Source organism: Oncorhynchus keta, unplaced genomic scaffold (assembly GCF_023373465.1).
Source record: "Oncorhynchus keta strain PuntledgeMale-10-30-2019 unplaced genomic scaffold, Oket_V2 Un_contig_496_pilon_pilon, whole genome shotgun sequence".
Classification (NCBI taxonomy): Eukaryota; Metazoa; Chordata; class Actinopteri; order Salmoniformes; family Salmonidae; genus Oncorhynchus; species Oncorhynchus keta.
Genome location: NW_026288052.1, coordinates 236,795 through 365,000, shown reverse-complemented (window position 1 = coordinate 365,000; position 128,206 = coordinate 236,795). Strand labels below are relative to the sequence as shown.

The 128,206-nt window shown below is 44.3% G+C and overlaps 5 protein-coding genes, 2 long non-coding RNA genes and 1 pseudogene across 19 annotated transcripts; 4 read left to right on the top strand and 4 right to left on the bottom strand.

The window, feature by feature from the left end:
• The first annotated feature begins 1,182 nt into the window (after positions 1-1,182).
• On the top strand, positions 1,183-27,617 carry LOC127925030 (zinc finger and BTB domain-containing protein 7B-like). Of its 5 annotated transcripts, none has more exons than XM_052509716.1 (4): positions 1,183-1,774; positions 6,759-6,884; positions 25,376-26,466; positions 26,981-27,617. In XM_052509716.1, the coding sequence occupies exons 3-4, from the start codon at positions 25,382-25,384 to the stop codon at positions 27,600-27,602; spliced, it is 1,707 nt and encodes a 568-aa protein (XP_052365676.1). In that variant the 5' UTR covers positions 1,183-1,774; positions 6,759-6,884; positions 25,376-25,381; the 3' UTR covers positions 27,603-27,617. The 5 variants fall into 5 exon arrangements, with proteins under 5 accessions (XP_052365676.1, XP_052365675.1, XP_052365678.1 ...); XM_052509715.1 differs by having other exon boundaries at positions 1,186-1,774; positions 6,759-6,877; XM_052509718.1 differs by lacking the exon at positions 1,183-1,774 and adding an exon at positions 1,815-1,939 and having other exon boundaries at positions 6,759-6,877.
• A 3,829-nt stretch (positions 27,618-31,446) lies between these two features.
• On the top strand, positions 31,447-44,010 carry LOC118374775 (NADH dehydrogenase [ubiquinone] flavoprotein 1, mitochondrial-like). Its single transcript, XM_052509719.1, has 11 exons — positions 31,447-31,728; positions 31,983-32,094; positions 32,227-32,309; positions 32,551-32,721; positions 33,627-33,810; positions 37,612-37,801; positions 38,124-38,336; positions 38,500-38,666; positions 38,755-38,836; positions 39,017-39,162; positions 43,640-44,010. Exons 1-11 carry the CDS (start codon positions 31,718-31,720, stop codon positions 43,733-43,735), a joined length of 1,455 nt encoding a protein of 484 aa, XP_052365679.1. The 5' UTR covers positions 31,447-31,717; the 3' UTR covers positions 43,736-44,010.
• On the top strand, positions 41,307-43,084 carry LOC127925031 (uncharacterized). Its single transcript, XR_008119571.1, has 3 exons — positions 41,307-41,472; positions 41,799-42,007; positions 43,064-43,084. It is a non-coding gene; the product is annotated as an uncharacterized LOC127925031 (long non-coding RNA).
• Positions 44,011-49,916: 5,906 nt separating the features above from the next.
• LOC118374771 (meiotic recombination protein REC8 homolog) lies at positions 49,917-60,875 on the top strand. Of its 3 annotated transcripts, none has more exons than XM_035761263.1 (17): positions 49,917-50,030; positions 52,097-52,165; positions 52,370-52,512; positions 53,195-53,270; positions 53,392-53,512; positions 53,621-53,696; positions 53,839-53,906; positions 53,995-54,082; positions 54,159-54,324; positions 54,418-54,745; positions 54,872-54,938; positions 55,029-55,216; positions 55,391-55,439; positions 55,548-55,629; positions 55,737-55,853; positions 60,024-60,130; positions 60,201-60,875. In XM_035761263.1, exons 3-17 carry the CDS (start codon positions 52,380-52,382, stop codon positions 60,302-60,304), a joined length of 1,770 nt encoding a protein of 589 aa, XP_035617156.1. In that variant the 5' UTR covers positions 49,917-50,030; positions 52,097-52,165; positions 52,370-52,379; the 3' UTR covers positions 60,305-60,875. The 3 variants fall into 3 exon arrangements, with proteins under 3 accessions (XP_035617156.1, XP_035617155.1, XP_035617154.1); XM_035761262.2 differs by lacking the exon at positions 49,917-50,030 and adding an exon at positions 50,917-51,222 and having other exon boundaries at positions 53,621-53,678; XM_035761261.2 differs by lacking the exon at positions 49,917-50,030 and adding an exon at positions 50,918-51,222.
• Positions 60,876-61,142: 267 nt separating this feature from the next.
• On the bottom strand, positions 61,143-72,048 carry LOC118374772 (uncharacterized). 4 transcript variants are annotated; one of them, XR_008119573.1, is made up of 7 exons: positions 72,013-72,048; positions 71,296-71,404; positions 70,727-70,781; positions 70,422-70,641; positions 64,630-64,838; positions 64,400-64,450; positions 61,143-64,166 (listed from the first exon to the last, which is right to left on the bottom strand). It is a non-coding gene; the product is annotated as an uncharacterized LOC118374772 (long non-coding RNA). The 4 variants fall into 4 exon arrangements; XR_008119572.1 differs by having other exon boundaries at positions 70,422-70,571; XR_004823668.2 differs by lacking the exons at positions 71,296-71,404; positions 72,013-72,048 and adding an exon at positions 70,888-71,022 and having other exon boundaries at positions 70,422-70,571.
• Positions 72,049-73,957: 1,909 nt separating this feature from the next.
• LOC118374774 (nuclear factor 7, brain-like) lies at positions 73,958-81,030 on the bottom strand (annotated as a pseudogene).
• Positions 81,031-83,110: 2,080 nt separating this feature from the next.
• LOC118374768 (histone-lysine N-methyltransferase SETDB1-B-like) lies at positions 83,111-101,599 on the bottom strand. 4 transcript variants are annotated; one of them, XM_052509700.1, is made up of 25 exons: positions 101,464-101,599; positions 100,253-100,456; positions 99,891-100,060; positions 99,703-99,746; positions 97,713-97,818; positions 97,386-97,559; positions 97,072-97,276; positions 96,516-96,589; positions 96,136-96,326; positions 95,762-95,891; positions 94,500-94,653; positions 94,209-94,352; positions 93,695-94,031; positions 93,336-93,597; positions 92,782-92,872; positions 92,505-92,621; positions 92,245-92,414; positions 88,280-88,537; positions 87,974-88,135; positions 87,271-87,443; positions 87,021-87,040; positions 86,719-86,858; positions 85,375-85,628; positions 84,246-84,334; positions 83,111-84,040 (listed from the first exon to the last, which is right to left on the bottom strand). In XM_052509700.1, exons 1-25 carry the CDS (start codon positions 101,478-101,480, stop codon positions 83,923-83,925), a joined length of 3,804 nt encoding a protein of 1,267 aa, XP_052365660.1. In that variant the 5' UTR covers positions 101,481-101,599; the 3' UTR covers positions 83,111-83,922. The 4 variants fall into 4 exon arrangements, with proteins under 4 accessions (XP_052365660.1, XP_052365661.1, XP_052365663.1 ...); XM_052509701.1 differs by having other exon boundaries at positions 86,734-86,858; XM_052509703.1 differs by lacking the exon at positions 101,464-101,599 and adding an exon at positions 101,393-101,413.
• Positions 101,600-103,714: 2,115 nt separating this feature from the next.
• On the bottom strand, positions 103,715-103,906 carry LOC127925037 (cortexin domain containing 2-like). The gene has a single exon (XM_052509772.1). It carries the CDS (start codon positions 103,904-103,906, stop codon positions 103,715-103,717), a length of 192 nt encoding a protein of 63 aa, XP_052365732.1.
• Positions 103,907-128,206: the final 24,300 nt, after the last annotated feature.

Below are 128,206 nucleotides of genomic sequence, written 5' to 3'. Positions count from 1 at the left end.
ATAGGTAGCCAGACCGCAGACTGAGCACAGATTTAAGGTTAGGGGGCGGCAAGGGGAAGGTGGGCTGGGTGGGCTGGGTGGGTAAACCACAAGATGTTATATTTAGACTTCCCATCACTTCACAATCTGCCATCTCTCTCTCTCTCTCTCTCTCTCTCACACACACACACATACACACAAACACACACACACACACACACACACACACACACACACAGGTGAGGTGTTTGAGAGAAGGGGGTGTATGCAGGAGCAAAGAGCGCAAGATGCAAAACTTAGAAAGGATAAGGTGATTCCTTCTGCTGTGTAGTTACCACTTCAAACAGGAAGCTGATGTGTGTGTAGTTTGCTACAAGGGGAGGGGTGTGTGGGCCGTGCGTGTGACTCTAACCTCATTCTCTCTCTAGTGTGTCTCAATATTCTTGCATCAGCCCTGTGTTGTCAGACACTCTTCAGTCTCCCTCTGCTCTGGAGACAGTGAATCACTTACAGTAGAAAATATCCTCTTTACCAAAAATTGGATTTTGAATTGCCTTCAGTATATCGCAAGATCACAAACACACACACACACACACACACACACACACACACACACACACACACACACACACACACACACTGAGATATTAATAATATAATATAATAATAATATATGCCATTTAGCAGACGCTTTTATCCAAAGCGACTTACAAGTCCCCCAGCGGTTTCAGTAGAGTGGGTGTCCCCCAGCTACCGTAGCCTGTACTGCTTCTAGTCTTCTCAGAATTTGGGGCAAAGTCTCTAAGAGTTATTATAAGGAGATTGGAGTTATTTTAACACTCAGCAAGCCACCATGAGACGGCTGCTTTGTCATAGCTGTCGGTAAATATATGGCAGGGGATGTGACTTGTGACTGAGGCTGAGTAGTAGCCTACATACCCTGTATATACTGTATGTGCACCTGCTGGTTTCTCTGTCTCTACGGTCACCTCTTGTCTTGGTCGCCATGGCTTCATTTGCAAATGAAATGCTTAAGGTGCGCATAGAGAGAGAGATGCAGGGAGGTGGGAACGAGAGAGAGAGAGATGTACAGTAACAGCCTGACAGAGGTAGATAAACTGCACGAGCACCATAAATAGCGCGTTTAAATATGGCGATCCATTTCAAGTGGAAATGTCCGCTGCAGCTGGCACACGCATACGCCCTCAAACGATTATCTCCCTCTCTGTGCCCACCTCTTAGCCCCGCTGTGATCCCTCACAGACCTTCAACCTGCTCCGCGAGTCTCTATAACAACATGCCCACCTCCGGCCTCCTACCCTCCCACCTCGCTACGACAGACACTTCCGCTGGCCTATCGCACCGTGGCCGACCCCTGTGCCCTGCCCACCCCAGCGGTCCCTCTCCAGCCCCGCCAGAGCCAATCCGCGGCGGGGTGTAAAGTAGGGCAAGCCGCTTCCTGGTTCAAGGAGGAGCTGCCTGGAGTTGGAATGGGCCAGCGGAGTCTGAAAGGGGGGAGAACAGCCCAGCGAGCCGGCGGTCTGCAAAGAGAGAGCCGAGGCAGGGGGATATAAGCCCCGACAGAGAGACAAGAAGAGGCGGATATTACAGAGAACTCGCGGGCAATACGTGGTTCGTCAGAGGGACTGGTGTGAGATTTTGGACAGTGCGGAGAGAGCAGTGACCCCCGGGGAGCGACGAGGGGGGGAAAGAGGCTGGTGGGAGTGAATACAGGAAGTACAGAAGCCGGTCAGGTGGGACGCGACGAGATAACATAGGTGACACCGGCGCACAGGTAAACCCGCTCCCTCACTCGCTCTCTGTTTTGGGGGGTTATTATGGAATTCTTAAAATTAGGACTTTACGCTTGTCTTTCCCATTTTCTATAACAACCGCTCCTGACCGCCCCCCCCCCCCGGTCCTAATCAGGGTTACGGGAGGACTACGTCATCGGTATTCGGTAACTCCTGTGTGACGTGTCGACAATAATTTCTCTCTATGATTTTCGCGCTCTCTTTTCCTAGAGGCTTATTTTGACACAAGAACACATACTATTTAAATGACATTAGCAGAGAATATTTATGTGATCTCAGGTTAGTTGCTGTGTGTTGCTACCTGTGTGGATGTGGCCAAGTGAACAAGCAGGGTCGACGGGTACACTTCTGGAGGCTTGGCTTCTAATTATAGCAGCAAACACCGGCTGACATCCAAAACCTAACCTGTTCTCACGCACATCGCCGGCCTCTGTAAGCAATAAGCCATGTGCTCCACCACAGGGCAACTTTGGCCACGAATTATATTATTCCACGACCCTTTCAGTGGGCTATGCTGTTGTCACCACACGTTGACATCCTTTATCTTAAATTCTATAGCTCTGTTGCTGATGTAGTGTTCTTGAAATGTATATTAATGCTGGATGGATGAGGGCTTTTAAATGTATAAAACTTAGGCTATGGATGATGGGAGGCTGTCATGTGTGCCTGTGACTGCATGAGTGTAGTGTGTGTGTGTGTGTGTGTGTGTGTGGGTGTGTGTGTGTGTGTGGGTGTGTGTGGGTTGCTGACTCGCCCCTCTTGTGGTACAGACAGACCTGCTGAACCTGCCAAACTGGCTTGGGTTTGGTCCTCTGTCTGAGTTTGTTGTTTGATATATGGAAGAACACCATGTTATTAGTCCAATCCACTGAAGGGTTTCTGGTCTACAATGTTTATTTGTCACACAATAGTTCTCCAAACAGTGTTGGGTCTAGACCTGAACTTCAGTGCACCTGGAAGGAATAAGGAAAACATTTGCCCTGTAACAGTTTGTAGGCTAATATTTGTACTGTGGGTTTCCGTGTGTGATCTTGACAAATAGGTATTGTTGACGTCTTTGATGCAGATTAGATTTGTCACCAATCCCAACTCTGAATAATTCCACTATTTAGTGTGAGAGATGGAAGGGAAAAGAGAGCGAGAAGCAGAAACAATTCTGCACTGTCAACCCTAATTGCCACTTGTCTGAATTGAAGCAGTCTTACTACCAACTAAATGACAGTTGGGAGACCTGGAAAGTCTGTGTAGACTGTCTTTGGCTTAGTGGTAACTGATATACCCCTCCCTCTCTTCTCATCTCTCCTTCTGGTGTCATGGTAACTTAATTACTCCGGTCATTTACTAGATCGGACTGTTCTTATGACCCCTCTCTCTCCCTACCACACACATGTTCACATGTACACACTCACAAACACCAAATTACATTTACATGCACCTTCTCAATTATGACAGATAATGGGTATAGTCTCTGCTCTTGCCACTGAGTATGGGATCGTGCAGTGTGTGTCTGAGGATGTCTGTGGTCCTACACAGGTGTGTGCTGTGCCTGTTTCCCAGCCCTGTTCATTGTTAGTGTAGGCCACTTCTGCTCTGTGGCCTGGTGAAGTGGGAAGTGGTCTTTCTCCATCCCCCACCCTGAACCCCTCACCATGTCTAACACATCATCTGACACACTGTGTGTTTAGGTTCATTTTCTTTCTTTTTATTCACTCTTTATACACCACTTCTCATGTATCTTTTGGTCTCCTGTTTGTCTCTCTTCTCCTTCACTTATTCCCTCAGTATTTGACCCCGTTCCTACCCTGTGTCTCTGTCTCACGAAGCAGATATTAAATACTGTGCCTAGAGAAACTATTCAACCCCCTTGACTTATCCAAGGTTTTGTTGCATCAAAGTGGGATTCAAATGGATTTAATTGTTATTTTTTTTGTCAATGATCTAAACAAAATACTCTGATGACCAAGTGGAAGAAAATTCCCACATTTTGTTGTGTTAATAGCCTGAAATTTAAAATTGTTTCAATTGAGATTTTTTGGTCACTGATCTACAGACAATACCCTATAATGTCAAAGTGGAATTGTTTTTTTATTTTTTTATTTTAGCAAGCCAGGAGTCCAAATTTATTTGCTTAACAAGTCACATAATAAGTTGTATGGACTCACTCTGTGTGCAATAATAGTGTTTAACATGATTTTTAAATGACTACCTCATCTTTGTATCCCACACATATAATTAATTATCTGTAAGGTCCCTTAGTCGAGCAGTGAATTTCAAACACAGATTCAACCATTGTCCTGCTGAAAGGGGAATAAATCTCCCAGTGTCTGGTGGAAAGCAGACTGAATCAGGTTTTCCTCTAGGATTTTACCTGTGCTTAGCTCCATTCCATTTATTTATTTATTTATCCTGAAAAACTCCCCAGTCCTTAACGATTACAAGCATACCCATAGCAAGTTGCAGTCACCATTATACTTGAACATATGGAGAGTGGTACTCAGTAATGTGTTGGATTTGCCCTCAACATGAGTTGCTTTGCCACATTTTTTGCAGTATTACTTTAGTGCCTTGTTGCAAACAGGATGCCTGTATAGAATATTTATTCTGTACAGGCTACCTTATTTTCACTCTGCCAATTAGGTTAGTATTGTGGAGTAACTACAATGCTGTTGATCCATACTCTGGTTTCTCCCATTACAGCCATTAAACTCTTTTTAACTGTTTTACTGTCACCACTGGCCTCATGGTGAAATCCCTGAGCAGTTTACTTCCTTTCCAGCAACTTAGTTATGAAGGACGCCTGTATCTTTGTAGTGACTGGGTGTATTGAGACACCATCCAAAGTGTAATTCAAAACTTCACAATGCTCAAAGGGATATTCAATGTCTGCTCTTTAATTTGTTTTACCCATTTACCAATAGGCACCCTTCTTTGTGAGGCATTGGAAAACCTCCCTGGTCTTTGTGGTTGAATACAGTGCATTCAGACCCCTTTACTTTTTTCACATTTTGTTACTTTAAAGCCTTATTCTAAAATGGATTTTTAAAAATCCTCTCATCAATCTACACACAATTCCACATAACGACAAAGCCAAAACAGGTTTTTAGAAATATCACATTTACATAAATATTCAGACCCTTTACTCAGTACTTTGTTGAAGCACCACCAATCTTCTTGGATATGATGCTACAATCTTGACACACCTGTATTTGTGGAGTTTCTCACATTCTTCTCTGCAGATCCTCTCAAGCTCTGTCGTGTTGGATGGGGAGCGTCACTGCACAGCTATTTTCAGGTCTCTTCAGAGATGTTCAATCGGGTTCAAGTCCAGGCTCTGGCTGGGCCACTCAAGGTCATTCAGAGACTTGCCCCGAAGCCACTCCTGCATTGTCTTGGCTGTGTGTTTAGGGTTGTTGTCCGGTTAGAAGGTGACCCTTCGCCCCCAGTCTGAGGTTCTGAGCGCTCTGGGGCAGGCTTTCATCAAGGATCTCTGTACTTTGCTCCGTTCATCTTTCCCTCAATCCTGACTAGTCTCCAAGTCCCTGCCGCTGAAAAACATCAACAAAGCATGATTCTACCACCACCATGCTTCACCGTAGGGATGGTGCCAGGTTTCCTCCAGATGTGACACTTGGCATTCAGGCCAAAGACTTCAATCTTGGTTTCATCAGACCAGAGAATCTTGTTTCTCATGGTGTGAGAGTCCTTTTGGTGCTTTTTGGCAAACTCCAAGCATGCTGTCATGTGCCTTTTACTGAGGAGTGGCTTTTGTCTGGCCACTCTACCATAAAGGCTTGATTGGTGGAGTGCTGAAGAGATCGTTGTCCTTCTGGAAGGTTCTCTCATCCTCACAGAGGAACTCTGGAGCTCTGTCAGAGTGACAATCGGGTTCTTGGTTACGTCCCTGACCAAGGCCCTTCTCCCCCGATGGCGCAGTCAGTTCTAGGAAGAGTCTTGGTGGTTCCAAACTTCTTCCATTTAAGAATGATGTAGGACTCTGTGTTTTCGGAGACCTTCAATGCTGCAGAAATGTTTTGGTACCCTTCCCCAGACCTGTGCCTTGACAGAATACTGTCATGGAGCTCTATGGACAATTCCTTCGACCTCATGGCTTGGTTTTTGCTCTGACATGCACTGTCAACTGTGGGACCTTATATAGACAGGTGTGTGCCTTTCCAAATCATATCCAATCAATTACATTTACCATAGATGGACTCCAATCAAGTTGTAGAAACATCTCAATAATTATCATTTGAACAGGATGCACCTGAGATCAATTTTAAGTCTTATAGCAAAGGGTCTGAGTACTTGTGTAAATAAGGTATTTCTAATTTTTAATAAATTAGCAAAATAAAAATGTTTTTCACTTTGTCGTTATGGGGTATTGTGTGTAGATTTTATGAGGAAAAACAATATTTAATCATTTTTAGAATAAGGCTGTAACGTAATAAAATGTAGAAAAGGTGAAGGAGTCCTGAATACTTTCAGAATGCACTGTACACTATGTGCTTGAAATTCACTACTCGACTGAGGGACCTTACAGATAATTCTATGTCTGGGGTACAGAGATGGGGTGGTCATTCATATCATGTTAACCACTACTATTGTACACAGAGTGAGTCGCTGCAATTTATTATGTGATTTGTTAAGCAGATTTGTACTCATGAACCTATTTTGGCTTGCCATAACAAAGAGGTTGAATACTTATTGACTCAAGGCATTTGGACATTTTTATAAATTAATAATCTAAATTCCCCTTTGACATTCTAGGATATTGTGTGTAGATTAGTGACACAAAATCTCAATTCAATCCATTTTAAATTCAGGCTGTAACACAAAAAAAGGGGGGTTGAATAGTTTCTGAAGACACTGTATGTGTATCTTGGTGTCAATCTGTCAGTCCTCTGGGATCAATAAAGTTTGTTCAAATCCAAATCATCTAACCATCCAAACATCTCATCCCCTCAGCTTTGTATCCCTGGAAACCTTTTGGCTCCGCTGGAAAAGAACAGAAGCAGGAAGACGTGGAAAATAGAGAGGGAGGAAGAGAGCAGGGACCTGTCCTCCTCTGAGTTTATGGACTGGAGGTAAGAGGTGTGGAATCTTGAGTGTTGCACATTAACTGCATTGAACTAAAGAAAGTCTTATTGTCCCAGTCGCTGACAGCGCCTGTCCTACTATAGGTGTAGAAACTAGAGATTATATGACATGGCTGCCCTGGGGTGCTGCAGGCCACTCTCATTTAAAAAAACTGTGAACCTCCATGTTAAAATGTGTTGAATGAGGGCACCCCCATAAGATAGTGATTTTGGTACAGTCCAGTATGTGTCAGGAAGGAACCCTCCAGAGTTGATGTGTACTGTACAGTATATTGCGTCTCACTCTGTCTTCTTTCACTGATACTCCACCAGGGTTTTGGAATACGGTTCACTTGAACACGCAAATCCAAGCGCCAGCAATGGCTACATTTACATAAAGTCATTTAGCAAACGCTGTACTTAGAGTTAGTGTGTGGTTGTGTGTGTGTGTGTTGTGTGTGTGTGTGTTCGCGAGTGAGCGACAGATCATGTGATTGGGGCCATGCAGAAGTGTGTGTGTGTGTGTGTGTGTGTTATAGTAGGGTGGTGGGGTTGGGGGGTGTAACAACAGTGAGTGGTCTTTAAAGGAAAGAGGAACGTTTTAAGATAAGACACACACACACACACAGGCAGTCACCCAATTCCAGTAAGTATATGAATTAGGGCATGTGGCCCCGTATATAAATTACCCCTGTTCACAATAGGGGTTTCAGTTTCAGATACATACAGTAGGCTGAGTGGGAGGACAAGACAGGGGGAGAGAGAGGGGGAGGACAAAGTCCCCCTCTTTACTCAGCATCAGCAGATTTAAGAGCTTCCTCCCTTCCTTTCCTTCTATACCTTTACTCCTTCATATCAAATGTATCTTCCTCTCATCCCCCCCCATCATCCCTTCATACATCTCCCTGTTCCCCTACACCACCCATTCAGTCCTCCTTTATCTGCTCAGCTCCTTCATCCATCCATACTCCCTTCATAACTCTCCCTGTTCCCCTACACCACCCATTCAGTCCTCCTTTATCTGCTCAGCTCCTTCATCCATTATCCCTTTCCATATTCCCTCATTTTCCCACTCTTAGAAGGGTTGAACTTTTAGACTACTCTATTAGCGCCATCATAGAGTTTCTGCATATTATCCATTATTCCATTCACACACAGTGGTCTGAGTCAGGGACATGTTCTGTTTGGTTATTACCATATAAGGGCAGTAAAAAGCTTTGAACCAATACACTTCATGTAGGCCTTAACCATAATGTCGAGATGCTGTGCCACTGACTAAGGTACTCTACTGAATGTTCATGGACCCCACAGCCTAGTTTGCCTCCAGTAGATCTGTCTCACTAGAGGAAGTAGTGCATTTGGCGTTTCTCCTTTTTCAGTCTCCAGTTTCTGTTGTGTTTCACAGCCCTCTCTCTATCTCTCTCTCTCTCAACCACCGGCCTGCCAGCCTACCAACGCACACCACCCGCCTACTGCCAGGGGATGGAAGAGCAGGAAGTGGCAATACTTTACTTCCTGTAAAGAAAGACAGACTCACCTTAAAAATGAAAAGAGTGTCAAAAAGTAGTGACAGAGAACATGATTTGTTTTTCTGGTAATGGTGTAAATGTTGGTGTAGATAGTGAGGGGGCGTTGCTCATAAACCGGTACAGTGAGCCAGCGGTTCAGGGAAAGAGAGACAATGACACACCGCAGAGAATCATCTCCTGTATCTTGTTGTGAAAATGACCCCTAACCTTTTAGATACATTTTGATGAGAAATGACAGCTTGATGTTGTAGCTGTTGTAAGTACAGTACCATGAGAAGGCAGTATTCCAGACATTGAGAGTGCGGTATTCGATGAGCTCTAATTCGTTAAGCACCAGTAGAATTTTCCCCGTCAACGTTTGAATCTTTAGTCAAAGTGCTGTACTGCTGTAATTGGACGAGAGATGGGTGGGTGTTCTGACCAGTGACAGTAAGGCAGACATTCTGTTGTGTTTCTCAAAGGACAGCTGAAATAACCGCATATTCTATGTATCAACCGTTTCAGCCACAGATTACAGTAAAAGCAACCGCTCACCCCCCTATTGACAAAGCCCAGAAAACACTACTACAGTATCGTCCTGATGATGTCAACGAAGTGTTCCACCTTTTGAGCTTTACGACCTCTGATTGGGACTGTTAAACTAAACACACACTGTTCGTCACATGTTGACATGGTCTGGAGAGGATATCAGACTAACTGTCATTGTTTTTTTATACTCAAGTTTCCATTTCCCTGTCCCCTACCACTATCAATATCTCTCTTTCTCCCTGTCCCCTACCACTATCAATATCTCTCTTTCTCCTGTCCCCTACCACTATCAATATCTCTCTTTCTCCCTGTCCCCTACCACTATCAATATCTCTCTTTCTCCCTGTCCCCTACCACTATCAATATCTCTCTTTCTCCCTGTCCCCTACCGCTATCAATATCTCTCTTTCTCCCTGTCCCCTACCACTATCAATATCTCTCTTTCTCCCTGTCCCCTACCACTATCAATATCTCTCTTTCTCCCTGTCCCCTACCACTATCAATATCTCTCTTTCTCCCTGTCCCCTACCACTATCAATATCTCTCTTTCTCCCTGTCCCCTACCACTATCAATATCTCTCTTTCTCCCTGTCCCCTACCACTATCAATATCTCTCTTTCTCCCTGTCCCCTACCACTATCAATATCTCTCTTTCTCCCTGTCCCCTACCGCTATCAATATCTCTCTTTCTCCCTGTCCCCTACCGCTATCAATATCTCTCTTTCTCCCTGTCCCCTACCGCTATCAATATCTCTCTTTCTCCCTGTCCCCTACCGCTATCAATATCTCTCTTTCTCCCTGTCCCCTACCGCTATCAATATCTCTCTTTCTCCCTGTCCCCTACCGCTATCAATATCTCTCTTTCTCCTGTCCCCTACCGCTATCAATATCTCTCTTTCTCCCTGTCCCCTACCGCTATCAATATCTCTCTTTCTCCCTGTCCCCTACCGCTATCAATATCTCTCTCTCTTTCTCCCTGTCCCCTACCGCTATCAATATCTCTCTTTTTCTCCCTGTCCCCTACTGCTATCAATATCTCTCTTTCTCCCTGTCCCCTACTGCTATCAATATCTCTCTCTCTTTCTCCCTGTCCCCTACCGCTATCAATATCTCTCTTTCTCCCTGTCCCCTACCGCTATCAATATCTCTCTCTCTTTCTCCCTGTCCCCTACCGCTATCAATATCTCTCTCTCTTTCTTCCTGTCCCCTACCGCTATCAATATCTCTCTTTCTCCCTGTCCCCTACCGCTATCAATATCTCTCTTTCTCCCTGCCCCTACCGCTATCAATATCTCTCTTTCTCCCTGTCCCCTACCGCTATCAATATCTCTCTCTCTTTCTCCCTGTCCCCTACCGCTATCAATATCTCTCTTTCTCCCTGTCCCCTACCGCTATCAATATCTCTCTCGCTTTCTCCCTGTCCCCTACCGCTATCAATATCTCTCTCTTTCTCCCTGTCCCCTACCGCTATCAATATCTCTCTCGCTTTCTCCCTGTCCCCTACCGCTATCAATATCTCTCTCGCTTTCTCCCTGTCCCCTACCGCTATCAATATCTCTCTCGCTTTCTCCCTGTCCCCTACCGCTATCAATATCTCTCTCGCTTTCTCCCTGTCCCCTACCGCTATCAATATCTCTCTCGCTTTCTCCCTGTCCCCTACCGCTATCAATATCTCTCTCGCTTTCCCCTGTCCCCTACCGCTATCAATATCTCTCTCGCTTTCCCCCTGTCCCCTACCGCTATCAATATCTCTCTCGCTTTCCCCCTGTCCCCTACCGCTATCAATATCTATCTTTCTCCCTGTCCCCTACTGCTATCAATATCTCTCTCTCTTTCTCCCTGTCCCCTACTGCTATCAATATCTCTCTCTCTTTCTCCCTGTCCCCTACTTTTATCAATATCTCTCTCTCTTTCTTCCTGTCCCCTACTGCTATCAATATCTCTCTCTCTTTCTCCCTGTCCCCTGTCCCCTACTGTTATCAATATATCTCTCTTTCTTCCTGTCCCCTACTGCTATCAATATCTCTCTCTCTTTCTCCCTGTCCCCTGTCCCCTACTGTTATCAATATCTCTCTCTCATTCTTCCTGTCCCCTACTGCTATCAATATCTCTCTCTCTTTCTCCCTGTCCCCTACCGCTATCAATATCTCTCTCTCTTTCTCCCTGTCCCCTACCACTATCAATATCTATCTTTCTCCCTGTCCCCTACCGCTATCAATATCTCTCTCTCTCTTTCTCCCTGTCCCCTACTGCTATCAATATCTATCTTTCTCCCTGTCCCCTACCGCTATCAATATCTATCTTTCTCCCTGTCCCCTACCGCTATCAATATCTATCTTTCTCCCTGTCCCCTACCACTATCAATATCTCTCTCTCTTTCTCCCTGTCCCCTACCACTATCAATATCTCTCTTTCTCCCGTCCCCTACCGCTATCAATATCTCTCTCGCTTTCTCCCTGTCCCCTACCGCTATCAATATCTCTCTTTCTCCCTGTCCCCTACCGCTATCAATATCTCTCTCGCTTTCTCCCTGTCCCCTACCGCTATCAATATCTCTCTTTCTCCCTGTCCCCTACCGCTATCAATATCTCTCTTTCTCCCTGTCCCCTACCGCTATCAATATCTCTCTCTCTCCCTGTCCCCTACCGCTATCAATATCTCTCTCTCCCTGTCCCCTACTGCTATCAATATCTCTCTTTCTCCCTGTCCCCTACTGCTATCAATATCTCTCTTTCTCCCTGTCCCCTACTGCTATCAATATCTCTCTCTCTCTGTCCCCTACTGTTATCAATATCTCTCTCTCTCCCTGTCCCCTACTGCTATCAATATCTCTCTCTCCCTGTCCCCTACTGCTATCAATATCTCTCTTTCTTCCTGTCCCCTACTGTTATCAATATCTCTCTCTCTTTCTCCCTGTCCCCTACCGCTATCAATATCTATCTTTCTCCCTGTCCCCTACTGCTATCAATATCTCTCTCGCTTTCTCCCTGTCCCCTACCGCTATCAATATCTCTCTCGCTTTCCCCCTGTCCCCTACCGCTATCAATATCTCTCTCGCTTTCCCCCTGTCCCCTACCGCTATCAATATCTATCTTTCTCCCTGTCCCCTACTGCTATCAATATCTCTCTCTCTTTCTCCCTGTCCCCTACTGTTATCAATATCTCTCTCTCTTTCTTCCTGTCCCCTACTGCTATCAATATCTCTCTCTCTTTCTCCCTGTCCCCTGTCCTCTACTGTTATCAATATCTCTCTCTCTTTCTTCCTGTCCCCTACTGCTATCAATATCTCTCTCTCTTTCTCCCTGTCCCCTACCGCTATCAATATCTCTCTCTCTTTCTCCCTGTCCCCTACTGTTATCAATATCTATCTTTCTCCCTGTCCCCTACCGCTATCAATATGTATCTTTCTCCCTGTCCCCTACCGCTATCAATATCTATCTTTCTCCCTGTCCCCTACCACTATCAATATCTCTCTCTCTTTCTCCCTGTCCCCTACCACTATCAATATCTCTCTCTCTTTCTCCCTGTCCCCTACTGTTATCAATATCTATCTTTCTCCCTGTCCCCTACCGCTATCAATATCTCTCTCTTTCTCCCTGTCCCCTACCGCTATCAATATCTCTCTTTCTCCCTGTCCCCTACCACTATCAATATCTCTCTTTCTCCCTGTCCCCTACCGCTATCAATATCTATCTTTCTCCCTGTCCCCTACCACTATCAATATCTCTCTCTCTTTCTCCCTGTCCCCTACCACTATCAATATCTCTCTTCTTTCTCCCTGTCCCCTACTGTTCTCAATATCTATCTTTCTCCCTGTCCCCTACCGCTATCAATATCTATCTTTCTCCCTGTCCCCTACCGCTATCAATATCTATCTTTTCCCTGTCCCCTACCACTATCAATATCTCTCTTTTCTCCCTGTCCCCTACCACTATCAATATCTCTCTCTCTCCCTGTCCCCTACCACTATCAATATCTATCTTTCTCCCTGTCCCCTACCGCTATCAATATCTATCTTTCTCCCTGTCCCCTACCACTATCAATATCTATCTTTCTCCCTGTCCCCTACCGCTATCAATATCTATCTTTCTCCCCTGTCCCCTACCACTATCAATATCTCTCTCTCTCTTCCTGTCCCCTACCGCTATCAATATCTATCTTTCTCCCTGTCCCCTACCACTATCAATATCTCTCTCTTTCCTGTCCCCTACCACTATCAATATCTCTCTTTCTTCCTGTCCCCTACCGCTATCAATATCTCTCTCTCTTTCTCCCTGTCCCCTACCACTATCAATATCTCTCTCTTTCTTCCTGTCCCCTACCGCTATCAATATCTCTCTCTTTTCTCCCTGTCCCCTACCACTATCAATATCTCTCTTTTCTTCCTGTCCCCTACCGCTATCAATATCTCTCTCTTTCTCCCTGTCCCCTACCGCTATCAATATCTATCTTTCTCCCTGTCCCCTACCTACCACTATCAATATCTCTCTCTTTTCTTCCTGTCCCCTACCACTATCAATATCTCTCTCTCTTCCTGTCCCCTACCACTATCAATATCTCTCTCTCTTCCTGTCCCCTACCACTATCAATATCTCTCTCTCTCTTCCTGTCCCCTACCACTATCAATATCTCTCTCTCTTTCTTCCTGTCCCCTACCACTATCAATATCTCTCTCTCTTTCTCCTGTCCCCTACCGCTATCAATATCTCTCTTTCTTCCTGTCCCCTACCACTATCAATATCTCTCTTTCTTCCCTGTCCCCTACCACTATCAATATCTCTCTCTTTCTTCCTGTCCCCTACCACTATCAATATCTCTCTTTCTCCCTGTCCCCTACTGTTATCAATATCTCTCTCTCTTTCTTCCTGTCCCCTACCGCTATCAATATCTCTCTCTCTTTCTTCCTGTCCCCTACCACTATCAATATCTCTCTCTCTTTCTTCCTGTCCCCTACCACTATCAATATCTATCTTTCTCCCTGTCCCCTACTGTTATCAATATCTCTCTCTTTCTTCCTGTCCCCTACCACTATCAATATCTCTCTCTCTTTCTTCCTGTCCCCTACCACTATCAATATCTCTCTCTCTTTCTTCCTGTCCCCTACCGCTATCAATATCTCTCTCTCTTTCTCCCTGTCCCCTACCGCTATCAATATCTATCTTTCTCCCTGTCCCCTACCGCTATCAATATCTCTCTCTCTTTCTTCCTGTCCCCTACCGCTATCAATATCTCTCTCTCTTTCTTCCTGTCCCCTACCACTATCAATATCTCTCTCTCTTTCTTCCTGTCCCCTACCACTATCAATATCTCTCTCTCTTTCTTCCTGTCCCCTACCACTATCAATATCTCTCTCTCTTTCTTCCTGTCCCCTACCACTATCAATATCTCTCTCTCTTTCTCCCTGTCCCCTACCACTATCAATATCTCTCTCTCTTTCTTCCTGTCCCCTACCACTATCAATATCTCTCTCTCTTTCTTCCTGTCCCCTACCACTATCAATATCTCTCTCTCTTTCTTCCTGTCCCCTACCACTATCAATATCTCTCTCTTCTTCCTGTCCCCTACCACTATCAATATCTCTCTCTTTCTTCCTGTCCCCTACCGCTATCAATATCTCTCTCTCTTTCTTCCTGTCCCCTACCGCTATCAATATCTCTCTCTTTCTTCCTGTCCCCTACCACTATCAATATCTCTCTTTCTTCCTGTCCCCTACCACTATCAATATCTCTCTTTTTCTTCCTGTCCCCTACCACTATCAATATCTCTCTCTTTCTTCCTGTCCCCTACCACTATCAATATCTCTCTCTCTTCCTGTCCCCTACCACTATCAATATCTCTCTCTTTCTTCCTGTCCCCTACCGCTATCAATATCTCTCTCTTTTCTCCCTGTCCCCTACCACTATCAATATCTCTCTCTTCTTCCTGTCCCCTACCGCTATCAATATCTCTCTTCTTTCTCCCTGTCCCCTACCGCTATCAATATCTATCTTTCTCCCTGTCCCCTACCTACCACTATCAATATCTCTCTCTTTTCTTCCTGTCCCCTACCACTATCAATATCTCTCTCTTCTTCCTGTCCCCTACCACTATCAATATCTCTCTCTTCTTCCTGTCCCCTACCACTATCAATATCTCTCTCTCTCTTCCTGTCCCCTACCACTATCAATATCTCTCTTCTTTCTTCCTGTCCCCTACCACTATCAATATCTCTCTCTCTTTCTCCCTGTCCCCTACCGCTATCAATATCTCTCTTTCTTCCTGTCCCCTACCGCTATCAATATCTCTCTCTTTCTTCCTGTCCCCTACCACTATCAATATCTCTCTTTTTCTTCCTGTCCCCTACCACTATCAATATCTCTCTCTTCTCCCTGTCCCCTACCGTTATCAATATCTCTCTCTCTTCTTCCTGTCCCCTACCGCTATCAATATCTCTCTCTCTCTTCCCTGTCCCCTACCACTATCAATATCTCTCTCTCTTCTTCCTGTCCCCTACCACTATCAATATCTCTCTCTCTTTCTTCCTGTCCCCTACCACTATCAATATCTCTCTCTTTCTTCCTGTCCCCTACCGCTATCAATATCTCTCTCTCTTTCTCCCTGTCCCCTACCGCTATCAATATCTATCTTTCTCCCTGTCCCCTACCGCTATCAATATCTCTCTCTCTTTCTTCCTGTCCCCTACCGCTATCAATATCTCTCTCTCTTTCTTCCTGTCCCCTACCGCTATCAATATCTCTCTCTTTCTTCCTGTCCCCTACCGCTATCAATATCTCTCTCTTTCTTCCTGTCCCCTACCGCTATCAATATCTCTCTCTCTTTCTTCCTGTCCCCTACCACTATCAATATCTCTCTCTCTTTCTTCCTGTCCCCTACCACTATCAATATCTCTCTCTTTCTTCCTGTCCCCTACCACTATCAATATCTCTCTCTTTCTTCCTGTCCCCTACCACTATCAATATCTCTCTTTCTTCCTGTCCCCTACCGCTATCAATATCTCTCTTTCTTCCTGTCCCCTACCGCTATCAATATCTCTCTTTTCTTCCTGTCCCCTACCACTATCAATATCTCTCTTTTTCTTCCTGTCCCCTACCACTATCAATATCTCTCTCTTTCTTCCTGTCCCCTACCACTATCAATATCTCTCTTTCTTCCTGTCCCCTACCACTATCAATATCTCTCTCTCTTTCTTCCTGTAGGCATATACCGTATAAGTTATATACTGTCTCTTTTTAATAGCTGACATGGTTGTTCCTCCTTTACTTTTCTGTCTGTTTTGTCATCCATTTATCTCTCCATCTCACCTCGTGGTTGTCAGTCCTCACAGCAGAGGAAGAGGAAGCCGATCAGGATCAGTTAGTTTTGCGACATCGGTGTGTGTGTTTGTAGGGGTTTGTGTCTGTGTGTGTTTGTCTGTCTGTGTGGGTGTGGATGTGTCTGTGTGTTTGTAGGGGTATGTGTCTATGAGCATGTATCTCTGTGTATGGGTGTGTGTCTTGTCTGTGTGGGTGTGTATGTGTCTGTGTGTGTTTGTAGGGGTGTCTGAGCATGTATCTCTGTGTATGGTTGTGTGTATCTGTGTGGGTGTGTATGTGTCTGTGTGTGTTTGTAGGGGTGTCTGAGCATGTACCTCTGTATGGGTGTGTGTCTGTTTGTGTGGGTGTGTATGTGTCTGTGTTTGTTTGTAGGGGTGTCTGAGCATGTATCTCTGTGTATGGTTGTGTGTATCTGTGTGGGTGTGTATGTGTCTGTGTTTGTTTGTAGGGGTGTCTGAGCATGTATCTCTGTATGGGTGTGTGTCTGTTTGTGTTTGTTTGTAGGGGTATGTGTCTATGAGCATGTATCTCTGTGTGTGTGTGTTTGTAGGGGTATGTGTTTATGAGCATGTATCTCTGTGTATGGGTGTGTTTGTTTGTAGGGGTATGTGTCTATGAGCATGTATCTCTGTGTATGGGTGTGTGTGTTTGTAGGGGTATGTGTCTATGAGCATGTATCTCTGTGTATGGGTGTGTGTGTTTGTAGGAGTATGTGTCTATGAGCATGTATCTCTGTGTATGGGTGTGTGTGTTTGTAGGGGTATGTGTCTATGAGCATGTATCTCTGTGTGTGGGTGTGTTTGTTTGTAGGGGTATGTGTTTATGAGCATGTATCTCTGTGTATGGGTGTGTGTGTTTGTAGGGGTATGTGTCTATGAGCATGTATCTCTGTGTGTGTGTGTTTGTAGGGGTATGTGTCTATGAGCATGTATCTCTGTGTGTGTGTGTTTGTAGGGGTATGTGTCTATGAGCATGTATCTCTGTGTATGGGTGTGTGTGTTTGTAGGGGTATGTGTCTATGAGCATGTATCTCTGTGTATGGGTGTGTGTGTTTGTAGGGGTATGTGTCTATGAGCATGTATCTCTGTGTGTGTGTGTTTGTAGGGGTATGTGTTCATGAGCATGTATCTCTGTGTATCGGTGTGTGTGTTTGTAGGGGTATGTGTCTATGAGCATGTATCTCTGTGTGTGTGTGTTTGTAGGGGTATGTGTTCATGAGCATGTATCTCTGCGTGTGGGTGTGTTTGTTTGTAGGGGTATGTGTTTATGAGCATGTATCTCTGCGTATGGGTGTGTGTGTCCCCATCCTAGCGTGTGTTTTGCGTGATCATTCTCTGAAAAGGGAGGTAATGTGTAAGACAGGAACAGCTGTCGAGACCCTCCCTAATGATGTGGCAACTTCACCCAGCAAGCAGACACACACACAGTGCATCAAGTACACAAGTCACACACAGACACACACACACTATCACATTGAAAGACACACAAGCTTTTTTCACCCGTTTGTAAAAACACACAAACTCACACAAGTTCTGCACATAAATGGACCACTCATTCACACACTGCTGTTCACACATGTTGTCTTGGGGGCTGGCTGAAACTGCTGACCAGATACAGATAGAAGGTGTGAAACCACTTTGTCAGCATGTGTTAGAACTAGTAAAGCCCTCCCATACACACACACACACACACACACACAAATGCATTGACACACACGAACACAAATAATCCTTTCTCAGGCCTGTGTGTGTGTGTTCCCCATCTTTGTGAAACTCCCTTTCACTGATTGCTAATGATAGCGATTGCTACCACATCTCCCCTCAGACATCTGCAGACACACACCTGCAAGGACTCACTGCAGCTACTTCCTGTCACAGTCTCTCGCTCCCTCCCCCTTTCTTTCTCTCTTCTAACATTCTCTGTTTCTCTAACCTCTGTTCACGTCACTGTTCCTCTCCGTCTCACCTCTCTCTGCCTTTCTGTCCCCCATTCTCCCCCCACCCTCTCACCTCTCTCTGCCTTTCTGTCCCCCATTCTCCCCCCCACCCTCTCACCTCTCTCTGCCTTTCTGTCCCCCCTTCTCCCCCCCCACCCTCTCACCTCTCTCTGCCTTTCTGTCCCCCCTTCTCCCCCCCTCTTTGTAACAGAACTCTTCTCTAATTTCTTGTCTCTGACACAGGTTGTTGGTAAAGTCTTGATTTTCCTGTGAGATTTACCCCCACCCTGCCTCATTCTATACCTATCTTTACATCTTTTTTACCCCCACCCCTCACTCACTCGTTGGCTGACAGTCTTTTACCACCTCTCCTCTCCCACTCTCTGCTTTCCTGGTATGTTCTCTAGGAACACGTCTATTTTAAAGTCAAACAAACCTCAGCCGTATTCTTCTCATCTCCTTGATCTCCCCTCAAATCTCAGACCCCCTTTCCTCTTTCCAACCTCACATTTCTCTCTCTTTTTTTCTCCCTCTTCTCTCCTCACTCCTGTTTTTGGCAGAGAGGCGTGTCTGCTCTATACAATACGTTTCTATGTGAAGGTTCTGTACCGTTCGTCCCTCCTGAATAAAACCCTTGATTCCCATCGGTAAATTGGGATAACATGCAAAATGTCCTCGGTGTGGTGGGAGGGCTGGGTTAAGGGCCTCCGCTCTGTACTGCTCTGCCAGTCAAATGAATAATGTAATGTGTTCTTGGAACTAAGACCTCAACACACACACACACACACACACACACACACACTGCCCCAGTTTAGCTAAGCAGAGGGGCTGGATGCAGGTACAAAAGGATCATAAGATTGGAACCTTTTCCTGGATATGATTTGTGTGTTTTTGTTACTTTGCCACTGTTAAGAATGTCCTCCATCCTGGCAGATCTTTATTGCATGGTTGAGTGCAATTATTATTCCCTATATAATCACATAGTTTTCATCTTTATAGAATTGCTTAAGCCACGTCTTGGATGTACCAGTAATTACCATAATGTTGTCTTTATTCTTGTTATCCAGCCTTTTAACGAATTCAAATGAAGATTCAAATTCTCTCTGGTTGGGTCTGTTTTTATATCTCTTTGTAAGATGCAAATATCTGGTTCAGGGAGAGTTATCAGTGGAGGGAGTAGAGAGGGTCTGGGTTTTATTGTACTTCAGAAACGGTGCAGGGTCAAGATATACTGTAAATTATGAAGATGATGATGGAGGAAGAGATGGAGAATGGGGATGTGTCTCACATTTAATAACAATTCATACTTGCAACAAGCCTTCATGACATGTTGCGAATGCTTTATAGCTGCTTTATAAATGCCTGTAAATGTATTCATAGTTCATTACATACAGGAGGTACATAGTGTTGCCAACTTGTGTTGGGCTGAATAAGGTTCTGTGTGGGCAGGAGCTCTTCTCATCATCCCCTCTTTTACCTCTTTCACCCCTCCTCTGAGAAGATGCACCTAAACCAACACCTCTCTCCCAGCCTCCTATGTTTAAGAGGGGGAGAGAGGCTTAAACGAGTGTGTGAGAGAAGGAGAATGAGAGAAGGAGATAGAGAATCACTGAGAGCCAGAGGAGCACGTGGAGGAGGAGAAACGGTATGAGCAGAGAATCATGACTCCTAATTTCCTTCTCTCAGGCCTGGTTGTGTTTTGTTTGGGAACAGCAGTTGTTTGGTTCCACCTGTGCTGTTCTGGTTGTCTCATGTAAATTATACATATTTAAACTGATTCTTGGTTTAATTGAGTTCTTGTTTATTTTGGTTTGTGTGTAGTTCTGATGGAGTATGTTATCCTCCCATGAGTATTTTTCATGTTGTATGTAATGACACATCTCTGTAGGTCTGCTGTGTGTTCTTTAAGCCATCATGGAATAATACATTACACTGCCACCCACCCCTCTCTTAAGCTTTGCATAATAATCTTTATTACATACTAAGAAATTCATAAATCGTTTTATTGTATCAGAACAAAAAAAGTCATATTTTATCACACACAATTTAAATACATCTTTCAGGGTTACAAATGTTGCTTACAAATATCCTTTATTGAGTTTATGTTCGTACATTGTGCAATTATTTCCATAAACCTTGTTTCGTTGTTTTCTTTATAGTCATTTATTTAAGCCTTCACTGAAAAAAAATGTTGTTTTCTAAATTAAACTAAATGAAGAAGTAGCTATATTTTGCAAACTTACATTGCATTTGACATTTGTACAGTATTTCTGGTAAGGTGTGGATTGTTAGGGCCTGTGAAACGTGGATGTGAAATACATTAGAGCATTAGAAGTTTGCTAAAAACACTGCGAGTGAAACACATTTGAACATATTATGAATGAACACACACGGAAAGCGTCTGACATCAGAATGAATTGAAACACATTTCTGTGAAGTCATATTTCCCCCCTGGGCCGTTCAGAGCAGAGCTGATATAACTGGTGTGGATTGGGAGACGTTACAGGCTGTAAGGGAAAATAAGCACCAGTGTAATAACAGTCTAATGTCTTGATTGTGTCAACTACTACTGATCTCTCACTTGGTGAACTCCGTTCAAGTTGCAGTCAAAAGGACTATGTTTCATCATTATTTTGATGGTCCAATTGTTTTTTACTTATTCATTCTATCAGGACCCCATTTAAAGTGTTGTTATTTCCTGTCCAGAAATATGTATATTTCTCCAATACATGTTGAGTTCGAATGGGGCAGTGAACCATTCTAAGAGCTTTTAGAGAGTGGGTGACGTACATGACGAAAGCGAGGGAAGAGGAAGCCGTATTGTCGGAGGGGAGGAAAGGTAGTCAACTGTCGACAGAGGAGTGGGAGTTGAGAATCCGCTCCGAAACGGAGAGAGAAGTTGGCCACCAATCAATAAAGAAAAGGGGATGACGAAGTGTTTTATTTTTTGAAAATAAAATGAACTTATTTACTACATAAACAGTTTTCAACTGGTTCCATTGTTTATAGTTTTAGTTTAATTTGTTGGTTTTAATTCACTTGAATCATGAGGAGTGAGTCTTTCACTGTAATATAGCCTACAGTTTATACCAATTATACAGCATATTTCAACAATAATTCTTAATATGGATTTTAGTTACTATTATATTAATTTGTCACATTTGTTTGTCTTCACTGCTTCCTAATGTCTTTGACATTTCCACGAAGTGTTTTGTAAAGTGGTGTGCCGTTATGTTTTCTTCAACATAACAGTCTGACGACATGTTTTTCCACATACTTTCCACTTGGTTGTTTTTTCTCCGTTTTTACTTCCATTCTTGTGGGAAAAGGAGCTGTGTTTCAAATGATTTGTATGTGTTGATTAAACACATGTCAGTGTATGTTTGGGTGGCTGTGTAATCTATAGTGCTATATGTTAGTTGAAGAGGGATCAGCAGCCAGAGATGGCTGTCCCTGACTGTTAGAACAGGGGCTGCTGAACAACTAGAAACTAGAAACAGGGTGACTAAGAGAGAGCGAGAAACGACAGGAGACGAGGGGAGAAAGAGCGAAGGCAGAGAAAGAAAAAATGTCTTACCGTCAAAGATCATTCCTACTTTTTAACTGTGCGTGTGTGTGTGTGTGTGTGTGTGTGTGTGTCTCGTTTATAAAGTGACTCACAGTTGTTCGATTAACAGGAATCTCTTCCCTTTTTCCGAACAACACGTATAACCTTCTGAACAACACTTACATCCCCCTTCTGAACAACACGTATACCCTTCTGAACAACATTTACATCCCCCTTCTGAACAACACGTATACCCTTCTGAACAACACTTACATCCCCCTTCTGAACAACACGTATACCCTTCTGAACAACACTTACATCCCCCTTCTGAACAACACGTATACCCTTCTGAACAACACTTACATCCCCCTTCTGAACAACACGTATACCCTTCTGAACAACACTTACATCCCCCTTCTGAACAACACGTATACCCTTCTGAACAACACTTACATCCCCCTTCTGAGGAATCGAAAACCACCCCTTACAGCTTTTTTTATTTTACGCCGGAAACTAAACACTAGTATGCTCTTCATATGTCTTTATCTCTCACTCCCCCTCTTTTTCTCTGTTCACTTAATCTCTCTTTTTATCTCCTCTGATTTCTAGGAGGGGGATTCTGTTAGCATTGAGTTTTCTCTTAAACAAACCTTCTCTCAGCTGGGACAGTTGTCTTTTCTATTGGCTTATTGTTTTGTTCCTCATGACAGACACACACACACACACACACACACACACACACACACACACACACACACACACACACACACACACACACAGTGTTTTCGGTGGGGATTTTGACCTTTCTGGCAGCACCGTCGATGTCCTCCTCGTCTACAGCTTTTTCCAGGGCGTTGTTTTAGATGCTTACGAGCGTAGGAGACACCTCGAACAAATCTCCCTGAAATCACTTCCTACCTGCTCTGAGAGCGGCGGTGGCACAAACACATGCCAGCGTCGAGAATGTTACATGTTAAGAGTTGTTTTAGTGAACAAGCTTTCATTTGGAGAAGACTTCACAGAGTCAGTCAAAGTTGCCTTATGGATTGTTCTAATGTGACTTTATCATCATCACAGACCATCTGTAATATGGCATGTTGGTTGGTTCATCTAATACCTACCTTGATGTCTGTGGCTGGGTCTATTATGACTCACAGCACCAATATGATTTTGGTTCTTACGTTACTTCTACTTTAACAATTTTGATGTTGGCTGACTTGGCTAAATTTGCACATATTTGACAATGTTGTAGGGTATTTTTGAGCTTCTTTCAAGGTCCCTCATCAGTAATGTAGGTACATAGAGATCCTTAATTCTGTGCATAAGTGGCTGGTGGCTGAAGGATGAGACCACGGGCTGCATCTTAATAGCCCAGCACGGCTTCCTTTCTCTTTCTTCTTCGAGGAGAAGAAGCCACTTTAGACTATTGTACCCAAGTTCCCCCCACCTGTCTAGACAGATGGACAAACATCCCTCCTACCTGTCCAATAGCCAAGGTCAGAGGTCAGATCTGTGGTCGGGGAGGGGCAGGCCAGGAAGTTGTGTATTTCGGAAACTTACGATCGCTCGTTTCAGAAAATGGACCCACTGTATTTTGGAGAGAGGGGCGCGTGGGCGAAAAGGGGGGAGGGGTATCTCTCAATCTCTCTCTCCGCCGCCAAGCACCTTCTTTTCATAAAACAGGAAGAGAGAGAACGAGCGAGAGAGAAAGAGGTAGACATCCCCAAGGATGAACGCGTAACCCCAACTTCTCTGAACTTGGAGAGTTAAAGGTTTAAGGAGAGCGAGGGAGAATAGAAGGCTGTAACGTAGGAAGGAAGAAGCAAGTAAGAGCGAGGAAGACTGAAGTACAAAAACACTTATGCCATGACACAGACACAGCATCGCCTCCAGTCGACGGTCCCTCTATCAGCCATGAAGGCAGGAAAGGTAGGGGTGCCATTTGGGTTTAGACACAGCTGATGGGTTGAGGTTGGGAGGGTAAGGTTTTGGTAAGGTTCTGTTGATACAGGTGGGATTGGGGTTTCTGTTGAAGAGCGATGATATGAACGTTAGTGTGTGGACTTTATGGGTGGGGTGTGTATGTTTTTGACATTGCATGAAAATCAACAGACCACAAACTGAACAATGGGGACTCGGGGAGCCAAGAGAGAGACACGCAACGTGTGTGTGTGTGTGTGTGTGTGTGGGGTGTGGGGTGTGTCTTGGAGCAGGTTAGTCAGGTGAAACAGAATGTACTGTCGTCGCGGAGAGCCCCTCCAGGGTGCTATGTGGACAGTATTATAGGATGGTTAGGGGGCTGTTGGTGGTTGCTATGGGAGGGAGACAAAGGTGGGGGAGGAGGGGGGAGTTAGTCTGTTGTTTGTGGAAAATGTAGTCTGCTCAGGTGAGTGGTACTGTGGAACAGGAGAGGGGGGTTAGGTGAGAGCCAGGGGAACAGGAGAGGAGAGCCCTTGGGTGTTATAAATTAACCTCATCATATGGATACATAGACAATATAGACTTCTATAGACCTGGTAACCTACCTAGAAAGTAGTCTATGGATTAGTAAAATGGAGTAAGACACAAACTTCCGCTGTAGGCCTAAATGCTCTCTCTGTTTCACACTCTCTCACTCTCTTCCTCCATTATACACCTCCCCTGGAGGGCATGTGTGAAAGGGAGGACACGGAGTGGGTGATGAGGTCTTGAAAAGAAGGGAGGGGAAGAACAAGCTTCTGTTATCCTCACATAAACACTTCTAAACACATCTTGTTTTACCCAACATGAACTTTTCTCTGTTTTCACTTTCCTAAAGTCAAAGTTCTGTTTCAGGAAATACCACACCACACACTGTTAAGGTTAGACTCAGTGAGCAGAATCCTGACTTGAAATACATCCATATAACTTGAATCTTCCTTTGACGATGTGACATATGCAAAAGCTCTATCACCTTGTGTGTGTGGACGTCGTCCCCAGTACAGTCTGACTCCTCTCTTTCACCTTCCTCTTTCTGTCTCTTCCTCACCTTCGTCTCTCTCTCTATTTTTAATCAAGGAGCTAATACTATCGACACACACACACACACACACACACACACACACACACTCTCTGGCACCCCCTTCTCCTCTACCCCCTCTGATCCTCCCAGTTGTCCCCCCCTTCCCACCCCATCTGCCAAAATCACTTTTTCCTGATGTCGTAATCTAGGGTTGAGGGGGTGTTAGTTTGAGGGAGAAGGGAGGAGTGATTGAAGGAGGGATAGCACTAAGCTCTTGTTTAATATGGTCCCTCACATGAAGGAGAGCTCTTTGTGGAAATCACGTTAGTAATGAAAGGCTACAGTACCAACCAAAATATCTCTGCACCGTGACTGCATTAACTAACACAGTTTTACTTGACAAAGGACACGTCCATGCACTGAGGTATTCTAGGTATGTCAGCATTTGTTTCCTGGTATTCAAAGCCATGAAATGTGATCTATATCAAAAGCATACACAATATTGTTCTGATGTCATTGCTTGACATTCACCACACCAGAAGAAATGTTTTAAAAAACTTTGTCTGATTCTTGTTTTTTTCCATGTAAAAAACCCATCTGTGGCCACTGAATTATTTTGATTCAGCCTGAACTTCAATGTCTGTGTTATTCTAACCAATTGTTCCCTCCTGCAGGTGGCGATGTCTCCAGGAGAGGACGGTCTGATTGGGATCCCCTTCCCAGAGCACAGCAGCGAGATCCTGTTCCGCCTCAACGCCCAGCGCAGGGCGGGGCTACTCTGTGACCTCACCCTGACCTCGCGGGGTGCCCGCTACCCTACCCACCGCTCCGTCATGGCTGCCGTCAGCCTCTACTTCCGCAGGCTGTTTGGAGCGGAGGAGGGGGCCGAGGCGGGGGCTGAGGCGGGGGGAGGAGGAGGGTTCAGTGTGTGCCAGCTGGACTGTGTCGCGCCCGATGCCCTGGATGCCCTGCTGGAGTTTGCCTACACGGCCACCCTGACCATCCGTAGCTCTGGCATGAGAGATGTGTTGAGAGGAGCTCAGTTACTGGGGATCCAGTGTGTGGTTGATGCCTGTAGAGACATACTGGGGGAGACGGCGGGGGAGGTAGAGTGGGAGATGGGGGAGGAGAGGGTACAGGCGGAGAGGGAGAGAAGGGTGGAGAGGGGGATGAAGAAAGGCTCCCGGAGGAAGATAGACAGACGGAGAGTCACCAAGGTGGAGTCATCGCACCTCCAGCCACTGCATCATCGCCCCAACATTAACACACACCAGCACCCCTCCACTCCTCCTCCACACCCCTCACCTGTTCAAGACACGGCCCACTCTCATCCCTCCACCCAACCCCCCAGCCCTGAGCAGGATGAACACCCCCCCACCACGGGACAGAACGGGGAGCGGAAGCTGGGCAGGGATGCAGGGAGAGGGAGTACAGCAGTCAACGGAGGGGTGCACTGGCCTCAGGAGCGCCTCCTCGCCCCCCACCCCCCTCTTCCCCTCTCAGACGACAGGTTGTCAGAAGACGAGGAAGAGATGGAGGGAGTGGGGAACGGTGGGGTGCCCAGCTTTACTTCAGCCCCCCTGGCAGAGCAAGAGGTGGCCACAGGGGCAGGAGGAGGGGGTAGGAAGAGGAAGTCTCAGACCCCCCAGCAGTGTCCTGTCTGTCAGAAGATCATCCACGGAGCAGGGAAGCTGCCCAGACACATGAGAACACACACCGGGGAGAAACCATTCGAGTGCTCGACCTGCGGGGTCCGCTTTACCAGGTATGTACCTGTGTGTTTTAACACTATTATCACCAGGTATGTACCTGTGTGTTTTAACACTATTATCACCAGGTATGTACCTGTGTGTTTTAACACTATTATCACCAGGTATGTACCTGTGTGTTTAACACTAGTATCACCAGGTATGTACCTGTGTGTTTAACACTATTATCACCAGGTATGTATGTACCTGTGTGTTTAACACTAGTATCACCAGGTATGTATGTACCTGTGTGTTTAACACTATTATCACCAGGTATGTATGTACCTGTGTGTTTTAACACTAGTATCACCAGGTATGTATGTACCTGTGTGTTTAACACTATTATCACCAGGTATGTATGTACCTGTGTGTTTAACACTATTATCACCAGGTATGTATGTACCTGTGTGTTTAACACTATTATCACCAGGTGTGTACCTGTGTGTTTAACACTTATCTATAACATATTACAGAGCTAGCATTGTTCTACATATGATGCTGAGCCATTATCCTCTTTCCTTTCTCTCTCAGGAATGACAAGTTGAAGATCCACATGCGTAAACACACAGGGGAGCGTCCGTACCCTTGCCCCCACTGCCCTGCCCGCTTCCTGCATTCCTACGACCTGAAGAACCACCTGTCTCTCCATAGTGGGGCACGCCCCTTCGAGTGCCCGCTCTGCCACAAGGCCTTCGCCCGTGAGGACCACCTCCAGCGCCACCGTAAGGGCCTCAGCTGCCTGGAGGTCCGTACCCGGGCACGGCCGAGGCGCGGGCCTGGGGCTGACCACGGGGAAGAGGGCAGAAGGGTTAGAGGAGGAGGAAGAGGGTGTACTCCAGACCAACTTGAGAATCTGTCCCTGCAGCCCCACGCCTCAGCATTCCACCCCCGTGCTGGAATGGTTAGCCTGAGGGATGTTGCTGAGGCTGGGGGTCAAATGGTGTTCCAGGAGGAGGCTGATGGGGAGCAAGCTATAGCCCTCCTAGGGCCTCACAGGTTACCCTACTCTGGTCTGCTGTGGAGAGGCCTGGAGCTGGGGGTGAGAGGGGTGGAGGGGGAGGAGGCAGGCGGGGGCCACTCTCCTCCACTTCAGCATGCAAGATGGGAGGAGGAGGCAGAGGAGGAGGCAGAGGAGGATGAGGAAGATGAGTGAGAAGAGAGGAAGAGCGTAGAGCGTGTGCATGTGTTTGTGTGCACGCATGTGTGTGTGTGTGTGTGTGTGTGTGTGTGTGTGTGTGTGTGTGTGTGTGTGTGTGTGTGTGTGTGTGTGTGTGTGTGTGTGTGTGTGTGTGTGTGTGTGTGTGTGTGTGTGGCACCTACAGTATGGATGGGGATCTCACTCAGGTGACTGGACCTCCTTACAAAGCGCTTAGAAAGACTAAACGATAGAGAAAGAATAATGGAAAACGGGTTTTCTGATTTGTTATTGTTGTTTCATGGCTCTCTGTTTTTATTTCTGTTGTCTTTTATTTCTATTTTCCATTATTTCTATTTTATTTCATGCTGTGGTTATTCTTATTAGCTGTACATAAAAAAGGCTTTATTGAGGGAATGTTTTGCACATAGATGTGCTGATGGGGATATGGGGTTCTTTTCTCTCACTATGCAAACTGAAGTCAGGAGATGAGAAATTGTGTCCAGATGTAAAACAAAAAGAAGAAAAAAAAGAATAGAAAATAAATCCTGTATTTTTGAGCAGAGTGCTGTTAGAGTAATATAACAATCAAATGTTATTGAAGTTCAAACAATGTATGTACAACATCCATCTGGCACTACTAAACCCTATCACTCTTCATGTCACTATACTAGCACTCTCAGCGGTGTAGGAAGAAACCAGAATCATCCGGTTTTCAGTGGAAAAGCAGAGAAGACACAAAACCTGAAAACCGGTATCTTCCGGTTCCTTCCGACCCACTCAGGTGTTTGTTTTACGCCTGCTAAGTTAGGTAAGTATAGTAGTAGGTGTGGAATCTGCTGTTTGACTTTGGGTGTACCCTACTACCCTCTAGTGGTTATTGGTGGAGCTAGTCGCCAATGGCAACAAGTCACCAGGTTTCCTATTGAAGACAGCCATTATCTAACAGTAACAGTCATATTTTAATAAGGCTTATTATTTTGCTGTCTGTTGTAAGTAGATTTTCATGCCCTTTTATGAGGCACCGATGATACCAAAGATGTCAGTTTATTTCTTCCTAATCAATCAGTTTGATCAAGCACAGGAGCACCAGAGCTATAGATTGAGATGGGCACGCACTGGTTGAATCATTGTTGGTTCCACGTCATTTCAATGAAATTACATTAAACCAACGTGGAATAGACATTGAATTGATGTCTGTTCCCAGTGGGATGACTCTAAGGGTATCCTGGGATTTTAGAGCCAAGGTTTGGTTGAAAGACCTGTCTTCATTTGCCCGGTTCTCTGCTGCAGACTGCTAGAAGGGTTGGACACTGCTTCCATAGGTTCGATTCTCTGTGGGGCTCTACTACCCTACCAAGCAAAATGGCAGTGACTGCTCATAGAGTGGAACTGATAAAAATGTATTTCATTTACCTTGGTTTCACAGAAACTTTATGCAGTTCCTGCTAACATGACCCACATTTTCTCCAGAATACAATACAAAAGAGGCAGGATACTTGTCCTCATGATTAAGCATGTATTTAATGTAGCAAAAATGTTCGACCAAATGAGCAGTTACTGCCTTTTTGCTTGGTAGGGCAGTCTAGTGCTCTGTGAAAAATGCCTGACCAAAACTAGACTACATCTGCAGGGTCATTGGATGATTGTTAATGAGAGGTGTGTTTGTTGCTTTAGCGTTTACTTTTTGACATCGACAGGGGACAATTCCTTTCCAAAGTTTCCTTCTTTAGAATGTCTTCTGATCATGCACTCCTCGTTTTTTGTTGATTGCAAAAAGAGCGAGAGAAAAGGAGAGACCAAAAGGGAAGGAGGGAGAGGCCTTGATCTCTTGATTGCTCTGTATTTATTTATTTATTGTTATTTATTGTGGCTTTCCAGTTGAAACTGTGTGTGTGGCCTGACCCAGGGTATCCACAGTGGCCTGACCCAGGCTATCCACAGTGACCTGACCTAGGGTATCCACAGTGACCTGACCTGGGTTTGATACAGTGACCCGCAACACCACTCGGCTCGGTCCCCTTCTGGCACAGTTGAAGTGCTCTGTACCTGCTTCCTTTAGAGTCTTAAGAAAAACTGCATTGTGCTTAACGTGACGGCTAACAAAGACCCGTACACCCAGTGCCATGTTGGGTGAAAGGTCCTCTGTTGGCTATTCTCCCTCCTTTTGCATTTGTTTTGCACAACACATCACACCCTGAAAAGGTACTGCAATAATACTGGCACATTCCATCCTCTGGGGGAGAAAGAAGGGATCAGAAAAGAGAGGGGGAAAAGTGACAGACCGAGCCTTTCTCTCTCTCTTTAGAGCACAAGACAACTGTCGCACCACCCGTAGCTGTTTCACACGTTCAGTTAAAGAGATAAGCATCAACTGCACTTAGGGAGACTGTGTTGTTGATTCAACATGTACTGTATGTTATTGTGTTATCTGTCAACGCTGTGTGTATAAGTCACAGATAGGCCCTTAGGGGGCCTGTCTCTAGGAGACCAGCGACCATCTTGGGTGGCCCATTGCAGGTGTAAGGCTACTTTGCTTACAGATAATAAACTATTTCATCAAAGTCTGTCACTCTTTAGGTGATAGTGAGTTATGTTCTTTATTTACAACTATTTACGAGGGCTGTAACTCTAGCCTGAAGCTTATGTAGCTCTAGCAGACTGGACCTGTGTGTGCTATCCATTCCGCGCTATGTAGAAGAACTTTCCTTGTTTCTGATTTATTTGCACTAAAATATTGAGAGCTTTTATGTTTTTTTGTTTCACCTCCTTATCCATTCCATGACGTCACTCAGTATCGTTTATGATTGTAAGAGAAGATATCTGTATATTGTTCCTTCAATTCTTGATAATAACATTGGTCTATATTCTTTCTACTGCGTAGTGTAATAATCATGATAAGAGATTGCAATGTAAAGGGGTGAAGCTGCCTTGGACTTTTGGTTTTGTGCTGCAACTATTCTCAGGAAATCTTGAGCAATGCACTAAGTAATTATGCAAAATTGTGGGGGAGATATGCTGTGTATATATGTAGCCTATGTATGTTCATACATGTGTCTGAAGAGGTAGTGACACCTTTCACTCAATAGTACGGTTCCAATATAACCCCTTGTACCACATGACTATGAGGAAGTAGGATAAAAGTAAATTGAGAAATAGTAGATATCCATTTGTATGGTAAAACATGTACAATGTAGTGTACATCAATTGAAACCAGCCAGTCACACATTGTGCTGAAAGGTTTTTGTGCTGAGGGGTGTTGCTACCAGCATTTAGAGAGCTTGGGGAGTGAATGAGAGGGAAACATTATGCCAGCTGTGAAGCGTGGTGTTTCTATGGAACTTTATGTCGTTTTATTTGGCTTTGGTGAAGGGATCTGGGGTCTGTTTTGAATAGAGACCCCACTATCAGGGATACATTTGTCTTTCCGTTTCTGTCAGAGATATTAATTCATTTTCCCATCATTTGTTTCAGATCATGTAAAGAAAACAGATAAATAAACAAAGATATCTATCCCTGTCTGTTTGTTATTTATTTGTTTGACACTAGTGCATGGTTCCATATCCATAGATGGTAGCCTAGGTAGGCCTAATGTATTAGTTTACAGCCTGTTTCCTACTGTATTACATTGTAGAAAATGAGTTGTAACTTCGATCTGTCATTTGGTATCTGAACGTTTATTTAGTGCATTTATTCATCCAATACAAGATCAGAACCTAATTCAAATTCCCAATGCAATAGATTTCCCACACCAAAAAGTATTAAATTATAGTAGATTGTTATTCACAACAAAAGTGTGTGCACTGAGTAGGCCTAACTTCTCAGCTGCAGTCTTTCACACACTGTACCCAGATTCACTTCTGCCGATGATGCAGGGAGGAATGTCAACCAGCCTCGCTCGACACCGGTGGCTTTGGGTTGTCGCAGGCAGACGGAACGTCATAATCCAATTAGCAGCACTAGTTGAGTTCGCTAACCCAACTAGCTAGCCTGGCCAACAACCGACTGCACTGCTAACTAAACTAAACGTGTGAGTGTGTCATTTTTGAGACAGCAGTGAACAAGTCAAGGAGTGAAGCAACAACCCAAAGAGGGAAACCTTTCGGGTTATCAACAACATCATTGGTCATCTGATGGCAGGAAGGTGAATGGAGATTAGTTAGCTAGAACATTCTTAGCAGCACAAAATAGCAGCTAAATCAGCTCATCAAGGCTAATTTATCTGCAAGTGCGCTTTCTAAAATTTGTTTGGCCAAATGTACATATAAGATGCCATATGCTGCTTAAGATATCTTAACTTTATTCAAGTATAGACTGTTAAATGAGAACTAGGGTAATAACTCTGTAGCTGGCTAACTGGACTAGCTAGTTTGCTCCAAACAAAGTTCTCTGTTCCAGGATGCTGACGCTACGTCGGATGCTCGCGAGCACAGGTGCGCACTCGGCCGCGGCGCAGCAGTGCGTCTCGCCTCATCTGGCCCAGCGCTACAGCACTGCAGCAAAGCAACAGGTAGCCTTCTATCACCTAGTGTAGTTTAAAACCATTTCTCTTTTCGAGACTAGGCTACAGCTGCCTAGGTCTCCATCTAGCCTATTATCGTTACATAAATGATTATGTTTGTGTGTTTATCTGGGTTGCTAGGAGAATCCAAAGAAGACTACATTTGGGCCCTTGAGTGATCAAGACCGAATTTTCACAAACTTGTATGGCCGTCATGACTGGAGGTAGTAACAACCCAAACTTAACATCACTCTGCACATACACACTAGATACCATCAAATCTATGCACATATAGTAAGTACTCTTCTCTTCTTCACCATCCATAAAGTGTCCTTGTCTCCTTGTCCCCTTCCCTCAACCTACCCGAGAATACATGATATGTGAAAACAATACATACATCAGGTACATTATTAGGTGATAGTGGTCTATTTAAAACGGGATCTATATTTCCCATTGAGTCCCCAGTCTGAAGGGTGCTCTGCGTCGGGGTGACTGGTATAAGACTAAAGAGATCCTTCTGAAGGGGACAGACTGGATCCTGAATGAGGTCAAGGTGTCTGGTCTGAGAGGGAGAGGAGGAGCTGGCTTCCCCACCGGCATGAAGTGGGGCTTCATGAACAAACCCAGCGACGGCAGGTAAGAAAGAGAGAGATTGTGTTTATACAGTGGGGCAAAAAAGTATTTAGTCAGCCACCAATTGTGCAAGTTCTCCCACTTAAAAAGATGAGAGATGCCTGTAATCTTCATCATAGGTACACTTCAACTATGACAGACAAAATGAGGAAAAAACATCCAGAAAATCACATTGTAGGATTTGTAATGAATTTATTTGCAAATGGTGGAAAATAAGTATTTGGTCACCTACAAACAAGCAAGATTTCTGGCTCTCACAGACCTGTAACTTCTTTAAGAGGCTCCTCTGTCCTCCACTCGATACCTGTATTAATGGCACCTGTTTGAACTTGTTATCAGTATAAAAGACACCTGTCCACAACCTCAAACAGTCACACTTCAAACTCCACTATGGCCAAGACCAAAGAGCTTTTTTAAAATACTTTTTTGCCCCACTGTAGGTGTGTAGGTGTAGTTTATGCTTTCAGTACTAGATTAATTCTCTGATCATTTTATTGTGTGGACAACATGCCAATTCATGCTGCAAGAGCTCTTATAGGTTGGAGGATATCCTCCGGAAGTTGTCATAATTACTGTGTAAGTCTATGGAAGGGGGTGAGAACCACGAGCTTCCTATGTTTTATATTGAAGTCAATGTGCCCAGAGGATGACGGAAACTAGCTGTCCTCCAGGTATGCCTTTGGCTCTACTCTACATAGTGCTGTTGAGGCTACAGTAGACCTTCATTGCAAAACATTGTGTTTTAATCAATTATTTGGTGAGGTGAATATATTTAGTATAGTTGTATCTAAAAAGGACAACTTTTTAAATGTCTAACCATTTAAATTTTTCTGAAATTCACTCTCCGTCCTATCCTGAGGAGCCTCCACTGGTGTGTAACATACAGTATCTGTGTCTGTGTATCTCAGACCTAAGTACCTGGTAGTGAATGCAGATGAAGGAGAGCCAGGGACGTGTAAGGACAGAGAGATCATGCGTCACGACCCTCACAAGCTGGTAGAGGGCTGCCTGGTGGCTGGGAAGGCCATGGGAGCCCACGCCGCTTACATCTACATCAGAGGAGAGTTCTACAACGAGTCCTCCAATACACAGGTCAGTTCTACAACGAGTCCTCCAATACACAGGTCAGAGTTCTACAACGAGTCCTCCAATACACAGGTCAGAGTTCTACAACGAGTCCTCCAATACACAGGTCAGTTCTACAACGAGTCCTCCAATACACAGGTCAGTTCTACAACGAGTCCTCCAATACACAGGTCAGTTCTACAACGAGTTCTCCAATACACAGGTCAGTTCTACAACGAGTTTTCCAATACACAGGTCAGTTCTACAACGAGTTCTCCAATACACAGGTCAGTTCTACAACGAGTCCTCCAATACACAGGTCAGAGTTCTACAACGAGTTCTCCAATACACAGGTCAGTTCTACAACGAGTTCTCCAATACACAGGTAAGTTCTACAACGAGTCCTCTAATACACAGGCCAGTTCTACAACGAGTTCTCCAATACACAGGTCAGTTCTACAACGAGTCCTCCAATACACAGGTCAGTTCTACAACGAGTTCTCCAATACACAGGTCAGTTCTACAACGAGTTCTCCAATACACAGGTAAGTTCTACAACGAGTCCTCTAATACACAGGCCAGTTCTACAACGAATTCTCCAATACACAAGTCAGTTCTACAACGAGTCCTCCAATACACAGGTCAGTTCTACAACGAGTTCTCCAATACACAGGTCAGTTCTACAACGAGTTCTCCAATACACAGGTCAGTTCTACAACGAGTCCTCCAATACACAGGTCAGTTCTACAACGAGTCCTCCAATACACAGGTCAGTTCCACGAGTTCTCCAATACACAGGTCAGTTCTACAACGAGTTCTCCAATACACAGGTCAGTTCTACAACGAGTCCTCCAATACACAGGTCAGTTCTACAACGAGTCCTCCAATACACAGGCCAGTTCTACAACGAGTTCTCCAATACACAGGTCAGTTCTACAACGAGTTCTCCAATACACAGGTCAGTTCTACAACGAGTCCTCCAATACACAGGTCAGTTCTACAACGAGTTCTCCAATACACAGGTCAGTTCTACAACGAGTTCTCCAATACACAGGTCAGTTCTACAACGAGTCCTCCAATACACAGGCCATTTCTACGAGTCCTCCAATACACAGGTCAGTTCTACAACGAGTCCTCCAATACACAGGTCAGTTCTACAACGAGTCCTCCAATACACAGGTCAGTTCTACGAATTCTCCAATACACAAGTCAGTTCTACAACGAGTCCTCCAATACACAGGTCAGTTCTACAACGAGTTCTCCAATACACAGGTCAGTTCTACAACGAGTCCTCCAATACACAGGTCAGTTCTACAACGAGTCCTCCAATACACAGGTCAGTTCCACGAGTTCTCCAATACACAGGTCAGTTCTACAACGAGTTCTCCAATACACAGGTCAGTTCTACAACGAGTTCTCCAATACACAGGTCAGTTCTACAACGAGTCCTCCAATACACAGGTCAGTTCTACAACGAGTCCTCCAATACACAGGTCAGTTCCACGAGTTCTCCAATACACAGGTCAGTTCTACAACGAGTTCTCCAATACACAGGTCAGTTCTACAACGAGTCCTCCAATACACAGGTCAGTTCTACAACGAGTCCTCCAATACACAGGCCAGTTCTACAACGAGTTCTCCAATACACAGGTCAGTTCTACAACGAGTTCTCCAATACACAGGTCAGTTCTACAACGAGTCCTCCAATACACAGGTCAGTTCTACAACGAGTTCTCCAATACACAGGTCAGTTCTACAACGAGTTCTCCAATACACAGGTCAGTTCTACAACGAGTCCTCCAATACACAGGTCAGTTCTACAACGAGTCCTCCAATACACAGGTCAGTTCTACAACGAGTCCTCCAATACACAGGTCAGTTCTACAACGAGTCCTCCAATACACAGGTCAGTTCTACGAATTCTCCAATACACAAGTCAGTTCTACAACGAGTCCTCCAATACACAGGTCAGTTCTACAACGAGTTCTCCAATACACAGGTCAGTTCTACAACGAGTTCTCCAATACACAGGTCAGTTCTACAACGAGTCCTCCAATACACAGGTCAGTTCTACAACGAGTCCTCCAATACACAGGTCAGTTCCACGAGTTCTCCAATACACAGGTCAGTTCTACAACGAGTTCTCCAATACACAGGTCAGTTCTACAACGAGTCCTCCAATACACAGGTCAGTTCTACAACGAGTCCTCCAATACACAGGCCAGTTCTACAACGAGTTCTCCAATACACAGGTCAGTTCTACAACGAGTTCTCCAATACACAGGTCAGTTCTACAACGAGTCCTCCAATACACAGGTCAGTTCTACAACGAGTTCTCCAATACACAGGTCAGTTCTACAACGAGTTCTCCAATACACAGGTCAGTTCTACAACGAGTCCTCCAATACACAGGTCAGTTCTACAACGAGTCCTCCAATACACAGGTCAGTTCCACGAGTTCTCCAATACACAGGTCAGTTCTACAACGAGTTCTCCAATACACAGGTCAGTTCTACAACGAGTCCTCCAATACACAGGTCAGTTCTACAACGAGTCCTCCAATACACAGGCCAGTTCTACAACGAGTTCTCCAATACACAGGTCAGTTCTACAACGAGTTCTCCAATACACAGGTCAGTTCTACACCGAGTCCTCCAATACACAGGTCAGTTCTACAACGAGTTCTCCAATACACAGGTCAGTTCTACAACGAGTTCTCCAATACACAGGTCAGTTCTACAACGAGTCCTCCAATACACAGGTCAGTTCTACAACGAGTCCTCCAATACACAGGTCAGTTCTACAACGAGTCCTCCAATACACAGGTCAGTTCTACAACGAGTCCTCCAATACACAGGTCAGTTCTACGAATTCTCCAATACACAAGTCAGTTCTACAACGAGTCCTCCAATACACAGGTCAGTTCTACAACGAGTTCTCCAATACACAGGTCAGTTCTACAACGAGTTCTCCAATACACAGGTCAGTTCTACAACGAGTCCTCCAATACACAGGTCAGTTCTACAACGAGTCCTCCAATACACAGGTCAGTTCCACGAGTTCTCCAATACACAGGTCAGTTCTACAACGAGTTCTCCAATACACAGGTCAGTTCTACAACGAGTCCTCCAATACACAGGTCAGTTCTACAACGAGTCCTCCAATACACAGGCCAGTTCTACAACGAGTTCTCCAATACACAGGTCAGTTCTACAACGAGTTCTCCAATACACAGGTCAGTTCTACAACGAGTCCTCCAATACACAGGTCAGTTCTACAACGAGTTCTCCAATACACAGGTCAGTTCTACAACGAGTTCTCCAATACACAGGTCAGTTCTACAACGAGTCCTCCAATACACAGGTCAGTTCTACAATGAGTCCTCCAATACACAGGTCAGAGTTCTACAACGAGTCCTCCAATACACAGGTCAGAGTTCTACAACGAGTTCTCCAATACACAGGTCAGTTCTACAACGAGTTCTCCAATACACAGGTCAGTTCTACAACGAGTTCTCCAATACACAGGTCAGTTCTACAACGAGTTCTCCAATACACAGGTCAGTTCTACAACGAGTTCTCCAATACACAGGTCAGAGTTCTACAACGAGTTCTCCAATACACAGGTCAGAGTTCTACAACGAGTTCTCCAATACACAGGTCAGAGTTCTACAACGAGTTCTCCAATACACAGGTCAGAGTTCTACAACAAGTACTCCAATACACAAGTCAGACTACCTGCTTAGGCTGGCTGGAGTCCTGTCCTCTCCTGTCTCCTCAACAAACGAGCACACACACACACACACTTACAGTATGTCCTGTCCACCAGGTGGCGATAAACGAGGCATATGCAGCAGGGTTGATAGGCAAGAACGCGTGTGGCTCTGGGTACGACTTTGATGTGTTTGTGATGCGGGGGGCAGGAGCCTACATCTGTGGGGAGGAGACGGCCCTCATCGAGTCCCTGGAGGGCAAGCAGGGGAAACCCAGACTCAAACCACCCTTCCCTGCTGACATAGGTGAGGAAATTACCTACCACCTTTGGATTTACCTAAATCTCACCAAAAAATAAACTATCAAAATAATGATAATATGGTCTACCAAAACCCTAACGGAAAAACCACATGATTTCACATGTGGAAAATGTGTAGTTTCATGTTATCACGTTGCTTTACATGTTGTCACGTTATCACATTAACTTGGTTCATGTGATTTTTTCCGAAAGGGAAATGTACATTGCATTTCTGACAGTTCAGTTGTTTTCTGTAGACTATACTGTGAAAATAAATGCTCTTATTAATGACTTTCCCTCAATGTACCACCTTGTCTTTGGGTCTCCAGGGGTGTTCGGATGCCCAACAACGGTTGCTAATGTGGAGACGGTTGCTGTGGCACCTGCTATCTGTCGTCGAGGTGGAGCGTGGTTTGCGAGCTTCGGGAGAGAGAGGAATGCTGGGACAAAGCTGTTCAACATCTCTGGTCACGTAAACACTCCGTGCACAGTAGAGGAAGAGATGTCCATTCCTCTCAGAGAACTCATAGACAGACACGCAGGTGTGTGTGTTCATGCAAGTATTAGTGTGACAAGTTTTCTAGTACTGTCTGTATTTGTGTTACTGTGTGTGTATCCAAGAGTGGGTTTGTGTATGAGTGTGTATATTATTGGTGCTGCTGATATTTGTGCGCCTGACACTCCTCTCGTCTCTGATTGGTGCAGGAGGTGTGAGGGGCGGCTGGGACAACCTACTGGGAGTGATCCCTGGAGGCTCCTCCACACCCATTATCCCTCGCTCTGTGTGTGATGATGTCATGATGGATTTTGATGACCTCGTCCGCGCAGAGTCCGCTCTGGGCACCGCCGCCGTCATCGTCATGGACAAATCTGTAAGAACGCACTCTATTTACTTTATATTGATGAACATTATATTTAAGACACATCAAACTAAACAAATAGTTGCATCTATTCCTCCAGACTGATGTAATCAGAGCCATCGCCCGTCTGGTTGAGTTCTATAAACATGAGAGCTGTGGCCAGTGCACCCCCTGCAGGGAAGGTAAGGAACTACACAGTCTTTATAATTGAATGTCCACAGGTTTTGCTCCTACATAGCTTATTGCTCAAACATAAAACCCCATCCCACTTCTGATAATCTGATATCTGAGTGCCACAAAAATGACTGGGTAGATAAGTTGATCTCATCTCTCTCTCCCTATTTCGTTCTACCCCCCACCAGGAGTGGACTGGATGGATAAGATGATGTGGCGGTTTGTGCGTGGCGACGCGGCCAACTCTGAGATTGATATGATCTGGGAGCTGAGTAAACAGATTGAGGGCCATACCATCTGTGCCCTGGGGGACGGAGCTGCATGGCCTGTACAGGTGAGACTACTGGGGGACGGAGCTGCATGGCCTGTACAGGTGAGACTACTGGGGGACGGAGCTGCATGGCCTGTACAGGTGAGACTACTGGGGGACGGAGCTGCATGGCCTGTACAGGTGAGACTACTGGGGGACGGGGCTGCATGGCCTGTACAGGTGAGACTACTGGGGGACGGAGCTGCATGGCATGTACAGGTGAGACTACTGGGGGATGGAGCCGCATGGCCTGTACAGGTGAGACTACTGGGGGACGGAGCTGCATGGCCTGTACAGGTGAGACTACTGGGGGACGGGGCTGCATGGCCTGTACAGGTGAGACTTCTGGGGGACGGAGCTGCATGGCCTGTACAATTGAGACTACTGGGGGACGGAGCTGCATGGCCTGTACAGGTGAGACTACTGGGGGACGGAGCTGCATGGCCTGTACAATTGAGACAACTGGGGGACGGGGCTGCATGGCCTGTACAAGTGAGACTACTGGGGTACGGGGATGCATGGCCTGAACAGGTGAGACCTCTGGGGGACGGAGCTGCATGGCCTGTACAGGTGAGACTACTGGGGGACGGGGCTGCATGGCCTGTACAGGTGAGACTACTGAGGGACGGAGCTGCATGGCCTGAACAGGTGAGACTACTGGGGGACGGAGCTGCATGGCCTGTACAGGTGAGACTACTGGGGGACGGAGCTGCATGGCCTGTACAGGTGAGACTACTGGGGGACGGGGCTGCATGGCCTGTACAGGTGAGACTACTGTGGGACGGAGCTGCATGGCCTGTACAGGTGAGACTACTGGGGGACGGGGCTGCATGGCCTGTACAGGTGAGACTACTGGGAGACGGGGCTGCATGGCCTGTACAGGTGAGACTACTGGGGGACGGGGCTGCATGGCCTGTACAGGTGAGACTACTGGGGACGGGGCTGCATGGCCTGTACAGGTGAGACTACTGGGGACGGGGCTGCATGGCCTGTACAGGTGAGACTACTGGGGACGGAGCTGCATGGCCTGTACAGGTGAGACTACTGGGGGACGGAGCTGCATGGCCTGTACAGGTGAGACTACTGGGGACGGGGCTGCATGGCCTGTACAGGTGAGACTACTGGGGGACGGGCTGCATGGCCTGTACAGGTGAGACTACTGGGGACGGGGCTGCATGGCCTGTACAGGTGAGACTACTGGGGACGGAGCTGCATGGCCTGTACAGGTGAGACTACTGGGGGACGGAGCTGCATGGCCTGTACAGGTGAGACTACTGGGGACGGAGCTGCATGGCCTGTACAGGTGAGACTACTGGGGACGGAGCTGCATGGCCTGTACAGGTGAGACTACTGGGGGACGGGGCTGCATGGCCTGTACAGGTGAGACTACTGGGGGACGGAGCTGCATGGCCTGTACAGGTGAGACTACTGGGGGACGGAGCTGCATGGCCTGTACAGGTGAGACTACTGGGGGACGGAGCTGCATGGCCTGTACAGGTGAGACTACTGGGGGACGGGGCTGCATGGCCTGTACAGGTGAGACTACTGGGGGACGGGGCTGCATGGCCTGTACAGGTGAGACTACTGGGGGACGGAGCTGCATGGCCTGTACAGGTGAGACTACTGGGGGACGGGGCTGCATGGCCTGTACAGGTGAGACTACTGGGGGACGGGGCTGCATGGCCTGTACAGGTGAGACTACTGGGGGACGGGGCTGCATGGCCTGTACAGGTGAGACTACTGGGGGACGGAGCTGCATGGCCAGTACAGGTGAGACTACTGGGGACGGAGCTGCATGGCCTGTACAGGTGAGACTACTGGGGGACGGAGCTGCATGGCCTGTACAGGTGAGACTACTGGGGGACGGGGCTGCATGGCCTGTACAGGTGAGACTACTGGGGGACGGGGCTGCATGGCCTGTACAGGTGAGACTACTGGGGGACGGAGCTGCATGGCCTGTACAGGTGAGACTACTGGGGGACGGAGCTGCATGGCCTGTACAGGTGAGACTACTGGGGGACGGGGCTGCATGGCCTGTACAGGTGAGACTACTGGGGGACGGGGCTGCATGGCCTGTACAGGTGAGACTACTGGGGGACGGAGCTGCATGGCCTGTACAGGTGAGACTACTGGGGGACGGAGCTGCATGGCCTGTACAGGTGAGACTACTGGGGGACGGAGCTGCATGGCCTGAACAGGTGAGACTACTGGGGGACGGGGCTGCATGGCCTGTGACTACATGGGTCAGAGGTTAGATAGAAACAAGTGAGACTACTGGGGTCAGAGGTTAGATAGGTGAGATTCCTGGGGGACGGGGCTGCAAGGCCTGTACAGGTGAGACTACTGGGGGACGGAGCTGCATGGCCTGTACAGGTGAGACTACTGGGGGACGGAGCTGCATGGCCTGTACAGGTGAGACTACTGGGGGACGGGGCTGCATGGCCTGTACAGGTGAGACTACTGGGGGACGGAGCTGCATGGCCTGTGACTACTTGGGTCAGAGTTTAGATAGAAACAAGTGAGACTACTGGGGCCAGGTTAGTTAGGAACAGGTGAGACTACTGGGGTCAGAGGTTAGATAGGTGAGACTACTAGGGGACAGGGCTGCATGGCCTGTACAGGTGAGACTACTGAGGGACGGAGCTGCATGGCCTGTACAGGTGAGACTACTGGGGGACGGGGCTGCATGGCCTGTACAGGTGAGACTACTGGGGGACGGGGCTGCATGGCCTGTACAGGTGAGACTACTGGGGGACGGAGCTGCATGGCCTGTGACTACTTGGGTCAGAGTTTAGATAGAAACAAGTGAGACTACTGGGGCCAGGTTAGTTAGGAACAGGTGAGACTACTGGGGTCAGAGGTTAGATAGGTGAGACTACTAGGGGACAGGGCTGCATGGCCTGTACAGGTGAGACTACTGAGGGACGGAGCTGCATGGCCTGTAAAGGTGAGACTACTGGGGGACGGGGCTGCATGGCCTGTACAGGTGAGACTACTGGGGGACGGAGCTGCATGGCCTGAACAGGTGAGACTACTGGGGGACGGAGATGCATGGCCTGTACAGGTGAGACTACTGGGGGACGGAGCTGCATGGCCTGTACAGGTGAGACTACTGGGGGATGGAGCTGCATGGCCTGTACAGGTGAGACTACTGGGGGACGGAGCTGCATGGCCTGTACAGGTGAGACTACTGGGGGACGGAGCTGCATGGCCTGTACAGGTGAGACTACTGGGGGACGGAGCTGCATGGCCTGGACAGGTGAGACTACTGGGGGACGGAGCTGCATGGCCTATACAGGTGAGACTACTGGGGGACGGAGCTGCATGGCCTGTACAGGTGAGACTACTGGGGGACGGAGCTGCATGGCCTGTACAGGTGAGACTACTGGGGGACGGAGCTGCATGGCCTGTACAGGTGAGACTACTGGGGGACGGGGCTGCATGGCCTGTACAGGTGAGACTTCTGGGGGACGGAGCTGCATGGCCTGTACAATTGAGACTACTGGGGGACGGAGCTGCATGGCCTGTACAATTGAGACAACTGGGGGACGGGGATGCATGGCCTGTACAGGTGAGACTACTGGGGGACGGAGCTGCATGGCCTGTACAGGTGAGACTACTGGGGGACGGAGCTGCATGGCCTGTACAGGTGAGACTACTGGGGGACGGAGCTGCATGGCCTGAACAGGTGAGACTACTGGGGGACGGGGCTGCATGGCCTGTGACTACATGGGTCAGAGGTTAGATAGAAACAAGTGAGACTACTGGGGTCAGAGGTTAGATAGGTGAGATTCCTGGGGGACGGGGCTGCAAGGCCTGTACAGGTGAGACTACTGGGGGACGGAGCTGCATGGCCTGTGACTACTTGGGTCAGAGTTTAGATAGAAACAAGTGAGACTACTGGGGCCAGGTTAGTTAGGAACAGGTGAGACTACTGGGGTCAGAGGTTAGATAGGTGAGACTACTAGGGGACAGGGCTGCATGGCCTGTACAGGTGAGACTACTGAGGGACGGAGCTGCATGGCCTGTACAGGTGAGACTACTGGGGGACGGGGCTGCATGGCCTGTACAGGTGAGACTACTGGGGGACGGAGCTGCATGGCCTGTACAGGTGAGACTACTGGGGGACGGGGCTGCATGGCCTGTACAGGTGAGACTTCTGGGGGACGGAGCTGCATGGCCTGTACAATTGAGACTACTGGGGGACGGAGCTGCATGGCCTGTACAGGTGAGACTACTGGGGGACGGAGCTGCATGGCCTGAACAGGTGAGACCTCTGGGGGACGGGGCTGCATGGCCTGTACTACTTGGGTCAGAGGTTAGATAGAAACAAGTGAGACTACTGGGGTCAGGTTAGTTAGGAACAGGTGAGTCTGCTGGGGTCAGAGGTTAGACAGGTGAGACTATTGGAGTTAGAGAAACTGTTGAAGTAACACCCTGACCTCCTCTCGCTCCTCCTCCTCCCTCCCTCCCTCACTCCACCCTTCTTTTCCTTGTTTAGGGTCTGGTTCGCCACTTCCGTCCGGTCATGGAGAGCCGCATCTCGGAGTACCACAAGAAGAACCCTGCCAGGAAGGCTGACATTGAGATGATCTGAGACAAATATCAGACTGAGACTAAACTCCCTGCTCCTAACATGCTGATCTTATCACTCCTCACTTCAAATCATTTCCATTGCTCAATGGCTGCTTCCGTTTTATTGGGTATTTACTGTATGTTAATGAACCTAGCACCTATTCAATACCAAGCCAGTATTGTTTTCATGCATGGTTGTTATTGTGTTCATGTATTTATTCACTTCATGTATGTACTTCAGATGACCTCTGAATATACAAGGAAAGTGCACACACTAATAAAGTTCAATCAATCTGGTCTTGATTTAGTTGTTTTCTGTAGCCTACTCTATACTTTTATCATCTACAAACATCAAGAGAAGAGAAGAGGGGAGTCATTTTACATCATGTTTAATGACAGGTGAGAGGAACATTTGGGTGAATGCCTGTAGCTACCCAATGTGGACATGTGAGTTAATGCATGTACAGGTGTGTAAGTAGTACCTGTAACTGGGCTGTATATGTGGTGACATTAGTGCAGTCCAGAGTTATTTCACTATCAGAAAAATCCCATCCTTCTTTCTAAACCAGCATGGAATGACACTTTTGGTCTGTCTGAACACAGGAGTGCTGTAATAATGTAATATGCTATATAATATCACATTTATTTATATAGCCCTTCTTACATCAGCTGATATCTCAAAGTGCTGTACAGAAACCTAGCCTAAAATCCCAACCAGCAAGCAATCCAGGTGTAGAAGCACGGTGGCTAGGAAAAATTCCCTAAACCTAGGAAGAAACCTAGAGAGGAACCAGGAAATGAGGGGTGGCCAGTCCTCTTCTGGCTGTACCGGGTGGAGAATATAACAGAACATGGCCAAGATGTTCAAATGTTCATAAATGACCAGCATGGTCAAATAATAATAATCACAGTGGTTGTCGAGGGTGAAATAAATCAGCACCTCAGGAGTAAATGTCAGTTGGCTTTTCATAGCCGATCACTGAGAGTATCTATCTTATATATATATATATATATATATCTTCTATTCAGCTCCTTCAATTGGCTGTCACTCTAAAGACAAAATCATATGAAAAAACCTTCTGATCCATACTGAATAAAAAACAAATTATCCAAAATGTTGTAATCAGTGGGATCAATTGAACAGCCTCCATTACCTACATTATCTGTCAGATCCTCCACCTCTGTCTCACTGGCTGTCACTCTGGCCCACATGGCTGACAGTTCTGCTGCTTGAATTACAGGAAATATAGATACAGTGTTCAATCTGATAGAGAATAATGAAAACACAATTCTGTAGATATTTTCCGGCGTGGTCTCAGAGCACTTCGTATTATTCTGTACGTATATTCGAAACCCTCCATTTAGAAGGATATGTTAAATTCCATATGGTATGTGTTAATCCATCATCCATTTCATATGTTATGAATTCATACAATGTGTTCCGAATTGCAATTCATACAATTTGTCACAAATTTGCAAAACATACGAAATTGTAAAACTTATGAAATGTTACTAATTCCAAATTGTTGTTGCTAACGTTAGCTAGGTGGGTAGGTGGCTAACGCTAACATTAGCTAGCACTAGGGGTTAGTTTAAAGGGGTAGGAGAAGGATTAGCTAAAAAGGTTAAGTTTAGGATTAGGGGAAGGTTTGGCTAACATGGTAAGTAGTTGCAAAGTTGCTCAAATGATTTGAAAAGTTGTCTGTGATGGGATTCAAACCGAAACCTTTCAGTTGTTAGACATTTGAGTTATACATACACCTACCCATTCACCCCAACCAACCACCCTCCTTTAATCTTTGCCTTAAATCACCTTCTAGCTTATGTAACCATACCAAACGTAACATATACTAATTTGATTTGAGTGTCCCAGATGTACATTTACTGTGTTGCATCTACTGTCGTGGCCAAAAGTTTTGAGAATGACACAAATATTAATTTTCACAAAGTCTGCTGCCTGAGTTTGTATGATGGCAATTTGCATATACTCCAGAATGTTATGAAGAGTGATCAGATGAATTGCAAATAATTGCAAAGTCCCTCTTTGCCATGCAAATGAACTGAATCCCCCAAAAACACTTCCGCTGCATTTCAGCCCTGCCACAAAAGGACCATGTCAGTGATTCTCTCGTTAACACGGGTGTGAGTGTTGACGAGGACAAGGCTGGAGATCACTCTGTCATGCTGATTGAATTCGAATAACAGACTGGAAGCTTCAAAAGGAGGGTGGTGCTTGGAATCATTGTTCTTCCTCTGTCAACCATGTTACCTGCAAGGAAACACATGCCGTCATCATTGCTTTGCACAAAAAGGGCTTCACAGGCAAGGATATTGCTGCCAGTAAGATTGCACCTAAATCAACCATTTATCGGATCATCAAGAACTTCAAGGAGAGTGGTTCAATTGTTGTGACGCCTAAAAAAGTCCAGCAAGCGCCAGGACCCACTCCTAAAGTTGATTCAGCTGTGGGATCGGGGCACCACCAGTACAGAGCTTGCTCAGGAATGGCAGCAGGCAGGTGTGAGTGCATCTGCATGCACAGTGAGGCAAATACTTTTGGAGGATGGCCTGGTGTCAAGAAGGGCAGCAAAGAAGCCACTTCTCTCCAAGAAAAACCTAAGAACACAGCCATGAATAAAGAATGGTACCAACACATCCTCCGAGAGCAACTTCTCCCAACCATCCAGGAACAGTTTGGTGACGAACAATGCCTTTTCCAGCATGATGGAGCACCTTGCCATAAGGCAAAAGTGATAACTAAGTGGCTCAGGGAACAAAACATCGATATTTTGGGTACATGGCCAGGAAACTCCCCAGACCTTAATCCCATTGAGAACTTGTGGTCAATCCTCAAGTGCGGGTGGACAAATAACAACCCACAAATTCTGACAAACTCCAAGTATTGATTATGCAAGAATGGGCTGCAATCAGTCAGGATGTGGCCCAGAAGTTAATTGACAGCATGCCAGGGCGGATTGCAGGGGTCTTGAAAAAGAAGGGTCAACACTGAAAATATTGACTCTTTGCATCAATTTCATGTAATTGTCCATAAAATCCTTTGACACTTATGAAATGCTTGTAATTATACTTCAGTATTCCATAGTAACATCTGACAAAAATATCTAAAGACACTGAAGCAGCAAACTTTGTGGAACTTTTGGCCACGACTGTGGTCTGAGACCAGTTTGATATTTTCTCTATATCCCTATATTACCTGCATTCTCTGTCTTCAGCTTCTCCACCTGGCTGTCACTCTGGCCTCCATTCCTAGAATATGATGCAAAAAGATACCACTTAGTTATTTGTTAATTACAGTAATCAAATAACATAAGTTACAGATGTCTCAGGTTACCTGCATTTTCTCTCTCCAATTCCTCCACCTTGTTTTTGTGGAAGTGCAGTTCAGTCTTAGTGACTCATCTCCACTCTCTGGTTCACCACCTTTCTGCAGCTGACAGCTAGTGAGAGAGAGGTGGAGGGGCTGAAGAGTGAGGAAACAGGTGATATTAATTTGAATTTCAGTGTATGTTTGCAGTGGATTGCACATGTTTAATTCAGTAGGGATTAAAAAGCCTCTCTTCATGTTATTGCAGGTTTGGAGGCCAGACTCAGTGCCAGTGAGAGCCAGGTGAAGGAGCTGAAAGGAGAGGTGGAGGAGCTGAAAGGAGAGGTGAAGGAGCTGAAAGGAGAGGTGAAGGAGCTGGAAGGAGAGGTGGAGGAGCTGAAAGGAGAGGTGAAGGAGCTGAAAGGAGAGGTGGAGGAACTGAAAGGAGAGGTGAAGGAGCTGAAAGGAGAGGTGGAGGAACTGAAAGGAGAGGTGAATGAGCTGAAAGGAGAGGTGGAGGAGCTGAAAGGAGAGATGGAGCTGAAAGGAGAGGTGGAGGAGCTGAAAGGAGAGGTGGAGGAGCTGAAAGGAGAGATGGAGCTGAAAGGAGGTGGAGGAACTGAAAGGAGAGGTAGAGGAGCTGAAAGGAGAGGTAGAGGAGCTGAAAGGAGAGGTGGAGGAGCTGAAAGGAGAGGTGGAGGAGCTGAAAGGAGAGGTGGAGGAGCTGAAAGGAGAGCTGGATGAGCTGAAAGGAGAGGTGGAGGAGCTGCAGAAAGGTGGTGAACCAGTGATAAATGATCAGATGGTCATGTACAGGTAGAGATATTGGTGTGCAAAAGAGCAGAAAAGTAAATAAATAAAAACAGTATGGGGATGAGGTAGGTAAAAATGGTTGGGCTATTTGCCGATAGACTATGTACAGCTGCAGCGATCGGTTAGCTGCTCAGATAGCAGATGTTTGAAGTTGGTGAAGGAGATAAAAGTCTCCAACTTCAGTGATTTTTGCAATTCGTTCCAGTCACAGGCAGCAGAGAACTGGAACGAAAGGCGGCCAAATGAGGTAAGGGTAGGTAACAACACATCGCCACGCTTATCCTTAACACAGGGGCCTCTCAATGGTGCGTGCTCAGCCACCTCCTGTACACCCTGTTCACTCATGACTGCACGGCCAGGCACGACTCCAACACCATCATTAAATTTGACGATGACACAACAGTGGTAGGCCTGATCACCAAAAACAATGAGACAGCCTATCGGGAGGAGGTCAGAGAGCTGGCCGTGTGGTTCCAGGACAACAACCTCTCCCTCAACGTGATCAAGACAAAGGAGATGATTGTGGACTACAGGAAAAAGAGGACTGAGTGTAACAGTATAACTTTAGACTGTCCCTCGCCCATACCCGGGCGCGAACCAAGGGCCCTCTGCACACATCAACAACAGTCACCGACGAAGCATCGTTACCCATCGCTCCACAAAAGCCGCGGCCCTTGCAGAGCAAGGGGAACCACTACTTCAAGGTCTCAGAGCAAGTGACGTCACTGATTGAAACGCTATTTAGCGTGCACCACCGCTAACTAGCTAGCTATTTCACATCCGTTACACGAGCACGCCCCCATTCTCATCGACGGGGCTGCAGTGGAGCAGGTTGAGAGCCTCAGGTTCCTTGGTGTCCACATCACCAACAAACTAACATGGTCCAAGCACACCATGACAGATGTGACCTGTTCCCCCTCAGGAGACTGAAAAGATTTGGCATGGTTCCTCAGATCCTCAAAAGGTTCTACAGCTGCACCATCGAGAGCATCCTGACTGGTATGGCAACTATTCAGCCTCCAACCACAAGGCACTACAGAGGGTAGTGCGAACGGCCCAGTACATCACTGGGGCCAAGCTTCCTGCCATCCAGGACCTCTATACCAGGCGGTGTCAGAGGAAGGGCCTGAAAACTGTCAAAGACTCCAGCCACCCTAGTCATAGACTGTTCTCTCTGCTACCACACAGCAAGCGGTACCGGAGCGCCAAGTCTAGGTCTAAAAGGCTTCTCAACAGCTTCTACCCCCAAGCCATAAGACTCCTGAACATGTAGTCAAATGCCTACCCAGACTATTCACATTGCCACCCACTCCCCTCTCCACACCACTGCTACTCTCTGTTGTCATCTATGCATAGTCACTTTAATTAAATAGTCACTTTAATTAGTACATACTACCTCAACTAACCGGTCGGTGCCCCCGCACACTCACTCTGTACCGGCACCCCCCTGTATGTATTGTTTTTTTACTGCTCCTCTTTAATTACTTGTTACTTTTATCTCTTATTCTTATCCATATTTTTTTTAACTGCACTGTCGGTTAGGGGCTTGTAAGTAAGCAATTTCACTGTAAGGTCTACCTACACATGTTGTATGCGTGGCATTTGACTAATACAACTTGATTTGATAGAGCAAATGTTTTTTAGAAGTAAAAATGGTTGTATGTTTTAATTCTGTAATGTATGGAGTGCCTCTGTAATGTATGGATTGTTGCTGCATTCTTGGCCAGATCTCCCTTGAAAAGAATACTATGGGTCTCAATGGGCTTTGCCTGGTTAAATAAATAAAAATGCAGCATTCAAACATTACATTACAGCTAAACAATGGATATGTAGCGTTTTGCAAAAAAACTAACTTTCATACACATCTAAAATCTTAGAACAGTAATATTTTACACACACATGAAGGTATCCACCCATAAGCAATAATTTCTGATTAAAAAAAAATGGCGTGTTCATGTGTTAGTCGGAACTAAGAAACTCTGACATTTCCGACTTGCTAACTGGTTGAACGCAGTTAACCCAGTTAGCAAGTCGGAAATGTCAGAGTTTCGTATTCCGAATAGCACGTTAACGTGACAAACTTTTCAGACGTAGCTCATAAAAGGAGGCTGGTGGGAGAAGCTATAGGAAGGCGGGCTAATTGTGTGGCGGATGTGAAAAGGCTAGCTAGTTAGCGGTGGTGAGTACTAATAGTGTTTCAGTCGGTGATGTCACTCGCTCTGAGACCTAGAAGTAGTTGCTCTGCAAGGGCCGTTGCTTTTGTGGCGCGATGGGTAACGATGCTTCGTGAGTGACTGTGGTTGATATGTGCAGATGGTCCCTGGTTCGAGCCCAGGTTGGGTTGAGGAGAGGAACGGAAGCTATACTGTTACAATTGCAATGGAATAAATTGAACGGCGATAAACATGTGGATTCATATGTTTGATACCTTTACATAAATTCCATTCCAGACATTACAATGAGCTCGTCCAACCAGCCTCCACGGTAGTTTATACATCGTTAAAACATTTCTGATGGGTTTCAAAGACCATGTAGAATGTAAGTCGCTTTGGATAAAAGCGTCTGCTAAATGGCATATATTATATTATTATATTATTATTAAACTTTGATCATTTATTTTTATGATCATTTATTTGTCATGGTCTTAGGTCTATTTTTTGTTTTTGGTCACCTAAATCTAGGCCTATAGATGACAGGGTCAACATTCATTGACAAGTGAAAAAGAAATGCTGCTTTCCATCGTTAAATGAGATAATGCTCAAAAAACGTTTTTCAGTTATTAAAAGATCAAAAAGATTTTCCTTTATGAGTCGGAGTTTGATAAATGTGGTTTAACTTCAACGTTCATAATATTCACATTCATTGAAAATATGATGAGTAAAATGTGATTGATTCCCCTATGCCCATCATTTCAGTTGGTCAACAGGTGTCCGACCAGTCTATTGGTTAAGAGCCAGACGATGGTAAACCGTGTCTGTAAAAGGGCGTATTCGTTTTGCATGGCCCGGTGCACTTGGTAATAGGATATTTCTCATTAGGACCAATGGAATGATCTAAAATATGCGAAATCCGCCAACCCAGGGTACCAGGCCATGCAAAACGAACACATTAATTTCTGTCAGTTCTTTGCGTCGGTTCTCATTGGCAGTTGTGATAGTGTATATGCATCAGATACATTATTTCCCTAAATCCATTTGGTCAGATCAGTCAGTACGAGAAATGCTATTTTAGACATAGGCCTAACTAACGGTTTACATTCAATATTTCAATTAAAAGTTAGAATTATTTAGCTCGTTAATTTGTAAGGAACCAGTTATGTTTTTCTCCCCAAGCGTTTTGAATCGTCACACAGGGTGCTTCTCCACAATATGGTGAGTAGGCCAGTTGCTATAAGATTGCGGTTGATATTTGATATGTCGGCTAGAACCGTTTCATTTGGATGAAGGGACAATTTTAATGACGTATGGGGATAATAGATCATTCGATTCTCATCATGTTTTTGTAACTTTTTCATAATCCTACACGAGCTCCACGGCATAGCCTATTTAGACTATTACCTGCTTATCATGTCTACCTAGCCTAGTGTATGATCAATTGCTAAATCAGCCTAGACTACTTCATGAAAGATGAATGTAGTAGGCCTACCTTGCAATGAATAAGACACAATTATAACTCTATTATAATAATGTAACACTATCATAATATTAGTTAAGCCTATCCTATTTATCTAAAATCATTTTCTGATATTTCTAATTTTGTTAAATCTAGCTGCTAGTGTCTGGGGTCATGTAAAGGAGAACAGGTGCAACAACCAGACATAACAATGATAGACCAGGTAAACACATAGGAAACATAAATAAACATTTGTGCTCTTCTCATTGTCAACAGATACACATCAGTGAATGCCGCGCTAGAATTAAACTGAGACGCATAAAATGAAAAACGCTTAAACGTCTCGGAAATTATTAGAGAAGAAGGGAGAGATCTTCAGTCTGAAAGCTTGAAAGAGAAGTTTGATTTCCACGCCAGCCTCGCAGTCCGCTAGCCCTCGCTCTGCAACTTTTGTCCAATCAGAGCCCTTCAGAGGTTTCCGGTCGACATTACTGTCCAATCACACCGCTTCCAGTGTTTTTTCCATATCAGCGCAGTGAAACAGAGTAGAAGCAAAGCAGGCCAGCTATCTGATTACTGATATCCATTTGTCTGTAATGATGGGAATGTCCATCTGTTGTGTGGTGATTTTAGGTTGGCTGCCACCAAAGGGATAAAGATCCCACAAAAAGATTTCCTGAAAGTCAATGTCCAACGAACATGGTAAGAGAGGGTTTGCCTTTGCCTGTTAGTCATTGAAAAACTTTTGCTTTTGTGTAAAGCTATCATTAGTGTTCTACAATTGAAAACATATATAAATATAGGGCACGGTTACATTTAGTTTTTAATCATTCCTTTCTGAGCCCTGTGCTATAGCAGTCTACACTGATGCCATCATGCCATTTCCCATTTGTTGTGCATCTACAGTAATGACATCATGGACTATGTGCTGGTGCGAGTCCCGGCCCCTCTGCCGGGATTGCCCCGCCCCCGTTTCTCCCTCTACCTCTCCTCCCAGCTCCAATATGGTGTCATCATCGTCTACCACCGCCAGTGTGGGATGCTCCTGGGTAAGAGGGAGGGGAAAGGGGAAGGAGAGGGGGAGTGAGTAGGAAAAGAGAAGGTTGGAGAGAGGGATTATGCATGTAGGGGAGAATAGAAGGAAAAGACAAGTAGTGTGACAGTAGAGTTATGACCTCTGACCTGTAGTGTGACACGAGAGTTATGACCTCTGACCTGTTGGGTGACAGGAGAGTTATGACCTCTGACCTGTAGGGTGACAGGAGAGTTATGACCTCTGACCTGTAGTGTGACAGAAGAATTATGACCTCGGACCTGTAGTGTGACACGAGAGTTATGACCTCTGACCTGTTGGGTGACAGGAGAGTTATGACCTCTGACCTGTAGGGTGACAGGAGAGTTATGACCTCTGACCTGTAGTGTGACAGAAGAATTATGACCTCGGACCTGTAGTGTGACACGAGAGTTATGACCTCTGACCTGTAGTGTGACAGGAGAGTTGTGACCTCTGACCTGTAGGGTGACAGGAGAGTTATGATCTCTGACCTGTAGTGTGACAGAAGAATTATGACCTCGGACTTGTAGTGTGACACGAGAGTTATGACCTCTGACCTGTAGTGTGACAGGAGAGTTATGACCTCTGACCTGTAGGGTGACAGGAGAGTTATGACCCCGGACCTGTAGGGTGACAGGAGAGTTATGACCTCTGACCTGTAGTGTGTGTGTTTCCAGAGGAGATCCAGCACATTCTGGACAGACTAGCCAAGACCAGAACCGCCCAGAAGATCGATGTGGATGAGTCTGATAGGTGGGTACAACAAAGCCAGTTTCTCAAGTCTCATGTTCTTCCTGATGGAGAGAGGCGTCTGGCGAGTGCACTGACACAAATGGCTGCCATGAATTAGGATCTCTCGCTCTCTCTCACGCAGACACACTCTTTCTCTCCCTGATGTGTTGTCTCTCCTGGAGGAAAGTGAATGGGCAGCGAACCCCTTCTTTGGAGAAATACATTCTGGGTACACCATGCCCAGCCCTAACACACTAATACAGGTACATCGGACAGTGTCTCAAATGACTGACTGTGTGTGTGTGTGTGTGTGTGTTCTATTGACACATCTTGTCTTTCTCTAATCTCTTGTTCCTCTTCTTGTCTGTCAGCTGGGTGGAGAGTTTAGGAGAGAAGCCACTCCTGAGCGCCCCCTGCTTCTGAGTCCAGGTATTCCCACTCAGGACGGTGAGAGAGGAGGGTGGGGAAGGAGGGGGGAGTTTACTACATTAAGGGGAGTGGAGAAAAGGAAGAGTGGTCATGAGTTAAATGATAATCCATTGTGTTTCCTTTATTGTTGTTTATGGTCTTATCCCTCGTTCATTCCCAGGTATCACAGCGTCTCCAGACTCCATCACTCTGATAGAGACTGAACCTGTCACCATCCCCTCAGCAGAGGTACGCCTGTCAATCAGAACAGCTGTCAATCAAACTAACTTTCCAATCAAACCATCTCTCTCTCTATTCCTAACTTTCTCACTGGCAGTTTGAAGGGGCGGAGCTCGCTGAGGTCACACATCAAAACATGGGGATGATTGACTTGCTAATGGACCAATTAGATCACTTCCCAGAGGGTGAGTGACAGGTAAATGATCCTCTGTCCTTGCCCCCTATACACAGGGCAGAGTTAAAAATGAGTATGTGTTTCAGGAGAGATGGAGGCAGAGCGAGAGAGGGGCCCAGAGAGAGAAGAGAGGGAGAGAGAAGGAGAATCTGTGGGAGAAGGGGACTTGGAGAGAGAGGGAGAAAGTGAACAAGAAGTAGAAAGAGCAGAAGCGATAGAGAGGAGGAGAGATGTCATTGGATCCCTTATTGGGTAGGTTAATATAAACTGACACAGACACACACCCTCACACACACTCACTCACACACACACAGTAACTTTGGTTCCCGCTGTCTCCTCTGTCAGACTGCCGTATACCACCCTATCCAGCGAGGACCCCACTGTGCTGCCTGGCGAGGAGACAGAGCTGCCCATGGAGATGCCTGCCGCACTCGCAGAAGAGAGGACACCAGTGTCTGTCCCTCTGCCCCCTTCCACAACCGGTGAACCAGAGGAGCGAGGGATGGCTAGAGAGAGGGGAAGATGGAGAGATAGCCCCACCCTACAGGATGTTACTCCCCCAGTGAAGCAACCTCGTAGGAGGCAGCTGCTCTTCATCGACCAGGAAACACAGATATCCCAGGAGGCACTGCAGCAACAGATAGACAACACTCTCATACAGACCAGGCCCCTGGTACACCTCCTCCCACACACACATTTGAACTATACACTCACAACTGTAATAATTAACAAAGTATTCATAAACAAGTCAATCAATTAGTGAAAGTGTGAGAGTAAGTAAGATGTGTGTGTGTTCCAGGTTGTAATCAGTGGTCCCTCTAAGAGAACAGTGTCTCCAGTTGATCTCCTTGGTAACCCATGCACCAGTGAGTATCAACACTCATACTCTCTCTTTCTCACTGTTTAACAGCCTTCAATCAACACTGAGATAATGTTAGGTCTCCATTTCTCCTCAGCCCTCCCTCCAGAGCTGATGTTGCCATGGAAACAGGTGGCGATCGTCGCAGCGCTCACTGGCTCCGCCCTGCTGGTAGGGAGGACAGAGACAGACTCTGAGTCAGAGAGAGAGAGGGATAAAGAGAGAGTGATGAAGGCAAAGGAGGAGGGAGGCAGAGAGCAGGAGGGAGAGCTCAGCTCAAAAGAGGTGAGGCGGGATCAAACTGTTTTTTTGGTGACTACACGTGTGCACCTAATAACTGGACAATGATGATATCGACAATTATCCCCGTGTGTGTGTGTGTGTGTGTGTGTGTGTGTGTGTGTGTGTGTGTGTGTGTGTGTGTGTGTGTGTGTGTGTGTGTGTGTGTGTGTGTGGTAGGTACCTAGAGATTTGGCAGAGTCTGGCCTGTCCCAGCATGATGTTTCCAGTAAGATATTACAATACTGTAGTATCATTCCATAGATCATTCATATAAGGCTAAGGGACATGTGCTTGGTCATCTCACGATAGATGTTAACTCTGTGTGTTCCTCCAGCTCGGTCTCCGCTGTCCCTAGAGGTCTCTGATAGAGACATGTCCCGGGAGAACTCCCCCCTGGACACACCCGAAAGCAGAGGGTGAGAAAAGAGAGAGGAGAAGAGGGGAGGAAGAGAGTTGTATATTGTGTGCAACTGGTAGTTACATACAGTTGACACCTGATAATGTCATATTGTGTTGTGTTCAGGTCTCCTGTCCCCAGGTCTGTGTCCAAACTGAAGGACATTCCAGAGGAGGGCGAGGGACCGCTGGAGAGAGAGGCAGAGGACATACCTATGGCTGATTTATCAGCAGAGCTACTGGAGTAATAATCTAGCTATTATATCATCAAATTATAGTTATTTTTTATTTTGTCTTCTGTTTTATTTCTTCTGTTTTATTTTGTCTTCTGTTTTTATTTCTTCTGTTTTTATTTCTTCTGTTTTGTTTCTTCTTCTGTTTTTATTTCTTCTATTTCATTTCTTTTGTTTTTATTTCTTCTGTTTTATTTCTTCTGTTTTATTTCTTCTGTTTTATTTCTTCTTCTGTTTTATTTCTTCTTCTGTTTTTATTTCTTCTTCAGTTTTGTTTCTTCTGTTTTGTTTCTTCTTCTGTTTTTATTTCTTCTTCTGTTTTGTTTCTTCTGTTTTATTTCTTCTTCTGTTTTATTTCTTCTTCTGTTTTTATTTCTTCTTCTGTTTTATTTCTTCTTCTGTTTTTATTTCTTCTTCTGTTTTATTTTTTCTGTTTTTATTTCTTCTGTTTTTATTTCTTCTTCTGTTTTGTTTCTTCTTCTGTTTTTATTTATTCTATTTCATTTCTTCTGTTTTTATTTCTTCTTCTGTTTTGTTTCTTCTTCTGTTTTTATTTCTTCTTCTGTTTTTATCTCTTCTGTTTTGTTTCTTCTGTTTTTATTTCTTCTTTTGTTTTTATTTCTTCTTCTGTTTTGTTTCTTCTTCTGTTTTTATTTCTTCTTCTGTTTTGTTTCTTCTTCTGTTTTTATTTCTTCTTCTGTTTTGTTTCTTCTTCTGTTTTTATTTCTTCTTCTGTTTTGTTTCTTCTTCTGTTTTCATCTCTTCTGTTTTGTTTATTCTGTTTTTATTTCTTCTTTTGTTTTTATTTCTTCTTCTGTTTTGTTTCTTCTTCTGTTTTTATTTCTTCTTCTGTTTTTATCTCTTCTGTTTTGTTTCTTCTGTTTTTATTTCTTCTTTTGTTTTTATTTCTTCTTCTGTTTTGTTTCTTCTTCTGTTTTTATTTCTTCTTCTGTTTTGTTTCTTCTGTTTTATTTCTTCTTTTGTTTTTATTTCTTCTTCTGTTTTGTTTCTTCTTCTGTTTTTATTTCTTCTTCTGTTTTGTTTCTTCTTCTGTTTTTATTTCTTCTTCTGTTTTATTTTTTCTGTTTTTATTTCTTCTGTTTTTATTTCTTCTTCTGTTTTTATTTCTTCTGTTTTGTTTCTTCTTCTGTTTTTATTTCTTCTGTTTTTATTTCTTCTTCTGTTTTTATTTCTTCTTTTGTTTTTATTTCTTCTTTTGTTTTTATTTCTTCTTTTGTTTTTATTTCTTCTTTTGTTTTTATTTCTTCTTTTGTTTTTATTTCTTCTTTTGTTTTTATTTCTTCTTCTGTTTTGTTTCTTCTTCTGTTTTTGTTTCTTCTTCTGTTTTTATTTCTTCTTCTGTTTTTTTTTCTTCTTCTGTTTTTATTTCTTCTTCTGTTTTTTTCTTCTTTTGTTTTTATTTCTTCTGTTTTGTTTCTTCTTCTGTTTTTATTTCTTCTTCTGTTTTGTTTCTTCTTCTGTTTTTATTTCTTTTTCTGTTTTGTTTCTTCTTCTGTTTTTATTTCTTCTTCTGTTTTGTTTCTTCTTCTGTTTTTATTTCTTCTTCTGTTTTGTTTCTTCTTCTGTTTTTATTTCTTCTTGTTTTATTTCTTCTTCTGTTTTTATTTCTTCTTCTGTTTTATTTCTTCTGTTTTTATTTCTTCTGTTTTTATTTCTTCTTCTGTTTTGTTTCTTCTTCTGTTTTTATTTCTTCTATTTCATTTCTTGTGTTTTTATTTCTTCTTCCGTTTTAATGTCTTCTGTTTTGTTTATTCTGTTTTTATTTCTTCTTTTGTTTTTATTTCTTCTTCTGTTTTGTTTCTTCTTCTGTTTTTATTTCTTCTTCTGTTTTGTTTCTTCTTCTGTTTTTATTTCTTCTGTTTTTATTTCTTCTGTTTTTATCTCTTCTGTTTTGTTTCTTCTGTTTTTATTTCTTCTTTTGTTTTTATTTCTTCTTCTGTTTTGTTTCTTCTTCTGTTTTTATTTCTTCTTCTGTTTTATTTCTTCTTTTGTTTTTATTTCTTCTTCTGTTTTGTTTCTTCTTCTGTTTTTATTTCTTCTTCTGTTTTATTTTTTCTGTTTTTATTTCTTCTGTTTTTATTTCTTCTTCTGTTTTTATTTCTTCTGTTTTGTTTCTTCTTCTGTTTTTATTTCTTTTTCTGTTTTTATTTCTTTTTCTGTTTTTATTTCTTCTTTTGTTTTTATTTCTTCTTCTGTTTTGTTTCTTCTGTTTTGTTTCTTCTTCTGTTTTGTTTCTTCTGTTTTTGTTTCTTACATTTACATTTACATTACATTTAAGTCATTTAGCAGACGCTCTTATCCAGAGCGACTTACAAATTGGTGCATACACCTTATGACAACCAGTGGAACAGCCACTTGCATCTAAATCTTGTTGGGGGGGAGAAGGATTACCTACCCTTACTTACCCTATCCTAGGTATTCCTTGAAGAGGTGGGGTTTCAGGTGTCTCCGGAAGGTGGTGATTGACTCCGCTGTCCTGGCGTCGTGAGGGAGTTTGTTCCACCATTGGGGGCCAGAGCAGCGAACAGTTTTGACTGGGCTGAGCGGGAACTGTACTTCCTCAGTGGTAGGGAGGCGAGCAGGCCAGAGGTGGATGAACGCAGTGCCCTTGTTTGGGTGTAGGGCCTGATCAGAGCCTGGAGGTACTGAGGTGCCGTTCCCCTCACAGCTCCGTAGGCGAGCACCATGGTCTTGTAGCGGATGCGAGCTTCAACTGGAAGCCAGTGGAGAGAGCGGAGGAGCGGGGTGACGTGAGAGAACTTGGGAAGGTTGAACACCAGACGGGCTGCGGCGTTCTGGATGAGTTGTAGGGGTTTAATGGCACAGGCAGGGAGCCCAGCCAACAGCGAGTTGCAGTAATCAAGACGGGAGATGACAAGTGCCTGGATTAGGACCTGCGCCGCTTCCTGTGTGAGGCAGGGTCGTACTCTGCGGATGTTGTAGAGCATGAACCTACAGGAACGGGACACCGCCTTGATGTTAGTTGAGAACGTCAGGGTGTTGTCCAGGATCACGCCAAGGTTCTTAGCGCTCTGGGAGGAGGACACAATGGAGTTGTCAACCGTGATGGCGAGATCATGGAACGGGCAGTCCTTCCCGGGAGGAAGAGGAGCTCCGTCTTGCTGAGGTTCAGCTTGAGGTGGTGATCCGTCATCCACACTGATATGTCTGCCAGACATGCAGAGATGCGATTCGCCACCTGGTCATCAGAAGGGGGAAAGGAGAAGATTAATTGTGTGTCGTCTGCATAGCAATGATAGGAGAGACCATGTGAGGTTATGACAGAGCCAAGTGACTTGGTGTATAGCGAGAATAAGAGAGGGCCTAGAACAGAGCCCTGGGGGACACCAGTGGTGAGAGCGCGTGGTGAGGAGACAGATTCTCGCCACGCCACCTGGTAGGAGCGACCTGTCAGGTAGGACGCAATCAAGCGTGGGCCGCGCCGGAGATGCCCAACTCGGAGAGGGTGGAGAGGAGGATCTGATGGTTCACAGTATCGAAGGCAGCCGATAGGTCTAGAAGGATGAGAGCAGAGGAGAGAGAGTTAGCTTTAGCAGTGCGGAGCGCCTCCGTGATACAGAGAAGAGCAGTCTCAGTTGAATGACTAGTCTTGAAACCTGACTGGTTTGGATCAAGAAGGTCATTCTGAGAGAGATAGCGGTAGAGCTGGCCAAGGACGGCACGCTCAAGAGTTTTGGAGAGAAAAGAGAGAAGGGATACTGGTCTGTAGTTGTTGACATCGGAGGGATCGAGTGTAGGTTTTTTCAGAAGGGGTGCAACTCTCGCTCTCTTGAAGACGGGAGGGACGTAGCCAGCGGTCAGGGATGAGTTGATAGAGATCTTCTTCTGTTTTTATTTCTTCTTCTGTTTTTATTTCTTCTGTTTTTATTTCTTCTTCTCCAGTTTTTATTTCTTCTGTTTTTATTTCTTCTCCAGTTTTTATTTCTTCTTCTGTTTTATTTCTTCTTCTGTTTTATTTCTTCTTCTGTTTTATTTCTTCTTCTGTTTTATTTCTTCTTCTCCAGTTTTTATTTCTTCTTCTGTTTTTATTTCTTCTGTTTTTATTTCTTCTTCTGTTTTATTTCTTCTTCTGTTTTTCTTCTTCTGTTTTATTTCTTCTTCTAAAAAAACTCACTCCGCCTCTCTGTGTGTTTCTCTAGCGCAGTGACAGAGCCTCTTGAGGATCATGAAGGGGTGCTGTTCCACTCTCTGCTGCCCCCACTGGCCCAACGCAGTAGTGTCACTCACTCATTCTGGACCCTACTGGGTAAGACAATGCAGATGTGTGTGTGTGTTTGTGTGTATAACAGTCAGGTGTGTGTGTGTGTTCTCTACAGAGATGGTAACTGCCAGGAGACTCTGTGTGCAGCAGGATGAACCTTACGGTGACATCATCATTTCACCTGGACCCAACTATGAGGAGGGGAATGAGAGTGTGTAACACACACACACACACACACACACACAGTTTATTCAAAGATGACTTTCAAATAGATCTCACAAACAGATAGTTTGAGTCGGGTAACTAGAAGAGACAACAGTTGACCTGTTCCCCTTTGCTAATCGTATTTTAGGTGCTTCATTTGTGTGTGTTATTTAGCAGACACTCTTATCCAGAGCAGCTTACAGTATTAAGTGTATACATGTCTTGTGTTTTTGATCTTGCCCCCAGTGGGAATCAAACCCACAACCATGGTGTTGCAAATGCCATCCTCTACCAACTGAGCCACACAGAACATTTTGTAAAGCTTAAAGTTTTTAAAGTTTTAAAGCAGGTTTTGCTTTGTTGTTTTTTTATATCAGTAGTCTCTTATTATATTATGTGACTAAAGACTGAATTTTATATTCAATATCACATTTCTCTTTTAAGCATTTTAAATGACTTTTCCACCATTTCTATTTCCGCAGTATTTTAGTCTATTCTTAGCCTGTGCTGACATATAAAGAACTCAGTGGTGGGTTTTTTACTTGTAACAGGTGTTTGTTTCTGTGAATAAACATGTCAAACTATTTCTCTGTGATGTGTGTGTCTGGGAGTTAAAAGTAGAATTATATATACAATGAAATGTACTCATGATTAACCACAATTGGAAGAAAAAAATTCAATTGAATAATAGCTCATACAGACTATAGCACATGAGTTTTCACAAATAATCTCTTGTACTGTACACGGAGATAGCCTACCAGTAGTTGGACATTAACTCTACACATTTCATGCACTTTAAACGGGTTGGTACAATGCTGGATTAATAAGGACATGGGACAACACAGTGTTAGCTTCAGGAAGTGATTTAGTAAGATAGAACCAGATACAGTGTACAGAACATCACTGGTACTGCATTACGCCACGCTACACCTCCTTTTAGTGATAGAGAGGAAGAGACAACACACTTTAGAAATATGGTACAAATCTTCATAAATATATTTAGTGTTAGCTTTATGAATGTCTTTCGTAAGATAAGTACTGTAGTACAGCATGCTACCAACACCATAAAACCTGTACTTGTCTATTGTGTACATCTGTGTAAATCACTCAAGAATTAATGGCTATAAGATCAAGGCGTACTACAATCAAATCTAATACTTTTATAGATTATTTACACTGTTACAAATGTATGGATTACAACACTTCCCCACAGATTCACGGGACATAGTCCTCAGAGTAACGTCATGAATACAATAATGAAGAATGTAAACCTGTTCTATAGCATTCTGTTCAGGCTCTGACAGGCCTGGTACGTTTCCCAGCCTGAGGTTGCTCTCCTGGGCTGTAAGCAGGGGATCTCTGACAAACTGGAGGGGGTATCAGCAGATTGAGGACAGAGGGAGCTCTTCTCTGTGGCAGTGGAGAGAAGATAAGGCTGGACAGAGTGATTATATAGTTGTTAGATACTGCATGTGTAACAGAATAACTTTACGTCCGTCCCCTCACCCATACCCGGGCGCGAACTCTGCACACATCGACAACAGTCACCCTCGAAGCATCATTACCCATCGCTCCACAAAAGCCGCGGCCCTTGCAGAGCAAGGGGAACTACTACTTCAAGGTCTCAGAGCAAGTGACGTAACCGATTGAAACGCTATTTAGCGCGCACTGCTAACTAAGCTAGCCGTTTCACATCCGTTACACATGCACACTTTTGAGTTGAGAGTTAAGAGAGGAAACTGAACTGTGATATATTGGATAACAATGTTGGATAACCTATTTTGGAGCTGTGAGAAAAGCCACCTTTCTTATACCTGCCATATGGTGCATCACTAGTATCACATGATTTTGGAATATAATCAGATGAATTGAGGAGATGACATGAATTGATGTTGCAACGTTTAAAACATTTCAAATGTTCACAGATCCCTTGAGGACTATGGTGTTTTGCCAGGTTACAGGACACTAGTATGGAGTCCACAGAAACCCACACCCCTGGGTAGAGGGACTCAGTGGATCTGTTTTTAAAGTCCACAGGTGGGTAAATATACCAGAGGACACTCCTAAACCACACCATTGCCTCGGTTGTTTTTATCACGTTCCAGTCCCCCCCTCCCCAGTGACAGTTGGCCCCTGGTGATTCCTAGGATTTCTGTCCCATGCCACTCTACCTCCCAATAACAAAACCCAATATGAAAAACCTGTGGACTACACTAAATCTTTAGCCTGCGTTGAAATCTGTCTAGGTGAACAGGATTAGGGTTGAATGGCTGGAGCCCGGTTACCGAGATTTACTGCCCCAAAACCACTCCCCTTTCCAAGGATAAATAACTGTGAGAAACCAGTAAATTATAATAAATCATTTATATGAACAGCATCGCGTGAAATGGAACTGTTAAATGATGTGCAATGTCTAAATCGGTCTTCTCTACGGCGTCTGTATGATGAATCAACACTGAAGGTGGGGACAGACATCCTATCTCAGTATGGAGCGCTGTTCACAATGCATGTCGAACTGTCATTTCATCATGGCAACGTGTTTTCTTGTGACAGGTACAGTTGTTGCAGCATAGCAAGTAATATAGTAATATAAAGAGCGAATGCCCGTCTAGAGCGAATGCCCGTCTAATTTACCCATCTCCATATGGCTTTCGGGCGTCACCTTGTTTTTTTATTTTGAAAGATTATACTTTTTTTCAATTGCAGCTGCAGTTTTAAAACATCCTATCACTCAAACATCATTGCATTGTATCAGTGCACGCGCGAACACTCTCTCGCAGTCTTGTTCTCTCTATCAACTCCATTCAAATTGCATCCAAAATAGATCACCTTGTTCTAGATTAATATATAGCCCTATACAGAGATGTCCTAGCCTACCTCTTTCAGGTAATACATTCAATGCCGTAATAGCCTTATATTTAGCTAATTAATAATGGGTTATGCATAGTAAGAGTGTTATTTACAGTACGCACACACCTGTGCTCCGCTGACCTCTCCTTAAAAAACGCTCTTTAGCCCTTCCAATCCCATGCAGGAAAAACTAGACTAAAATACATTGCTGGGCATTATATGTTTATGATTGCTAAATACAGCAGCCAATAGAACTCACGGGTCGTTTGAAAGAAGAGCAAATGGGCGCGATAGCGGTAGGCTATATCAGTTATTTATTCGGACTCATTACCATTCAATCTTCGTGAAGAGAAGTGAAAGCATTCCGTTTCTAATTCTAGTCCAATATTATTAATGGATGTCATTAGAATGATGAAGATAAGGACAACGAAAAGTATTTAATTGAACTGTTGAAAGCGAGGAAGGAATGAAGCAACAATAGAGAAAGAGGAAGTAGGCTAATAACATTAGGGGAATATTATGAAAGGTATATATGCGACAGCATACTAAGTATACAAATAAGCCATACTATATTTCAAACTTTAAATCAAATTCTTTAGCCTATACTTGTAACTTTGTAGGCCGCATGTGCTGCACACGAATCGCATGTTCTCTTCTGCTTTATCGTGGTTTGAACAATGTGCGTAATTCCAGCCCATATAATACAGTATAATGCAGTACAGTAATACAGTTCACACTAGTTTCATTTATTTACCTAAGAGAGCATATAGCTAGCTACATCTATGGGCTTTTATGTTTGTCTGTCGTGCGTACTGTGCAGTAGCCTATATCATACATGTATTGGATAACAGCAACTCTAATCTGGATATGGTTGCTCCTCTGTCTAGACAAAACCTGTGACCAGCATTGAAATCTGTCTGGGTGATCAGGATACGGTTTCTCCTCTGTCTCCCGGCTCTGTTATGTTCCCCTCAGATGGAGAGGCGTCTGTGGGCTGTGTTTGGGTCCAGTGTCAGCTCATAGGCATCTGATGGGGGAGACAGATAGACTAATTACATTACAAATAATTATGCATTTTTAGTGTAATTGACAAATATGTTTGATTGATAGTGATCATGAGATCTAATTGATTATTTATTGATGAAATAACTGACAAGGGAGTTCACAAAATACCTCCTCAATGTGATCTCTTAACTCACTGTGTGTGTGTGTGTGTGTTTTTGTGATGGTCAGGTCTATACAACAAACATAATTACACACCTACATTTCTTCAGGCCAGACTTTAACCAGTACTCTGCATTATTGTTCAGACTGTAAGAGAAAGAGATTAACAGTGACACAAACAGCATGTGTTTGAAGTTCAGTGTGGAAAATACACACCTTAACAGGAGGGCTATACTGTTCTAGAACTGTCAGGAGCAAGCAATGATTTGTACAGGTACCTTATTTCACTAAAATACCAATTTTACATCCACACATTGTATTTCTACCTGAGTTTTACATTACAGTCTGGATGCTCCAGTGCAGCAGAGAGAATCTTCACTCCTGAGTCTCCTATGTGACTGTAGTCCAGATTTAGCTCTCTCAGTGCAAGAGGCGTCACTACAGTCCCAGATTCAAATCCAGACTGAATCACATCCGGCTGTGATTGGGAGTCCCATAGGGTGGTGCACAATTGGTCCGGGTTTGCTGGGATAGGCTGTCATTGTAAATAAAATTAGTTACACAAGCTTCTGATTACAAATAATATGCCATCACAGTAATATAGAGTCTACATAGGTATGTCAGTGTCACAAACTACAGTAATTGTATCTCTGTTTTGATCTCCAAGAAAATGTATGACAAAAATAATGCTGAAGACTTAAAACTGATAGGTGGAAAGAAATCAACCATGGAGTAATGAAACTGGTCAAAAACTTCAACAGATCATTCAAATCAAAATCTAATTGTATTTGTCACATACACATTTTTAGCAGATGTTAATGTGAGTGTAGCGAAATGCTTGTGCTTCTAGTTCCAACAATGCAGTAATATCCAACGAGTAATCTAACCTAACAATTTCACAACAACTACCTTATACACACACAAGTGTAAAGGAAAGAATAAGAATGTGTACATATAAATATATGGGTGAGCGATGGCCGAGCGGCATAGGCAAGATGCAGTAGATGGTATACAGTACAGTATATACATGGCATTGTTTGAAGTGACTAGTGATACATTCGAAACTAGTATGGAGATATGAAATAAGACATAACAACGCGAGATTGCTTCTCTTACAGTACATAAATATTTTTTTATAAATACATTGAGGTTTCACAGTACTTACAGCACTACTCTGGAGGCTTTGACCACTGGCAGCATCCTCAGCAGACCCTCTGAACCAGAGTATTTTCTCAGGTCGAAAATATCCAGCATCTCTGAGGTCAGCAACACAAAGACCAGAGCTGAACACTCTGCAGGTGAATGTTTGGCCTTAGAGAGAATTCCCGATCCCAGGTGCCTTTGGATCTCCTCATTCAGCTCATTCCGACAGTGGTACAGGCTGATGCACTTCTCTGGAGAGGGGTTCTCCTTGATGTATTCTACTGTTTCCTTATGGCTCTGTGAGCTGCTTCTTGTCTGTGTTGGTAGACCTCTTAACAGAGTCTGATTGGACTCCAGAGAGAGGCTGAGAAGGAAGCTGAGGAAGAGGTCCAGGTGTCAATTCTCACTCTTCAGAGCCTTATCTACTGCACTCTTATGGAGGTCCAGGTGTCAATTCTCACTCTTCAGAGCCTTATCTACTGCACTCTTATGGAGGTCCAGGTGTCAATTCTCACTCTTCAGAGCCTTATCTACTGCACTCTTATGGAGGTTGTAGAGAATTCATTAGACGTCAGAGGGTCATTGGGTGTGGTTTCCTGTTCTGCCATCAGATTTACATTGTTGAACATGAGAAAGACATACAGAGCAGTCAGACACTCCTGGATGCTCAGAGGCACAAAGCAGTACACCTTTCTCTGGTACAGCCCACACTCCTCTCTGAAGACCTGTGCACACATTCTGAAGTACACTGACACTTCAACATCGATGCCCTACTCTCTCAGGTCTTCCTCTTAGAAGATCAGGTTGCCCTTTTGCAGCTGTTGAAAGGCTACCTTCCCCAATCCCAGAATTATCTGATTTAATGGGGGTTCCATCTCTTGTTCTATAGCATACTTCAGATTCATCCGTGTGGTCTGAAACATAAGGAAATGTGTACACATTTGAGTCAGCGTTTTGGGCATCTTTCCACTCTCTGCTTCAACTACCAGATTCTTCAGAACAGAGGATGAAATCCAACAGCATACTGGAATATGGCACATGATGTTCTTGATGATATTCTTCAAATATTCTTGATGACTTCATGTGTGTGAGGATTCTTCTGGCCTGGTTTGGATCAGTCATTCTCTTGATGAAGTACTCATCCTTCCGTGAGTCACTGAACCCTCGCATCTCTTTCACCTGGTCAACACACTCTAGAGCAGGGGTGTCAAAGTCAAATGGACGGAGGGCCAAATAAAAAATTTAGCTACAAGCCGAGGGCCGGACTGTTCGAATGTTCATTGAAATTTTTTTAAATGACGCATATAGTCTAGTGAACCTAATTGAACCTACTGAAAACCTAACAAATATATTCCAATATGATCAGATAAATAAAGCAATATTTTCTTATGGCTCTGTCAGTAATCTTTAATTTTCAACAGACACAAAAGACAAATTTCCTTTATATAAAAATCCCCATAACATGAACATTAAATGAAAGAAACCGGTATTCAAGGCACCATCAGTAGCCTATATTTTCTATTTTAGCAAAAGTGGGCTAAATTTACTTCAAAGAAAAAAACAATAATAGCAATTTTCTATCATCCACTCAACTGAAATATTTTTAAAATATAATTGGATTGAAATACAATAAAATAAAGTGCAAAAATCTATTAATCAAAAACAACACTTTGTTTAAGGAGAAGTAACATGCAGTGAAAACAAATATTAAACTTTAACTTTTAAACTTGAACTGAGTAAAAACTCTAAATATGTGATTGCACAGTAATGTTCACTTGTTTGAGGTTGAGGGTGATACTTGGTGGTGTCCCATCTTTTCCACAAGTTCATCAATGTTCGGGGTAAGGCTCTGAGCTGAGGAAATCCTCAGAATTGAGTGGAGGTGTTCAGCAGTAAGTCGACTTCTGTGTGATGTTTTGTTCAAGTTCATCAAAGAAAACAGTTGTTCACACAGGTATGTGCTGCCAAACATAGACAACGTTTGAGCAGCCTGGATGCGCAGCTGGGGCATTGTGTCGGGGAGGAAACGGGCGAACTCCGCAGCACCCACTGCCGCATATTTTGCCCTCAGTGCATCATTGCATTGGAGGTCAATCAACTCCATTTGGAGGTTTGGTGGTGAGCTTTCCACGTCAACAGCAAATGGGTTACCGAGCAGTTCCAACCTGCTTTTTGTGCTTCAAAGTCAGCAAATCGGCGTCGAAAGTCAGCGGCAAGCATACCTATTTTATCAGCCAACTGTGCGCTCGGGAACGCACTGGTAGAGAGCTTCTCTTTCATGGTCTGGCAGCTGGGAAAGTGGCTCAAATTTTCTTTCCGCATCTGCGTCTCCCACAGAGTCAGTTTGGTTTTAAATGCCTTCACTGTACTGTACATATCAGAGATGACACGATCCCGACCCTGCAGCTGCAAGTTCATTGCATTCAGATGACTCGTAATGTCACACAGAAAAGCCATTTCACACAGAAACATTTCGTCTCGGAGTTGTGTTGTGTCTTTCCCTTTGCTGTCCAAGAACAGACAAATCTCCTCACGAAGCTCGAAACATCTTTGAAGCACCTTTCCCTGGCTTAGCCATCGCACCTCTGTGTGATAAGGCAAATCACCATGCTCCGTTTCTAACTCCGTCAGAAATGCCTTGAACTGGCGGTGATTCAAACCTTTGGCTCTGATAAAGTTAACTGTGCGCGTGATGATGCTCATTACATGCTCCATTTTCAAGGCTTTACAGCACAACGCTTCCTGGTGTATGATACAATGATAAGCTGTCAGCTCACCTGTCGCGTTTTCCTCTTGCATCTTTTCCCGTATCTTCGCCACCAGTCCGCTCCTGTGTCCACACATCGCAGGTGCTCCGTCGGTTGTCAAACCCACGAGTTTTTCCCAAGGCAGCTCCATCTCATTTACACATCTTGACACCTCTTCATACAAATCATGCCCCGTAGTTGTGCCATGCATAGGACGTAAAGCCAAAAACTCCTCTGTCACGCTTAGGCTGGAGTCCACTCCGCGGATGAAAATTGACAACTGGGCAATGTCAGAAATGTCGGTGCTCTCATCCACAGCCAAGGAATATGCAATGAAATCTTTTCCCTTTTTCACAAGCTGCTCTTTTAGATTGATGGACAACTGGTCTACTCTCTCGGCAATGGTGTTTCTGCTCAGACTCACATTTAAAAAGAGTTGCCTTTTTTCTGGGCAAACTTCGTCACAAACTTTAATCATGCAGTTTTTGATGAAATCCCCCTCCGTAAATGGCCGGGCTGATTTAGCGATCTCTTCTGCCAAAATAAAACTGGCCTTGACAGCAGCCTGGCCTTGTGATTTGGCTTTTTTGAACAGAGCCTGTCGAGATTTGAGGCCTCGTTTTAATTCCTCTGCCTTTTGTAGCCTTTGTTCCATGTCCATATTCTTGTTTTTGTCCGCGTGTTTCGTTTCATAATGTCGTCTCAGATTATACTCTTTCAGTACCGCCACACTTTCTCCACACAGAAGACACACAGGTTTTCCAGCTACCTCCGTGAACAAATACTCCGACTCCCACCTTGTTTGAAACCCCGGTTCTCAGTGTCCACCTTCCGTTTTGCCATTTTTGATGGGTATCTGAAAGTTAATTTTACTGTGATGCTGACAACTGCTGTGCCAATAAATATTGAAATGAAGCAGCCTACTGCTCGGTGCGTCACCGTTGCATTGTGGGAAATGTAGTATTGGTGCGTGTAAAAGATCTGCGGGCTGCCGGCTTGCTGCGGTCTGCGGGCCGGTTCTAATAATAAATCAAGATCATCCCAGGGGCCGTAAAAAACCTTCTCGCGGGCCGGATGTGGCCCGCGGGCCTTGACTCTGACATATGTGCTCTAGAGGAATGCGATTGGCTGGTGCAGGTCGGGAGGTAAACCAGATGCGAGCATAGGGAAGCAGATTTCCCTGGATGAGGTTTGTAAAGACAACACATCCACTGTGGTTGGCTTTGTGACATAACACCAGGTCTTGCTCTCAAAATCTAGAGGAAGACGCCATTCATCCAAACCATCAAGGACAAACACAACATTGTACTTCTTGAGGTCTGAGATTCCAGATTTTTGATCTCAATAAAAAAAGTGATTAAGTTCCATCTAACTCTTTTCCTCCATCAAATTCAGCTCCTGAAAAGTGAGTGAAAAGACGAGCTGGACATCCTGGTTTGCCTTTTCTTCCACCCAGGCAAGAATAAACTTCTGCACAGACACTGTTTTTCCAATGCCAGTGATTCCCTTTGTTGCATTGTTCAGATATTCTTGTCTTGTCCAGGTAAGGGTTTGAAGATGTCATTACATTAGAATGACATCTTGTGTGTCTGGTCTCTTGCATGCTCTCTCAATCTGTCTCACCTCATGTTCATTGTTGACCTTGCCACTTCCACCCTCTGTAGAGCTCGGTATAGATCTTATTGAGAAATGTTGGGTTCCTTCAAACAAATACTCAGACCGCTTCTTCAGATGAGATTTTAGGTTGTTGGCACAAAGCAAGCTCGCCATAGGAACCTATCAATGCATAAGTATTTCATATTCAAATGTTAACATCATGTAGGAAGTGTGGCCTAATCTACTTGTTAGCATATGAACAAGTTAAAGTGACTCCCTTATAAATATGTGAATCATGCTGTCATTCTTTTTTCATGGAGACAAACTTTAATAGTCAATTTGAAGTTTTCCACACCCTGGTTAGCAGTTGTGGAGAAGAATCTGGGGCAAATATATGCTTTGAAAACTTTGGGGAAGCAGCTTCAAGGGTGGAAACATTTCTAGACCATTCAAATGAACTGGAAATCTCTGATGACATCCAACAATTCTTTGCAAACTGCAGAATACACAGATGAAGCTTCCTACAACTCTTGATTTCTAATATGCTGGTATTTCTCAGTGAATGAGAGAGTTTAGGAATTCTCTCAACTCTGTGTCGGCATAAAATCAATATTAAAATAGATACCCCTTACTTTTTTCCAGTGTGTCTTGCAAACTCTTTCTGGTTCATTACTCTTCAGGACATGAATTGTGATCTTCAGAGCCCCTTTGCTGGCATTCTTCTCCTGCTCCTGATATTCAGCATCCATCCCTTCCTCATCATTCCACTGACCCTGGGTAATCTGGACACATAATTATTCTATACTTCTTCAGATGAGACTTTAGATATGAGAGGGACTAGTCTTCAAACAACTAAGGAAGATAAAGATCAAATCAGAGGAGAGCATTTTGAATTGTTGTTGAATTTCAATAAATAATATGTGACTATAAAACACACCTTGGCTATGGACCCCAGGTCTGTTTGATGACTGTTAGTCTCAGACTGATCCCTCCTGTTGGAATGTACAGACAAAACATAAGGTTACAGACACTACAGGTAATACACACACACCTCTTTATATCACTCACAAAGGTGAACACAATCGTTTCTATACTCACAACAGTCCCCTTAGCTATGAACACCATTAAAAGGTACACTGTTTTTGTTGTCATTTGAGTCTTTGTAATAAAACATTGTATAGCTTCAAACTATGTTAACAGCAATCATGTTGAGCTCGTGATCTGTCAGTCCTTGCATCTATAGCTCCATCTGCAAATTTGAGAGTAGTTACATTTCTGAAACAGCCAACAGCCCCAACACCTGGTTTGCTGTAAACATGAGTGAATGGACGGTTGGTTTTAAAGATAACTTCTGCAGTGTGTGTATATGGGGTTTCCTGTTTACACTCTGTATCCTATTATTCATTAGGTTAGACTAAAGAGGGCATCTATACTTCTAAAGTTCCTTTCACAAAGTCATACAGTAAAGCTTGTCCAAAATACCTTAATACAACCTGAGCCACTCACCTCTATTCAGTAGGAAAGACTCCCTCACTAAAATAATGGAGTTATTGACTGGTCACTCTTCATGGACACACAGCTGGGAACAGGTGAGTCTGCTCTCTCCTGCTGGTCCCTATTAAAATAATTACAGCTTACTAAATACCAGAGTTTACATTCTGTATTTGTATCCATGCTTTTTAGCAATGACGACTATCATTCTCCGTGTTATAAGGTGAACATACGGCATACACTTTTATATTGTGCCATTTATTAGAAAGTTATCATTGCCATTAAACAAGGGAAATGGGATATTAAAAGGTCCACTGTGATATTTACAGCAATTCTTGATAATTTAACTTAAATATATCCACTGATTCTAGAAGTACATCATTTTTTAACACTTCATGAGTTAAGTTCAACTGTTTAGACTGTGTTGTTACAGCATTCAACAATGCATTTAATGTTTTTAAAAAAGAATGGAAACCGAAACCTGTGATTACTTTGGAATCATTGAACCAAAACAACCTCAAAAATAACTAATCGCTAAACAACCAGTAGAGGAAGGCCTACATGAGAAAAAAACAATGAGTTAAGCATTCTGGCACAGCGGCCAGGGCAATACTGTCACGATCGTCGTAAGGAACGGACCAAAATGCAGCTTGGTATGTGTTCATGATGAAGTTTTTAATAAAAAGAAAGCACTGAACACAAACTATACCAAAACAATAAACGAATACCGACCGTGAAGCTTTAATGAGAACTGTGCTGACACAAGCAACTAACATAGACAATCACCCACAAACAAACAGTGAAACCCAGGCTACCTAAGTATGATTCTCAATCAGAGACAACTAATGACACCTGCCTCTGATTGAGAACCATACTAGGCCGAAACATAGAAATCCCCAAATCATAGAAAAACAAACATAGACTGCCCACCCCAACTCACGCCCTGACCATACTAAATAAATACAAAACAAAGGTCAGAACGTGACAAATACAGTCTGTAAGCTTACCATTTAGAAGAGATGCCATCGAGTCAATCGCATCCAAACTCCCTCACAAAGGGAGCTCAATCACCTCAAGAAACTCCACAGTGTCCTCAATCTTCCTAGCTGCTCTGTATTCACAAGAGTGGACATTTCTTGTGCTTAGTGTTTGTTTGGTCTTCCATAAAATCATGCTTTTCAAATGCTCTTTAAAAGAGGCATGCTTCTCCAGTCCTTTAGTGATGCCACTGGCATGTTTCCAAATTGAGTAGCCAGTTTGAGTGAAAGCTCTGTCCGAATTAACATTTAAGTCCCTCTCTAGTCTAGCATTCAAACCACTCTCTGTGATTGAACCAGGTGCTAACTACAAAAGGCCTGCTTTTCCTCACTGAACATGCGGCTCGGGTAAGTGTCAAGACAAACAGGTGCTTGTTGTTGTTGTTGTTGTTGTGGTTCCCTTGTGCTGCAGGTGCTAGGCCCAGGCTCTTTTTGATAAGCAGGTGGTGCGGGGGATTTGCGGGTATTGCTGCTCGGCTCCTTGTGGTCTGGCTAGCAGAATGCTTGGTGAGCTCGCCATCGCTCTAGGTTTGGTGGTCCTCAGTTTTTATTCTCTTAGCTTTTTTCTTAGCATAGCCATTAACTAGCTGTAATTATTAAGCACTACCAAAACTTAACAAAGCTGGTTACTAGTTAGCATAGAATCTGTAGCTAGCTGTCTGTAAAAGTGACTGTTTTCCCTCTGTGAGAAACAAACCCGGTCAACAACAAGGTAATGAAGGCGGTACCAGTGCCAAGTCAGAATATATTGTTTTATTTTAACGTAATATTACGTTATTACGTCCCCCCTTCCACCCCCTCCTCAGATTGTGAGATTGTGCACTACTGGCAGGCCTGGAAGCGCTACATTGGCAAAACCGGGCATGGTAATTAATAATTATTTGGGGTTGCTTATATTTATCTTGTTACACACAAGTGTTTATTGAAAATGTGTTTTTTGAAAATCCCAACACCCCCTGAGACACCCGCAGGGAGTGGGGTCACGGCCAGAGTCACCATTGTACAGCACCCCTGGAGCAATTAGAGTTAAGTAAAGTTACCTTGCTCAAGGGCACAGCAACAGATTTATATATTTATTTTTATGGGGAATCAAAAGTTGGGGGACACACATTCTATCTGGAGGGGCCATGCCCGACTTTGCCAACCCATAGCGCCGGCGCTGTTTTACACAAAGCATAACCCTGCCTTCACAAACACATGGTAAGATTACTTAAAAAGGACACCACAAAGCAGTTATTAACAGAATATGCCCCTAACGTCAACAATAAAAAAATAAATAAAAGATTTTAGAAAAGGATGAACCCAAAATGTATAATTTGATAATTCTAGCTGGTAAATAGTTTCTGAAATACTCAACATAATCAAGAAAGGTAGAGGACACCAGGGCCAGGTCCCCAGCAAGCCAAATTTGGCATGTGACTTCTATCCAAATTACAACTTTCTAATTTATTTTTTGGTTTAGAACATGCCAAATAACTATACTACATAACTACCAACTGGTCTACCCCTGAAGACATCATGGAAAATAAGTACTATTTTATACATGCTTTTCTGGTTACTAAAAAGACGTGAACAAAACCTGACCATGACGTCAGAAAATATATCATAATGACGTCATTGCAACCAGTTTGCCTGCTGGGTCAGTACCAACAGACAGTCAGTGGGTTATTGTTGCGGCCCTCCATATACGGCCCGGGGCAGAGGCATAAGGAACCAGGGGAGATGAAGCTGCACCATGAGGAGTGGAGGAGAACCATGCTGTCTGCATCATAGAAGGACACCCTCTCCCTGTCACAGTCTAGGTACAGCCCCACCCTACGAGGCCCGGCCTGGGCCTCAGCCTGAGTACCTGGGTCACCTGCAGCTGCCATCAGGGGTGTCTCCACACCATCATGGCTGAACACCAGGCCCTTCTCAGGCTTCAGGTGCAACATTATTTACATTTACATTTACATTTAAGTCATTTAGCAGACGCTCTTATCCAGAGCGACTTACAAATTGGTGCATACACCTTATGACAACCAGTGGAACAGCCACTTGCATCTAAATCTTGTTGGGGGGGGTGAGAAGGATTACTTACCCTTACTTACCCTATCCTAGGTATTCCTTGAAGAGGTGGGGTTTCAGGTGTCTCCCTCTCTGGAGACAGGACAGACTCTTTGCCGGAATCTTCCTTCACCTTTAGCCCCACCCCCCAGTCCAGCTTCCCCCCCACCTCCACTTCCCAGTAGTGCTGCCCTGTTTGGACGGTTTCTGTGGAGACGACGGTGGTGGTGGCGGCGTAGTCACGGTAGTAATTGAAGCCGAAGCCGCCCTTCCGTTCTGCGTGCCTGACACTGGCCCCACCCTCTAATACCTTTAAATAGGAATCATCACTGCTGCTAAGGGTGAGGCGCACAGGAACTGAGGGGAAGAGTTCAACAGACAGAGAGAGAGAGATGGAGTTAGAGACACACACTTTCCCCTGTTCTCTTTCTCACTTGGTTTCCCCAATCAGTCCTTACTCTCACCTGGTTTCCCCAGTCGGTCCTCATTCTCACCTGGTTTCCTCAGTCAGTCCTCATTCTCACCTGGTTTCCTCAGTCAGTCCTCATTCTCACCCGGTTTGATGATCTTTAGCATCTCCTTCCACATGCAGAAGGGCAGGTGAGTCTCGTAGAGGCCGAGATTGAGAGAGTCAGGGGTCACAAACAGACCTCTAACCCTTGACCTGTAACTGAGACAGACAGGGTTGAAACTACCACAAAAAGTTCACCATTTTGGAGTTAGACTGTCTGGAACAAACATTTCCTATCAAAAAAAGACTTAATAGTAGGGACACTGCTGGCCATATTGGTCTAAAAGACACAACACATCTCTCAGAAGGCAATACAGGACCTATACATACAGTACCAGTCAAAAGTCTGGATACACCTACTCATTCCATGGTTTTCTTTATTTTTACTATTTTACACATTATGGAATAATAGTGTAGACATGAACACGAGAAAATAACACATATGGAATCATGTAGTAACCAAAAAACGATTAAACAAAACAAAACAAATCCAAATATATTTTATATTTGAGATTCTTCAAAGTAGCCACCCTTTGCCTTGATGACAGCGTTCACACTCTTGGCATTCTCTTAACCAGCTTCATGAGATAGTCACCTGGTATGCATTTTAATTAACAGGTGTGCCTTGTTAAAAGTTCATCTGTGGAATTTCTTTCCTTCTTAATGTGTTTGTGCCATTCAGTGACAAGGAAGGGGTGGTATACATAACAGCCCTATTTGGTAAAAGACCAAGTCCATATTATGGCAAGAACAGCTCAAATAAGCAAAGAGAAATGACAGTCCATCATTACTTTAACACATGAAGGTCAGTCAATGCGGAAACTGTCAGGAACTTGCAAAGTTTCTTCAAGCTCAGTCCCAAAAACCATCAAGCGCTATGATGAAACTGGCTCTCATTAGGACCACCACAGGAAAGGAAGACCCAGAGTTACCTCTGCTGCAGAGGATAAGTTCATTAGAGTTAACTGCACCTCAAACTGCAGCCCAAATAAATGCTTCACAGAGTTCAAGTAACAGAAACAACTCAACATAAACTGTTCAGAGGAGACTGCGTCAATTCATGATCGATTTGCTGCAAAGAAACCACTACTAAAGGACACCAATAAGAAGAAGAGACTTGCTTGGGCCAAGAAACACAAGCAATGGACATTAGACTGGTGGAAATCTGTCCTTTGGTCTGATGAGACCAAATTTGAGATTTTTGGTTCCAATCCCTGTGTCTTTGTTGTGAAATGTGGAGTTGGTAAACAGATTATCTTCTCATGTGTGGTTGCCACCGTGAAGCATGGAGGTGTGATGGTGTGGGTGTGCTTTGCTGGTGACACTGTCAGTGATTTATTTAGAATTCAAGGCAAACCTAACCAGCATGGCCACCACATCATTCTGCAGCAATACGCCATCCCATCTGGTTTGCACTTAGTGGGACTATCATTTGTTTTTCAACAGAACAATGACCCAAAATATACCTCCAGGCTGTGTAAGGGCTATTTGACCAAGAAGGTGAGTGATGGTGCTGCATCAGATGTCCTGGCCTATACAATCACTCAACTACAACCCAATTGAGATGGTTTGGGATGAGTTGGACTGCAGAGGGAAGGAAAAGCAACCAACAAGGGCTCAGCAAATGTGGGATCTCCTTGGAAAAGCATTCCTCATGAAGCTGGTTGAGATAATGCCAAGAGTGTGCAAAGCTGTCATCAAGGCAAAGGGTGGCTAATTTGAAGAATCTAAAATATATTTTGATTTGTTTAAAAACTTCTTAGGGATAGGAGTCCCGCTAGCGATTTCAGATGAAGCTGGAGGACGCGCAATTCAAATAAATAATCATAAATATGATGGATTTTAAACATTTATGTACATATAAGTGTCTTATATCGGCTGAAAGCTTAGATTGGTTTTAATCTATCTGCACTGTCCGATTTACAGTAGCTTATTACAGCAAAAACATGCCATGCGATTGTTTGAGGACGGCGCCCCACATCAAAATATTTTTCTGCTGTTCCACCAGAGACTCTGGGTTCGAGCCCAGGCTCTCTCGCGGCCGGCCGCGGCCGGGAGGTCCATGGGGTGATGCACAATTGGCCTAGCGTTGTCTGGGTTAGGGAGGGTTTGGCCGGTAGGGATATCCTTGTCTCATCGCGCACCAGCGACTCCTGTGGCGAGCTGGGCGCAGTAAACGCTAACCATATATATGCCATTTGGCAGACGCTTTTATCCAAAGCGACTTACAGTCATGTGTGCATACATTCACTAACGCTAACCATGGTTGGATGCGTGCTGTGTTAAGATGCAGTGTGGCTTGGTTGGGTTGTGTTTTGGAGGACGCATGGCTTTCGACCTTTGTCTCTCCCGAGCCCATACGGGAGTTGTAGCGATGAGACAAGATTGTAACTACTAACAAATGGATACCACGAAATTGGGGAGAAAAGGGGGTAAAAAAAAAAATAATATTCACTTACTTTTTGAAAATCTTCCTCTGATTTGTCATCCAATGGGTCCCAGCTATAACACATTTTGTTAGATAAAGTCCTTCTTTATATCCCAGAAAGTCATTTTAGTACCTTAAAATGTAATCAAACTATAATATTTATTTAGGAAAGAAGAATGTTCAATAGGAAACAGATTTTAGCATAATGTGTTCATGGCGCACGCAAATACGAATTTCCAAGACTGTGTCCCTCTACTAAAACTAATATTTCTTATTCATTTTTAAAGTTACAAGCCTGAAACCTTGAACATAGGAATTGCATCCAGGGAGCTAATTTTCAATGACCTTTCTCCTGCAATTCTAAAAGGATGGTCTCTCTCAAAAAAAAATCTGGTTGGTTTTTCTTTGGACTTTCTCCTACCATATCTATTGTGTTATATTCTCCTACATTATTTAAACATTTCCATAAACTTCAATGTGTTTTCTGTCCAATGGTACTAATTACAGTGGAGCAAAAAAGTATTTAGTCAGCCACCAATTGTGCAAGTTCTCCCACTTAAAAAGATGATGTTCATCATAGGTACACTTCAACTATGACAGACAAAATGAGAAAAACAATCCAGAAAATCACATTGTAGGATTTTTTTATGAATTTATTAGCAAATTATGGTGGAAAATAAGTATTTGGTCACCTACAAACAAGCAACATTACTGGCTCTCACAGACCTGTAACTTCTTCTTTAAGTGGCTCCTCTGTCCTCCACTTGTTACCTGTATTAATGGCACCTGTTTGAACTTGTTATCAGTATAAAAGACACCTGTCCACAACCTCAAACAGTCACACTCCAAACTCCAATATGGCCAAGACCAAAGAACTGTCAAAGGACACCAGAAACAAAATTGTAGACCTGCACCAGGCTGGGAAGACTGAATCTGCAATAGGTAAGCAGCTTGGTTTGAAGAACTCAAATGTGGGAGCAATTATTAGGAAATGGAAGAAATACAAGACCACTGATAATCTCCCTCGATCTGGGGCTCCACGCAAGATCTCACCCCGTGGGGACAAAATGATCACAAGAACGGTGAGCAAAAATCCCAGAACCATAAGGGGGGACCTAGTGAATGACCTGCAGAGAGCTGGGACCAAAGTAACAAAGCCTACCATCAGTAACACACTACGCCGCCAGGGACTCAAATCCTGCAGTGCCAGACGTGTCCCCCTGCTTAAGCCAGTACATGTCCAGGCCCGTCTGAAGTTTGCTAGAGAGCATTTGGATGATCCAGAAGAAGATTGGGAGAATGTCATATGGTCAGATGAAACCAAAATATAACTTTTTGGTAAAAACTCAACTCGTCGTGTTTGGAGGACAAAGAATGCTGAGTTGCATCCAAAGAACACCATACCTACTGTGAAGCATGGGGGTGGAAACATCATGCTTAGGGGCTGTTTTTCTGCAAAGGGACCAGGATGACTGATCCGTGTAAAGGAAAGAATGAATGGGGCCATGTATCGTGAGATTTTGAGTGAAAACCTCCTTCCATCAGCAAGGCCATTGAAGATGAAACGTGGCTGGGTCTTTCAGCATGACAATGATCCCAAACACACCGCCCGGGCAACAAAGGAGTGCCTTCGTAAGAAGCATTTCAAGGTCCTGGAGTGGCCTAGCCAGTCTCCAGATCTCAACCCCAAAGAAAATCTTTGGAGGGAGTTGAAAGTCCGTGTTTCCCAGCAACAGCCCCATAACATCACTGCTCTAGAGGAGATCTGCATGGAGGAATGGACCAAAATACCAGCAACAGTGTGTGAAAACCTTGTGAAGACTTACAGAAAATGTTTGACCTCTGTCATTGCCAACAAAGGGTATATCAACAAAGTATTGAGATAAACTTTTGTTATTGACCAAATAGTTATTTTCCACCATAATTTGCAAATAAATTCATTAAAAAGTTGAAGTGTACCTATGATGAAAATTACAGGCCTCTCTCATATTTTTAAGTGGGAGAACTTGCACAATTGGTGGCTGACTAAATACTTTTTTGCCCCACTGTATATGCCTATCCTGGCTTATGGGCCTGAGCTATAGGCAGTTTAGTTTGGGCACATCATTCAGACAGGAAGTGTAGAAAGAGGGGCCTAGCCCTAATTAACACTTTTTGGGTTACTACATGATTCCATATGGTATTACATAGTTTTCATGTCTACATTATTATTCTATAACATAGAAAATAGTCAAAATAAAGAAAAACCCTTGAATGAGTAGGTGTGTCCAAACTTTTGACTGGTACTGTATATTTGCTCATGTCATTGTATTCACATGTGTATATTTAATGATTTTGCACTTAGGTTTGGCTGTGTCCTTCATCTTCATCCCCTCAATAACAGAAAGGCCTCTTTCAGTCCACCACTGTGAACACACATACACACACACGCATCAAATCACTAATTATGAAAGGCAGACCACAAGACAACCAGTAACTAGACTCTGTGAGACTCCTCTCACCTCTAGAAAGTAGTCAGACTCAGGTATCTCCAAAGCGGACTGCAAAGTCACTTCCATCTCCCTCCCAATCATCAGCGTGTTCTGTATTACACAATCATTCTTCAGCATGGCCGCCAGTTTTCTTCTCTTCCCTCTCCTGCTCCTCCTTCAACTCCTCCTCCCTCCTCCTCAGGAACTGGTGCAGCTCCTCGAAACAGGAGGAGATGTGAGCAGACAGGCTTTTAGATTTCTCCTGTGATGGGATGGAAATGTTTGACTGTACGACACACCACTTTCTTCAAGCTTTACTAAAGTCACATTCACAGATTAGTCAATTATTCAATACAATAACACCTACAATACAACTTTATTGTCCATTAGTTACAGCCAACAGAAATGTGTCTTCTGCTCTGTTCTTTGGTCTTGATGATCTCAGAGGCCTGCTGTTGGTTCAGCCCTTCCATTTCACGGTTCTCTTTCACCAGGAACCCCAGAGCTCCCCTCAGAACGTTCTAACAACACAGAGACCAGGATTCAATCAAATACCCCCCTACCAAGCAAGCAAAAAAATTAAAAATGTCATGTAATCTACTCATTTTGCCATGGGGCAGAGATACATTTTTGCCGTTTTAAAGCTAATTTCCTGCAATTCTACACATTTTACAGTGACTTATGCCATGTTAATGATATCTGAGTGAGAGTGACTAACAAAATCAATGGAGGCACCCTGAGGTCAGGACCCCTGGGCACGTGCCCTGCATGCCTGGTCGGTATTCTGCCGACTAACTGACCCTCATTAACCGGTCAACGAACGGTAAGAAAATGTCCAACCAGTAAAATGACGTGACCAACAGAAAATACTATCAGAGATATGTATATAATGATGAGATGCTTATGTTTCTGCCCTAACAATGGGAGTCGTCCCAAGGCGGGAAGGCAGGCGACAAGATTAGTCCCAAAATAAGTCCATGTTACTTATTTTGGTGAGAGTGAACCTCTCGCTTCGCCTGTTCCTCTCTGATACTGTGCATGTGTAACAGTTTAGTTTCTGTCCCTCTCCTAGCCCCTACCTGGGCTCGAACCAGGGACCCTCTGCACACATCGACCACAGCCACCCTCGAAGCATCGTTACCCATCGCGACACAAAAGCAAAGCAAGGGGAACAACTACTTCAAGGTCTCAGAGCGAGTGACGTCACAGTTTGAAACGCTATTAGTGTACATCCCGCAAACTAGCCAGCCATTTCATATCGGTTACACATGCATACAAGGGTCGGACATATTTCATTAAGAGCTTAATGGAAACATCGTTTTACAGTCAAAAGGCTATAGTCCAGCCTCCCGAGTGGCGCAGTGGTCTAACATGCTGACCAGAACGGACACGTAAACTGCGTGAGCGTTGCAAAATAAATGTACACATACTGTACATGTCATTCAATCATTGCACCCACACTGCTTGCACGCATCAGCGAGTGTCTGCATGGTCAGGAGCTAAAATATAACTTGGTTCTATTTGTGATGCTCAACACGCTGCAAGTCCTGCCTCTCCCATCTTCTCATTGGTTTTTAGGAGAATATACCCACATGGGTGATTGAAAGATGAACTGAGGTCCATACTCCAGTCAGTTGTTGTAATGTACCTTACAGTTGGTTGCCAACTGCCATATCAAGACGAAATAAGAAGAAGAAGTCTGAAGGAAGGAGGAGAGATGACGAGAAAATAATTTGGTTTACCTTTTTATCTGTGGATTAATTGTCGGAGTAGAGGACCTTGTGCATTTCAGGTAAAATAACAACCCAATGTTTATATCACAGAACAAATTAGCTAGCAACAGGAAGCTAGCTAGCTATATTGCCATAAATGTTTATTGCTTTTTGACCTGTCCCAAAATTAATATAATTGGTTCAGAGTTTGTTTTGATATTTCAACCTGCGTGTCCTGATAGCGTCTGGTGTGGGGGGACAAAATCCACATGTGCAATGGTGCACGCAGACGAACACGTGAGTGCGGTCTGGTCAGAATGTTAGGCACTGCATCGCAGTGTTGCGGCGTCACTATATCCTGGGGTTCGATCCCAGGCTGTCACAACTGGCCATGACCTGGTGTCCAATAGGGCGGTGCACAATTGGCCCAGCGCTGTCCGGGTTAGGGGAGGGTTTAGCCAGGGGGGCTTTCCTTGGCTCATCACGCTCTAGCGACTCCTTGTGGCAGGCCGGGCACCTGCAAGCTGCCAGTAGTTGTCAGTTGAACAGTGTTTCCTCTGACACATTGGTGAAGCTGGCTTCCGGGTTAAGCAAGTGGATGTTAAGAAGACCTGCTTGGCGGGTCATGTTTCAGAGGACGCATGACTCGATCTTCGCCTCTCCCGAGCCTGTTGGGGAGTTGCAGCAATGAGACAAGATCGTAATTGGATTGCAATTGGATTTCATGAAATTGGGGGGTATAATGAAAAAAAAGTCTATAGCCTATTATTGAACATGCAATTCCTGTAATGGACCAGCTAATTAATTTTTAAACATTTGACAAAATGAAATTAGCGGAAAACAGTTCTAAACAGCGCATCTAATGTGAGCAGTTCAATATGTGAGTGAGATGAAAATCTCCATTAGAAACTTAGAAAGAGGGGGAATCTAATAGCAACTGCTAGGATGGGTTGCTAATATGACTAGGATTGTGCCTCTGTCAATGGCCCAGTTCTTCTATGGCCTGTATACTCACCAGAGATGTCACCCATTGAGCATGTTTGGGATGCTCTGGATCGACAGCGTGTTTCATTTAAACTAATATTGAGCAACTTCGCACAGCCATTGAAGAGTGGGACAACATTCCAATCAACAGCCTGACCAACTCTATGCAAAGGAGATGTGTCGCGCTGCATGAGGTAAATGGTGGTCACCCCAGATACCAACTGCTTTTCTGATCCATACCCCTCCCTTTTGGTTTTTAGGTACTGTGACCCTAACGATGCATATCTGTATTCCCAGTGATGTGAAATCATTCATTATGGCCTAATGAATATATTTCAATTGACTGAATCTCATATGAACTTCAACTCAGTAGAACCTTTGAAATTGTTGCGTTTATATTTTTGCTCAGTGTACATGTATGAAGACCCATGTCCACAGGGGCTCATCTAGACACTGAGTCCAACATCACTGGCTGCTCCAGTGTCTGTCTGGTGGCTTTGAGAGACTGACTCCAGTGTCGATGAAAGTGGCTTCCTGCTTTCTTGAGGGAAACACTACTACAGCTGTAAGGAGCACAAATTATATCTAGCCCTGAGGTACACTGAAATCCTTCTGCATAAAACATTAAAAACTATGTGGAATGTGTAGAAAACAGGATTTTATTCAGTTGTGAGAAGAGCACAGTTTGTGTCTGAATTCACAGACAGTCAAATACAACTGGGCATACAGACAACTGGGCATACAGACAAAACAGTAAAGAATTACAATACATCAGCAATAGGCAGCCAAACAATTCAGAAAAAAAGATAGAGGGGGAGGAAGAAAAGAGAAACATGGACAGAGACTCGTGGGTGCAGGTGTCCCATCTAGCATAGTGTGTCATTACAGCAGGCTTCTTCTACACTCAGAGAGGAGACAGAGTTAGAGGTCTCTTATAGCAGGCTTCTTCTACACTCAGAGAGGAGACGGAGTTAGAGGTCTCTTATAGCAGGCTTCTTCTACACTCAGAGAGGAGACGGAGTTAGAGGTCTCTTATAGCAGGCTTCTTCTACACTCAGAGAGGAGACCGAGTTAGAGGTCTCTTATAGCAGAACTGCCTCTGCACTCCGAGATAAGATGAAGAAATAGAGGGATGAGATGGAGGTATAGAGGGCCTCTTATAGCAGTCTTCCTCTGCACTCCGAGATAAGATGAAGAAATAGAGGGATGAGATGGAGGTATAGAGGGCCTCTTATAGCAGTCTTCCTCTGCACTCCGAGATAAGATGAAGAAATAGAGGGATGAGATGGAGGTATAGAGGGCCTCTTATAGCAGTCTTCCTCTGCACTCCGAGATAAGATGAAGAAATAGAGGGATGAGATGGAGGTATAGAGGGCCTCTTATAGCAGTCTTCCTCTGCACTCCGAGATAAGATGAAGAAATAGAGGGATGAGATGGAGGTATAGAGGGTCTCTTATAGCAGTCTTCCTCTGCACTCTGTTGAGCCACAGCAGCACAGTAGCTCCTTTCCCTCCACACTGCCAACCTCGTAGTTATAGTCCCATGTCAACTCTGTCCCCGCCCGGATACGCCTACACACACACACACACACACACACACACACACACACACACACACACACACACACACACACACACGTTAGTGGATGACTCAGTGGTCAACAGGCAACATTCACAAGTGCTCAGCACAAAACCATTTCAAATAATACATGTTTCTTTATCAGAGTAACAGGCTTCTACCAAGTCTATGTTACCATGTCTAATACAGAACACTCACTTGCTGGCGAAGAAGGCTACCCAGGGGAAACGTAGATCGTGTGTGTCTACAAACACATTCTGGACAAACAGGTTAGCACTGCAGCTATGCTGTAAGGGGGAGAGATGACAGAGAGCTTTATTCCCTTTGTCAAAATGCATATAGTCTCTATTGCAAACTGGAATGTTGCGCGCTGATGAAGCATAGGAACTCGGATATCTCTGACTTCAGTGAGTTCAAGATAAATGGGACCTGGAGAAAAAAACTAGCTCCAACTCAGAAAAATCGTTTTGAATGGTCAACCAACACGGAATTCCAACTCGGGTCTCTTTCTAGAGCTCAGACTTTCCAACCTGAAGTTCACGGACGTCATGATTTTTACGAGTTCCCAGGTGTCTTGAAAGCAGCACAAGATGCTGCAGCAGCAGCTCTTCTGCTGTCTGACAGATGTTCCACTAAGACCCTGTATCTGTATGCTGTACGCGTGTGATAAATAAGATGCATAACCACTATACTGTACACACGAGCCAATTACATTCCATTAAATTATACAAATGTGTCACGCCTTGGTCTTAGTATTTTGTGTTTTCTTTCTTTATTTGGTCAGGCCAGGGTGTGACATGGGTTACTTTTGTGGTGTGTTTTTGTATTGGGGTTTAGTAGGTATTGGGATTGTGGTTAAGTAGGGTTGTCTAGCATAGTCTATGGCTGCCTGAGGCGGTTCTCAATCAGAGTCAGGTGATTCTCGTTGTCTCTGATTGGGAACCATATTTAGGTAGACTGGGTTTCACTGTGTATTTTGTGGGTGATTGTTCCTGTCTCTGTGTTAGTTTTTCATGTTCCGTTTGTTGTTTTGTATATTTAGTTATTTCATGTATCGTATATTTCCATTAAAGAACATGAGTAACTACCACGCCACATTTTGGTCCGCTCCTCTTTCAACAGACGAACGAGTTAGAGGTCTCTTCCAGCAGAAGCATGACCAGTCAACTGTATATCCATCAATGAATAGGCAAAAACTTTGCACTGGGATTTTTTTCTATTGGCCGGCGGAAATTTTATTTATCATCTTTTTTATGCATTTATTTTAAAATCAGACAAAAGCCAGCTATTACCGGTTAATGGAAAGTGACACACGTATCACACTCACGTTGAGGTAGCGCCCCAGGTTGCCCTCCAGCTTGGCGTCGATGATGTAGCAGGACTCCTCGCCATCGAAGAACTGCCGTGTGTTTTTAGGTCCACTGTCTCCCCCGTCCCCACCCTTACCCTGTGTCCCTCCGTGGCCCCCCGGGCCTCCCCCTGGCCCCATCCCAGCCCCTCCAGTCTTCACCATCAGGCCATGGGAGTTCTTCAGAGCAATGCCTCGCGTGGACTTCACAGCCACCTGCCTCTTCACCGCACCTGAGACAGGAGGCAAGGAGAGGGAGGAGAGGGAGGACGAAGGGGAGAAGAGAAAGGGTCAATTTAGGGAGAAGCACCACATGAACAGGTCTGGCAATACCTGATAAAACACAGATCTATGAACCCACAGCCCCAACTTCCCCCTTTCCTCACCTGTGTTTTCCCCTCCACCCATTCTTCTTCTTCCCCCCTGCCCCCTCATCCTCGCCCCCTTCTCCCATTCTTCCTCCCCCCTCCAATTTCCTCCTAAACCGGTGCACGTTTTCCTCCGCCTTCCCTTCTCTCCGTGTGCATTTCCCTTCTGCCTTCCTCTTCTCCCCCTTCCTCTCCTCTCCCTTCCTCCCCCATCCTCTCCTCTCCCCTCTCCCTTCCTCCCCCATCCTCTCCCTTCCTCCCCCATCCTCTCCCTTCCTCCCCCATCCTCTCCCTTCCTCCCCCATCCTCCTCTCCTCCTCCCTTCCTCCCCCCATCCTCTCCTCCCTTCCTCCCATCCTCTTGCCCATCCTCTCCTCTCCCCCCCATACTCTCCTCTCCCTTCCTCCCCCATCCTCTCCTCTCCCTTCCTCCCCCATCCTCTCCTCTCCCTTCCTCCCCCATCCTCCCTTCCTCTCCCTTCCTCCCCCATCCTCCCTTCCTCTCCCTTCCTCCCCCATCCTCCCTTCCTCTCCCTTCCTCCCCCATCCTCTCCTCTCCCTTCCTCCCCCATACTCTCCTCTCCCTACCTCCCCCATCCTCTCCTCTCCCTTCTCCCCCATCCTCTCTCCCTCCCTTCCTCCCCATCCTCCCTTCCTCCCCCATCTCCCTTCCCTCCTCCCCCATCCTCTCCTCTCCCTTCCTCCCCCATCCTCTCCTCTCCCTACCTCCCCCATCCTCTCCTCTCCCTTCCTCCCCATCCTCTCCTCCCTTCCTCCCCCATCCTCCCTTCCTCCCCCATCCTCCCTTCCTCCCCCATCCTCCCTTCCTCCCTTCCTCTCCCTTCCTCCCCCATCCTCCCTTCCTCCCCCATCCTCCCTTCCTCTCCCTTCCTCCCCCATCCTCCCATCCTCCCTTCCTCCGCCATCATCTCCTCTCCTCCCCATCCTCTCCCTACCTCCCCCATCTTCACCCTGTGTGCGTTTCTCTCTCTCCTTGTTGTCATCAGATCCAGAGCTGATGGTCTGGACGTCATCACTGTCCGACAGCGTCATCACATCCTGTCTCTTCCCCCCCTCCGTCTTCACTGATTGTTGACTGCGGAAGGCGCAAAAACACACAGAGTCACTCAACGTTATCGAATGTTATTCATATGGCACATTCTACCTGGTATATTTGATATTGTGCAACACAGGCCTAAAAGGGCCAAGCCAGAGTTAAATAGGTTGAAATTACATTTCACAATCATTCATTACGTACCTTTTCTGGTCTCCGGGCTCCTAGAACCGAGAACACAGGAGAAGGTGTATCAGTATCCAATCAGAGCACCGGAACACAAATAATATATGAATAAACATGAGAAGGAATCAATCATTACATGAGAGGGTGCCCAATCAGAACACCAGGAGATGAAAGCAAGAGATCGAGGCTGATCGATTTCTCATAATATATGTAATAGGATCTACACAAAATAGCTGAGATGGATATGGGCCATCCCCCCCCCCCTTACCTTCTTCTCGATCTTCAGTCCCTCCATCTTAACGGTGGCCTGGGAGGTAGAGGGTTGGTTGGTGAGCCAGGACGCTACTTTACTCTTCCCACTCTCCTCTGGCATGGGGGGTGGCTTCCTGTCCTCCTTCCCCCCCACTGACACACTCATCCCATCCTTACTGTCCTGGCTCCCTGGATGGGGGTCAGATTAAATAAACATCATTTTACATCACGCTGCTACATGTAAAAAGGTTCAGCTGTTTTTCTCAATATCAAATATATCTGGGTAACAATTAAGTATCTTACTGTGATTGTTTTCAATTAAAATAGTAAAGAATGTAATAAATGTTTCTAGAAAATGGCAATTTCTCAAGCATGAATGTTGCTAGGAGTGTCTGAGGGTATTTGTATTTGTGTATTTATTAAGGATCCCCAGTTGATCCTGTCAAGTGGGGAGGAGGAAACAGATAACTAGCTGTTATTGGCAGAGATGTTTGGAACTCTTTCTTATTAACTTATTAACCGCCTGGTGATGTCATCAGGCAGGACTAAACTCCATCCCACCACAACAGGCTGACCTTTCAGGAGGTCTTCTCAAATAGCTCTTACATCAACCTCGGTGTGGAAATATATATATCACATTGACTGCAGTGGGCCTTTAACATAACTTCCTACTGCAGGCCCAGCGTGACAACTGGGGGTTCAGTTAAGTGCGCACACACCTTCCATGACGCCCTTGGCCTGGCGACGGGTGGTGTAGCTCCTCCACACAGAGCTGGAGCTGTAGTAGGGGTCCTTCACAAACGTGTCGTCTGAACTTTTGTCGTTGTTTGACTCTTCATCACTATCCCCATCCTTAGAGGAGTCGCCACCAGCACCCCGCGCTGACGGAGAGAAGGAAGTCGTAAAACCACAAAAGGTGTCATTTCAGACCCTATGCGAGTCCTAAATGGCATCATAATCCCTATATAGTGCACTACTTTGGCTCTGGTCAAAAGTAAACGCCAGACTAAACTGTGACCCCTCACCTTTGCCAGCGGGGTTGGCAGCATTGGTTCTCTGGGGGGGTTTGGGAAGGGTCTTGTTCTGCAAAGCCAGGGAGGACGAGGGGGGGTTCTTCAGCCTGGACATGTCCACCCCACTCCCGTCACTGTCTGAACAGTGGGCCTCACTCTCATACCCTTCCTTGAAGTTCTCCACACTCTCTATGTGGTCCAGGTTAGCAAAGTACTCATCACCCATCTCCAGACCCTCCTTGTCCGCAAAGTCATCTGTCAGAATCTTACCTGGGAGAGAGGGAGGGAGAGAGAGAAGAGAGTGAGAGTGAGTGAGTGTGAGAGTGAGAGAGAGAGGGAGGGAGCGAGGAGAGAGACGAGAGAGAGAGACGAGAGAGAGAGACGAGAGAGAGAGAGTTAGGGAGGGAGGGAGGGAGGGAGGGAGGGAGGGAGGGAGAGAGGGAGGGAGAGAGGGAGAGAAGGAGGGCGTGCGGGACAAAACTACATGAAAACAACACTAGACACTATGGAACACAAAGGTTTTACCATCTCATCCTGGAATATACCATGTCTGAGGTCATCTGCCTTTGGTCTAAAGACCAGGAACCCAGACTACAAATAAAGTGGAAATACAGACATTGTAATCTTCAATGGTATAGAGGAGACAAACCCGCTGGTTGCATTCTCTGGGTTACAGAGAGCTGGTAGTCCCATCCACTGAATTACCAGGTGTGGAACAGGAAAGACACTCAGGGGAATGCTAACTTGGTGTAGCGCTGAGCCAAAGGACTCTATTAAATTAGTCAAGAGAGGAACAAATTTACACCTGGCCAGAAATGAACAAGGAAACTATCCCAACAGAGACAAATGTCCTCATGTGTGCTACCTATATTCCCCCAATAGAATCCTCATACTAACAATAAGAGCTTCTCCATCCTGGAGGGGGAGAACAACCATTTCCAGGCCCAGGGACATGTACTAGTCTGTGGTGACCTAAATGCCAGAACTGGACAAGAACCAGACACTCTCAGCACACAGGGGGACAAACACCTACCTGGAGGAGACAGTCTATCCTCCCAAAAATCCCCCCCCTAGACACAACTATGACAAAACAACCAACAAAAATGGGTCACAACTCCTACAGCTCTGTCGCACGCTGGGTATGTATATAGTCAATGGTTGGCTTCGAGGGGACTCCTATGGTACGTACACCTACAGCTCATCCCTTGGCAGTAGTACTGTAGGCTATTTTATCACTGACTTCAACCCAGAGTCTCTCAGAGCGTTCACAGTCAGTCCACTGACACCCCTATTAGACCACAAGCAAAATCACAGTCTACTTAAACAGAGCAAAACTCAATCATGAGGCATCAAAGCCAAAGGAACTGAGTAACATTAAGAAATGCTATAGAAAAGTGTAGTGTAGAAACCTACCAAACAACAACAAATTCAATCCCTTTTAGACAACTTCCTGGACAAAACATTTCACTGTAACAGTAGAAAGCCGAAACAGTATATTCGACATTTCAGCTTCCCTATGAAATCTAAAAATCTCAAGCAGACAACCAAAGAAAGTTCAAAGCAATGACAAATGGCTGGATGAAGAACGCAAAAACCTAAGAAATTGAGAAACCTACCCAACCACAAATATAGAGACCTAGAAAGCCTGAGTATACGCCTTCACTATGGTGAATCACTAAAACAAGACAGAAAAAGGAACAGCACGCCAGAAATCAGATCAATGTAATTGAAGAATCCATAGAATCTAACCACTTTTGGGATAATTGGAACACAAAAACAAACACCACAAAGCATAATCTATCCCAAACTTTTTGGCCCTATAACAAAAGGTAAACAGCAAAAACATATACATGATCAATCGCAAATCTTACAATCAGCTATTAAAGACTACCAGAACTCACTGGATTCTCCAATTACATTGAATGAGCTACAGGACAAAATAAAAACCCTCCAACCCAAAAAGGGCATCTGGCATCTTCCCCAATATTTGGAATCAAGGACTCATTACCCCAATCCACAAAAGTGGAGACAACTTGACCCCAATAGCTATTGTGGGATACGCATCATCAACAGCAACCGTGTGAAAATCCTAAGCAATATCATTGACAGCAGACTCGTACAATTCTTCAATGAAAACAATGTACTGAGCAAATGTCAAATAGGCTTTTTACCAAATTACTGTGCGATAGACCACGTATTCACCCTGCACACCCTAAACAAAACTCATTCTTTGTTGATTTCAAAAAAGCTTTTAACTCAATTTGGCATGAGGGTCTGCTATACAAATTAATGGCAAGCAGTGTTGGGGGAAAAACGTACAGTTAATATTGACAAAAAATACACACACACATTACTTTCCACAAAGCTGTGGGGTGAGACAGGGCTTGAGCCCCACCCTCTTCAACATTACACACACACACACATATAAATTAATTGGCGAGGGCAGTCTGCAGCACCCAGCCTCACCCTACCAGAATCTGACCTGGGCCCTGACAGTAAATCTCAGTAATACAAAAACCTTGTTCCAAAAAAAGTCCAGATGCCAAGAACACAAAGACAAATTCCACCTAGACACCGTAGCTCTAGAGCACACAAAAAACAATACATACCTCTGCCTAAATATCAGCACCACAGGTAACTACCACAAAGCTGTGAACTGAGAGACAAGGCAAGAAGTGCCTTCAACGGCATCAAAAGGAACATAAAATTTGACATCCTAATTATGATCTGTCTAAAAACACTTGGATCAGTTATAGAACCCATTGCCCTTTATGGTTGTGAGGTCTGGGGTACGCTGTGAGGTCTGGGGTTCACAAAATGGGACAAACACCAAATTGAGAGTCATCCAAATGATGCATGCAGAAGCAAAATTATGCCGAATTCTACAACCAGCTAAAAGGAAGCAATTCCCAAACCTTCCATAACAAAACCATCACTTATAGGGAGATTAACTTAGACAAGAGTCCCCTAAGAAAGCTGGTCTTCGGGCTCTGTTCACAAACCCCCAGGACAACAACACAACTACACCCAACCAAATCATGCGAAAACAAAAAGATAATTACTTAACACATTGGAAAGAATTAACAAAAAAACAGAGCAAACTAGAATGCTATTTGGCCCTAAACAGAGAGTACACAGTGGCAGAACACCTGACCACTGTGACTGACCCAAACTTAAGGAAAGCTTTGACTATGTACAGACTCAGTGAGCATAGCCTTGCTATTGAGAGAGGGCGCCATAGCCTGCCTTCTCTCAAGAGCCAGGTCTGCCTATGTACACACTGAGCTGCACTTCCTAACCTCCTGCCAAATGTATGACCATATGAGAGACACATATTTCCTTCAGATTACACAGACCCACAAAGTACTTGAAAGCAAATCAAATGTGGATAAAGTCCTGTATTTATTAGGTGAAATACCAGTGAGACACCACAGCAGAAAGATGTGACCTGTTGCCACAAGAAAAGAGTAACCAGTGAAAAAACAAACATCATTGTAAATACAAGCCATATTTATATTAGAAAGTTATAACACTGTAGATAGCCATAATATGATATTTCAAATGGCTCTAATCCTCTGAAACTAATGTTTACTGCTAACTGTTGATTGTTTATTTTACTTTTGTTTATGATCTATTTCACTTGCTTTGGCAATGTAAACATGTTTCCCATGCCATTAAAGCCCTGCATTGAATTGAGATGTGAGGAGAGCGAGAGAGAAGAGAAGAAGGGAAGTAAAGGAAATAGGGCAAGACCTTCTACGTTACTATTCATTCTGCATTCATCTGTAGGCATTTAAACAATTATATACACTGACAAGGAGCCATGTGCTGTTCTGAATGTTAATGACAGGTCTTATTATGCAGTCCACTTCCTACATGTAATGCAATGTGAATACCGGTGCATACTGTTATCCATGTGTAACGCCTGCTATAACACCGCTCTGTCCCCTCCTCCACCACACCACCCAACGACGTACCTGCGTAGATACAGACGAAGGACCCCTTGGCCACGTCGTCCAGACAGCGGATACCCCAGCCTTTGTTCTGGGTCTTAAAGAGCTGCAGCCTCACCTGCAGACCGTGCTGCACCAGACGGTTAGTACACATCTGACTGCAGCACTTACAACGCTTATTACACTCATAAATCCTGAGAGGGGGAAGGACGGAGAGGGGGAGAGATTAGTAAGAGGGATGTCTGTGTTTGTGGCTGTTTGTGTTGTTTGTGTGCGTCTCTCACCCGGTGGGCAAACACTCCTCCAGTCTCTTTTGTGTGTATCCAGCCGTGTGGTTGATCTGTGCTCCAGGGGTACAGGCTGTGGCCTGCAGGGTCAGCTGGTGACACGAACACTTGGACCTACACAACACACACAATCTCCATTTCAACTATTTCAATTGACTAAATAAATGAATCCCTGATTTAACAATTGGACATGTGAAATCTAAGACAGAGCCCAGATGAGGGGGTCACGAGGGGGTCACAGGAAGGTCAGAAGGTCAAGAGGCATAGTACTGACTTGTCCCTGCAGCCGTCGGTACAGTCACAGCCCACCAGGAACTCAGGACTGGTGTTGATGAACACTCCGTCTTCAGGGATACGCTCCTTACCTGGGAACACACAGACATCAGTCACTGACGTCTTCAGGAATTCTTCACCCTTCATCTCAATTGACTCCCTATTCCAGGTAGCCTAGGTGGTTAGAGCGTTAGGTCAGTAACTGAAAGGTTGCTAGATCGAATCCCTGAGCTGACAAGGTAAAAATCTGCCTTTCTACCCCTGAGCAAGGCAGTTAACCCACTGTTCCCTGGGCGCCGAAGAATGTCCAATTATGGCAGCCCCCCCGCACCTCTCTGATTCAGAGGGGTTAAATGCAGAAGACACATTTCAGTTGAATGGATTCAGTTGTACAACTGACTAGGTATCCCCCTTTCCTTACGTGTTGTGTAGCTAGTGCACCACCATTGGCCCGTACTATACAGGAAGAACTAGCGCTCTGATGGGTAATCGTTTGATTGAGGCCTCTATAGTAACTCAAGGCCTATATACTGATTGAGAAATCCCTCTCCTCACTGTAGGCCACGTCGGGGGGTGGTGTGATGTCGATCTCGTTGACGCAGGACAGGGGAATGTCCTCGCGGCCGTTGGTGATGTCTCGAATGTAGTAGTAAGGCTTCTGGGGCTGGAAGCGCCGGTCGACCAGGACATAAGGGTCCAAGCAGAACATCTCCAGGAAGATGAAGTCACAGCGCGTCTGGAACAGGTAGCGCTGGATCTCTGCCATGCTGCGCAGACACAGCCCACAAGGAGACTTGTAGATCACATGGAACGACATCTGACGGGGGATGAAAGATAGTTAATACCAAAATCTGTCCCACTATTATAATCCAATCCAAAGATAATACTTCTCAAAGCTCTTTTTCTGTCTTTACCTTGCGGTTGACTCTCCGTCGGCCCGTCATGCGTCTGAACTCGTACAGTAGAGGGGTGAGCAGGGGGTTCCTGCCCCGGTGCATATCTGGTCTGGAGGGCCGGATACGGTTGAGACAAGCAGGCTGGCAGGTGTGAGGCAGGTAGAAGATGCGGTCTGTGGGGGCGCGGTACGAGGGCTCGTGGGGAATCCGGTCATTACTGAAGGTGTATGGGGTCACTGCAGGTGCGGGGGCAGTGGGAGGGGCTTGGGGAGGAGGGGGCAGAGACTGCTGCTGGTGTTGGATAGGCTGTAGGGACGTGAGAGTCTGGATGTTGCCAGTCTGAAGGACATACATTCTGGAGGGGGGTGCGAGAGTGAAGTAGAGTTACGAATAGATTCCTATAAAACAGCATATTTGTGAGTGTGGCTGTTTAGTAAGAGATTATGTTCAATAGCAGAAGGAGAAGGGACCTAATTAATGCAGATTTGATGTTTTTTTTTTAGGTTCATACATTTCCTGTCCCCTCTCTCACCTGGATGAGTTTCCAGGAGACCCAGTTGGAGGTTGGGGCTGCATGACTTTAGGGGCGTGGCTATTACTGGCCAATCCAGTGCGAGAGCCTCCTGGCGTGGGAATGTATGGAGAAGTACTCTTCTTAGCCATCTGATACTTAGGACTGTTGAGGGTGGGGGAGACAGAGGAACAGGAGGGAAGAAGGGGGGGATCAGGGAGAAAAGGGGTAAATGTAGCAGCGAGAGGGGAGAGAGGATGTCCATTTTCAAGGAATGTCACAAGATTTAAACTGTGTGTCTGTGATACTCACTCTGTTCGTGCAAGCTGATTGGGCTGGGAGGGTGTAGGAGGGATAGAGGAGGGTGGGGAGAGGGGATGGGGGGATTTAGTGGGGGTCCCACTGGGGGTTATGGTGTTCCCCCCACTGTGATACTGGACCACGGGGCCCTTGGTCCTCAATGCTCCTACAGAGAGAGAGAGAAAATGTTAACGGCATCCCAATGAAGTAGAGACTAGAGTTATCCAATGAAGTAGAGACTAGAGTTATCCAATGAAGTAGAGACTAGAGTTATCCAATTAAGTAGAGACTAGAGTTATCCAATGAAGTAGAGACTAGAGTTATCCAATGAAGGAGAGACTAGAGTTATCCAATGAAGGAGAGACTAGAGTTATCCAATGAAGGAGAGACTAGAGTTATCCAATGAAGGAGAGACTAGAGTTATCCAATGAAGGAGAGACTAGAGTTATCCAATGAAGTAGAGACTAGAGTTATCCAATGAAGTAGAGACTAGAGTTATCCAATGAAGTAGAGAAGAGAGTTATCCAATGAAGTAGAGACTAGAGTTATCCAATGAAGTAGAGACTAGAGTTATCCAATGAAGTAGAGAAGAGAGTTATCCAATGAAGTAGAGACTAGAGTTATCCAATGAAGGAGAGACTAGAGTTATCCAATGAAGGAGAGACTAGAGTTATCCAATGAAGGAGAGACTAGAGTTATCCAATGAAGGAGAGACTAGAGTTATCCAATGAAGGAGAGACTAGAGTTATCCAATGAAGTAGAGACTAGAGTTATCCAATGAAGTAGAGACTAGAGTTATCCAATGAAGTAGAGAAGAGAGTTATCCAATGAAGTAGAGACTAGAGTTATCCAATGAAGTAGAGACTAGAGTTATCCAATGAAGTAGAGACTAGAGTTATCCAATGAAGGAGAGAGTTATCCAATGAAGGAGAGAGTTATCCAATGAAGGAGAGAGTTATCCAATGAAGGAGAGACTAGAGTTATCCAATGAAGTAGAGAAGAGAGTTATCCAATGAAGTAGAGACTAGAGTTATCCAATGAAGTAGAGACTAGAGTTATCCAATGAAGTAGAGACTAGAGTTATCCAATGAAGTAGAGACTAGAGTTATCCAATGAAGTAGAGACTAGAGTTATCCAATGAAGGACAGGTCAAGGTTCCGTCATGTACAGTATAATATGTGATCCTGCTGGGTTATTAAAGATGGATTGATTGGTTAAGTGATTGGTTTGATTGTTCATATATTAAATGATTGATTGAATAGAGTGGGTGTTACCCATGCTGGGGCGTGTCCTCTGCTGGCCAGCCATCTTCTTCTCCTGGGTGTTGGCACAGTTGGTCTTCAGGTTGAACATGGGCTCCAGCCTGGTTGAACCGCGGTAGATCCACTCACTACGCTTGTCATCCTGAAGGAGAACAAATAACCATACAAACGGATTACCACAGATATTACTTTTCAGTCATTTAATTGCTTTATCTTATCTACCTTATTTTCATATTTTGTTGAGTGTCTGCAGAAGTAGTATAAAAATGTGATTCAAAACCAGAAACTAAAATATCCCTGTTTATAACATGCTGCGACCGTCATGTTAAATCAGACTATAAATAAAGTTGCCGGGTAATCAAATCCCAGTGATGATGTCATCATACCAGGAAGAGGATCTTGACGAGGCTGCCGTCCACCTCCTCCACTCTGCTCCTCCACCATGTCCCCTCCCACTCTGTCTTGATGACCTGGCCTGCCTTCAGCAGCACCATGGGCCTGTTGGGGTATGACGTTATATATTCCTCTATGAAGTCTTTACACGATGCATCCTCTATGTCCTCCCATGTACGCTTCACTGGGGGAGAAAATATGATGGGGAGAGGAAGAGGAGAGATGGTGAGAGAAGACAATGGGGGAGAGGAGAGATGGTGAGAGAAGATGTGAAGAGGGTAAGCTGAGGTCACATCCCAAAACCAGATTGATAGGAGAAAAGAGAGCATATTGAAAGGAAAGAGGACATGAAGACAGAAAGGAGGGTTCTTACTTGGTCTGCAGACAGGATAGAGCTCAGGCAGGGTCACGTAGGAGGCATAACCGTCGTCAAAGAAGATCAGGAACCTGAAACACACATAGACAACTGTTGAAACAGCTTCACAACCCTTCACCAGACACAGAGAGGATATTTGAAACAGCTTCACAACCCTTCACCAAACACACAGAGGATATTTGAAACAGCTTCACAACCCTTCACCAAACACACAGAGGATATTTGAAACAGCTTCACAACCCTTCACCAAACACACAGAGGATATTTGAAACAGCTTCACAACCCTTCACCAAACACACAGAGGATATTTGAAACAGCTTCACAACCCTTCACCAAACACACAGAGGATATTTGAAACAGCTTCACAACCCTTCACCAAACACACAGAGGATATTTGAAACAGCTTCACAACCCTTCACCAAACACACAGAGGATATTTGAAACAGCTTCACAAACCTTCACCAGACACAGAGAGGATATTTGAAACAGCTTCACAACCCTTCAGACACACAGAGGATATTTGAAATATGCTCACACACACACAGCTTCCCACCTCATGCGGTTCTTGTTGTTGGGCATCTCTGCCACGATGCCAGCATAGAGCCAGACCTGGTTGCCGTCCTTGTACTTGGCGACCACCCTGGCTCCCACGTATAGCCTCTCCAGGGTGGGGTGGTAGTGAAACGCTATGTGGTTCCCAGACAGTAGACTCTTCCCCTTGTTCTCAAACTTCACCTTGTACTTACTGTAACCATTACCTACAAACACACACATTCAATGTCAAACTTCACCATGTGCATAGGTGTGTGTGTGTGTGTGTGTGTGTGTGTGTGTGTGTGTGTGTGTGTGTGTGTGTGCATGTCTCACCGACAGGGTTGATGGCGATGAGCATTCCGCTGTGCCAGGTCTTGGTCCGTTTCTTTCCCAGAAGACTCATCTCCAGTCTGATTTCATCATCCTTCAGTGAGGGGTTAGGCTGGGTGGGTGTGTTTCTGGGCGTGGCCTGGGACACAAACACTGCTGGCATGGGCACTGGGCCACCTACACAAAATAAAAAACACACATGAACATTTGTGCAGTATGTACACACACAAAGACACTGCCATCATGGACAACACTGAAGAGAGAACGCCACCTAGCGACCCAGAGATATACATCAACCACAGACACAGAATTGCACATTGGTGCCATTACCTGGCTGTTGTATAGCAGGCCCGGAAGAAGAGTTCTTGTTGACTGTCTGGGCCAGCTTCAACACCTGCTGGGAGGAACGCTGGAGAGCTGCCGACGCCTCCTTAAACTACAGTACACACAAACAATTACCACATACATGTGGATATTGTTCAAAATTCTTTTTGAATTTTAACTACCACCAGTATTTGTTTGTATGCACGTACGTACAGTGGGGCAAAAAAAGTATTTACTCAGCCACCAATTGTACAAGTTCTCCCACTTAAAAAGATGAGAGGCCTGTAAATTTCATCATAGGTACACTTCAACTATGACAGACAAAATTAGATAAAAAAATCCAGAAAATCACATTGTAGGATTTTGAATGAATTTATTTGCAAATTATGGTGGAAAATAAGTATTTGGTCAATAACAAAAGATTATCTCAATACTTTGTTATATACCCTTTTTTGGGAATGACAGAGGTCAAACGTTTTCTGTAAGTCTTCACAGTCTTCACACTGTTGCTGGTATTTTGGCCCATTCCTCCATGCCGATCTCCTCTAGAGCAGTGATATTTTGGGGCTGTTGCTGGGCAACACAGAATGTCAACTCCCTCCAAAGATTTTCTATGGGGTTGAGATCTGGAGACTGGCTAGGCCACGGGCGGTGTGTTTGGGATCATTGTCATGCTGAAAGACCCAGCCACATTTCATCTTCAATGCCCTTGCTGATGGAAGGTTTTCACTCAAAATCTCACGATACATGGCCCCATTCATTCTTTCCTTTACACGGATCAGTCGTCCTGGTCCCTTTGCAGAAAAACAGCCCCTAAGCTTTATGTTTCCACCCCCATGCTTCACAGTAGGTATGATGTTCTTTGGATGCAACTCAGCATTCTTTGTCCTCCAAACACGACAAGTTGAGTTTTTACCAAAAAGTTATATTTTGGTTTCATCTGACCATATGACATTCTCCCAATCTTCTTCTGGATCATCCAAATGCTCTCTAGCAAACTTCAGACGGGCCTGGACATGTACTGGCTTAAGCAGGGTGACACATCTTGCACTGCAGGATTTGAGTCCCTGGCGGCGTAGTGTGTTACTGATGGTAGGCTTTGTTACTTTGGTCCCAGCTCTCTGCAGGTCATTCACTAGGTGTGGTTCTGGGATTTTTGCTCACCGTTCTTGTGATCATTTTGACCCCACGGGGTGAGATCTTGCGTGGAGCCCCAGATCGAGGGAGATTATCAGTGGTCTTGTATGTCTTCCATTTCCTAATAATTGCTCCCACAGTTGATTTCTTCAAACCAAACTGCTTACCTATTGCAGATTCAGTCTTCCCAGCCTGGTGCAGGTCTACAATTTTGTTTCTGGTGTCCTTTGACATCTCTTTGGTCTTGGCCATAGTGGAGTTTGGAGTGTGACTGTTTGAGGTTGTGGACAGGTGTCTTTTATACTGATAACAAGTTCAAACAGGTGCCATTAATACAGGTAACAAGTGGAGGACAGAGGAGCCTCTTAAAGAAGTTACAGGTCTGTGAGAGCCAGAAATCTTGCTTGTTTGTAGGTGACCAAATAATTATTTTCCACCATAATTTGCAAATAAATTCATAAAAAATCAATGTGATTTTCCGGATTTTTTTTTCTCATTTTGTCTGTCATAGTTGAAGTGTACCTATGATGATAATTACAGGCCTCTCGTCTTTTTAAGTGGGAGAACGTGTACAATTGGTGGCTGACTAAATACTTTTTTGCCCCACGGTATGTATGTATGTATGTATGTATGTATGTATGTATGTATGTATGTATGTATGTATGTATGTATGTATGTATGTATGTATGTATGTATGTATTTATGTATGTTTGGGGAAGAGATAGAGAGAGAGAGAGAGAGAGAGAGAGACATCTTTGAACACCGGCTGGGAAGAACACTGGAAATCTGCAGATAACAGGGTCAATTAATACACATTCAATTAACACGAGTGTGTGTGTGACTAGTTATTTGTTCTCACCATTGCATCATGGACAGGTATCCCAGGTTTCTTGGGAGGAACCACTGAGAGGAAAGAGGTCAGAGAAGAGAGAAAAGAAACCAGGTTAGACATTCACTCCTGTGTCTTATCCTGGAGCTGCCCCCCTGGAAAGGTTTCCATTGGTAAACATATTGTTTAGCTCACTGGGAGTAAGTGGCAGTACGTACATAAGCCCACAGCGATGACATCATCATCGTCATCATCATCGTCAATTTCTATGACATCAGAGGACTGAACCCCTCCCACTCCACCCTCATCCTCTGAAGAGCTCTCCTTGTAGACCAGACCCATTTTACTGTAGGTGGACTTTACCAGAGCCTCACACTCCACTATGGACCTGCAACACACACACACAATGGAGAGAATCACACAGACGGTAACACACACACACACACACCAGTCCTATTTTACAGTAAGCCGGGCCTCACATTCTTCTGTAGACCTGACACAGAGACACACACCCTAAAGTCTTCCAATCTACTATGGACCTGAGAAAGAAAGAAACAAAACATCATCCCCCCACACTCACTGGTTGGCATTGTTGAAGAGTTTGTCCACCACCTCCTCTTCCTTCTCTTTCTGCTCCACCCATTCTTTGAGCTCAGCCAGCTGGGCCTTCCTCTGGCGGACTGCCTCGCTCCTCTCCACCTCCTCCTCAATCCACTTACTCAGCTCCTCCAGAGACACACCCAGCTCCTCCTCCAGACCAGAGTCCCAGCCCTCCACCTCCATCCTGGGGGGAGACAGGAGTGAGAGAGATGGAACGGGGGTCAGGCAGAGAACGATGGAGAGACCGGGGTTGAGACAAAGGGAGGGAGAGTAAGAAAACAACGGGAGGAGCGGAGAAGGGGAGGCAGAGATAGAAAGGACGGAGTGAAGATGAGGCAAAGAAAGCGAGAGATATTTTATAGAGTTAGCTAAGATTACATTGTGACTGATCAAGCTAGTGTTAGCTAACTAGCTAGCTAGCCAACTACACGCCATTCTGAACATTGTTGTAATTTCAGGGCCGATTAAACGTTGAGACTAAAACTCACCTGTACAATGTTTTTAAAATATAACCCTAGGTAGTTTATATTGTAACAAAGGTCATGCATTGGTGTTTTCAATTTCATGTGATCGTCGCATTGTTTTGAAATGAGGGACCACTGTTCAGGGACATCGACAGTGCTCGTGGTAGTTGTAGTCTTATAAATAAACGTATTTAACTAATCTTAGAAGACCCAAATAAACCTTTGAAACTCGTTATTTGGAATGAAAGCTATTGTAATCAAAAGCATTTTACACCATTTGTATATCATACTAAAATAGGGGAAAGAGCCTCTTAGTGAACAATTTAAACTACAACTACCAAAAGTCACATCGGCAAAAGGTTACCACACAGCGGTGAGCGGGGAAGACACGTTTAGCAGTCAGAAATATTGTACTGTAGTAGCTTTAAATTACATTCCTGGGGGAATGCACTTTTTAAATTAAGTGATTTTGTGCGCGTAATCACAGTAGATCTTCATTTATCGGACAAGTTGAGTTTATTCAAACAATCTTGCCAATTCGAAAGTTACCTCGCTAGCAAGCTAACGTTACTGAGCTGGGGAGGCAGACTAGCTAGCTATGCTAACAAGCAGTTCAGTCTTTTGTAGTTGCCTTCTCTAAATATATATCCACTCACCGTATAATGCATCTGCAACTAAAAACTGTTTATGAATCGAGACTATTTTTATTGGAAGTTAATGAACTCACCCATCATTATTGTCCATTTATCCAGTCATTCAGCTACAAACCACTCACAATAACCCGCATACAACTTCTTCTTCCTGTGGCTTTCCGGCAGACTAGACGCGGTGTTGCTAATTGCTGCCCTTAGCAGGTCGGAATGAGTATTGCACATTTTGATCAAAAAAGGGTAATGGGGTAAAACTTAAATTGCACCATCAAACCCTGCTTTACACTATCCACAAAAACCATCAGCCCATCCCATTACTTTGGCACTAAACGATCCTACAGCATTGCAAGCTGTCAGCCTGGTCGGATGGAACCCTTCTCTCAAAACTTCCTGTCGATCTTCTGCACTAAAATCTCACACACAAATATTTGCTGCTGCAACTACCATCTATCTTTTGTAATTTCCACTCCATCAGTGCAGTTGATCACCATGGATGTTACGCAGTAAATCCAACCTTTCTAAAAACAAATCTTCTCTGGCTCTCACTCTTCAGGTCTACTCTACTACCCAATTTGTAAGTCGCTCTGGATAAGAGCGTCTGCTAAATGACTTAAATGTAAATGTACTCACTGGTGGCTTCCCAGTCGACTCACTCACCTTTGGGCTATCCTCTACTCTCTTCACTGCCTCAGCATAGGAAACTTTCTGTCCCACGTGAACTCTGGCAATCTCAACCTGTCTCCCTCTCACAGGGCACCTCAGATCCACAGCTGCATGGGAACCTCCACAATTGGCAGACAGTGCTTTCTCTATGCCAGCTGTACACTCCCTCTGACTACCCTCCTGCACATGTTTTACATTGTGGGATCTCACTGCTGCAATATGTCCGAAACGTTGGCACTTAAAGCACCAAAGTGGGTTCGAAACAGGCCCTCGCAGAAAATCAAATATAACCTAACCAGACCTTATGAGGTAGAAACTCTGTGTCAAAGCTCAACAAAACTGACAGGGTATTGTCAGTCTCGCCATTGCCACCAGGTCTACGTCTCACCAAACGGCAGGCGTCACAAACACTAGGAATATTCCTTTTCATTTGATCCACCTCTATACTCAACACTATCACCCCTTTTAGCGGTACCCTGCTCTGGAGAGCAAAGCACACCACAGGCTGAGCCCTGGGCCGCGTGACTCGAAGTGCCTGCTCTTTCGCTGCAGGTAATCCTGGACTGGCTCATCCTCAGAGTGCTCACCACTGCTGTCTGACTCCATTTAGAGATCGTCAAGATTCTCAAGAGGGCATGAAGACCTATAAGTAATATTACTTGGTTTGTAATCAGGAGACATAGGTATGTGCACCTCGAACGAAGGTGTATACCCAGGAGACATAACTCTGATCTTAACAGCGCAGTTCTTACGCTATCGCATCATCATACCTCCCGAAAAGAAGTAAACTGGACCTCTTTCCCTCCACCAATGCTCTGCTTACAGTCAGACTGAATACATGTAGGCTCCTTCAATGGTTGTGTTCTTCCCATTACCCCATCCCTTACTTTTAACTCTCATTAATTATTGGCAATTAGCATGCATTATGTTTATTCAAAATGACATGAAATCATCGACCATCCTCTGACCAGCTCCTTATGCTCAAACCATGAATTGACCCTTTCCTTCTTCAGAAGTTGCAGCTTTCAAAGACTTGGCCTCTCTTGCTTGACCTGTCATGATATATTATTATATTGCTAGTTTGTTTTTTGCTCTTCAAGTGCTTTGAGACTCTATGGAAAGCGCTATAGAAATGTAATCAATTATTATTATTATAACCTAGACTGCATATTGTAAAAACATCACAAATTAAACAGACATTCAAGTATGCTTTTTATTGTAATGAAACTTTCTCTCATGGCTTCGCCTATTTGTTTTAATGGAAAGCAGATGTGAATATGACAGTGGCTGATTAGGAATACAAAAACTAAAATGGTGGTCATTCCTACATTTATCTGACTCTGGTCCATGACATGCTGACAACTGTAGACTTTCCCAAAAGCACATTGCCTAAACATAAACTGTACTGTAACAATTTGAAATCCTCATGGTCCCATTTGCTCCTGTTTTCCAAGTTATCATGGTGTGTGATGTTCATCTCCAGATCTGTGGACTGATGAATTCTCCAAACTTTTAGGTACCACTCCCTTCATGTGCTTCCTGCTCCTCTTGATTCCCACAAGTCTAACTACGAAACCAAACTTCCCACCTTCAGCACACTAGCCACAGTTGGGCTAGGGTTCTTCCACTATGCTCACATTATTTCCTGCCCAGTGTGGAGTGAGGTCACTCCTCAGGTTGTTCCTCCGTATTCTGGTATGCGGCGACAGAGATGGCGCTGTAGGGGTTCAGGACCATCTGGGCACAGCGCACTATGGTGAACAGCAGGAAGGAACACAGTAGGAAGACAAAGAAGAGAGCAAAGCCCAGGTCCACATCCACCTCCATCCTGGCCACCGGCAGGAGAGGAGGGTCCATGAGTTCTCGTATCCAATTGAGACTGATGCAGACTGACAAAGGTAAAAATATATATATATATATATAGGTAGAAAACCTTTTTTTAAAGTGTCCTTTGCCACTTGGTGTTGGACAACACTAGAATCCAAACTTTCTCTCTCTCGTCCGTCCTTTTGTATCTATCTACTTGTTCTAACAACATAGAATCGTAGCTTGTTCTAATGAAGGGTCTTAATGCTGTCTATGCTTCTCTAGAAGACGTCTTTAGTCTCTTCTCTTTCTATGTCGTGTTAGGATCTGTTTTCCTGTTCAGTTTAAGTTAAGTTGTGTGAATCTCCTCTTGCTTCAATGCCTTTCCCTCTGGACCATACTGCTCAGGGTCCAGCCCCCTCTCTCTCTCTTTCTGCTCTCTCTCTCTCTCTCTCTCTCTCTTTCTGCTCTCTCTCTCTCTCTCTCTCTCTCTCTCTCTTTCTGCTCTCTCTCTCTCTCTCTCTCTCTCTCTCTCTCTCTCTCTCTCTCTCTCTCTCTCTCTCTCTCTCTCTCTGCTGTCTCCCCCCCCCCCCTCTCTCTCTCTTATTTGCATAGGGTTGATGTACTCTCCACTTGTGTGAGTGTCTCTCTAGTGGCATCAGAGTACAGGAAGCAATCTGCATCTTTTTGGTCAGGATCAGTTTCCACCACCGTCTCAAGTGAATTGCCACTAAGGCATCATATCCTTTTTCAATTCCTCTGCCTTTATTTTGTCCTGATCAGCTTTTCTTTCATTTTGATTGTTTTGTTTTGTTGTCAAACTAAGTCTATATTCTCTCTCTCTCTCTCCCTTTCTCCTTCTCTCTCTCTCCCTTTCTCCTTCTCTCGCTCTCCCTTTCTCTCCCTTTCTCTCTCTCTCTCTCTCTCTCTCTCTCTCTCTCTCTCTCTCTCTCTCTCTCTCTCTCTCTCTCTCTCTCTCTCTCTCTCTCTCTCTCTCTCTCTCTCTCTCTCTCTCTCTCTCTCTCTCTCTCTCTCTCTCTCTCTCTCTCTCTCTCTCTCTCTCTCTCCCTCCTCGCAGTCCTACTCAATGGCCCCTACTTTATCCCCCAATGTCCCTACCACCATACCCAATCGACTCTACTGTAGGCCAGCTATTCTACGGGCTTCAGCATGCAGAGGACACGTGTACTTTTTATTTTTTTATTTTACCTTTATTTTACTAGGCAAGATCAGTTAAGAACAAATTCTTATTTTCAATGACGGCCTAGGAACAGTGGGTTAACTGCCTGTTCAGGGGCAGAACGACAGATTTGTACCTTGTCAGCTCAGGGGTTTGAACTCACACCTGTGTCAGGTAATGGTATATCTATAGGAAGGTGAAGGTGCATTACAGTGTTTAAACACCTCAGCAAAACACCAACACACAACACGGATACAATGTCTCCTCTCCATACTGTATATACATATACATCCCTTTGGATGAACACACAGGCACAGAGGTCTAATGTACTGTCATGTGTTTGTTTACCCACAGATTGACAGTTGTTTGCTTTGTTTCTCCCTTCCACCCAAGTCTACGTTTCCAAGTTTACGTTTCCACCACAGGGTAGACATCATGCCACGTGCTGTACCCCCTAGTCCTGCCTCCTGCCCCTCCTGCTGGTTGTTGTTGCCTCCTGGGGAGTCCCAGAGCCTGGCCTGTTGCCCCCTGGACTGAGTCCTGCTGGCTGTTCTAATCTCAGTTACGGCCTGATCGTCACCAAACCCCTCTTTAACTATTCATGGGACACAGGTGCCAAGTGTGACTGAGTAGTCCATCTGTTTGTCCATCCCCAGGGGGGTTGGGAGTGGTGTCCAGGAGAGGTGAAGAGAGGGAGGAAAGTGAGAGAGAGACAGAAAATGAAGGAGTAGGGAAATAAATCTCATGTCATATTCATGTTCAAACCACTAATGATGTCACACAGAAGAGTGTAAGATGTCAGGAACATCCAGGTACAATCCCACCAGAGTGATACTACTGACCAACCTGAGAAGGAAGGAGTAATCCGATCTGCCCTACTCCAACACCTCCAGCATTCCATCCCATTTCACCCCCAGGCTGTGAACGAGAGAGGAGGAGGGGACGAGGGGAGAGGAAACTGATCCTTGGCCATAGATCTCTGTGTTTCTCTGACCACTGATAAAGTAGGAAGGGATGGTAATGGATACAACCCAATCAAGGCAGAGTTGGATTTTGTTTCTTTGCCAATTAAGTAACACAGACCACATGTAAAGAAGTGAATTGATGGATGGATATCACTTAATGAAGTTGCAGCAAGTTTAGAGCCTCTGCTGCATAATCGGTTGAAGTATATTATAATTGTGCGTCTTTGTTTATATGTGTGTGTACATAGGGAAGTAGAAACTAGTGCATCTTGGGTCTATCAGCTCTCTTCCTCTACCTGGTGTTCATCATGTTTTATTTTAACCTTTATTTAACTATGCAAGTCAGTTAAGAACACATTCTTATTTACAATGACAGCCTACCAGGGAACAGTGAGTTTACTGCCTTGTTTTGAGGCCAAACATCATATTTGTACTTTGTCAGGTTGGGGATTCAATCCGGCAACCTTTTGGTTATTTAAATGACTTAAATGTAAATGTAAATGTTATTGGCTCAACGCTCTAACCGCTAGGCTACCTACCACCCCAGGATGTGTTGTATACTAGACCACTCGTCCTACAGCAGTGTCTAGTGTTCATCATGTGTACTACACCACTTGTCCTATAGCAGTGTCTAGTGTTCTTCATGTGTACTACACCACTTGTCCTATAGCAGTGTCTAGTGTTCTTCATGTGTACTACACCACTTGTCTTACAGCAGTGTCTAGTGTTCATCATGTGTACTACACCACTTGTCCTATAGCAGTGTCTAGTGTTCATCATGTGTACTACACCACTTGTCCTACAGCAGTGTCTAGTGTTCATCATGTGTACTACACCACTTGTCCTACAGCAGTGTCTAGTGTTCATCATGTGTACTACACCACTTGTCCTATAGCAGTGTCTAGTGTTCTTCATGTGTACTACACCACTTGTCCTATAGCAGTGTCTAGTGTTCATCATATGTACTACACCACTTGTCCTACAGCAGTGTCTAGCGTTCATCATATGTACTACACCACTTGTCTTACAGCAGTGTCTAGTGTTCATCATGTGTACTACACCACTCGTCCTACAGCAGTGTCTAGTGTTCATAATGTGTACTACACCACTTGTCTTACAGCAGTGTCTAGTGTTCATCATGTGTACTACACCACTTGTCTTACAGCAGTGTCTTGTGTTCATCATATGTACTACACCACTTGTCCTATAGCAGTGTCTAGTGTTCTTCATGTGTACTACACCACTTGTCCTATAGCAGTGTCTAGTGTTCTTCATGTGTACTACACCACTTGTCCTATAGCAGTATCTAGTGTTCATCATGTGTACTACACCACTCGTCCAACAGCAGTGTCTATAGTGTTCTTCATATGTACTACACCACTTGTCCTACAGCAGTGTCTAGTGTTCATCATGTGTACTACACCACTTGTCCTATAGCAGTGTCTAGTGTTCTTCATGTGTACTACACCACTTGTCCTATAGCAGTGTCTAGTGTTCTTCATGTGTACTACACCACTTGTCCTATAGCAGTGTCTAGTGTTCATCATGTGTACTACACCACTCGTCCAACAGCAGTGTCTAGTGTTCTTCATATGTACTACACCACTTGTCCTACAGCAGTGTCTAGTGTTCATCATGTGTACTACACCACTTGTCCTATAGCAGTGTCTAGTGTTCTTCATGTGTACTACACCACTTGTCCTATAGCAGTGTCTAGTGTTCTTCATGTGTACTACGCCACTTGTCCTATAGCAGTGTCTAGTGTTCATCATGTGTACTACACCACTCGTCCAACAGCAGTGTCTAGTGTTCTTCATATGTACTACACCACTTGTCCTACAGCAGTGTCTAGTGTTCATCATGTGTACTACACCACTTGTCCTATAGCAGTGTCTAGTGTTCTTCATGTGTACTACACCACTTGTCCTATAGCAGTGTCTAGTGTTCTTCATATGTACTACACCACTTGTCCTATAGCAGTGTCTAGTGTTCTTCATGTGTACTACACCACTTGTCCTACAGCAGTGTCTAGTGTTCTTCATATGTACTACACCACTTGTCCTACAGCAGTGTCTAGTGTTCTTCATGTGTACTACACCACTCGTCCAACAGCAGTGTCTAGTGTTCTTCATGTGTACTACACCACTTGTCCTACAGCAGTGTCTAGTGTTCTTCATGTGTACTACACCACTTGTCCTATAGCAGTGTCTAGTGTTCTTCATGTGTACTACACCACTTGTCCTATAGCAGTGTCTAGTGTTCATCATGTGTACTACACCACTTGTCCTACAGCAGTGTCTAGTGTTCTTCATATGTACTACACCACTCGTCCAACAGCAGTGTCTAGTGTTCTTCATATGTACTACACCACTTGTCCTACAGCAGTGTCTAGTGTTCATCATGTGTACTACACCACTTGTCCTATAGCAGTGTCTAGTGTTCATCATGTGTACTACACCACTTGTCCTATAGCAGTGTCTAGTGTTCTTCATGTGTACTACACCATTTGTCTTACAGCAGTGTCTAGTGTTCATCATATGTACTACACCACTTGTCCTATAGCAGTGTCTAGTGTTCATCATATGTACTACACCACTTGTCCTATAGCAGTGTCTAGTGTTCTTCATGTGTACTACACCACTTGTCTTACAGCAGTGTCTAGTGTTCATCATGTGTACTACACCACTTGTCCTATAGCAGTGTCTAGTGTTCATCATGTGTACTACACCACTTGTCCTACAGCAGTGTCTAGTGTTCATCATGTGTACTACACCACTTGTCCTACAGCAGTGTCTAGTGTTCATCATGTGTACTACACCACTTGTCCTATAGCAGTGTCTAGTGTTCTTCATGTGTACTACACCACTTGTCCTATAGCAGTGTCTAGTGTTCATCATATGTACTACACCACTTGTCCTACAGCAGTGTCTAGCGTTCATCATATGTACTACACCACTTATCTTACAGCAGTGTCTAGTGTTCATCATGTGTACTACACCACTCGTCCTACAGCAGTGTCTAGTGTTCATAATGTGTACTACACCACTTGTCTTACAGCAGTGTCTAGTGTTCATCATGTGTACTACACCACTTGTCTTACAGCAGTGTCTTGTGTTCATCATATGTACTACACCACTTGTCCTATAGCAGTGTCTAGTGTTCTTCATGTGTACTACACCACTTGTCCTATAGCAGTGTCTAGTGTTCTTCATGTGTACTACACCACTTGTCCTATAGCAGTATCTAGTGTTCATCATGTGTACTACACCACTCGTCCAACAGCAGTGTCTATAGTGTTCTTCATATGTACTACACCACTTGTCCTACAGCAGTGTCTAGTGTTCATCATGTGTACTACACCACTTGTCCTATAGCAGTGTCTAGTGTTCTTCATGTGTACTACACCACTTGTCCTATAGCAGTGTCTAGTGTTCTTCATGTGTACTACACCACTTGTCCTATAGCAGTGTCTAGTGTTCATCATGTGTACTACACCACTCGTCCAACAGCAGTGTCTAGTGTTCTTCATATGTACTACACCACTTGTCCTACAGCAGTGTCTAGTGTTCATCATGTGTACTACACCACTTGTCCTATAGCAGTGTCTAGTGTTCTTCATGTGTACTACACCACTTGTCCTATAGCAGTGTCTAGTGTTCTTCATGTGTACTACGCCACTTGTCCTATAGCAGTGTCTAGTGTTCATCATGTGTACTACACCACTCGTCCAACAGCAGTGTCTAGTGTTCTTCATATGTACTACACCACTTGTCCTACAGCAGTGTCTAGTGTTCATCATGTGTACTACACCACTTGTCCTATAGCAGTGTCTAGTGTTCTTCATGTGTACTACACCACTTGTCCTATAGCAGTGTCTAGTGTTCTTCATATGTACTACACCACTTGTCCTATAGCAGTGTCTAGTGTTCTTCATGTGTACTACACCACTTGTCCTACAGCAGTGTCTAGTGTTCTTCATATGTACTACACCACTTGTCCTACAGCAGTGTCTAGTGTTCTTCATGTGTACTACACCACTCGTCCAACAGCAGTGTCTAGTGTTCTTCATGTGTACTACACCACTTGTCCTACAGCAGTGTCTAGTGTTCTTCATGTGTACTACACCACTTGTCCTATAGCAGTGTCTAGTGTTCTTCATGTGTACTACACCACTTGTCCTATAGCAGTGTCTAGTGTTCATCATGTGTACTACACCACTTGTCCTACAGCAGTGTCTAGTGTTCTTCATATGTACTACACCACTCGTCCAACAGCAGTGTCTAGTGTTCTTCATATGTACTACACCACTTGTCCTACAGCAGTGTCTAGTGTTCATCATGTGTACTACACCACTTGTCCTATAGCAGTGTCTAGTGTTCATCATGTGTACTACACCACTTGTCCTATAGCAGTGTCTAGTGTTCTTCATGTGTACTACACCATTTGTCTTACAGCAGTGTCTAGTGTTCATCATATGTACTACACCACTTGTCCTATAGCAGTGTCTAGTGTTCATCATATGTACTACACCACTTGTCCTATAGCAGTGTCTAGTGTTCTTCATGTGTACTACACCACTTGTCCTATAGCAGTGTCTAGTGTTCATCATGTGTACTACACCACTCGTCCAACAGCAGTGTCTAGTGTTCATCATATGTACTACACCACTTGTCCTATAGCAGTGTCTAGTGTTCTTCATGTGTACTACACCACTTGTCCTATAGCAGTGTCTAGTGTTCTTCATGTGTACTACACCACTTGTCCTATAGCAGTGTCTAGTGTTCATCATGTGTACTACACCACTCGTCCAACAGCAGTGTCTAGTGTTCATCATATGTACTACACCACTTGTCCTATAGCAGTGTCTAGTGTTCTTCATGTGTACTACACCACTTGTCCTATAGCAGTGTCTAGTGTTCATCATGTGTACTACACCACTTGTCCTATAGCAGTGTCTAGTGTTCATCATGTGTACTACACCACTTGTCCTATAGCAGTGTCTAGTGTTCTTCATGTGTACTACACCACTTGTCCTATAGCAGTGTCTAGTGTTCTTCATGTGTACTACACCACTTGTCCTATAGCAGTGTCTAGTGTTCATCATGTGTACTACACCACTTGTCCTATAGCAGTGTCTAGTGTTCTTCATGTGTACTACACCACTTGTCCTATAGCAGTGTCTAGTGTTCATCATGTGTACTACACCACTTGTCCTATAGCAGTGTCTAGTGTTCATCATATGTACTACACCACTTGTCCTATAGCAGTGTCTAGTGTTCATCATGTGTACTACACCACTCGTCCAACAGCAGTGTCTAGTGTTCATCATATGTACTACACCACTTGTCCTATAGCAGTGTCTAGTGTTCATCATGTGTACTACACCACTTGTCCTATAGCAGTGTCTAGTGTTCTTCATGTGTACTACACCACTTGTCCTATAGCAGTGTCTAGTGTTCATCATGTGTACTACACCACTTGCCCTATAGCAGTGTCTAGTGTTCTTCATGTGTACTACACCACTTGTCCTATAGCAGTGTCTAGTGTTCTTCATGTGTACTACACCACTTGTCTTACAGCAGTGTCTAGTGTTCTTCATGTGTACTACACCACTTGTCCTATAGCAGTGTCTAGTGTTCATCATGTGTACTACACCACTTGTCCTATAGCAGTGTCTAGTGTTCATCATGTGTACTACACCACTCGTCCAACAGCAGTGTCTAGTGTTCTTCATATGTACTACACCACTTGTCCTACAGCAGTGTCTAGTGTTCATCATGTGTACTACACCACTTGTCTTACAGCAGTGTCTTGTGTACATCATGTGTACTACACCACTTGTCTTACAGCAGTGTCTAGTGTTCATCATGTGTACTACACCACTTGTCTTACAGCAGTGTCTTGTGTTCATCATATGTACTACACCACTTGTCCTATAGCAGTGTCTAGTGTTCTTCATGTGTACTACACCACTTGTCCTATAGCAGTGTCTAGTGTTCTTCATGTGTACTACACCACTTGTCCTATAGCAGTGTCTAGTGTTCTTCATGTGTACTACACCACTTGTCCTATAGCAGTGTCTAGTGTTCTTCATGTGTACTACACCACTTGTCCTATAGCAGTGTCTAGTGTTCATCATGTGTACTACACCACTTGTCCTATAGCAGTGTCTAGTGTTCTTCATGTGTACTACACCACTTGTCCTATAGCAGTATCTAGTGTTCATCATGTGTACTACACCACTCGTCCAACAGCAGTGTCTATAGTGTTCTTCATATGTACTACACTACTTGTCCTACAGCAGTGTCTAGTGTTCATCATGTGTACTACACCACTTGTCCAACAGCAGTGTCTAGTGTTCTTCATATGTACTACACCACTTGTCCTACAGCAGTGTCTAGTGTTCATCATGTGTACTACACCACTTGTCCTATAGCAGTGTCTAGTGTTCTTCATGTGTACTACACCACTTGTCCTATAGCAGTGTCTAGTGTTCATCATGTGTACTACACCACTTGTCCTATAGCAGTGTCTAGTGTTCTTCATGTGTACTACACCACTTGTCCTATAGCAGTGTCTAGTGTTCATCATGTGTACTACACCACTTGTCCTATAGCAGTGTCTATAGTGTTCTTCATATGTACTACACCACTTGTCCTACAGCAGTGTCTAGTGTTCATCATGTGTACTACACCACTTGTCCTACAGCAGTGTCTAGAGTTCATCATGTGTACTACACCACTTGTCCTATAGCAGTGTCTAGTGTTCATCATGTGTACTACACCACTTGTCCTATAGCAGTGTCTAGTGTTCTTCATGTGTACTACACCATTTGTCTTACAGCAGTGTCTAGTGTTCATCATATGTACTACACCACTTGTCCTATAGCAGTGTCTAGTGTTCATCATATGTACTACACCACTTGTCCTATAGCAGTGTCTAGTGTTCATCATGTGTACTACACCACTTGTCCTATAGCAGTGTCTAGTGTTCTTCATGTGTACTACACCACTTGTCCTATAGCAGTATCTAGTGTTCATCATGTGTACTACACCACTCGTCCAACAGCAGTGTCTATAGTGTTCTTCATATGTACTACACCACTTGTCCTACAGCAGTGTCTAGTGTTCATCATGTGTACTACACCACTTGTCCTATAGCAGTGTCTAGTGTTCTTCATGTGTACTACACCACTTGTCCTATAGCAGTGTCTAGTGTTCATCATGTGTACTACACCACTCGTCCAACAGCAGTGTCTAGTGTTCTTCATATGTACTACACCACTTGTCCTAGAGCAGTGTCTAGTGTTCATCATGTGTACTACACCACTTGTCCTATAGCAGTGTCTAGTGTTCTTCATGTGTACTACACCACTTGTCCTATAGCAGTGTCTAGTGTTCTTCATATGTACTACACCACTTGTCCTATAGCAGTGTCTAGTGTTCTTCATGTGTACTACACCACTTGTCCTACAGCAGTGTCTAGTGTTCTTCATATGTACTACACCACTTGTCCTACAGCAGTGTCTAGTGTTCTTCATGTGTACTACACCACTCGTCCAACAGCAGTGTCTAGTGTTCTTCATGTGTACTACACCACTTGTCCTACAGCAGTGTCTAGTGTTCTTCATGTGTACTACACCACTTGTCCTATAGCAGTGTCTAGTGTTCTTCATGTGTACTACACCACTTGTCCTATAGCAGTGTCTAGTGTTCATCATGTGTACTACACCACTTGTCCTACAGCAGTGTCTAGTGTTCTTCATATGTACTACACCACTCGTCCAACAGCAGTGTCTAGTGTTCTTCATATGTACTACACCACTTGTCCTACAGCAGTGTCTAGTGTTCATCATGTGTACTACACCACTTGTCCTATAGCAGTGTCTAGTGTTCATCATGTGTACTACACCACTTGTCCTATAGCAGTGTCTAGTGTTCTTCATGTGTACTACACCACTTGTCTTACAGCAGTGTCTAGTGTTCATCATATGTACTACACCACTTGTCCTATAGCAGTGTCTAGTGTTCATCATATGTACTACACCACTTGTCCTATAGCAGTGTCTAGTGTTCTTCATGTGTACTACACCACTTGTCCTATAGCAGTGTCTAGTGTTCTTCATGTGTACTACACCACTTGTCCTATAGCAGTGTCTAGTGTTCTTCATGTGTACTACACCACTTGTCCTATAGCAGTGTCTAGTGTTCATCATGTGTACTACACCACTTGTCCTATAGCAGTGTCTAGTGTTCTTCATGTGTACTACACCACTTGTCTTATAGCAGTGTCTAGTGTTCATCATGTGTACTACACCACTTGTCCTATAGCAGTGTCTAGTGTTCATCATGTGTACTATACCACTTGTCCTATAGCAGTGTCTAGTGTTCTTCATGTGTACTACACCACTTGTCCTATAGCAGTATCTAGTGTTCATCATGTGTACTACACCACTCGTCCAACAGCAGTGTCTATAGTGTTCTTCATATGTACTACACCACTTGTCCTACAGCAGTGTCTAGTGTTCATCATGTGTACTACACCACTTGTCCTATAGCAGTGTCTAGTGTTCTTCATGTGTACTACACCACTTGTCCTATAGCAGTGTCTAGTGTTCATCATGTGTACTACACCACTCGTCCAACAGCAGTGTCTAGTGTTCTTCATATGTACTACACCACTTGTCCTACAGCAGTGTCTAGTGTTCATCATGTGTACTACACCACTTGTCCTATAGCAGTGTCTAGTGTTCTTCATGTGTACTACACCACTTGTCCTATAGCAGTGTCTAGTGTTCTTCATATGTACTACACCACTTGTCCTATAGCAGTGTCTAGTGTTCTTCATGTGTACTACACCACTTGTCCTACAGCAGTGTCTAGTGTTCTTCATATGTACTACACCACTTGTCCTACAGCAGTGTCTAGTGTTCTTCATGTGTACTACACCACTCGTCCAACAGCAGTGTCTAGTGTTCTTCATGTGTACTACACCACTTGTCCTACAGCAGTGTCTAGTGTTCTTCATGTGTACTACACCACTTGTCCTATAGCAGTGTCTAGTGTTCTTCATGTGTACTACACCACTTGTCCTATAGCAGTGTCTAGTGTTCATCATGTGTACTACACCACTTGTCCTACAGCAGTGTCTAGTGTTCTTCATATGTACTACACCACTCGTCCAACAGCAGTGTCTAGTGTTCTTCATATGTACTACACCACTTGTCCTACAGCAGTGTCTAGTGTTCATCATGTGTACTACACCACTTGTCCTATAGCAGTGTATAGTGTTCATCATGTGTACTACACCACTTGTCCTATAGCAGTGTCTAGTGTTCTTCATGTGTACTACACCACTTGTCTTACAGCAGTGTCTAGTGTTCATCATATGTACTACACCACTTGTCCTATAGCAGTGTCTAGTGTTCATCATATGTACTACACCACTTGTCCTATAGCAGTGTCTAGTGTTCTTCATGTGTACTACACCACTTGTCCTATAGCAGTGTCTAGTGTTCATCATGTGTACTACACCACTCGTCCAACAGCAGTGTCTAGTGTTCATCATATGTACTACACCACTTGTCCTATAGCAGTGTCTAGTGTTCTTCATGTGTACTACACCACTTGTCCTATAGCAGTGTCTAGTGTTCTTCATGTGTACTACACCACTTGTCCTATAGCAGTGTCTAGTGTTCATCATGTGTACTACACCACTCGTCCAACAGCAGTGTCTAGTGTTCATCATATGTACTACACCACTTGTCCTATAGCAGTGTCTAGTGTTCTTCATGTGTACTACACCACTTGTCCTATAGCAGTGTCTAGTGTTCTTCATGTGTACTACACCACTTGTCCTATAGCAGTGTCTAGTGTTCATCATGTGTACTACACCACTTGTCCTATAGCAGTGTCTAGTGTTCATCATGTGTACTACACCACTTGTCCTATAGCAGTGTCTAGTGTTCTTCATGTGTACTACACCACTTGTCCTATAGCAGTGTCTAGTGTTCATCATGTGTACTACACCACTTGTCCTATAGCAGTGTCTAGTGTTCATCATATGTACTACACCACTTGTCCTATAGCAGTGTCTAGTGTTCATCATGTGTACTACACCACTCGTCCAACAGCAGTGTCTAGTGTCCATCATATGTACTACACCACTTGTCCTATAGCAGTGTCTAGTGTTCATCATGTGTACTACACCACTTGCCCTATAGCAGTGTCTAGTGTTCTTCATGTGTACTACACCACTTGTCCTATAGCAGTGTCTAGTGTTCTTCATGTGTACTACACCACTTGTCTTACAGCAGTGTCTAGTGTTCTTCATGTGTACTACACCACTTGTCCTATAGCAGTGTCTAGTGTTCATCATGTGTACTACACCACTTGTCCTATAGCAGTGTCTAGTGTTCATCATGTGTACTACACCACTCGTCCAACAGCAGTGTCTAGTGTTCTTCATATGTACTACACCACTTGTCCTACAGCAGTGTCTAGTGTTCATCATGTGTACTACCCCACTTGTCCTATAGCAGTGTCTAGTGTTCTTCATGTGTACTACACCACTTGTCCTATAGCAGTGTCTAGTGTTCATCATGTGTACTACACCACTTGTCCTATAGCAGTGTCTAGTGTTCATCATGTGTACTACACCACTTGTCCTATAGCAGTGTCTAGTGTTCTTCATGTGTACTACACCATTTGTCCTATAGCAGTGTCTAGTGTTCATCATGTGTACTACACCACTCGTCCAACAGCAGTGTCTAGTGTTCTTCATATGTACTACACCACTTGTCCTACAGCAGTGTCTAGTGTTCATCATGTGTACTACACCACTTGTCCTATAGCAGTGTCTAGTGTTCTTCATGTGTACTACACCACTTGTCCTATAGCAGTGTCTAGTGTTCATCATGTGTACTACACCACTCGTCCAACAGCAGTGTCTAGTGTTCATCATATGTACTACACCACTTGTCCTATAGCAGTGTCTAGTGTTCTTCATGTGTACTACACCACTTGTCCTATAGCAGTGTCTAGTGTTCTTCATGTGTACTACACCACTTGTCCTATAGCAGTGTCTAGTTTTCATCATGTGTACTACACCACTTGTCCTATAGCAGTGTCTAGTGTTCATCATGTGTACTACACCACTTGTCCTATAGCAGTGTCTAGTGTTCTTCATGTGTACTACACCACTTGTCCTATAGCAGTGTCTAGTGTTCTTCATGTGTACTACACCACTTGTCCTATAGCAGTGTCTAGTGTTCATCATGTGTACTACACCACTTGTCCTATAGCAGTGTCTAGTGTTCTTCATGTGTACTACACCACTTGTCCTATAGCAGTGTCTAGTGTTCATCATGTGTACTACACCACTTGTCCTATAGCAGTGTCTAGTGTTCATCATATGTACTACACCACTTGTCCTATAGCAGTGTCTAGTGTTCATCATGTGTACTACACCACTCGTCCAACAGCAGTGTCTAGTGTTCATCATATGTACTACACCACTTGTCCTATAGCAGTGTCTAGTGTTCATCATGTGTACTACACCACTTGTCCTATAGCAGTGTCTAGTGTTCTTCATGTGTACTACACCACTTGTCCTATAGCAGTGTCTAGTGTTCATCATGTGTACTACACCACTTGCCCTATAGCAGTGTCTAGTGTTCTTCATGTGTACTACACCACTTGTCCTATAGCAGTGTCTAGTGTTCTTCATGTGTACTACACCACTTGTCTTACAGCAGTGTCTAGTGTTCTTCATGTGTACTACACCACTTGTCCTATAGCAGTGTCTAGTGTTCTTCATATGTACTACACCACTTGTCCTACAGCAGTGTCTAGTGTTCATCATGTGTACTACACCACTTGTCCAACAGCAGTGTCTAGTGTTCATCATGTGTACTACACCACTTGTCTTACAGCAGCGTCTTGTGTTCATCATATGTACTACACCACTTGTCCTATAGCAGTGTCTAGTGTTCTTCATGTGTACTACACCACTTGTCCTATAGCAGTGTCTAGTGTTCTTCATGTGTACTACACCACTTGTCCTATAGCAGTGTCTAGTGTTCTTCATGTGTACTACACCACTTGTCCTATAGCAGTGTCTAGTGTTCTTCATGTGTACTACACCACTTGTCCTATAGCAGTGTCTAGTGTTCATCATGTGTACTACACCACTTGTCCTATAGCAGTGTCTAGTGTTCTTCATGTGTACTACACCACTTGTCCTATAGCAGTGTCTAGTGTTCATCATGTGTACTACACCACTCGTCCAACAGCAGTGTCTAGTGTTCTTCATATGTACTACACCACTTGTCCTACAGCAGTGTCTAGTGTTCATCATGTGTACTACACCACTTGTCCTATAGCAGTGTCTAGTGTTCTTCATGTGTACTACACCACTTGTCCTATAGCAGTGTCTAGTGTTCTTCATATGTACTACACCACTTGTCCTATAGCAGTGTCTAGTGTTCTTCATGTGTACTACACCACTTGTCCTACAGCAGTGTCTAGTGTTCTTCATATGTACTACACCACTTGTCCTACAGCAGTGTCTAGTGTTCTTCATGTGTACTACACCACTCGTCCAACAGCAGTGTCTAGTGTTCTTCATGTGTACTACACCACTTGTCCTACAGCAGTGTCTAGTGTTCTTCATGTGTACTACACCACTTGTCCTATAGCAGTGTCTAGTGTTCTTCATGTGTACTACACCACTTGTCCTATAGCAGTGTCTAGTGTTCATCATGTGTACTACACCACTTGTCCTACAGCAGTGTCTAGTGTTCTTCATATGTACTACACCACTCGTCCAACAGCAGTGTCTAGTGTTCTTCATATGTACTACACCACTTGTCCTACAGCAGTGTCTAGTGTTCATCATGTGTACTACACCACTTGTCCTATAGCAGTGTCTAGTGTTCATCATGTGTACTACACCACTTGTCCTATAGCAGTGTCTAGTGTTCATCATGTGTACTACACCACTTGTCCTATAGCAGTGTCTAGTGTTCTTCATGTGTACTACACCACTTGTCCTATAGCAGTGTCTAGTGTTCTTCATGTGTACTACACCACTTGTCCTATAGCAGTGTCTAGTGTTCATCATGTGTACTACACCACTTGTCCTATAGCAGTGTCTAGTGTTCTTCATGTGTACTACACCACTTGTCCTATAGCAGTGTCTAGTGTTCATCATGTGTACTACACCACTTGTCCTATAACAGTGTCTAGTGTTCATCATATGTACTACACCACTTGTCCTATAGCAGTGTCTAGTGTTCATCATGTGTACTACACCACTCGTCCAACAGCAGTGTCTAGTGATCATCATATGTACTACACCACTTGTCCTATAGCAGTGTCTAGTGTTCATCATGTGTACTACACCACTTGTCCTATAGCAGTGTCTAGTGTTCTTCATGTGTACTACACCACTTGTCCTATAGCAGTGTCTAGTGTTCTTCATGTGTACTACACCACTTGTCCTATAGCAGTGTCTAGTGTTCATCATGTGTACTACACCACTTGTCCTACAGCAGTGTCTAGTGTTCTTCATATGTACTACACCACTCGTCCAACAGCAGTGTCTAGTGTTCTTCATATGTACTACACCACTTGTCCTACAGCAGTGTCTAGTGTTCATCATGTGTACTACACCACTTGTCCTATAGCAGTGTCTAGTGTTCATCATGTGTACTACACCACTTGTCCTATAGCAGTGTCTAGTGTTCATCATGTGTACTACACCACTTGTCCTATAGCAGTGTCTAGTGTTCTTCATGTGTACTACACCACTTGTCCTATAGCAGTGTCTAGTGTTCTTCATGTGTACTACACCACTTGTCCTATAGCAGTGTCTAGTGTTCATCATGTGTACTACACCACTTGTCCTATAGCAGTGTCTAGTGTTCTTCATGTGTACTACACCACTTGTCCTATAGCAGTGTCTAGTGTTCATCATGTGTACTACACCACTTGTCCTATAACAGTGTCTAGTGTTCATCATATGTACTACACCACTTGTCCTATAGCAGTGTCTAGTGTTCATCATGTGTACTACACCACTCGTCCAACAGCAGTGTCTAGTGATCATCATATGTACTACACCACTTGTCCTATAGCAGTGTCTAGTGTTCATCATGTGTACTACACCACTCGTCCAACAGCAGTGTCTAGTGATCATCATATGTACTACACCACTTGTCCTATAGCAGTGTCTAGTGTTCTTCATGTGTACTACACCACTTGTCCTATAGCAGTGTCTAGTGTTCATCATGTGTACTACACCACTTGCCCTATAGCAGTGTCTAGTGTTCTTCATGTGTACTACACCACTTGTCCTATAGCAGTGTCTAGTGTTCTTCATGTGTACTACACCACTTGTCTTACAGCAGTGTCTAGTGTTCTTCATGTGTACTACACCACTTGTCCTATAGCAGTGTCTAGTGTTCATCATGTGTACTACACCACTTGTCCTATAGCAGTGTCTAGTGTTCATCATGTGTACTACACCACTCGTCCAACAGCAGTGTCTAGTGTTCTTCATATGTACTACACCACTTGACCTACAGCAGTGTCTAGTGTTCATCATGTGTACTACACCACTTGTCTTACAGCAGTGTCTTGTGTACATCATGTGTACTACACCACTTGTCTTACAGCAGTGTCTAGTGTTCATCATGTGTACTACACCACTTGTCTTACAGCAGTGTCTTGTGTTCATCATATGTACTACACCACTTGTCCTATAGCAGTGTCTAGTGTTCTTCATGTGTACTACACCACTTGTCCTATAGCAGTGTCTAGTGTTCTTCATGTGTACTACACCACTTGTCCTATAGCAGTGTCTAGTGTTCTTCATGTGTACTACACCACTTGTCCTATAGCAGTGTCTAGTGTTCTTCATGTGTACTACACCACTTGTCCTATAGCAGTGTCTAGTGTTCATCATGTGTACTACACCACTTGTCCTATAGCAGTGTCTAGTGTTCTTCATGTGTACTACACCACTTGTCCTATAGCAGTGTCTAGTGTTCTTCATGTGTACTACACCACTTGTCCTATAGCAGTGTCTAGTGTTCATCATGTGTACTACACCACTTGTCCTATAGCAGTGTCTAGTGTTCTTCATGTGTACTACACCACTTGTCTTATAGCAGTGTCTAGTGTTCATCATGTGTACTACACCACTTGTCCTATAGCAGTGTCTAGTGTTCATCATGTGTACTACACCACTCGTCCAACAGCAGTGTCTAGTGTTCTTCATATGTACTACACCACTTGTCCTACAGCAGTGTCTAGTGTTCATCATGTGTACTACACCACTTGTCTTACAGCAGTGTCTTGTGTACATCATGTGTACTACACCACTTGTCTTACAGCAGTGTCTAGTGTTCATCATGTGTACTACACCACTTGTCTTACAGCAGTGTCTTGTGTTCATCATATGTACTACACCACTTGTCCTATAGCAGTGTCTAGTGTTCTTCATGTGTACTACACCACTTGTCCTATAGCAGTGTCTAGTGTTCTTCATGTGTACTACACCACTTGTCCTATAGCAGTGTCTAGTGTTCTTCATGTGTACTACACCACTTGTCCTATAGCAGTGTCTAGTGTTCTTCATGTGTACTACACCACTTGTCCTATAGCAGTGTCTAGTGTTCATCATGTGTACTACACCACTTGTCCTATAGCAGTGTCTAGTGTTCTTCATGTGTACTACACCACTTGTCCTATAGCAGTGTCTAGTGTTCTTCATGTGTACTACACCACTTGTCCTATAGCAGTGTCTAGTGTTCATCATGTGTACTACACCACTTGTCCTATAGCAGTGTCTAGTGTTCTTCATGTGTACTACACCACTTGTCTTATAGCAGTGTCTAGTGTTCATCATGTGTACTACACCACTTGTCCTATAGCAGTGTCTAGTGTTCATCATGTGTACTACACCACTTGTCCTATAGCAGTGTCTAGTGTTCTTCATGTGTACTACACCACTTGTCCTATAGCAGTATCTAGTGTTCATCATGTGTACTACACCACTCGTCCAACAGCAGTGTCTATAGTGTTCTTCATATGTACTACACCACTTGTCCTACAGCAGTGTCTAGTGTTCATCATGTGTACTACACCACTTGTCCTATAGCAGTGTCTAGTGTTCTTCATGTGTACTACACCACTTGTCCTATAGCAGTGTCTAGTGTTCATCATGTGTACTACACCACTCGTCCAACAGCAGTGTCTAGTGTTCTTCATATGTACTACACCACTTGTCCTACAGCAGTGTCTAGTGTTCATCATGTGTACTACACCACTTGTCCTATAGCAGTGTCTAGTGTTCTTCATGTGTACTACACCACTTGTCCTATAGCAGTGTCTAGTGTTCTTCATATGTACTACACCACTTGTCCTATAGCAGTGTCTAGTGTTCTTCATGTGTACTACACCACTTGTCCTACAGCAGTGTCTAGTGTTCTTCATATGTACTACACCACTTGTCCTACAGCAGTGTCTAGTGTTCTTCATGTGTACTACACCACTCGTCCAACAGCAGTGTCTAGTGTTCTTCATGTGTACTACACCACTTGTCCTACAGCAGTGTCTAGTGTTCTTCATGTGTACTACACCACTTGTCCTATAGCAGTGTCTAGTGTTCTTCATGTGTACTACACCACTTGTCCTATAGCAGTGTCTAGTGTTCATCATGTGTACTACACCACTTGTCCTACAGCAGTGTCTAGTGTTCTTCATATGTACTACACCACTCGTCCAACAGCAGTGTCAAGTGTTCTTCATATGTACTACACCACTTGTCCTACAGCAGTGTCTAGTGTTCATCATGTGTACTACACCACTTGTCCTATAGCAGTGTCTAGTGTTCATCATGTGTACTACACCACTTGTCCTATAGCAGTGTCTAGTGTTCTTCATGTGTACTACACCACTTGTCTTACAGCAGTGTCTAGTGTTCATCATATGTACTACACCACTTGTCCTATAGCAGTGTCTAGTGTTCATCATATGTACTACACCACTTGTCCTATAGCAGTGTCTAGTGTTCTTCATGTGTACTACACCACTTGTCCTATAGCAGTGTCTAGTGTTCATCATGTGTACTACACCACTCGTCCAACAGCAGTGTCTAGTGTTCATCATATGTACTACACCACTTGTCCTATAGCAGTGTCTAGTGTTCTTCATGTGTACTACACCACTTGTCCTATAGCAGTGTCTAGTGTTCTTCATGTGTACTACACCACTTGTCCTATAGCAGTGTCTAGTGTTCATCATGTGTACTACACCACTCGTCCAACAGCAGTGTCTAGTGTTCATCATATGTACTACACCACTTGTCCTATAGCAGTGTCTAGTGTTCTTCATGTGTACTACACCACTTGTCCTATAGCAGTGTCTAGTGTTCTTCATGTGTACTACACCACTTGTCCTATAGCAGTGTCTAGTGTTCATCATGTGTACTACACCACTTGTCCTATAGCAGTGTCTAGTGTTCATCATGTGTACTACACCACTTGTCCTATAGCAGTGTCTAGTGTTCTTCATGTGTACTACACCACTTGTCCTATAGCAGTGTCTAGTGTTCTTCATGTGTACTACACCACTTGTCCTATAGCAGTGTCTAGTGTTCATCATGTGTACTACACCACTTGTCCTATAGCAGTGTCTAGTGTTCTTCATGTGTACTACACCACTTGTCCTATAGCAGTGTCTAGTGTTCATCATGTGTACTACACCACTTGTCCTATAGCAGTGTCTAGTGTTCATCATATGTACTACACCACTTGTCCTATAGCAGTGTCTAGTGTTCATCATGTGTACTACACCACTCGTCCAACAGCAGTGTCTAGTGTTCATCATATGTACTACACCACTTGTCCTATAGCAGTGTCTAGTGTTCATCATGTGTACTACACCACTTGTCCTATAGCAGTGTCTAGTGTTCTTCATGTGTACTACACCACTTGTCCTATAGCAGTGTCTAGTGTTCATCATGTGTACTACACCACTTGCCCTATAGCAGTGTCTAGTGTTCTTCATGTGTACTACACCACTTGTCCTATAGCAGTGTCTAGTGTTCTTCATGTGTACTACACCACTTGTCTTACAGCAGTGTCTAGTGTTCTTCATGTGTACTACACCACTTGTCCTATAGCAGTGTCTAGTGTTCATCATGTGTACTACACCACTTGTCCTATAGCAGTGTCTAGTGTTCATCATGTGTACTACACCACTCGTCCAACAGCAGTGTCTAGTGTTCTTCATATGTACTACACCACTTGTCCTACAGCAGTGTCTAGTGTTCATCATGTGTACTACACCACTTGTCCTATAGCAGTGTCTAGTGTTCTTCATGTGTACTACACCACTTGTCCTATAGCAGTGTCTAGTGTTCATCATGTGTACTACACCACTTGTCCTATAGCAGTGTCTAGTGTTCTTCATATGTACTACAACACTTGTCCTACAGCAGTGTCTAGTGTTCATCATGTGTACTACACCACTTGTCCTATAGCAGTGTCTAGTGTTCTTCATGTGTACTACACCACTTGTCCTATAGCTGTGTCTAGTGTTCTTCATATGTACTACACCACTTGTCCTATAGCAGTGTCTAGTGTTCTTCATGTGTACTACACCACTTGTCCTACAGCAGTGTCTAGTGTTCTTCATATGTACTACACCACTTGTCCTACAGCAGTGTCTAGTGTTCTTCATGTGTACTACACCACTCGTCCAACAGCAGTGTCTAGTGTTCTTCATGTGTACTACACCACTTGTCTTACAGCAGTGTCTAGTGTTCATCATATGTACTACACCACTTGTCCTATAGCAGTGTCTAGTGTTCATCATATGTACTACACCACTTGTCCTATAGCAGTGTCTAGTGTTCTTCATGTGTACTACACCACTTGTCCTATAGCAGTGTCTAGTGTTCATCATGTGTACTACACCACTCGTCCAACAGCAGTGTCTAGTGTTCATCATATGTACTACACTACTTGTCCTATAGCAGTGTCTAGTGTTCTTCATGTGTACTACACCACTTGTCCTATAGCAGTGTCTAGTGTTCTTCATGTGTACTACACCACTTGTCCTATAGCAGTGTCTAGTGTTCATCATGTGTACTACACCACTCGTCCAACAGCAGTGTCTAGTGTTCATCATATGTACTACACCACTTGTCCTATAGCAGTGTGTAGTGTTCTTCATGTGTACTACACCACTTGTCCTATAGCAGTGTCTAGTGTTCTTCATGTGTACTACACCACTTGTCCTATAGCAGTGTCTAGTGTTCATCATGTGAACTACACCACTTGTCCTATAGCAGTGTCTAGTGTTCATCATGTGTACTACACCACTTGTCCTATAGCAGTGTCTAGTGTTCTTCATGTGTACTACACCACTTGTCCTATAGCAGTGTCTAGTGTTCTTCATGTGTACTACACCACTTGTCCTATAGCAGTGTCTAGTGTTCATCATGTGTACTACACCACTTGTCCTATAGCAGTGTCTAGTGTTCTTCATGTGTACTACACCACTTGTCCTATAGCAGTGTCTAGTGTTCATCATGTGTACTACACCACTTGTCCTATAGCAGTGTCTAGTGTTCATCATATGTACTACACCACTTGTCCTATAGCAGTGTCTAGTGTTCATCATGTGTACTACACCACTCGTCCAACAGCAGTGTCTAGTGTTCATCATATGTACTACACCACTTGTCCTATAGCAGTGTCTAGTGTTCATCATGTGTACTACACCACTTGTCCTATAGCAGTGTCTAGTGTTCTTCATGTGTACTACACCACTTGTCCTATAGCAGTGTCTAGTGTTCATCATGTGTACTACACCACTTGCCCTATAGCAGTGTCTAGTGTTCTTCATGTGTACTACACCACTTGTCCTATAGCAGTGTCTAGTGTTCTTCATGTGTACTACACCACTTGTCTTACAGCAGTGTCTAGTGTTCTTCATGTGTACTACACCACTTGTCCTATAGCAGTGTCTAGTGTTCATCATGTGTACTACACCACTTGTCCTATAGCAGTGTCTAGTGTTCATCATGTGTACTACACCACTCGTCCAACAGCAGTGTCTAGTGTTCTTCATATGTACTACACCACTTGTCCTACAGCAGTGTCTAGTGTTCATCATGTGTACTACACCACTTGTCCTATAGCAGTGTCTAGTGTTCTTCATGTGTACTACACCACTTGTCCTATAGCAGTGTCTAGTGTTCATCATGTGTACTACACCACTTGTCCTATAGCAGTGTCTAGTGTTCTTCATATGTACTACACCACTTGTCCTACAGCAGTGTCTAGTGTTCATCATGTGTACTACACCACTTGTCCTATAGCAGTGTCTAGTGTTCTTCATGTGTACTACACCACTTGTCCTATAGCTGTGTCTAGTGTTCTTCATATGTACTACACCACTTGTCCTATAGCAGTGTCTAGTGTTCTTCATGTGTACTACACCACTTGTCCTACAGCAGTGTCTAGTGTTCTTCATATGTACTACACCACTTGTCCTACAGCAGTGTCTAGTGTTCTTCATGTGTACTACACCACTCGTCCAACAGCAGTGTCTAGTGTTCTTCATGTGTACTACACCACTTGTCCTACAGCAGTGTCTAGTGTTCTTCATGTGTACTACACCACTTGTCCTATAGCAGTGTCTAGTGTTCTTCATGTGTACTACACCACTTGTCCTATAGCAGTGTCTAGTGTTCATCATGTGTACTACACCACTTGTCCTATAGCAGTGTCTAGTGTTCATCATATGTACTACACCACTTGTCCTATAGCAGTGTCTAGTGTTCATCATGTGTACTACACCACTCGTCCAACAGCAGTGTCTAGTGTTCATCATATGTACTACACCACTTGTCCTATAGCAGTGTCTAGTGTTCATCATGTGTACTACACCACTTGTCCTATAGCAGTGTCTAGTGTTCTTCATATGTACTACACCACTTGTCCTACAGCAGTGTCTAGTGTTCATCATGTGTACTACACCACTTGTCCTATAGCAGTGTCTAGTGTTCTTCATGTGTACTACACCACTTGTCCTATAGCTGTGTCTAGTGTTCTTCATATGTACTACACCACTTGTCCTATAGCAGTGTCTAGTGTTCTTCATGTGTACTACACCACTTGTCCTACAGCAGTGTCTAGTGTTCTTCATATGTACTACACCACTTGTCCTACAGCAGTGTCTAGTGTTCTTCATGTGTACTACACCACTCACCAACAGCAGTGTCTAGTGTTCTTCATGTGTACTACACCACTTGTCCTACAGCAGTGTCTAGTGTTCTTCATGTGTACTACACCACTTGTCCTATAGCAGTGTCTAGTGTTCTTCATGTGTACTACACCACTTGTCCTATAGCAGTGTCTAGTGTTCATCATGTGTACTACACCACTTGTCCTACAGCAGTGTCTAGTGTTCTTCATATGTACTACACCACTTGTCCTATAGCAGTGTCTAGTGTTCTTCATATGTACTACACCACTTGTCCTACAGCAGTGTCTAGTGTTCTTCATATGTACTACACCACTTGTCCTACAGCAGTGTCTAGTGTTCATCATGTGTACTACACCACTTGTCATATAGCAGTGTCTAGTGTTCTTCATATGTACTACACCACTTGTCCTACAGCAGTGTCTAGTGTTCATCATGTGTACTACACCACTTGTCCTATAGCAGTGTCTAGTGTTCATCATGTGTACTACACCACTTGTCCTATAGCAGTGTCTAGTGTTCTTCATGTGTACTACACCACTTGTCTTACAGCAGTGTCTAGTGTTCATCATATGTACTACACCACTTGTCCTATAGCAGTGTCTAGTGTTCATCATATGTACTACACCACTTGTCCTATAGCAGTGTCTAGTGTTCTTCATGTGTACTACACCACTTGTCCTATAGCAGTGTCTAGTGTTCTTCATGTGTACTACACCACTTGTCCTACAGCAGTGTCTAGTGTTCTTCATATGTACTACACCACTTGTCCTACAGCAGTGTCTAGTGTTCTTCATGTGTACTACACCACTCGTCCAACAGCAGTGTCTAGTGTTCTTCATGTGTACTACACCACTTGTCCTACAGCAGTGTCTAGTGTTCTTCATGTGTACTACACCACTTGTCCTATAGCAGTGTCTAGTGT

Excerpts from the sequence above, each read along its gene's own strand:
- LOC127925030 (XM_052509714.1), top strand. The coding sequence starts at position 23,588 with ATGACACAGACACAGCATCGCCTCCAGTCGACGGTCCCTCTATCAGCC. Across the intron at positions 23,651-25,375 it reads CAGCCATGAAGGCAGGAAAG|GTGGCGATGTCTCCAGGAGA; the intron begins GTAGGGGTGCCA and ends TCCCTCCTGCAG. Across the intron at positions 26,467-26,980 it reads TGCGGGGTCCGCTTTACCAG|GAATGACAAGTTGAAGATCC; the intron begins GTATGTACCTGT and ends TTTCTCTCTCAG.
- LOC118374775 (XM_052509719.1), top strand. Across the intron at positions 37,802-38,123 it reads ACCCTTCCCTGCTGACATAG|GGGTGTTCGGATGCCCAACA; the intron begins GTGAGGAAATTA and ends TTGGGTCTCCAG. Across the intron at positions 39,163-43,639 it reads GAGCTGCATGGCCTGTACAG|GGTCTGGTTCGCCACTTCCG; the intron begins GTGAGACTACTG and ends TTCCTTGTTTAG.
- LOC118374771 (XM_035761261.2), top strand. The coding sequence starts at position 51,167 with ATGTTTTTCTCCCCAAGCGTTTTGAATCGTCACACAGGGTGCTTCTCC. Across the intron at positions 54,083-54,158 it reads ATTAGATCACTTCCCAGAGG|GAGAGATGGAGGCAGAGCGA; the intron begins GTGAGTGACAGG and ends TATGTGTTTCAG. Across the intron at positions 54,939-55,028 it reads CCTTGGTAACCCATGCACCA|CCCTCCCTCCAGAGCTGATG; the intron begins GTGAGTATCAAC and ends ATTTCTCCTCAG.
- LOC118374768 (XM_052509700.1), bottom strand. Across the intron at positions 88,538-92,244 it reads CTTCGTCTGTATCTACGCAG|GTAAGATTCTGACAGATGAC; the intron begins GTACGTCGTTGG and ends CCTCTCTCCCAG. Across the intron at positions 88,136-88,279 it reads TGCCAACCCCGCTGGCAAAG|CGCGGGGTGCTGGTGGCGAC; the intron begins GTGAGGGGTCAC and ends TCTCTCCGTCAG.
- LOC127925037 (XM_052509772.1), bottom strand. The coding sequence starts at position 103,906 with ATGGACCCTCCTCTCCTGCCGGTGGCCAGGATGGAGGTGGATGTGGAC.